Below are 144,179 nucleotides of genomic sequence, written 5' to 3'. Positions count from 1 at the left end.
GTGACTGTGTGGATCACAGTGAACTGTGGAAAATTCTTAAAGAGACAGGAATACCAGACCACCTGACCCACCTCCTGAGAAATCTGTATGCAGGTCAAGAAGCAACAGTTAGAACCAGACATGGAAAAGCAGACTGGTTCCTAACTCGGAAAGGAGTACGTCAAGGCTGTATGTTGTCACCCTGCTTATTTAACTTATATACAGAGTACATCATGCAAAATGCCGGGCTGGATGAAGGACAAGCTGAATCAAGATTGCCAGGAGAAATATTAATAACCTCAGATATGCAGATGACACCACCCTTATGGCAGAAAGCGAAGAAGAACTAAAGATCCTCTTGATGAAAGTGAAAGAAGAGAGTGAAAAAGTTGGCTTAAAGAATGCTAACACATTCAGTTTTGTAAGTGTCTAGAATTAGTCAATCAGTTAGACTTTAATAAACTTTGGTGTGCGTGTGTGCACTCTCCACCAACTCTTTACAACTAAGATAGTATAAGACTTTAATTCTGTAACTTTCACTTTGAGATATGTTTTGGTCGTCTAGACCACATCTTTAAGAAACTTCTTGCCAGAATGATATCACTAATACATATCTTGAGGTCCTCTCCTCTGATCCTTTATTAGTACATAAAATATGGAAGAAAATAACAGCCACAGCCATGTTAACTAGACATTATGCTCATTTTGAAACAAATACAAATATCAAATCATTATGTTGGGGGCTGCCCTGGTGACTCAGGGTAAAGAATCTGCCTACCAATGCAGGAGACACAGGTTTGATCCCTGGTCCAGGAAGATCCCACGTTTGCAGGGCAACTAAGCCTGTGTGCCACAACTGTTGAAGCTGTGCTCTAGAGCCCAGGAGCTGCAACTACCGAAGCCCACATGCCTAGAGCCTGCGCTCCACAACGAGAGAACCACCACGATGAGGAGCCCGTGAACCACCAGCTGAGAAAGGCCTTTGCAGCAACGAAGACCCAGCACGGCCAATAAATAAGTAAATAAATTTTTTTTGAAAAATTATTTTTAAAAATCATTACATTGAACATCTGAAACTAATACAGTTGACCCTTGAAAAACATGGATTTGAACTGTATGTGTCCATCTGTAAACAGATTTCTTTTCAACACTAAATGCTACAGTACTACACCCTCCACAGCTGGCTGACCCTGTCAATGCAGAACCGCAGATACAGGGACTTGGAGGATGCAGAAGAATCTCAGACATCAAGGGCCAAGTGGAAGTTGTACACAGCTTTTTCAGAATTTCAATTGTGTGGAGTTTCAGCACCCCTAACACCTGAGTTGTTCAAGGGTCAATGGCATAATGTTGCACGTCAATTATAGCTCAACTTTAATTTTTTTAATTTTCTATTTGTTTAAAAACAAAATGAAATGTCACAGATCCAGTCACCAAGCCCATAGACAGCTTGCCTGGCAGCCAAGTGGAGAGGCTGAGCTGTGCCCTCCTAAACTTGCAGCATCACAGATGCCGTGATCAAGGTCACAGGGAGAAAGTTGATATGAAAAAGAAAGTAACAGCGAATACCTTTTTCAAGAGAGCTATACGAATGGTATATATTTCATAAGCCTTTAAGCATCTATCCTCCTGCTATGCTTACATCTGAAAAACAACCTGGCTGAGCATAAAATTCTCAAGCTGTACCTTTTATCCCCCAAATGTATAGTCATCATTCTACTTCCTTCTGCCATTTGTCTTTGCAGAAAAGAAGGCCAAGGCCAATCTGTATATTTTTCTTTAACAGATTTAAGGGGGCAAGGGGAACTATCTGGATGCATCTGAGCGTCTTTATCTTTGCATTTCAAAGAATTTGTCCCAGTGTGTCTACGTACGGCTTCTTTTCATGAATTTTACTGGTACAGACTGAGTCCTTTTCATGCTTATCTGGTTATTGTTGCTATATCAGCCAGTATTTAATTGTGGAAAACACAACCTACAAGTTTAAGCAGAGAGAGATTTATTACAGGGTATTAAGTTATTTACTAAATTTCCAGGAAGGAAAAAACAGGCTCTAGACCTTCACTGTGCAATATAGGAGCCACATATAGCTACTGAGTGCTGGAATGTGGCTAGTCTTAAGTGAGATTATGTGTGCATCAGTACAAGAGAAAAAATGATATATTGATATGTGAAAATAAGAGTATTTGGGGATATATTGGGTTAAAATATATTACTAAAATTAATGCCACCTATTTCTTTAACCACAACTACTAGAAAAATTTGGGCTTCCCAGGTGGTGCAGTGGTAAAGAATCCACCTGCCAATGCAGGAGACGTGGGTTCAATCCCTGGGTCGGGAGGATCCCCTGGAGTAGGAAATGGCAACCCACTCCAGGATTCTTGCTGGGACAATCCCATGGTCAGAGGAGCCTGGAGGTTGCAGTCCGTGGGGTCGCGGAGTCAGACACACACACACACACACACACACACACACACTAGAAAAGCTGAGATGACGCGTGTGTGTCGTTCCATTTCCACAGGCTAGTGCCGCTCTAGACTGGCCTTCTGTGAGTGCCTCCAAGAGGCACATCTGACAAGTGGGCTGCCAATAAAGCCGCTGCTCCAGCCCTAGGCAGGGAGTGCAGAGTCAGGAGGCTGCCTGCCAAGACAGAGCCACGGCAACACCTGCTGGCTCCAGAACTCAGCCACCTCTGCCCCCATCAGGAAGCTGATTGCCAAACAGAAAAGCTGTCTCCAGAGTTGCCTCTGCCACAATCAGCACCAGCAAACTAGATGCCCCATGGCAGCCCTGTCTGCTGCTCTCCCACGTGTGTGTACATGCGCAGTTGCTCAGTTCTGTCTGACTCTTCGTGACCCCGTGGACTGCAGCCACAAGGCTCCTCTGTCCATGGAATTCTCCAGGAGAGAATACTGGAGTGGGTTGCCATGCTCTCCTCCAGGGATCTTCCCAACCCAGGGATCGAACCCATGTATCTTGCATCTCCTGTATTGGCAGGTGGAGTCTTTAGCACTGCACCATCAGGGAAGCAATACTAGGAAGAGTGAGACTTGGCTCTGTATGCTATTAGAGGGCTGGAATGCATTTTGAGAGAGCCAATTTGCACAATTAGCACTGCTCCCATTAAAATCACTCCTGTTTCTTCAAAATGAACACAAATCCTCGTTGGATTGAATTGCTTTATGTCTACTCTGTGCTTTCCCATTATTCTTTTCTTTGGTCTGGGAAAACCTCTCAGGTTTCCTCTCAATGTTACCACTTCCAGTGTCTACACTATTAGTTTGGCTCCTGAATTAGGATTTTCAATTTCCTACTAATTTTGGCTTCCCTGGTAGCTCAGACGGTAAAGAATCTGCCGGCCATGCAGTAGACCCGAGTTCAATCCCCGAGTCAGGAAGATCCTCTGGAGAAGGGAGTATCTACCCACTCCAGCATTCTTCCCTGGAGAATTCCATGGACAGAGGAGCCTGGCGGGCTACAGTCCACGGGATCACAAAGGGTCGGACACAACTGAGCAACAAGCACACTAGTAAATATTAGTTTCCTGGGCATTCTACGATGAATCGTACAAAACTGGAAGTTACAGAAATGTATAGCTGGGCCCACAACCAAGTCCAGGGATGCTGTTCTTTTTTCGTTATCAGCAGCAGTTTTTCCCCTAGACCTCATGTCATGTTTCATTTTATTGCTTGCTTATCTTTGAAAGAAGAGCAATTAACCCTTAATTGGTATTTGCCAAGTACATATTGTCCCGTTCTCAGTCCATTGTCCTCAAACCAAAGGCCAGTCAGTATCACACTGAACAAGTCTGATGTATTACCAATTGAGTTAGAGAGCATTACGCCATGGGGAACTACGGAGCAGTTCAGTGAGAGGATGTAGAAAGAATTTATTTTAGGATCTAGGCTTTGATTGGGTGATTTGGCAGATTAGGCACTGTCATAAAGCAAGGGCAATTTTATAATTGGGTGTCTCAGTAAGTTTTATTTATAGGAGGGCAGAATGGAGCAAGGCAGAAGTTATAATGGCAAGGAAGCAGCTGTCACTCATTTTAGCTGGCATAGGCTGCTTGGTATTTTGTGACTTGAACAACGTTCTTGTATCGTCTGTGTTCAGACATGATTACTAAGTGCTCTTGTGTTGATTTTGAAGCATCCTGGTCATGGAATGGCCTTGTCTAATGTTGATGTCCCGTGAAACTTCTTTTGTCCAATCAGAGCACATCAAGATGTAACTGTAAGTACACGCCAGGTTATAACAACACCAGGGACTCATTCCTGAATGTTAGGGACTGCTTCTCTCCTGTGCATCACGTAGGTGCTAGTATAATTCCACTCTGTAATCCATGTTGGGGGAAAACTGTTGACAGTTCCTTGGCCCAGCTCCGAGGACCAAGCAGAAATTTATCTAGTGCCATTGCATCTCTGCTGTTGGTTCTGTCATTCTCTGAACAGATGCAAAGTGCTCTAGCTTTTTAAAAGAATATTTATTTATCCATTTATTTGGCTGCTCCAGGTCCTCCATCTATATTGAAGCATGTGGGATCCTTAGCTGCAGTGTGCAGGGTCGCGTTTCCTGACCAAGGATGGGTTGACCCAGCTCCTCTGCACTGGGAGCTCGGAGTTTCAGCCACAGGACCACGAGGGAAGTCCCCGTTCTAGGGCTAAGCCCAAGGTGAAATGCACCAACCTCCATCCCTTCGTGCTTCCTGCCATTCATCTCTGGAAACTGCAGACTGAGAGTTTGAGGAAAGAAAGACACCCATCGGAACAGTGAGAAGAAGTGTGCTCCAGGCCCCTCCTCTAGCCACACCCACACTATACAGGTAAGGTCAAAACATACCCTGCATTTTGAACCAGGGTACAGATAGTAGAAGACTGATAAAAAAAAATTATTTTTTAACTAAAAAGAATTATTAAAAAGATAAAAAGAATTATTTTTTAATTTTTTAAACTGAAATATAGTTGATGTACAGTGTTATGTAAGTACAGGTATACAGTATAGCGATCCACAATTTTAAAGGTTATATTCCATTTATAATTATTATAAAATATTGTCTATACTCCTCATGTTATACAATATATTATTGTAGCTTATTCTATACATCATAGTTTGTACCTCTTATTATTTTTAGACAAAAATACTTCCTCTATCTCAGGCCACACGTGTTTCTCAATCCATTTCCACTGGCTGTTTAGTAAATGAAAGTTCTCCTAGATCTGCCAATACACTAAGCATGTGTCTTCTAGTTTTTGAATGTGTGTTGTCTGTTCTTTTTTGAAGAACATGTACTGGGAACTTTAGGCCAGTACCATGATTTTCAGTTGGAAACTTGCTAACCCACATTTGCATTGAAAATGTTACTACCTTGACCAGTTTTCCATGCCCAAAGCTCCAGAGAACTGTCTGTTACCCACCTATCCCTTGCTTACTTAATCAATTTATCAAACGGGCTAACCTCACTGGTGTTCACCAGATAATATTAGTAATTTTATTTTTCTCTAATCACTCCTTCTCAACATGCTGTGACAAATTACCCTTCCTCACCTCTAGGAAATATCTCCAGCCTACCCCCAACAGATTTATAAAGCTACTTTCAAGAATTAAAACTCATGAGGGAACTCCCAGTGTCTAGGACTCTGCGCTTGCACTGCAGGGGCCATGGGTTCGATCCCAGGTCTGCGAACTAAGATCCCACAAGCTGCTTACCGCAGCCAAATAAACCTCACAACTCATTTTACAAGTCCTGTTTAAAACTTCAATCACATACACAAACCAGAGTCCCCTATCACCACACCCGGAGCCCCACCCCAACCAGAGACACAGTGACTACAACCTTCTTCTTCTTGTTGTTCAGTCGCTAAGTCATGTCCAACTCTACGACCCCATGGACTGTAGCCCACTAGGCTCCTCTGTCCGTGGGACTTTCCAGGCAAAAATACTGGAATGGACTTCCATTTCCTCCTCCAGGGGACCTTCCTGACCCACGAACTGAACCTGCGTCTTCCGTATCTCCCAGACTGGCAGGCCTAGAGTGTGGAAAGGAAGTACTATCAGTCCTTCCTCCATCTCCTCCACTCTCCTTCCCCTCCCGCTGCTTCTGGCTTCTCCAGGGTCAGAGCATAAGGCACAGGGATCAGAGGAAAAGGAGAGCGTTTCTTTCAGGGTTGGCACTGTTACAACACAGCAGACCCTGGTCTTGCGGTAGGAGCCCACTTGTTGGCTCTCCCCAGTGGGGTCATTTGTGGGGCTTTCGAAGGTTCCCAATGGGGATGGTCTGGCTAGAAAGCCCCACTTAACACTGATGCATTCTCCCACTTCTCCCAGAAGCTTCTTGCAAACAGCTCAACTCCTGCTCAGAAATATACCATAAAGCAATTTATTGCTGGGTCTCTTCACACCATCAGCAGAGCTCCTGGTTCAGGGTCAGTTATCTTCCTCTTTAACTCCTAGAACAAGCATGTCCTCACCACTGGAAATTCCGGTAGTGCAGACAGGCTCATGATAGCCTTCTTCACTCATATAGAGATCGGTTATAGTTCTGACCAGCCTCCCACTTTCCAGACTCATAAGGCAGGAGGTAAGCCCCAGGTCCCATTTATTCATATGCCTAAATTTCACAAGACACATATCCATTTCTCCATGAATTCTCTCATCTTGCCCTATTCCAATCCCAGGGTACCACTGGAGCCCCCAATTCTCTCAAAGGTCTCCCCATAAGAAGAGAACGGGAAATGCCACAATAGTGTCCACTACCCCAGAGAGTCTTTAATCAAACCCTTTCTCCTGCATCAGCTGGAAGTGTGCGGTGGAAAGTTGATACACAATCAACTTTTTGCTGTCTTTTCACAATTTCTGCATGGATACGTCTAGTGCTAGCTAGCACCCCATTCAGAAACCTAGGGATACTTATCATTTTTGTTCTCAACATTGAAGCTTCAGATGAAATATCAAGACACCATGAAGTCCTTTATCCTGTCACACTTAAAACACACTGCGACGCCTTCCATATAAGCCCTCGGCCCTCGCCAGGGCTATGTGCAGACTACACAATGGTAAACAGAAAAGCTGTGACTATCGGCACAGCCCTGCGTCTGGGCTGCTGAGATAAGACTTTTGGAAAGATTCAAACCACAGCCTTTTGCAAGAGTTACACAATCACTTCCGACCCACCCTCCTACTGAATTCATTTCAGAAAACTGAACATTCCTTAGGAGGCTATCATACAATTAAAGTAGAAAGGGTTATAATCAATGTGCAGGAATGTCCTTTGGGGGACTGAAAATATATCACATGAAAAGACTTAATTAATTAGCACAAAATAGCTTCACATAGTTAAAGGCCAGTCTGCAGAGAAGGGATTAAAATCCTTCTGAATCATCCCAAGGAAGATGTTATGGAAGCCAGTTTGGGGCCTGATGATATTTGTTCATTCACTCATTCATTTCCTGAGTTCCTGCTTTGTTCCAAGCTCTGAGCTGGCCTGGTGTTGCCATGATAATAAGATCTGGCCCTTGTCTTCAAGGAGCTCAAAAAAACCTTCATAATGGAATAAACCGACAGAGGAAGTAGGACAACACCCCTGGACCCCGCATTTGCATATCCTGGATGACAGCGAGGCGTCCTCAGTCACTCAGCTCAGTTCAGTCACTCAGTCGTGTCCGACTCTTTGCGACCCCATGAATCGCAGCACGCCAGTCGCTCAGTTGTGTCCAACTCTGTGACCCCATGGGCTGTAGCTCACCAGGCTCCTCTGTCCATGGGATTTTCCAGGCAAGAATACTGGAGTGGCTTGCCATTTCCTTCTCCAAGAGATCTTCCCAACCCAGGGATCAAATCCACATCTCTTGTATCTCCTGCATTGGCAGACGGATTCTTTACCAGTGTTCCACTTGGGAAGCCCCTTGACAGTGAGAAGAGATGATTCAAAATTCAGGAGTGGTAGGAAAGAAGCAAATCAAAGAGCTCATCTTTAGATTCCCTTCAACCCATCCACACCTGAAGATCCATTTATGTTCTGGAAGCCATAGACCTAAGACATGATATGTCTCTGCCAATTTACATAAAATAGAATGAGAGCGTGAAGGAGCTGACTTGGTTGCATAAATTCATTTCAGACCAGAAACATAAGCAAAAATGTACAGGCCCCCCAATACAAGGAATGTGTTTATCAAAATGCATGAGGACATTCAGTAGCAGAATTTCTATCAAGGAGGCCTAATCCAGAAAAGGAATTCAGGCAGCTAGCGAGTAATGGAAACGCTTAGAGATGGTCTAGATGCACCGTACTGAAATACAGAACAAGGGACACAGATTTACAAAACTTGTCCAGCAATGTTAAATGGGACTTTTCCTGCCTCTGCGCTGTGACTGAGGGAGTAAGGGTGCTAAAATAATGTACTGAGCACACCAAGACACCTTTGCAGAGTCAGTATCCAAATCCTGACAACTTATCAAAGAGGGTACTTCTGTTGGTTCTTTGGGGACACCCTGATGGATACTTCTGACACTGAAATATGCACCAGAACAATCCAGTGGGATCCACCTGGATGAAAGACCAGGATACTCTCTCCATTTCAAACTCCTGAACCTCAGTTACATCTTCAAAGTCCAGTATGAGGTAACGTACTCACAGGTTCCTGGGCTTAAGGCACGTACAGTGGCGGGGGGCAATTTTCTGCCTATCCCAGAGAATTTGATCTGTGTTTCCTGAAGTCTGGGAAACACAGAGACTTGTGCCTGATTCTCAGCTCATAAAGTCCCAAGAAGGAGAGCACGGCTGGAGTTATCTGTGATGGAAACCAAAGACAGAATACTGTAATTTTAGGATCCAGAAGGGTAACATTCCAGGTAACCTGTGGGCTAAATAGATGTTGCAGAGGAGAGCCGGGCTAGAGCCTCCTTAAAGAGACTCCATCCGAGAACTCTGCCCACCAGGGTCCAGGTGGCTTCAGCAGAAAGAGGTTCAGTTCAGTTCAGTTCAGCCACTGAGTCCTGTCCGACTCTTTGCGACTCCATGGACTGCAGCACTCCAGGCCTCCCTGTCCAGCACCAACTCCTGGAGTTTACTCAAGCTCATGTCCATTGAGTCCATGATGTCATCCAAACATCTGGTCCTCTGTCGTCCCCTTCTCCTCCTGCCTTCAATCTTTCCCAGCATCAGGGTCTTTTACAATGAGTCAACTCTTCACATCATGTGGCCAAAGTATTGGAATTTCACCTTGAACATCAGTCCTTCCAATGAACACCCAGGACTGATCTCCCCTAGGATGGACTGGTTGGATCTCCTTGGAGTCCAAGGGACTCTCAAGAGTCTTCTCCAATACCACAGCCCAAAAGCATCCATTCTTCGATGCTCAGCTTTCTTTATAGCCCAACTCTTACATCCATACATGACTATTGGAAAAACCATAGCCTTGACTAGACTACCTTTGTTGGCAAAGTAATGTCTCTGCTTTTTAATATGCTGTCTAGGTTGGTCATAACTTAAGCGTCTTTTTATTTCATGGCTGCACTCATCATCTGCAGTGATTTTGGAGCCCCAAAAAATAAAGTCAGTCACTGTCTCCACTGTTTCCCCATCTGTTCACCAGGAAGTGATGGGACCGGATGCCATGATCCTAGTTTTCTGAATGTTGAGTTTTTAAGCCAACTCTTTCACTCCCCTCCCTCACTTTCATGAACAGGCTCTTTAGTTCCTCTTCACTTTCTGCCATAAAGATGGTGTCATCTACATATCTGAGGTGATTGATATTTCTCCCAGCAATCTTGATTCCAGCTCATGCTTCATCTAACCCAGCATTCCTCATGATGTACTTTGCATATAAGTTAAATAAGCAGGGTGACAATATACAGCCTTCATGTACTCCTTTTCCTATTTGGAACCAGTCTGTTGTTCCAAGTCCAGTTCTAACTGTTGCTTCCTGACCTGTATACAGATTTCTCAAGGGCAGGTTAGGTGGTCTGGTATGCCCATCTCTTTCAGAATTTTCCATAGTTTATTGTGATCCACACAGTCAAAGGCTTTGGCATAGTCAATAAAGCAGAAATAGATGCTTTTCTGGAACTCTCTTGCTTTTTCGGTGACCCAGCAGATGTTAGCAATTTGATCTCTGGCTCCTCTGCCTTTTCTAAAACCAGCTTGAACATCTGGAAGTTCATGGTTCACGTATCAATGAAGCCTGGCTTGGAGAATTCTGAACATTTCTTTGCTAGCGTGTGAGATGATGCAATTGTGCGGTAGTTTGAGCATTCTTTCGCATTGCCTTTCTTTGGGATCGGAATGAAAACTGACCTTTTCCAGTTCTGTGGCCACTGCTGAGTTTTCCAAATTTGCTGGCATATTGAGTGAAGCACTTTCACAGCATCATCTTTTCTATTTGAAATAGCTCAACTGGAATTCTATCACATCCACTACCTTTGTTTGTAGTGATGCTTCCTAAGGCCCACTTGACTTCACATTCTAGGATGTCTGGCTCTAGGTACTGATCACACCATTGTGATTATCTGGGTCATGAATATCTTTTTTTGTACAGTTCTGTGTATTCTTGCCACCTCTTCTTAATATCTTCTGCTTCTGTTAGGTCCCTACCATTTCTATCCTTTATTGAGCACATCTATGCATGAAATGTTCCCTTGGTATCTCTAATTTTCTTGAAGAGACCTCTAGTCTTTCCCATTCTATTGTTTTCCTCTATTTCTTTGCACTGATCACTGAGGAAGGCTTTCTTGTCTCTCCTTCCTGTTCTTTGGAACTCTGCACTCAAATCGGTATATCTTTCCTTTTCTCCTTTGCTATTCGCTTTCCTTCTTTTCACAGCTATTTGTAAGGCCTCCTCAGAGAGCCATTTTGCTTTTTTGCATTTCTTTTTCTTGGGGATGGTCTTGATCCCTGTCTCCTGTACAGTGTCACGAACCTCCGTCCATAGTTCATCAGGCATTCTGTTTGTCAGATATAGTCCCTTAAATCTATTTCTCACTTCCACTGTATGGTCATAAGGGATTTGAGTTAGGTCATACCTGAATGGTCTAATGGTTCTCTCCACTTCCTTCAATTTCAGTCTGAATTTGGCAATAAACAGTTCATGATCCGAGCCACAGTCAGCTCCAGGTCCTATTTTTGCTGACTGTATAGAGCTTCTCCATCTTTAGCTGCAAAGAATATAATCAATCTGATTTCTGTGTTGACCATCTGGTGATGTCCATGTGTAATGTCGTCTCTTGTGTTGTTGGAAGAGGGTGTTTGCTATGATCAGTGCGTTCTCTTAGCAAAACTCTATTAGCCTTTGCCCTGCTTCCTTCCGTACTCTTCAATGCCAAATTTCCCTGTTACTCCAGGTGTTTCTTGACTTCCTACTTTTGCATTCCAGTCCCCTATAATGAAAAGGACATCTCTTTGGGGAGTTAGTTCTAAAAGGTCTTGTAGGTCTTCATAGAACCATTCAACTTCAGCTTCTTCAGCATTACTGGTCGGGACATAGATTTGGATTACTATGATATTGAATGGTTTGCCTTGGAAACGAACAGAGATCATTCTGGCATTTTTGAGATTGCATCCAAGTACTGCATTTCGGACTCTTTTGTGGACTATGATGGCTACTCCATTTCTTCTAAGGGATTCTTGCCCACAGTAGTAGATATAATGGTCATCTGAGTTGAATTCACCCATCCCAGTCCATTTTAGTTCGCTGATTCTTAAAATGTCGATGTTTACTCTTGCCATCTCCTGTTTGACCACTTTCAATTTGCCTTGATTCATGGACCTAACATTCCAGGTTCCTATGCAATATTGCTCTTTACAGCATCGGACCTTGATTCTATCACCAGTCACATCCACAACTAGGCATTGTTTTTGCTTTGGCTCCATCTCTTCATTCTTTCTGGAGTTATTTCTCCACTGATCTCCAGTAGCATACTGGGCACCTACCAACCTGGGGAGTTCATCTTTCAGTGTCCTATCTTTTTGCCTTTTCATACTGTTCATGGGGTACTCAAGGCAGGAATACTGAAGTGGTTTGCCATTCCCTTCTCCAGTGGGCAACACTCCATCAAAAAGAGGTTACCCAGTATGAACTGCTGGAGGAGAACTGAGGACATGTCACAAGAGAGTACCTCTCAGAAATGTTTCAGTCAGAGGGCTCCAACAGGGTGTCCCCAAAGAACCAACAAAAGCACTTCATTTGAAAAATGGTCAGTACTTGGATATTGACTATGCAGAGGGTTTTTTGCAGACTAGACTAATTAAGTTTAAAAAAAAATGTCCCTCAACTTCTAGCCTCTCCTCACCCCTAACCCTGCATCTAGCATGCAGGTGGAAAAGGTGGAAAAAGGAAGAGAGCAAAGGCAGACTTTGCCTCCCCATTTCCCACTTCAAGTCTCTGGGAACATATGGAAGGAGAATCTTTTCATTAGACATGTGATTAAAATCTTGATTTGGACTGGGCTGGAATTTTTAATACCTGAAATTGCTCTAATCCCCCACATCCAGAGAAACAAGACCTGAGACACCATGAGGAGTTTGGAATGCAGTTTATGTAAAGGTTTGATTTGAAGGCAGTGGTAAGAAGAAATAAAGTAGTTTCCTACTGGCATAACACCCAAAGTCAATTGTTCTTCTTCTTGTTCAGTCACTCAGTGGTGTCTGAAATGCTACCCTATGGACTGCAGGATGCCAGGCCTGCCTGTCCTTCACTCTTTTCCAGAGTTTGCTCAAAAACATGTCCATTGACTTCACTGATGCCACCCAACCATCTCATCCTCTGTTGTCCCCTTCTCCTCCTGCCTTCAACCTCTCCCAGCATCAGGGTCTTTTCAAATGAGTTGGCTCTTCCCATCAGGTTGCCAAAGTATTGGAGCTTCACTTTCAACAACAGCCCTTCCAATAAATATTCAGGGTTGATTTCCTTTGGGATGGACTGGCTTCATCTCCGCGTAGTCCAAGGGACTCTCAAGAGTCTTCTCTAGCACCACAGTTCAAAGGCATCAATTCTTGGTGCTCTATGGTCCAACTCTACATAACTACCCAAAGCCAGTACATCCAATATACTGATCACATTTGCAGGCAGTGTGCAGGGTGGGGGGGTGGTACATCTCTAGTATCCTTTAAGAACCTAAATACTGTCCACGAGATGTACACTTGCTCAATGAAGACCAGTAGACACATAAAGATAATATCAATCCATCTCTGAGAGGCTAGAGAGCAGGCTTTAATGAATACGATTCTGTACAGAGATTTATCTGTGCAATGGCATCTAAACTTCTCAAGGAGCATGAGTTCTATACTGTGCTTTGCTTTGTTTAATGTCAGACTTGAGTTAGGGTTTGACGAGTGAGTTTGGTTTTAAGTGAGGAAAGGAGGGAAAGTATTCCAGGAGGAAAGCATTAGGCAAAGAAATAAATACAGACTAAACGTTTGTGTTCCCCACGAAATTAATTTGTTGAAACCCAATCCCAGTGTGAAGATATTTGGAGGTGATTAGGCCATGAGGGTGGAGCTCTCAAGAATGGGATTAGTACCCTTATAAAGTGACCCCAGAAATACTCCTTGTCTTTTCACCATGTGAAGACATATATGAATCAGGAAGCAAGCTCTCCCCAGATGCCAAATCTGCCTTGACCTTGGACTCACCAGCCTCCAGAATTGTGGCAAATAAATTTCTGTTGTTTATAAACCACCCAGTCTTTTATATTCTATTTTAGCTTCTGGAACAGATTGACAGAAGGAAAACAACAGCATAACAGGTGGGAATGAACAGGGCAACTGTAAGGAAAAGAAATCAGAGGTACTTGACTATAGAGCAAAAGAGGAGTGTCCAGGAAACAGGAATAATAAGGTTACCTAAGTGGGGCAGAGTCTTTAAAGATGGAAAAAAGAAGTTTGGGCTCATTTCAATGTATAGTAAAGAACCATTAGACTTTCTGAGACTGAGAATTGAACATAAAAGTGTGTTGTTCAGTCCATGAAAATAAGCAAAATGGGTTAGAAGAGAGGAGTTGAGGTGAGAACAGCTCGGAATTTGTTGCCAAATACCTATGTTGACTCTGCTTTTTGAACAGAAGCTGGGACCTGTGATCTGGCAAGTAGGCTGGACTGTAGATTAACAAAACAGAGTACCTGAATTGAGGACATCCCAGAAAATCTTTGCTTATTGTAAGTACAGGCATGAGGCAATGAGGAAGTATTATTTCTTAACCCCTTCATTTTTGTTATAACATGGTGTAAGATGAGACCTCCCCGATCCTTCTGAAACCGGCTACTCTGGGAACAAGCAGGAAATTATTTAGCAAGAGTTGCATCATTGTGAGATTTCATTCTTTCCTGAAGCTATGCTGTTAGCTAGACTTCTATTTACAGCCATTCATCACAGTTCAGTTCAGTTCAGTTGCTCAGTTGCGTCCGACTCTTTGCAACCCCATGAATCCCAGCACGCCAGGCCTCCCTGTCCATTACCAACTCCCAGAGTCTACCCAAACCCACGTCCATTGAGTCAGTGATGCCATCCAACCATCTCATCCTCTGTCGTCCCCTTCTCCTCCTGCCCTCGATCTTTACTAGCATCACGGTCTTTTCAAATGAATCAGCTCTTGGCATCAGGTGGCCGAAGTTTTGGAGTTTCAGCTTCAACATTAGTCCTTCAAATGAACACCCAGGACTGATCTCCTTTAGGATGGACTGGTTGGATCTTCTTGCAGTCCAAGGGACTCTCAAGAGTCTTCTCCAACACCACAGTTCAAAAGCATCAATTCTTCAGCGCTCAGCTTTCTTTATAGTCCAACTCTCAAATCCATATATGACCACTGGAAAAAACATAGCCCTGACTAGATGGACCTTTGTTGGCAAAGTAATGTCTCTGCTTTTTAATATGCTGTCTAGGTTGATCATAACTTTCCTTCCAAGGAGTAAGCATCTTTTAATTTCATGACTGCAGTCACCATCTGCAGTGATTTTGGAGCCCAGAAAAATAAAGTCAGCCACCGTCTCCACCATTTCCCCATATATTTGCCATGAAGTGTGGAACCGGATGCCATGATCTCTGTTTTCTGAATGTTCATTTTTAAGCCAACTTTTTCACTCCCCTCTTTCATTTTCATCAGGAGACTCTTTAGTTCTTTTTCACTTTCTGCCATAAGGGTGGTGTCAACTGTGTATCTGAGGTTATTGATATTTCTCCTAGCAATCTTGATTACAGCTTGTGCTTCCTCCAGCCCAGCGTTTCTCATGATATATGCTGCATATAAGTTAAATAAGCAGGGTGACAATATACAGCCTTCATGTACTCCTTTTCCTATTTGGAACCAGTCTGTTGTTCCATGTCCAGTTCTAACTGTTGCTTCCTGACCTGTATACAGATTTCTCAAGAGGCAGGTGAGGTGGTCTGGTATTCCCATCTCTTTCAGAATTTTCCATAGTTTATTGTGATCCACACAGTCAAAGGCTTTGGCATCAATAAAGCAGAAATAGATGTTTTTCTGGAACTCTCTTGCTTTTTCGGTGACCCAGCAGATGTTAGCAATTTGATCTCTGGCTCCTCTGCCTTTTCTAAAACCAGCTTGAACATCTGGAAGTTCACGGTTCACGCATTGCTGAAGCCTGGCTTGGAGAATTTTGAGCATTACTTTGCTAGCATGTGAGATGCGTGCAACTGTGCAGTAGTTTGAGCATTCTTTCGCATCGCCTTTCTTTGAGACTGGAATGAAAACTGACCTTTTCCAGTCCTGTGGCCACTGCTGAGTTTTCCAAATTTGCTGGCATATTGAGTGAAGCACTTTCACAGCATCATCTTTCAAGATTTGAAATAGCTCAACTGGAATTCTATCACATCCACTAGCTTTGTTCATAGGCCCACTTGACTTCACAGTCTAGGATGTCTGGCCCTAAGTGAGTGATCACACCATCATGATTATGTGGGTCGTGAAGATTTTTTTTGTACAGTTCTTCTGTGTATTCTTGCCACTTCTTAATATCTTCTGCTTCTGTTAGGTCCCTACCATTTCTATCCTTTATTGAGCACATCTATGCATGAAATGTTCCCTTGGTATCTCTAATTTTCTTGAAGCGATCTCTAGTCTTTCCCATTCTATTGTTTTCCTCTATTTCTTTGCACTGATCACTGAGAAAGGCTTTCTTATCTCTCCTTGCTATTCTTTGGAACTCTGCACTCAAATGGGTATATCTTGCCTTTTCTCCTTTGTTTTTCTTCGCTTCTTTTCACAGCTATTTGTAAGGCCTCCTCAGACAGCCATTTTGCTTTTTTGCATTTCTTTTTCTTGGGGATGGTCTTGATCCCTGTCTCCTATACAATGTCACCAACCTCTGTCCATAGTTCATCAGGCACTCTGTCTATCAGATCTAGTCCCTTAAATCTATTTCTCACTTCCACTGTATAATCATAAGGGATTTGATTTAGGTCATACCTGAATAGTCTAGTGGTTTTCTCCACTTTCTTCAATTTCAGTCTGAATTTGGCAATAAACAGTTCATGATCCGAGCCACAGTCAGCTCCCAGTCCTGTTTTTGCTGACTGTATACAGCTTCTCCGTCTTTGGCTGCAAAGGATATAATCAGTCTGATTTCGGTGTCGACCATGTAGTGATGTCCATGTGTAGTGTTGTCTCTTGTGTTGTTGGAAGAGGGTGTTTGCTATGACCAGTGTGTTCTCTTGGCAAAACTCTATTAGCCTTTGCCCTGCTTCATTCTGTACTCCAAGGCCAAATTTGCCTGTTACTCCAGGTGTTTCTTGACTTCCTACTTTTGCATTCCAGTCCCCTATAAAGAAGAGGACATAAAAAAAAAAAAAAAGAAAGAAAAGGACATCTATTTTGGGCGTTAGTGCTAGAAGGTCTTGTAGGTCTTCACAGAACCGTTCAACTTCAGCTTTTTCAGTGTTACTGGTCAGGACATAGACTTGGATTACTATGATATTGAATGGTTTGCCTTGGAAATGAACAGAGGTCATTCTGTCGTTTTTGAGATTGCATCCAAGTACTGCATTTCGGACTCTTTTGTGGACTATGATGGCTACTCCATTTCTTCTAAGGGATTCCTGCCCACAGTAGTAGATATAATGGTCATCTGAGTTAAATTCACCCATTCCAGTCCATTTTAGTTCGCTGATTCCTAGAATGTTGATGTTCACTCTTGTCATCTGCTGTTTGACCCCTTCCAATTTGCCTTGATTCATGGACCTAACATTCCAGGTTCCTATGCAATATTGCTCTTTACAGCATAGGACCTTGTATCTATCACCAGTTTCATTCACAACTGGGTGTTGTTTTAGTTTTGGCTCCATCTCTTCACTCTTTCTGGAGTTATTTCTCCACTGATCTCCAGTAGCACATTGGGCACCTCCCGACCTGGGGAGTTCATCTTTCAGTGTCCTATCATTTTGCCTTTTCATACTGTTCATGCGGTTCTACAGGCAAGAATACTGAAGTGGTTTGCCATTCCCTTCTCCAGTGGACCACGTTCTATCAGACCTCTCCACCATGACCCGTCCGTCTTGGGTGGCCCTACACGGCATGGCTTAGTTTCACTGAGTTAGACACGACTGTGGTCCGTGTGATCAGATTGGCTGGTTTTCTGTGATTATGGTTTTAGTGTGTCTGCCCTCTGATGCCCTCTCTCAGCGCCTATCATCTTACCTGGGTTTCTCTTACCTTGGACGTGAAGGTCATCTCAAGCAACCAAAACTAAAACAAAATTATAGACTTCTATTTACAGCCATTCATCTCAATCAACCAAAACAAAAACCAAAATTATCCTGAATGTGGATAAACTAGTTGGCTACCTTCCTGAGGCTAAATTTCTCAGAAAGTGATACACTCCCTTCTTCATTCTTATTGCACAGTGGGGCTTCATAGGTATCAGCCATGCTGATAGTATTAATACTTCTCAGCAGGGACAATACAATTTCTCTATGGGAAAATGTTTCATATGCACACTCTAACAGCTGTGTAACTTTAGCTCTATCTTGATTTTGTTACTCAGCTCCCACTACCATTAAATTCCCCCCATGTACTAGGACCTCATGAAGTTTGATCTTGAGTTTAACATAATTTTCTAAGTTTTGAAGCAACAGAAGAAACTACAACAGATAAGACCAATTATTTTATAATTCAAAATTCAAAACATGATAAACCAAAAAAGCTGGAAAGAAATACAATGGCCCAAATAATATTCATAGTAGTTAAGCAAAGGTTCACACCTACATTAAAATACACTTGTGAAAATCTGGTAAGAACACCAGTAAGGCTCCCAGTACACAAATAAATATATATTATAATCAAAGAGTTTGCATCCAAAGATAGAAATTATAATTAGTAGACACAAATATGGGGAAATATTCAATCCATCTAATATTGATAGAAATAAGCATTGGAATAACAACAAAGCACCATTTTATAGGCTTTCCAGGCGGCACTAGTCGTAAAGAACCTGCCTGCCAAGGCAGAAGGCTCAAGAGACACGGGTTCCATCTCTGGGTCAGGAAGATCCCCTGGAGGAGGGCATGGCAACTCACTCCAGTATATTTTTGCCTGGAGAATCCCATGGACAGAAGAGACTGGTGGGCTACGGTCCAGAGTCACAAAGAGTTGGACACAACTGAAGCGAGTTAGCACACAGCATCATTTTATACCAGTTTGATTTCAAATTAGAATATCCAGATGAGACAGTGTAGTTGCATAAAATAAAATGATATGATAATTTTTAGAGTTAACATAATAAAGAACTATTCAAATGACAATGTCCTTTGATTCAGAAATCCAATTTCCGTGGATTTATTCTAGGAAAACAATGCAAAAGTTTTTCCTAAACTTGCACAAAGATTAGCATTATTACAATACTAAAGCAAAACAAAACAACCCTGGGCTGTCTGCCTTATAGTGTGGCAATGGCAAACAAACAATATTTCACCTAATTAACAAAACAAAAGAATCCTTTAAGAAAAGGAGAACAGATTGCTATGGGGGTAGCAGAAATGTAAGTGAATATCTTCTCTTTTGTTTAAAGCTCCATTGATGTTACTGTAATTGTGTTTGTATATTAATTTCTTTCTTAATCATTGTGCTACTCTGATACCTGTAGTAAAGAACTTTCCTTTCTTCTTTCTTCTCTTTTTGCCCTTTTCTGTACTACCGGCAATTCAAATAAACCATTAAGTAATCCTCAGTTTACATTATAAGTGCCCCATAGAAAGACATTTCAAAACATGCTATTTATTAATTTGTCCTTGAATTTCATCTTCCCAAATCAGCCAATTCGGTGTTTCCTATTAATTTTTTTTTATTATCTGTCAAATTATTTCATTTTGCTCCAGGATATTATCACTCTGAAGTAGCCTGTCTGTATTTTACTTCTAAAGATGAACAGAAAGTCATCTGTGAAAAGGAAAGATATTTTCCTGAATCATTAACACTTTACTTGGACAATCAATAACCACTTTTTAGAGTGTAATGGACATTCTGACCTAAGAACTAAGCCCAAAGAACAGGAGACAGGGTAAGAAGCTTTTAAATGAGTCTGGTAATATATGTGGCTGCTTTAAAAGGTGTTGGTTTTAAACCAAAGTGGATCAAAAGTACTAAACAACAGTTTGTTTTGTAAATCATGGTCTAAAATTAGCTTAGAATTCCTTCAGGAAACTGCATCATTTAAAACTAAATCATCTTTATCCCAATGCAATGTAATCAGCCAGTCAGGAGAGGTAATGTCCTTGGGAGACTCAGCAGTGTTAAACAAAAATATCATTACAAGTCTCTCTAAATATTTAATAACAAAAAGGCGTAGTAAAACTGAGGCTTTTTATATGAGAACACAAAACATTTTGAATTAGATTTTGAAGTAGTCTGTGCATGGGTGCTAAGTCTATTCTGCTAATTATTGTCCAACCCTTTGCGACCATATTGACCACAGCTTGCCAGTCTCCTCTGTCCATGGGATTCTCCAGGCAACAATGCTCTCCTCCAGGGATCTTCCCCCACCCAGGGATCAAACTCTAATAGAGTATGTTAGGGAAACAGATGTCTGGTGGGGGAAAGCATAAAGAAATAATAGTAAAGAAATAAGAAAAGAAAAAGTAAAAAGACACTCAGATCCTTCAGTATCAGCCCTGTTTATAAAGAGAAGGAATGGGATGAATTAAGAAGTTAAGTTTTCAGTGGGGACACTAGATGAGGCCTGAGGAACTCTAAAGGTGTTAGACTTGCTTTCCTGCTGGGAGACAAAAGGTGGACTGGAAATATGTTCTGTTTGCTGGAAGGGAACTTTATTTTAGAATATCGCAACTTAAAACACAGGGAAAAAAGAGTGGTGCCTGCCATTTTCCAGAGGAAGAACTCAAGTCCTGTTGTGGAAAAGCAAACTCTTCCTCCCACCGTGAGCCTCCTGCCATGTCACAGGACCTCTGCTGAGGATGGAGGTTTGCACACCCGCAGATTACTCCCAGTGCTTATCTAGCGCCCCTGTGCCAAATATCTACTTATCTTTGGTTTATAATACAATCAGAACCCTGAATCAGGGCAACTCACACAGTTTTGCTGAACCACATATAAAACCAGAAAGGAAGGGCCAGCCAGATCAAAGGTCTGAGTTTTCACTCTTTATATCATTTATCCTTCAACTCTAACCCCAAAATTGCCAAGCTTCCAAAAGCCAGCATGAACTAGAATATAAAAGTGTTCTGTGAAATTTAGATTGAAAGAAAAAAGTTAGGGTTTTGTTGTGTTTTGTTTTCTAAACTTAGCTGAGCCTTCCTGGAAAGATTATGAGGACCATGGAGGGAAATGGACCAGCAGGTCATATCCCATTATTTCAGGCGAAGCTGTAATGAAGGCAGTGCTTATTCCTCTAAAGTTTCAGAAGTTAGTCAAGCCCAGGAAAAAAAAGAAAAGTAAAAAAAAAAAAAAAGAAAGAAAGGCGAAGTCCAAGACAGAACCCTGTAAAAGTATTGATTTTTCACCAGGATCCTAGGAACACATCAGAGACAGTAAAAACAGTTTCAAGTCAGGGATCGGAGCAAAATTTATATGCTTAGGCTAGAAGTCAGCAAACCTTTCTTGTAAAGGGCCAGCTTTAATAAGTATGTTAGTTTTTGTAGGCTATACAATCTGTTGCCACTATTCAACTAGGTCTTAGGATGTGGAAGAAGCCACACCCAATGCAGGAATGAATGGCCATAGCTGTATTGCAATAAAACTTGACATATAGACATCAAGCTTGGTTTCATATTATTTTTATGTCACGAAATACTATCCTTTTGATTTTTCAACCATTTAAAATGTAAAAATTATTACATTTATCAATAAATGTGATAAATTAGGGATATGTTTTATATAAATATAAATGCAGATGGTGATTGCAGCCATGAAATTAAAAGACACTTACTCCTTGGAAGGAAAGTTATGACCAACCTAGACAGCATATTGAAAAGCAGAGACATTACTTTGCCAACAAATGTCCTTCTAGTCAAGGCTATGGTTTTTCCACTGGTCATGTATGGATGTGAGAGTTGGACTATAAAGAAAGCTGAGTGCCAAAGAACTGATGCTTTTGAACTGTGGTGTTGGAGAAGACTCTTGAGAGTCCCTTGGACTGCAAGAAGATCCAACCAGTCCATCCTAAAGGAGATAAGTCCTGGGTGTTCAAGGACTGATGTTGAAACTGAAACTCCAATACTTTGGCCACTTCATGCGAACAGCAGACTCATTGGAAAAGACCCTGATGCTGGGAAGGACCTGGGGCAGGAGGAGAAGGGGACAGCAGAGGATGAGATGGTTGGATGGCATCACCAACTTGATGGACATGGGTTTGGGTGGACTCTGGGAGTTGGTGATGGACAGGGAGGCCTGGCGTGCTGCGGTTCATGCAGTCACAAAGAGTGGGACACAACTGAGCAACTGCACTGAACTGAACTGAAATGTAAGTCTGGGCTTCCCTGGTGGCTCAGTGGTAAAGAATTCACCTGACAATGCAGGAGACATGAGTTCAATCCCTGGGTTGGGAAGATCCCCTGGAGAAGGAAATGGCAACCCACTCCAGTAGTCTTGCCTAGGAAATCCCAAGGACAGAGAAGCCTGGCAGGTTACAGTCCATGGGTCACAAGGAGTTGGGACAGAACAACTAAACAACAACAGTAACACAACCAGTGTAAGTATATATTTTACATTAAAAAAAAAAAATATATATATATATATATATATGTGGTGGATTGGACTCTGCCTCCAGGCTGTAAACAGCCTAGCCCATAGTTTAGACAAATGCAAAACAGCCCAGGGCAACAGCCAGTATAGTAAAGGACTAGAAATGCCTCTCCTGGGAAACAATCAAAAGCAATGCCTTACAGGCTCACATTCAGTTCTACGCTGGTGTGTGTGGCAGAGAAGCAGGCTTCAAAAGGCAGTTGGGAGTAAGGAAGCTTTGAATAGGCTGAAGAGGAAAGAAGGGCATCTCAAATAATTGTCTGGGGATGGCACTTTGGCAAATTTCTAAATTTTACAAAAGCTGTTCTCTGAGACAGGAAGCACTGTGCATTGAGGAATTTCCCCCAATATACAGTAAACCCAGGGCCTGATGCCATAGTTGTTCCATAATTGATCTCTGAAGGAAGATTCTCATGAGTTTCTATTTGGTCATCGTGGTCTCCAAGCAATTGGCACAGACGGACTGATACCTGGTAAGGCTGAGATTCCGGAGACTTTCTCTTTGCATGCATGTGTTTCCACTGTTTCTCTCCTGCCTTCAAATACCCTTGAAAGTCTGGTCAGAAGCACACCAAAGTAAGGGTTCTGGGAAGATCACCTTGCTTGTAATAATCACTCAAGTGGCAAGGGATGTGACTATTTTTAAAAATTTTTTGCTCGATAATTGTATTTATATGTGACCTATTCAGGTTTTAGACTCCTTAAAAAGTGGGGCTTTTGAATGACTGTAGATTGGGTTAATTCAATCTCTGTATTCCTGAGAAGGTTTATCAAACAGGATGACACTGTCAAGATCCTTCTTCTACACTACATGTCTATTGCAAGTCAACAAGGGAATGCTACTAATCACAGTAAATCTGGGACCCCATCCGCTGGATGTTCCATCTCAAGCCAAAACTTCCACAAATGCTGGGGCAGAAGGACTAAGCAAAGTGCTCACTGGCTCATAAATTTTCCACCAGGAAGTAATACATTGTTTCAACTCACATTCCATTGGTCAATGTGAGCCTAATTTCAGAGATAGCAGCAAAGTGAAATCCTATCATGTGTGATGAAAGTTTAAAGGAGAAAATCTTGAGTTCACCATGCTGATGATTCTCACAGAAAATGGTATTATTCCAAAAGAAGAAGCCAGAGCTGCCAATGGCAAAGTTTCTATGCAGAATCTGAGTGTAACTCTTCTGAGATTAAGCGGAGTAAATTGGTAAGAGCTATAACTTCTTTGCACTTAAATTTATATAAAGGAAAGAATTTAGTTCTTGGACTTTCAATGTGGGGCTGTTTTTATATTTCTAATATTACATTACTTGAAGGATTCTATGTTGTCATCTGGGCTCACTGCCTGATTTCACAGATACTCTATCAACTAGCAGCTGAGCATAAACTGAAATGAGAAATAGAATAGGGACTTATTTTCAGCAAAGAACACAGACCAACCTTGCTGATAGTTTAATTCATGCTCCTCCTCTGTACCATTCTAGAGCCTTCTGATAACAAAAGATACAGCTCCCACCTATGGTCACAGGAGGATATTCAGAGGAGTTGGGGTTGGAATGAAGAGTGTGGTTTCAAGAAATAAGGAGGAGGAGAAATTGACTATCTTCTCTACCAAGGGAAATCATCACACTGGGCATGGAAACTTTGAGAATTAATAAAGAAGAAAAAGCTACGGACTCTCAGGGAAGGGCATTAGGCCCTTGGATGAGCAGTCCTAAGCCAAGGCTTAGAGAAACAATATTGGGATACCTGGTTGTTGCCATGGATCCTGACTGCAATCCCCAGTTACTCATAATAAAGCTGATTTTTTTTAATTTATTCATTTATTTTAATTGGAGGCTAATTACTTTAAATATTGTGGGGGGTTTTGCCATACATTGACATGCACCAGCACGGGTGCACATGTCCCCCCACCCTGAACCCCTCTCCCACCTCCCTCCACACCCTATCCCTCTGGGTTGTTCCAGAGCACTGGCTTTCACTGCCCTGCTTCATGCATCAAACTTGTACCGGTCATCTATTTTACATGTGGTAATATACATGTTTCAATACTACTCTCTCAAATCATCCCACGCTCGCCTTGTCCCACAGAGTCCAAAAGTCTGTTCTTTACATCTGTGTCTCTTTTGCTGTCTTGCGTATAGGGTTGTTGTTTTAAAACACTCCATCTAACTACTGCATCTACTTCTCAAATAGTTTGAAAGTTGGAAGAGGAAAAGGTGTGACTAAAACCAGAACAGACACACTCAGAAAAGCTTCAAGCAGAACACATCTTTCAAATATAACCTTAGAGCCTGAAAATATAAGACGAATAAAATTGGAATCATTTTAGAGAAAGAAGAGAAAGGGAAGTTAGAAGTCCATCCATTCAGCATGCCCCCACCTCCTGCAGAGCCTCTGCATGCTCTTAAGAGGACAGCTTGAAAGTCACTGCTTTAAACAATTAGAATCACCAGTCATCTGATGCACATGGTGAACTGGCCAGAAATGGCTACCCACTCCAGTGTTCTTGCCTGGGAAATCCCATGGACAGAGGAGCCTGGCGGGCTATAGGGCATGGGGTCGCCAGAGTCGGCATGACAACAACTAAACAACAATACATTGACCAAAGGCCTATGAGCTGCCCTGGCTCAAAACCCTGAGCACAGCTGATCAGACGATTTGTCCACGGAATCCGAGAAGACCACACACACAAAAATAAGGCTGTGAAATGTAGGTGACCCTGAAACGGTACTGAGAAGTGTCATGAACTTGAAAAGAACCATAAAGCATAAGGAAAATGAAGAGGCAAAAGCTGTTAAGAGGGAAAACCTAATCCAACAGTTAAGTCAAAAAGAAGCAAAACACGCAGAATGTGAGTCCCATTAGGGACTTCCGTGGGGTTCAGTGGTTAAGACTTCACGCTTCCACTGCAGGGGGCTTGAATTCCATCTCTGGTTGGAGAACATGCCACATGCCTCTGGGCGCAGTCAGAAAAAAGTGAGTCCCATTAGTAGTGAAGCACTTAAGCAGAAATCTACCAACGGTTGTAGCAGAGGTCCCTTCACAGGGCATTTGGTGATTCCTTCCTCACTTGCACACAGTCAATACTCCAGAAATAGATACTTTACGAACTGAAAACAAAGACTGTTGTGTCTTGTCCCATTCTCCAGTCCCTACTCTTCTTGAAACTTTGATGTTTCCTTTCCCCAGGTTCCCACATCCTGCTCAGAACATGCTCCTCATTGCTCGGCAGCTTGAATGAGGAATTTGTTCACACTGAAGCAAAAGAATGTGCCTGAAGCAGGGACATACCACAGTGAGAGTACTTTCAGAAAGCTGAGGTATAGAGGACAGAACCTCTAGGAATATACTGAGAGAACTGGAGCTCAGGAGAGAGGCCACGGCAAAAGCTGGTCTGAAGGTCATGCCCATAAAAGCTCTACAAAGCAGATCACATAGAGAAAAGGAATAAGCGTGTCCTGAGGAAATCCTTCACTTAAGGGAGGAGAAGGGACAGAGGAGGTAAAGGAGACAGAAGTCATATTTTTGGAAGGCCCCAGCCTGTTTTGTATCTAGGTCAGCTATACTCCTTTGCACTGACCATTCAAACAGGGCTGCTTTAATCTTACACAAATCGCTGTGGTAGGAAACCTCTTTCCCTGGCTTCATGTTTTCATGGAGAGGGACTATTGCAGGAGAAACTATCCTGGCTTCTGGCCCACCCCCTTACTCACGCCTCCCCAGGAGAGGAGAAATGACTTACCTAACTGGTAAACAGGAAAAAGAAACAGGCCTAGTGAGCAGACTGAGCAAATGCAGCTGGGAATGACATAGGGGTGAACCCACTAGGCTTTCAGCTGTGTTCTCCAGTCTCAGCTCTGCAGCAGTCAATCCAAGAGGCTCTTTTGAACCCATGTGCCAATCTCTCAACTGGTTCTAAAATTCGGGCAGGACAAAGAAAGGTGTTTTAACTTTCACTCTATTGTAGACTCGTTACTCAGAAGCAGACTTTGAGACAGAGGTCAGCATGCAGGAAGGTGGCTAGGGAATGAGGAAGAGAAGCGGGAAAATAGGAGATGAAGTTAGGCTGTGATGTCTCTTGGGGCTGCCAGATTTAGCAAATGAACGTGCAGCGTGCACAGTTAAACTCAAATTTCAGAGAAATAGCAAAAAGAATTTTAGCAGCAATATGATCCACACAATACATGGGATACCCTGATTTTTAAAAATTATTGTTTATCTAAAATTCAGATTTACCTAGACATGCTGTATTTATTTTATCTGGCAACCCTACAGCCTCAACCAGCTGACAGGGAGCCCTGGGGCTGGGAGAGGCCTTCCAGTCTGTCCTGAGTAGGACAAGGGTGCTGGGATGTTACAGCTGCACTCAGGCTAGTCAGCCGACACAGAGGCTCCTGAGGACAGGGTGGAAGCTTGAGCAAAGTGGTTCTCTTCAGTAGCAAGCAATTCCTGGAAAACGACTGGCAGCTGGAGAACGTCAGCCAACTACAATCTCAACAGCTCGGGGTGGTGGGAGGATGCCCTTCAGTCCTGGAGGGGGTAGTCTAGCTTCCCCCTACAGCTTCTACAGCTTCCACACCCTACATTTCCTCCCCACAAAAACCGTCTAACAATGAAACATTATTTATTCAGTCCCTTCTGTGTTTTCAGCAATGTGCTCAGTACCACAGACACTTACCTCATTGAAAACTGCCACTTGATGAAAAGAGAGAAGCCTATCTAAATGTTTGATGAATGAGCTCTCAATTTTTTTATATTGAGATTCTCCTGCTTTTTTCCTTGGTCTTTCCAAATGGGTGGACCCTGTCACAGTTTTCCTTTCAAAAAATTTTTTGAAGACACATTTAATTCTATTCCCATCTGAGATGGTAAAGAATCTGCCTGCAATGCAGAAGACCCAGTTTCTATCACTGGATCGGGAAGATCCCCTGGAGAAGGGAATGGCTACCCACTCCAGTATTCTTGCCTGGTGAATTCCATGGACGGAGGAGCCTGGTGGGCTACAGTCCATGGGGTCTCAAAGAGTTGGACATGACTGAGTGACTAACATACTCAAAAATTTACAATAAGATAAGGAAAAAAGATATTTCCTTAATTTGAAAAGTAGTTTCTACCAAAAACCTGAAACATCTTATTTTTTTTTATTCAACTCTCTCTTTTAACTCTTTATTATAAAAGTTTTCAAGCATATACAAATATAGGGAAAATAGATTAATGAGCTCCATGTATCTATCACTCATCTTCAACAATTACTAACATTTTGCTAATTTTCAAATGTCATTCTGAAAAAATATTAGACCACATCTTCAAAAAAGTCAGGAACTATATATAATGACACCTATGGTCAATAATTTTGTACTGGAGTTAACAGTCAACACTAAAAGGGCAAAAAAAATAAATGTGAATATTGGCATGGTAGACAGATATCAGGAAAATTCAAAGCAATCACATAATATTCATATGGACTAATTAAATATTTCTAGAAACACAGAAACAAGATCAACATAAAAATCTACAGCTTTTCTATAATATGATTTTGAAAATGTAATAGAGAAGAAAGCCAAATTCAGTTTCAATGAATCTCTGAATTAATTAGGAAAAACTTAAATTATGAAATTTATTGAAGATAACCATATAATTTTAATGAAAGCCATAAAAGATATTCCTAGATTAAAAGGTTTATTATCAGCCAGATATTAATGCTCCCCAAGTTAAATTAAAAATGTGATGTAATTTTAGGGTATTTTATAGAACTGAGCTTCCCAGGTAGCTCAGAGGTAAAGAATCTGCCTGTTAATAATGCCAGAGCCACAGGAGACACAGGTTCGATCCCTGGGTCAGAAAGATCCCCTGGAAGAGGAAATGGTAACCCACTCCAGTAATCTTGCCGTGATAATACATGGACAGAGGAGCCTGGGGTTGCAAAGAGTCAGACATGATTGAGCACACATTTTATAGAATTGGCATGCTAGTTTTAAAATTTATGAGATGAGACAAAAAACTCAAGGGTTTTTTTTTAGAACAAAAAACAGGACTAACTTCAGCAGGTATCGCAATGTATATTATAAAGTCACAGTAATTGAAATAATGTGGCACTGTGAAAAACAGTCAATGATCTTAGTATGTGATAAGTGAGTCATTTAAAAATCAGAAAGATACTGGCATATTATTTAAAAACTGGTGTTAGGACACAGAGCCTTTCTCACACCATACATAAAAAACATAAATTCCACATGTATTTGAGATGTACATTTTTTAAAGGCTAAAAGAAAATATGGGAAAATATATTTATACCTTGGGGAGAGAAAGCAATCTCTTTTTTTGGCCACAAGGTTTGTGGGACCTTAGTTCCCCAACCAGGAATTGAACCCTGGCCAGAGTCTGAACTACTGGATTACCAGGGAATTACCCAAGAGAAAGCTATCTTGACAAAACATAAAACTCAACATACATTATGTGTATGGCAGAAGACATATAAACAAAGTTGAAAAGCAAGTGAATTATGACAAAATATATTTGCAACTGATATAATAAAATTTTATACTTTATTTTACTTTAAATACATATGTATCTCAGTTTATCTGAGTTATCTAAATACAGACAAATATTTTAAATATATATATATTCATACAAAGAATCTATCGATCACTGAAAAAACAACCCAAGAGTTGACGTCTATCCCTATGGGGTTTTTCCTATAGACTCGCATGCGCACATTGTTGGAGATGCCTCATGGAGTTAACTGGGTGGTTTTGCTTCATTCACAGAACGATTTGTTAGATCCCTGGAAAGAACTATAAGAATCACTAAAAGTATGGGAGACCTAGTAATTCATTTTTCTACCTTAGGTATTAACATATCCCACAGTCTGTATTATTCTTGGGTGTAATAGCTTTGAAGTGTATATGATTTGAACTCATTAGGTTTACAGGGTGTCTGAAATTGAAAACCTAGGCAAATCCATCTACACTGACCCTACAAGTCACCCCAAAGTAAATTACTTGAAGAACTAGGTCCCAAAGATCCTAGGTAGGGAAATGTTTGATATTACCAGTGTGTGTATATTCAAGTGGAGACAAAAGAAGTCCAACTAAAAGAATTATGGGCTGACTGACAGGACAACTGTGGATTGGGCATAGATTCTTTTAAAAAGAGATATCTTCTTAAAATTGCTTCCCAGGTTTCTTTTTTTTTTTTAATATTTATTTATTTAGTTTTTGAGTGCCTTGGATCTTAGCTGCAACCCGCAGGATCTCCGTTGTAGTGCTTGGGCTCTGCAGCTGTGGCATGCAGGCCTAGCTGCCCCACGGCGTATGGGATCTTAGTTCTCTGACCAGGTACTGAACCTGTGTCCCCTGCATTCAAAGGCAGGTTCTTAACCACTGGACCACCAAGGAAGCCCCCCAAGTTTCTTTTTAAATTATCATCCCTTTTGAAGACACTAAAAGTTAAAAATGATCAATTACAGATTATTTATTGGAGAATGATTACGTGGTGTTCAACATCCAAAGACCTTGGTCCTACATACAAATATTTGTGAGCTATTACACCTATCTGTTTAAGTTAAACTGATGAAAGTATGTATGTGCATTATTTATTTATTATTCTTTGAGGCTCACAGACAATCTTCCATTAATTGCATCTTCATAGAAGGTAAAGGTCTTTTCCAATTTCACACCATTCAGGAATATGGAAATGACACTAAAAGTTCATGCTACTCTTGGAACTCTGTACTCAATCCTAGGATCAGCGCCTGGCATCATTTAGAGATTGAAATAAAGTAAAACTTTGGGGATGGGAAAAGGGCTGTCTTGAAGATAAACCCTGACTCAAGCTTTGGAGGAACTAAAGTGACTTTGATGGACAGTGGAAGCAATCACATGTAAAATTCTTTAAATAATGTACTGACTTTAAATAATTTTGCCTAATGTCACAAATAAATTTTTAAAACCCTTACACTGTAAAAAAAAAAAAAAAATCAACCATCTAATTAAAAATAACCCAATCAAATAAACATACAACTTGCAGATGACCACATACAAATATTCAAAACCATATATGAACTATTGTTCATATGATTAAATTTAGTTAATAAAATAATGATATAAAGTTAATGAAAGTTAATAAATCAAGTTAATAAAATAGTGAGAAATCAAATTTTTAAACATTTATTTATTTAGCTGAGCCAGGTCTTAATTGTGGCATATGGCATTTTTAGTTGCTGCATGCAAACTCTTAGTTGCTGTATGTGGGACTTAGTTCTCTGACCAGGTCCCCTGGATTGGGAGCACAGAGTCTCAGCCACTAGATCACCAGGAAAGCCCATGAGATATCAATATTTTTTTTAATTTATGATGTATCAATTTTTGACCATCATTCTAAGTCAGAAACTGTAAAAGGCCTGTGATTTTACCCTACTTGCAAGCTGACAAGTTAGCTTACCACAGTGTTATATACATTCTGACGAAAGAATGTAAGCCCCTCCCAACACACACACACACACAAAAGATGCTCTGATCAGCAAATATATGTATAAAATCTGTTTGGTGCTTATGTTCCTAATTTTAAGTAACTGGCATTCAGGTATATGTATTCGCCTATTAGAAGTTTGGTTAGTGTGGGTCAATTAGCACATACATGATCACCTCTGAATGTTGATTAACTGATACAGTGATATTCTTGGACCTGTAAGTCTGGGGAACAGAGTCAGTATCCATATTGATTAGACCAAAGTATTGTAAACCTGCTGGACAATCAACCTCTCCCAAAGACATCTATCTCTCCAACCCTTTGCAGGCAGCCCTTCATCAAATCAAAACTTTTCAGCTGTTGCTCTTTTGAGATTGCTTCCAACCTCTCTTGTTATCATAGTCATTTCCAGTTTGTTGCATGCAAGCATACTAAGTCGCCTCAGTTCAGTTCAGTTCAGTTGCTCAGTTGTGTCCGACTCTTTGTGACCCCATGAACCACAGCATACCAGGCCTCCCCATCCACCACCAACTCCAGGAGTCTACCCAAACTCATGTCCAATGAGTCCGTGATGCCATCTAACCATCTCATCCTCTGTCATCCTCTTCTCCGCCTGCCTTCAATCTTTCCCAACATTAGGGTCTTTTCAAATGAGTCAGCTCTCTGCATCAGGTGGCCAAAATATTGGAGTTTCAGCTTCAACATCAGTCCTTCCAATTAACACCCAGGACTGATCTCCTTTAGGATGGACTGGCTGGATCTCCTTGGAGTCCAAGGGACTCTCAAGAGTCTTCTCCAACACCACAGTTCAAAAGCATCAATTCCTAGGTGCTCCAGCTTTCTTTATAGTCCAAATCTCACATCCATAAATGACCACTGGAAAAACCATAGCCTTGACTAGACAGACCTTTGTTGGCACAGTAATGTCTGTGCTTTTTAATTTGCTGTCTAGGTTGGTCATAACTTTCCTTCCAAGGAGTAAGCATCTTTTAATTTCATGACTGCAATCACCATCTGCAGTGATTTTGGAGCCCAGAAAAATAAAGTCAGCCACTGTTTCCACATCTGCCATGAAGTGAAGGGACCAGATGCCATGATCTTAGGTTTCTGAATGTTGAGCCTTAAGTCAACTTTTTCACTCTCCTCTTTCACTTTTATCAAGAGGCTCTTTAGTTCTTCTTCACTTTCTGCCATAAGGGTGGTGTCATCTGCATATCTGACATTATTGATACTTCTCCCGGCATCTTGATTCCAGCTTGTGCTTCCTCCAGCCCAGTGTTTCTCATGATGTACTCTGCATATAAGTTAAATAAGCAGGGTGAAAATATACAGCCTTGACGCTTCAGTCATGTCCAATTCTTTCTGACCCAATGGACTGTGGTCCGCCAGGCTCCTCTGTCCATGGGATTCTCCAGGCAAGAATACTGGAGTGGGTTGCCATTTCCTCCTCCAGGTCCAGTTTCTTAGTGCCTGTTAAAAAAAATATATCATCCAAAAAAAAAAAAAAAAATCATCCAAACTTCAACACACCACTCCAAATACAATCTGAACAGCACAGATAACATCTCTGCTGGACGCTATTTTTGTCTGAATGTGCCCTAAATACTAACAGGCTTTTTCACTGGTTGCTACACCTGTAGAATCTTCTCAAGCTTGTATTTAACCCCAGCTCCCAAGTCCATGAGAAAGAAAGACAGTGAAAGTAATAGATGAGAGCTTGTGCTGTGGAGTCAGACTTCCTAGGTTTGAATTCCAGCTCTGCCATGTGCCGACTAGGTAACACTGGGAAAGTTTCTTCGTGTCTTTAATCTTAATTTTCTCACCTGTAAAACACGAGAAGATAAGAACATCCACCTCAAAGAGTTGTTTGTAAAGACTGAGCAAGTTACCTCAGGAGAAATATTTGGTACAATGCAGGCTATTTTCCATGCATCTCACATTGCACTGAATACATCCTGTTTAAGCCTCACAAGAAAGCTATGATGGACATATTATTGCATCCATTTTACATACGGAAAATCTGAGTTGCACCAAGCTCAAGTAGCTTGCCTGAGGTCAAATAACTGCTAAATGGCAGAGCCAGGGTGGCAATAAGATCTTTCTGACTTCAAAGACCAAGTTATTTCTCTTGCACCATTTAAAGGCATTCTCCTCCTTCCTGTATTATTACATTTTTTAAGCCTTTAGAGAGCATAATAAAGGGGTTAGGAGGGCAAGCTCTCTCAGAGCAGACTGCCTTGCTTGATGATCTGGGACAAGTTATTTAACTTCCTCATGCCTCAGTTTCCTCACCTCTAAAATAAGAGTTTTAGTATTTTATTATCTACCTCAGAGATTTCAGAGCTGACTAAATAAGATGGCATTAAACACAGTGCCTACCGACTGTCTAGGATATAACAGAAGTAAGGTGTGTTATTCACACTCCAGGTCACCTTGCTGATATTAACCAAGTCTGCTTAGGAAACCATTTTTTAGTATTTCCAGGGATCCACTTCAAATTTATAAAATTTCTCTGAACTTTCTCAAATATGCACTTTACTACATCTAAGATATATCAGGCTATGTCTAGAATTCTTTTACTCACTTTTATGAACCCAAGATGACAGGGTTGAAAGGAGAGAGACATAAAAGCTATCATAACTCAAAAAAAACGCATAATAAGGCCCAGAAATAATAGACAGTTGGCTTCAGCTATGACTCATCAAGGGCTATTTGCATCAGTTCCTACTGCATTACCACAACTCACTTCTCTTATTGCTCAGCCCTGTATATTTATCACCCGAAACTCACATTTGAGGGTACTGATTACAAAACGTTCTTTTGTACATAGCCCAGCTGCCAGGAGATCCCACCCCCACACTCAGCAAAAGTGGGTTCAGATAACTAAGCTTTCAGTGTTTCAAGACTGAAGGAAAAGGAACTCATAAATCCCACATAAGTTCTGTGAGATATTTATTACTGGCTCCGTTTTACTGCTGAGGAAGATGGGCTTGTCATGGCCATTATTTGTATTTTATCCAAATCACAGCATTGATTAGCGGTGGAGATAAGAGCTGACCCAAATCTTCCATAATGCCACTCCAGGTGGAAGGAAGAGCCTGTGGGTTGCAAAGAGCAATGCTTCCCGAACTGGTCCTCCATCCATGTGGCCCCTGCATCACTTTTGCAACATCTTTCTACCTCCTATGGGATTATTTGCTTCATTTTTTTTAATTGATGCACTTTTTTGCTACCTAAGTTAATTAGGGAATTTCAGTCTAAATAATAATTACTGTGAAATAACAAGTTCTATACACCATGTATATTTTATATAATAAATGTTTAAGTGTATTCATTTCCTAGGGCTGCCATAACAAAATACTGTAAACTGGGTGGGTTAAAACAACAGAAATGCATTCTCTTACTATTTACGAAGCCAGAAGTTCAAAATAAAGGGGTCAACAGGGTTGCTTCCTCTTGGAGGAGAAACTATTTACACCCCTCTCCTGCGTTCATGCTCAGGCATGTACGACTCTGAAACCCCATGGACTGCAAGATGCCATGCTCCTCTGTCCATGGAATTTTCCAGGCAAGAATACTGGAGTGGGTTGCCATTTCCTTCTCCAAGGGATCTTCCCGACCCCAGGATTAAACTCACGTGTCCTGAATTGCAGGCAGATTTGTTCCCACTGAGCCCCGTGGGAAGCCCTACACCCCCCTCCTAGCTTCCTGATGTTGCTTGGCTTATACACACATCAGTCCGATCTCTATCTACATATTTGCACGAGCCTCTCTCTAATGTCTTTGTCCAAATTTCCCTCTCCTTTCTCTTATAAAGACACCAGTCATTGTATTCAAAGCCCACTGTAAGTCTAACATTATTTTGTTAGGTAGTTAGAACAGGGAAAAGGAGTCTAAAATGGCGGTGGCTAAAAGACAAGGAAGGGAAAAGCCCGCGAAAATAGAACAGAGGACGGTCAAAGGAAGGTCCGAGGACCGAGTGAGGACTTCAGGTAGAACAGCGCTCCTGACTAAGCCCAATCTGCATAGGGCAGGCCCAGTGGGAATAAAAAAAACATTAAAAAAGGAGCCAAAGGGCTCTCTCTCTCTCTCTCTTTCCCCACTGCCCCCCCTACCCTGCGCGCTGGGGCGCTCCTCCACTCTCTTCTCTTCTTCGAGGATGGATTCTCCTGCTATCTTCTAAATAAAATAGAGCTGTAACACTGATTTGTCTAAGAGCTATGACACGGTTTGTCCAAGACCCGAGAGCTGTGACGTGCTGAGGGGACTTTAATGTCCGTCACTCCAAATCTTTGTTGTGACGAGACAGAGAACCAAGGAGCACACACTCGCCTGACAATTTCATCTCAACATCCGTAACTAATTACATCCGCAAAGACCCTGCAGCCACTTCAGGTCACCTTGTGTGGTTCTGGGTGAGGCTCTGAAATTTTGAGACGGACACAATTCAAGCCACTACAAGTGAATAACGACCACAGGTTTTTTTGAAAGTTTATCCATATACCACCGAAAATCATCTTGCATTCTGATAGTGGTTTGCAAACCACACTAGGGAGACACTGATATATACATGGTATTTGGAGGTCCTTGGGCACCTCTCTACTTTTAAAAGCAGCAAGCTTTATAGTCTGGGTGGTTGCACTTCCTTCACTCATTTAAACCAGTGTATGTTTTGGTAAATCAAGAAGTTTGTCCCCTAGAGACTTCCTTGGTGGTCTAGTGGTTAAGACTTCACACAGTGGGGTGTGGGTTCGATCTCTGGTTGGGGAACTAAGATCCCACATGCCTTGCCCACAGCCAAAAAGAAAAAACAGGGAGTTGGTCCTCTAGATAGAGCTGATTCTCTGATTTTGATAACTCAGGAAATATTGTTAATAATAGATTGTTTCAACTGCTATTTCAAGAAGGTAGATGAACACTAGCTTATTACATGGTTCATTATTTTCAGAAATCAGCAGCTATACATGTACAGGTCTCTGTGGGGTTGTATGTGGGGATTTATTACGTCTTCTCTCCAGAAAGATGACCAAAGGATCTTAAGGCAGATTTGCAATATAAAAGAAGCCATTAGGCAACCCTGGACATTGTGAAATTCCATCCTGTGCAGAAAGGCAGGATGCCTGAGAACATTGTAATCAGGAACCCAGAGTAAGTCCAAATTTTCAGTCTGGAGAAGAAGGATGGAAAGAGGAATTTAACTCTCAGCAGCCTTTATGTGAACTTCCATGTGAATCACAGGTTGAATAAACTTTGGTTTTTCCATTTAAGATAATATTCAGAAGACCTGACACTTCTAAATGCACAGACTTCAGTTCTCCCTAAAAACTATGCATTGGACAAAGGAAATTAAAGATCTCAGGAAAGACATTTTTTCTAACTATTCTTCTTTTTAACTTAGATGGTTTTTTGTTCCCAAATATTAAAAACATAAGAGGGGAAACTGTCTTAAATTAAAAACTATGAGGTGGTAGAGATCAATTGTTGTATGGGCTTGAGGCAAAATATAATAAAAGATGCATAAGAGCAGATGCTGTGCTTGGAAATAAGTCAACAAGCACATTTCCATAACCACATATGGTGCAGAGCTTTCACATACACACTACCTTAGTGTTTACACTGAGTTAAATAATTCAAGATGGTGTAACCAGCTTATAGAAATGTGATAACACTTTAAACAAACTGGATTGTTGCCATAACAAATAACCTAGACAAAACAACAAACAAAAAACAACCCACTTAGACAAGAGGAGGTGGAGAAGGTCCCAAAATGAAAGGTTCAGTGTTCTTTGGCAAAACCTCAAGATCACACTTTGTGGATCAACCCACAAACGCACCTTAAAGAAGCCACCCAAACGCACGTGTAGGAATGACTGCCGGTCTTCAGTGTTTGTCACTCCGTACCACCCAGCGCCACTGCCAAAAGAGAGCTTCGATAGGCCTCTCTGCAGAAATTTCCTCCAACTGTCCTCTCACCTCGTAAGACAATGTGTCCCCTTACCTTTTAATCATGCCTAGGTTCTCGTGCTGTGCATTGCCCAAAGGAACAGGAAGGTGTTGAAGGGTTGAGGATGAGCAACTCCAAATGAAACTACTGCTTTGCCAGAAACACCCGTTTTTAACAAGGGACAGGCAGCATTCTGATATGTTTTTAGAGGGAAGGAACTGGGGGTGAGGGGGGCAGAAGCGCCCACTGGAGGAAAGCTGGAGAATGAGAAAGAAATTGTGGCTGACTTCTACCCCTCTTCAGGAATTCAAAGCAGGTATCAATGTACTAAAAGCTGTATAGAAACACTCCAGGAAACACACCTGTTTAACCTGGTTTAACATAACCTTTCTCAGATCCCCTTGAGATTTGCCCCTTGATGGCAAATCCCCTTCCTCACTTAACATCTTTTAACATCCCAAGCCTTCAAGAGGTGTTTTAAGCAAAGTGCTAGCCTAAGTTAGCTCCAAGATGGCCCCTCTGATTCTCGCCTCCTAGGAATCACACCCCGGTACAGACCCCTCCCACATTTAATAGAGTTGATCAATTCACAGAAAATGATACTGCAGAAATGAGACAGTGTGACTTCCAAGGCTGGGCCATTAAAGACACTATGGCTTTCACCTTGCACTCTCTTGGACTACTCACCCTGGGAAAAGCCAGCCACCACGTCATAAGGCCACTCAAGCTGCCAGTGGACAGAACCACGTGTAAACGGACTCAGCGCTGTGGGACTGAGCTGTCGTGGAAGTGAATCCTGCAGCCTCGGTCAAGCTTCCAGATGACTTCAGCTCCAGCTGACACCAAATTTCAAACCACAGAGACTATGTGAGATGATAAATATTTATCGTGGTTTTAAACCACTAGTTTAGAGGCAATTTATGCAGCAGTAGATAACTGGTACACAGAATACTGGGCTTCCCAGATGGCTCAGTGGTAAAGAATTTACCTGCCAATGCAGGAGACACAGGAAATGTGGGTTCAATCTCTGAGTCAGGAAGATCCCCTGGAGGAGAAAATAGCAATCCACTTCAGTATTCTTGCCTGGGAAATCCTATGGACAGAGGAACCTGGCGGGCTACAGTTCATGGGGTCGCAAAAGAGTCACACATGACTTGATGACTATTTACCTAAAGCACTGAGTATCAATCATTTTCGTTTGTCATGTAACCATCATGAAGCTATAGTGTAGAATATGCTTATACACTACTCTGTCTCTCTAGACACAGTTAACTGGTTAAGGAATGGATTCAAACCTGAAGTCAAGCCAATCAGGATCATTCTGTAGGATCTCTGTAACTGCCACTGGACAAACAGATTTATTCTCTGATGGTGAGGCCAAGTGTATGGGACTAAGGAGTTGCCAGTGGCAATATTTCAAGTTTCAAACTTTTATTTCTAAGGAAAAGAAGTTGACAACACAGAGAGAAGCAGGGTTGAAGAGATTAAGGAAAAAATACCTTGTAAGATTCAAGTTCTTAATTCCAGAGACCTCTGATAGCACTTGCCCCTCACCCTGCTCAATGTGAGCCTTCCAGCAAGTTCCCCTTTTTGCATAAGTTAGTTTCAGCTGGGTTTCTAAACCTTGCCTCCAAAAGAATCTTGACTTATACACCCCGACACGACTTTATGCTTTCCCTAGCACGGCACTGGTGACACGGCTGTAGCTGCTCTTGCTTATCTAATTCCCCGTCCACAGAGAGCGCTGGCTCTCAGCATCTGCCCTTCTCTGCAAGCTGCACTCAGCAGGCGAGGCCTCTGACCGCCATGTCTGATTTCACCACCTTGGGCCCTGAACCGTAGTCGATTCACTCAAGGTGGACCAATCAGATTCTCCTTCTAGGAGTTTGGAACTGAGACCCACAGACTCTGGACACAGAAACCCCTTCACACCAACAACAGCACTCTCAGAGAAGACTGTAACTCTAGCCAGTAAGGTGCCCCAAGCTGCCGTAGTCCCTGCTCCTCCTGTGAAATCTCTAAGAACCTCCAGAATTCTTCTAACAATCTTGCACCTGGATCACTTCTGCTCCCCAGAGCCAAAAGAAACTTGACTAGTGCATGCTCCCATTACTGAATTCTCCGTGCAATCAGGAGAGCTCACAAGTTCATCATTACAACTCCAAGGCCAGCACAGCCCCTGGGGTGGAGTCAGAACTCGATAAATATTTCATGAATGACTGAAGCTCACTGCCCCAGTGGTATATACTCTTCCTCCCACCTAGATGGGAAAACGTCAATCCTCCTATTCTCTTGCCTTCCAGGTAATGAAGTCTTCTGTCCTGGAATTAGTTCTCCCTTGTGCTATCAGCCACAGGGACCAGTAAGTCCTCTGTAGGCACCACATCTCATCCTTGATGAAGGAAATATGTTAGAACTGGAAGTTCCAGACCTCCCACCATCCAAGAAACTCGACCGGTGACTGCACACCCAGGGTCACAAGTCCCACCACTTGCTTTTACTGTGTACCTTGCCTATGCTGACCACATGCTTTCCACGGCCGCTGCTGGAGTTATCCTGCACGCCATGGTTACAGGTGGCTCTCACTTTCAGATGTCATTACTCTTCTGGTCCCTGTTCCCAGCACTGCTGCTGTGGCTGTTTTGCAACCCCATGGCCTGGAGCCTGCCAGGCTCCTCTGTCCATGGGATTCTCCAGGCAAGAATACTGAAGTGGGCCATTTCCTTCTCCATCCCAACATTGCAGAAGAGGTTTTTTATCATGACCTCACTGCTTTGGGTTGGGAAAAATGAGTTCCAGGGAAATTTCTACCTTCTTATAGAACCATCCTTCTAAAAACAGACTTCATGTATGATATAGAATGAGAACTGGTGGGGAATGGGACAGAGCAGGATTATTAATCAAGCTCAAGAACTTCCAATCGCAAGAAGAGGCCTTAAGAAACCATGACTATGGGACTTCCCTGGTGTCTAGTGGTTAGGACTCTTGAGTTTCCACTGCCTGGGAAACAGGTTTGATCCCCAGTCAGGGAAATTCTGCATGCCATGTGGTGTGGCTAGCAGAGGACAAAGAAGCAAAGTGTAGTGGGCAGTTGTTGAGTTGACTACCTAAAACTCCCCCTTTCTACAAGTCCTCAGACCTTCCTTTGGGGAGCTACTTCTCCGCTGTGCTTAGTCATGGGGGGACTGATATCCAGACCTAATTAGCCTGAGCCAATCACCTTTTACCTCAGTGATCTATCATCATGTAGCATTTCTCTGGTCACAGCAACTATTGACATCACCCAAAATGGTTTAATCAGAATGAAGCCCGGCATTTTATTTGATATTTGGAGGGGAAAGTCTATCTTTCCCTGACACAAAAGTACATAGGTCCAGGAGTTATTGACAGTCACCTTGCAACTGTATGGGCAGGGAAACTTTGGATAAAGCTGGCACTTGAAAGGTGAACTTGAAAAGTGAGCTAAGTCCCAAGTGACATAATTGAGCTCCCAGATCAAACCAACCCTGAAGGCCATTCTACCTCAACTTTGCAGGGCCATGAGCCAGTAAACCATCTAACAGGTCAGATGAGTTTGAGTTCAGCTTTCTGTTGCTTAAGACCTAAACGGTATGAACCAGTTCACAAGGGCTAAGTAGCAGGAGCCACACGCTAGATTCTGCACAGAACTATGGGGATGGTCTTCTATACTCTCAGTCCTGCCCCTGAGTGGGTAAAAACCTACTGGTTTTAAAATGGTGGACTTATAGCTACTCTCTCAGAGTTGTGTTTTGTACAGCCTCTTTTAGCAAAGCTAAAAAATGTTTCATCCACTGCATCATCTATATTCAATTTTTTAAAAAGATGTGGTATATACATATATACAATGTAATTTTATTCAGCCATTAAAAAAAGAAGAACTCCTGCCATTTACAAAAACACAGATGGTCCTTCAGGGCATTATGTTAACTGAAATGAGTCAGACAGAGAAAGACAAAGAACTGTATGATCTTTCTTACATGAAAGTGAAAGTTGCTCAGTTGCGTCCAACTCTTTGAGACCCCATTGACTACACAGTCCATGGAATTCTCCAGGCCAGAATACTGAAGTGGGTAGCCTTTCCCTTCTCCAAGGATCATCCCAACCCAGGGATCAAGCCCAGGTCTCTCATATTACAGGTAGATTCTTTACCAGCAGAGCCACAAGGGAAGACTTTCTCTTACGTGTGGAATCTATAAACAACAGCAGCAAATAACCAAGCTCACAGATACAGAGAACAGATCGGTGGTTGTCAGAGGCAGGGGGTGGAGGGTGGAAGAACTGGGTGAAGGGGGTCAAAAGGTACATACTTCTAGTTATAAAATAATTATGTCCCAGGGATGTAATGTACAGCATGCTGATTACAGTTAATAACCCTGTATTGCATATTTTAAAGTTGCTAAGAGTAGATCTTAAAAGGTCTCATCACAAGAGAAAACAATTTTTTTTAACTATGTAACAGATGTTAACAACTTATTGTGGTGATTATTGCACAATATACACAAATATCAAATCATTATGTTACACATCTGAAACTAATATAATGATAATATATGTCAACTATACCTCAACAGAAAAAAAATTTTAATTAAAAAAAAAGAGCTACCCCACTGCTACAACACAATATAAAAAAGATAGTCTGTTCCCTACTAGAAAACAGTGAGGCTCTTTTGCAGTTAACAGTACAAAGAATTTCAGTGAAATTTCCCCCTTAAGTCCTACAGAATAAACATGACACTGGACACTTCTCATGGAAAAGAAATGCAAAAAGGCAAAATGGTTGTCTGAGGAGGCCTTAAAATACCTGTGAAACAAAGAGAAGCTAAAAGCAAAGGAGAAAAGGAAAGATATTCCCATTTGAATGCAGAGTTCCAAATAGCCAGGAGAGATAAGAAAGCCTTCCTCAGCGATCAATGCAAAGAAATAGAGGAAAACAACAGAATGGGAAAGACTAGAGATCTCTTCAAGAAAATTAGAGATACCAAGGGAACATTTCATGCATGGGCTCAAAAATGGGCTCAATAAAGGACAGAAATGGTGTGGACCTAACAGAAGCAGAAGATATTAAGAAGAGGTGGCAAGAATACACAGAAGAACTGTACAAAAAAGATCTTCACGACCCAGATAATCACGATGGTGTGATCACTCACCTAGAGCCAGACATCCTGGAATGTGACGTCAAGTGGGCCTTAGAAAGCATCACTACGAACAAAGCTAGTAGATGTGATGGAATTCCAGTTGAGCTATTTAAAATCTTAAAAGATGATGCTGTGAAAGTGCTGCACTCAATATGCCAGCAAATTTGGAAAACTCAGCAGTGGCCACAGGACTGAAAAAAGTCCATTTTCATTCCAATCCCTAAGAAAGGCAATCTCAAAGAATGCTCAAACTACCGCACAATTGCACTCATCTCACACACTAGTAAAGTAATGCTCAAAATTCTTCAAGCCAGGCTTCAGCAATACGTGAACCGAGAACTTCCAGATGTTCAAGCTGGTTTTAGAAAAGGCAGAGGAACCAGAGATCAAATTGCCAATATCCGCTGGATCATCAAAAAAGCAAGGGAGTTCCAGAAAAACATCTATTTCTGCTTTATTGACTATGCCAAAGCCTTTGACTGTGTGGATCACAATAAACTGTGGAAAATTCTGAAAGAGATGGGAATACCAGACCACCTCACCTGTCTCCTGAGAAACCTGTATGCAGGTCAGGAAGCAACAGTTAGTACTGGACATGGAACAACAGACTGGTTCCAAATAGGAAAAGGAGTACGCCAAGGCAGTATATTGTCACCCTGCTTATTTAACTTATATTGAAGAGTACATCATGAGAAACGCTGGGCTGGAAGAAGCACAAGCTGGAATCAAGATTGCCGGGAGAAATATCAATAACCTCAGATATGCAAGTGATACCACCTTTATGGCAGAAAGTGAAGAGGAACTAAAAAGCCTCTTGATGAAAGTGAAAGAGGAGAGTGAAAAAGTTGGCTTAAAGCTCAACATTCAGAAAACTTAAGATCATGGCATCTGGTCCCATCACCTCATGGGAAATAGATGGGGAGACAGTGGAAACAGTGTCAGACTTTATTTTTTTGGGCTCCATGATCACTGCGGATGGTGACTGCAGCCATGAAGTTAAAAGACGCTTACTCCTTGGAAGGAAAGTTGTGACCAACCTAGATAGCATATTAAAAAGCAGAGACATTACTTTGCCAACAAAGGTCCATCTGGTCAAGGCTATGGTTTTTCCAGTGGTCATGTATGGATGTGAGAGTTGGACTGTGAAGAAAGCTGAGCACCGAAGAATTGATGCTTTTGAACTGTGGTGTTGGAGAAGACTCATGAGAGTCCCTTGGACTACAAGGAGATCCAACCAGTCCATCCTGAAGGAGATAAGTCCTGGGTGTTCCTTGGAAGGACTGATGCTGAAGCTGAAACTCCAATACTTTGGCCACCTCATGCGAAGAGTTGACTCATTGGAAAAGACCCTGATGCTGGGAGGGAATGGGGGCAGGAGGAGAAGGGGACGACAGAGGATGAGATGGTTGGATGGCATCACCGACTCAATGGGCATGAGTTTGAGTAAACTCCAGGCGTTGGTGATGGACAGGGAGGCCTGGCATCCTGTGATTCATGGGGTCACAGAGTCAGCCACAACTGAGCGACTGAACTGAACTGGACACTTGTCTCACTAAATTCTACGTTTCCATAATGCTGCTCACTTAAAAAATGCACAAGTGCAAAAACTACTAGATTTATTTTACTCTTATACCATTTTATATACTGTCCTATCAAAACTTGAGAACTGTATAAACTCAGCAGATTTATTTAGAAAACTATTTCTTTATTATTGAGACAATAAAAATTGGATTGTGTGTCCACATTTTCAAGGATTTGAGATGGAGGAAAATATTAGCAAACAATAAGGAAATTAGTGTAATATAATTTCTTGCAATCATTTTTTCTTGCAAATGGTATTTATGATAATAAATATGTTTCTACCCTGCTCATTGTTGAAACTTTACAAACAATCAATGAACATTAACCTTTGGAAATCAAAATGCTACTTAGGTTTTGTTTTGATACATAGGTCTTAAGATCCTACAAAAAAGTGTATATGTATGTGTATATGCATATACATATATGTGTTCATGTGTGTGTGTGTGTGTGTGTGTGTGTGTGTGTGTGTGTGTATGGGCTTCCCTGGTGGCTCAGCTGGTAAAGAGTCTGCCCGCAATCCAGCGACCTGGGTTTGATCCCTGGGTTGGGAAGATCCCCTGGAGAAGGGAAAGGCTACACACTCCAGTATTCTGGCCTGGAGAATTCCATGGACTGTATAGTCCATGGGGTCTCAAAGAGTCAGACACGACTGAGCGACTTTCACTTCACTTAAATCAACAGGTTACTTAAGAAAAAGATACCTGTTTTTCCTCTCTAAACGGCTCCCTTCTGGATGACTGCCGTGACTCAATCCTGGTTCCAGCAGGGTTAGTGCCGATCTCAGCAACCCGCGAGCTTCCTCTGACTCCCCCTTTATTTACACTTTCCAAGTTTTAAAACTTGGTTTAAAACACAAAATCAAAATCACACATTCTCCTTTCCCAGAGCTCTCCTAAAATATCTCATTTATCCTCAAGGAGCCTGGCATCTCCAAGGGAACGTCCGTTTTCCTCTGTACTGGGCTGTCCAGGAGAGCCAAGCTCGCCCTCATAGATGATGTTGGACAGTCATGTCAGCCTGGCAGCAAGAATTCGCTCTGGGCTGAAGAAACTGCCATGACGCTGCCAAGAAAAACAGCACTTTATCTCCAGTCCCTCGGGGCCTCTGTGGGCCTGAACCAGAACTGTAATCTGGGCTTGGATCTAAACTTCTAGCCGAGGGCAGACCAAATGCTCCAGGCCAAGCATCTAGGATTCGTCCCACCTACAAGTGACTCAGGAGTAGGCAAGTTAAAAATCCACCAACCTAAAAGCTAACCTAAACCAGGGCTGCCTCTGAGACCAAACCAGCACTTACTCCTCTTCCAGTGATTTCGTTAGCCTCTGAAGTGAGTTACTCCTTTTAAATATACACCCTGAATATCCTATTGGCCATGCATACCAGTGTTTGATTCAGTGGTATTGTATCAGACTAATTGCAGTTACATCCTAGGATTGATTATTTGATTTAAAATTGTGATTTTCTACACCTGAATTACATGGATCAGAAATTTTAATCCTATAAGTACATTTTACTTCTTCAGAGTATAAAGCCTAGAAATACAAATCAAAAGAAATGAAACATCAAAGGGGAAACAGGTAGGGTGGGAGGAATTGGGAGACTGGGACTGACATATTTACACAACTGATACTACATATAAAACGGATAACTAAAGACGACCCACCATCCGGCACAGGGAACTCTACTTAATGCGCTGTGGTCACCTGAATGGGCGGCAAGTCCAAAGCGGAAGGGATATATGTACCTGTAAGGCCGATTCGATTTGCTGTGCACTAGAAGCTAACATACATTATAAAGCAACTACACTGCAATTAAAATGAATAAAAATTTTTTAAAGAAATGGAAAAAAAACCCATGATTTTCTCATCATCCAAATGTACATCATTCTCTTTCCTAAGCGTTTATAGCAGGATGACATATCAAATACTAATTGCTTTGCTTTCGAAGATGGTGTTTGTTGCTCCTGCCCCCCGGCTAGATGGGTGGGCACCCATTACTTTAGAGATTTTTAACAGAGGTACTAAAAAGAACATACCACATTTTTTTAAAGACCAAAGCCACACTGCAGTATGAAATAAAGGACTGGAAAGGATATGTAAACAGCTGAGAACAGTATTTCCTGAGCACTCCCCAACTCTCCCTCCTGCTCCCTACCTGGAGACGGTCCTTGGAGTTGGGAAATGGGCAGGGGCGGGAATTCAGACTTAAATTGAAGAAAGTAGGGAAAACCACTAGGCCATTCAGGTATGACCTAAATCAAAGCCCTTATGATTATACAGTGGAAGTGATAAATAGATTCAAGGGATTAGATCTGATAGACAGAAAGCCTGAAGAACTATGGACGGAGGTTCATGACACTGTACAGGAGGAGGGATCAAAATGATCCCTAAGAAAAAGAAATGCAAAAAGGCAAAATGGTTGTCTGAGGAGGCCTTACAAAAAGCTGAAAAAAGAAGGAAGCTAAAGTCAAAGGAGAAAAGGAAAGATATGCCCATCTGAATGCAGAATTCCAAAGAATATCAAGGAGACATAAGAAAGCCTTCCTAAGTGATCAATACAAAGAACTAGAGGAAAACAATAGAATGGGAAAGACTAGAGACCTCTTCAAGAAAATTAGAGATACCAAGGGAACACATCATGCAAAGATGGACTCAATAAAGGACAGAAATGGTATGGACCTAAAAGAAGCAGAAGATATTAAGAAGAGGTGGCAAGAATACACAGAAGAACTATAAAAAAAATATCTTAATGACCCAGATAACCACAATGGTGTCATCACTCACCTAGAGTCAGATATCCTAAGTGTGAAGTCAAGTGGGCCTTAGGAAGTATCACTGTGGACAAAGCTAGTGGAGGTGATGGAATTCCACCTGAGCTATTTCAAATCCTAAAAGATGACACTGTGAAAGTGCTACACTCAACATGCTAGCAAATTTGGAAAACTCAGCAGTGGCCACAGGACTAGAAAAGGTCAGTTTTCATTCCAATCCCAAAGAAGGGCAATGCTAAATAAAAAATGTTCAAACTACCACACAAATGCACTCATTTCATATGCCAGCAAGGTCATGCTCAAAATCCTCCAAGCTAGGCTTTAACAGTTTGATCACAGAAAAAGCAAGAGAGTTCCAGAAAAACATCTACTTCTGCTTCACTGACTATGCTAAAGCCTTTGACTGTGTGGATCACAACAAACTGTGGAAAATATTTAAAGAGATGGGAATACCAGACCACCTGACCTGCCTCCTGAGAAACCTGTATGCAGGTCAAGAAGCAACAGACCCGGACATGGAACAACAGACTGGTTCCAAATTGGAAAATGAGTACTTCAAGGCTGTATGTTGTCACCCTGTTTATTTAACTTATATGCAGAGTACATCATGAGAAACGCTGGGCTGGATGAAGCACAAGCTGGAGTCAAGATTGCCAGGAGAAATATCAATAACCTCAGATATGCAGATGATACCACCCTTGTGGCAGAAATCGAAGAGGAACTAAAGAGCCTCTTGATGAAGGTGAAAGAAGAGTGTGAAAAAGCTGGCTTAAAACTCAACAGTCAAAAACTGAAGATCATGGCATCCAGTCCCATCACTTCATGGCAAATAAATGGGGAAACAATGCAAATGGTGAAAGACTTTATCTTCTTGGGCTCCAAAATCACTGCAGACAGTGACTGCAGCCATGAAATTAAAAGACGCTTGCTCCTTGGAAGGAAAGTTACGACCAACCCAGACCCCATATTAAAAAGCAGAGACATTACTTTGCCAACAAAGGTCCATCTAGTCAAAGCTATGGTTTTCAGTAGTCATGTATGCATATGAGAGATGGACCATAAAGAAGGCAGAGTGCCGAAGAATTGATGCTTTTGAATCGTGGTGTTGGAGAAGACTCTTGAGTCCCTTGGACTACAAGGAGATCAAACCAGTCAGTCCTAAAGGAAATCAACCCTGAATATTCATTGGGAGGACTGATACTGAAGCTGAAGCTCCAGTATTTTGGCCATGTGATGCAAAGAGCTGACTCATTAGTAAAGATCCTGATACTGGGAAAGATTGAAGGCAGGAGGAGAAGGGGACGACAGAAGACGAGATGGTTGGATGGCATCAGCGACTCAACAGACACGAATTTGAACGAGCTCCGGGAGATGGTGAAGGACAGGGAAGCCTGGCGTGCTGCAGTCCATGGGTTTGCAAAGAGCTGGACATGACTGAGCAACTGAACAGCAACAGGAGAGGAAGCAAGAGGCTCAAGCGCAGAGTGCGTGTGGTGGGGGGAGCAACTGGGCCCTGCAACAGACTCTGCTGACTGGGCCCTGGCATCCACCCTCCTCTTTCTTACTCTCAGAAGCCCAATTCTGTCTGGGTGCCATTTCCCCAAACTTCTTTGCAGTAAAGCATGGCCAAGTGACATAGTACTAGCCAATCAGATATAAGCAAAAGTCTGCTAGAGATTTCTAGGAAATGTTTTACTTCTGTGATATAGACTTCATCTTCTCCTTCTTCCTTCCTTAAGTGCAGACTTGATACCTAGCATGCAGAAGCCAGTTTGTAACCATGAAGCAACAAGCTAACAGGCTAAGCTAGGTTATCAAACAAAAAGATAAAAGCTCAAGATGTACATTGTCCAATAAATAGCCACTTGTTACATGAGGCTATCAAAGAATTGAAATCCAGGAGTTCACATAAACATGTGCTGTAATTGTAAAATACACAGTGAATTTTGAAGAATTAACACTCCCAAAATGTAAAAATGTTTCCTTAGTGATTTTTTTACTGATTGCATAGTGAAATGAAAGCTTGAGGATATGTGGATTAAATTATATTATTAAAATCAATTTTAACCTGTTTCTTTTGCTCTTTTTAATGTTACTACTAGAAGTACTAGAAATTTTAAAATTACATATGCAGCTCTATTGGACAGTGCTGCCCTGGAACATGGACATCATGGAGTCACTGCACAACTCTTGCTGGTAAGAAAAATAAAGCCTTATTGATTTAAGTTGCGGTAAGTCAGGTTCTCTGTTTCTTGGAATCAAAAGCATTCCTAGGAGATATAAGAATCCTTAAGGTAGAATTTCAGAATGGGTGGCAATTTTTTAAAAACATTTAAAATTTGGGGAACCCAGAGTAGAGAAGATGGGTAAGTTACCTGCAAGCTGGTGAGGTGCAGAGGAGCAGCAATGAGGGAGAAGAAGGGACAGAGAGGCATGTCCATGTACTAAAGGAGCCCAGTCGGTACCCTGGGTCTCCATGGCTCCCAGGTTGTCAAAAAGAGCGTCCAGAATCTCACCAGGGCCTGAATGCTGCTTGGAAATAAGTTGAGAGAGGAAAAGAACAGCCCAGAGGAAAAGATCATTTTTCAGCCCAGACAAGAGACCGCTACAGTGGGAGGATATGAGACTCGCCGCTTTGTGTGTTGAAGATGAGGCCCCCTCTCCAGAGAGATCCAGCGTTAGGAAACCAGGTGGAGCCAAGCCAGAGTCTTCAGGCTGACAGGTGGGCAGAGAAACATCTGAAGCAGGATGTCGTGGGCAAGATGAAAAAGTAGGCATCCCCTTCCTGTTGCTGGCAAAGTGGCATTTATACAAACTCCCGTTAACTCAATTAAACAAAGAGGCCATTAGATTGATGTGGCTCTAAAGTCGTGGTGGCCAATGTAAGCAAACTAAAATCTAAGCCTATAAATGCCTTGTGGTTACAAAATCAAAAAGCTATGGACAAGCAATCACAAACAACCATCTGGGCTTTAAGCTGTAATCAAATAACTTCCTGCCTTTGCTTCTGCACCTTTTCTGTACGTCCATCCCCTGGCTCCTGTCCACAGAGAACTCCTAACCACTTTCTGTTTGGCACTGCCCATTCGAATCAGTTTTTGCTCAAATAAACTCTTAAAAATGTTTAACATGTCTCAGTTTTTCTTTTAACACTCCCCAAGAGTTAGCGTCAATTCCAGGGGTGGCAAGAGGAACACAAAGAGGAAACAATCCTCGATCTGAAAGAACTTTAACGCTGAAGTGACCGAGAAACCACGAAAGTCAATCAGGTTCATCTGGAAGCAACTAAGAACCATCTTCTGTATCAGGCAGAATGGGCAGAGATGGACTCTGGGGGTGGGAATATGGAGCTAAGAGCCAAAAATTGAGTTTTAGAAAATAATTAAGTCATATTTCTAGCACACCCAATTTCCATGGCCTTGGTATATGATACGCACTACAGACATATGCATGTATTCACACACCCACATATTGCATTGTGCATATTCTAAACAAAAATAGAACTGTACTGTACATGCTGTCTTATAATCTGCTTTTCTGGTTTAATAACACCTGGGACATTTTTACAGGGACCAAATTTTCATGCCAGGTCTAAATGTACTCAATCTCTGGGGGATAGCATTTTCCAAAGAGCCCTCAATAACATCTTCCATTCCATAAGCTCTTCTGCAATGTAAGCCGGCCACTCCACCATCAGACATTGGAGACTAATTCCCCCTCCTCTTGATTCTGGGCTAGCCTTACTCACAAAAAGTCCCTAGGCTTGCTGACAAAGGTCCATCTAGTCAAAGCTATGGTTTTTCCAGTAGTCATGTACGGATGTGAGAATTGGACTATAAAAAAAGCTGAGCACTAAAGAACGGATGCTTTTGAACTGTGATGTTGGAGAAGACTCTTGAGAGTCCCTTGGACTGCAAGGAGATCAAACCAGTCAGTCCTAAAGGAAATCAGTCCTGAATATTCACTGCAAGGACTGATGCTGAAGCTGAAACTCCAATACTCTGGCCACCTGATGCAAAGAACTGACTCATTGGAAAAGACTCTGATGCAGGGAAAGATTGAAGTCAGGAGAGGAAGGGGACAACAGAGGATGAGATGGTTGGATGGCATCACTGACTCAATGGACATGAGTCTGATGGACAGGGAAGCCTGGCATGCTGTAGTACACGGAGTCACAAAGAGTCAGACACGACTGAGTGACTGAACTGACTGCCTTAGTGACTCGTTTATAGCAATAGGATATGGCAAAAATGACTGTTTTGTGACTTCTGAGACTACGTCAGAAAAACCATGCAGGGCTTCCCTGGTGGTCCAGAGGTTAAGAATGTACCTTGCAATGCAAGGGACATCGTTTGATCCCTGATCTGGGAAGATTCCACAGGCCACAGAGCAACTAAGCCCCCGTGCCACAAGTACTGAGCCCGTGTGCAGAACTACTGAAGTCAGAGCGCCCTCGAGCCCGTGCTCTGCAATGGGAGAAGCTGCTGCAGTGAGAAACCCGCACGCCTCGATGAAAAACAGCCCCCACTCGCTGCAACTAGAGAAAGCCTACATGGGGCAAGGAAGACCCACCACAGACAAAATAAACAAATAATGAAGTTTAAAAAAAAGAAAAGCCACACAGCTCCCCCTTGGCGTGCATGTTCGCCCTCTGGGTGCTCTGTCTTGGCACCCACTCACTCTGCTGCAACAAGCAGCAACATGCAGAGGCCAAGTGTAGGTGCTCCAGGTGACAACCTCAATTAAGTCCAGGTCAGGTACCAGACGTGTAAGTAAGAAGTCTCCAGCCCCTCACCGACTGAGTCATCCTTAGCTGTTCAAGTCTTCCCACCTGAAGCCCCAGACAGGGTAGAGCAGAGGCAAGCCATCTCTACAGTCCCACTGGACTCCTGATCCACAGGATCTGGGGGCATAATAAGATTTTTATTTTATACCACTGAGTTTTCAAGGGTTTGTTCTGCAGCAATAGAAAACCAGGCCACAGATCCAACAGTATCCAGGGGGGCTACGGACAAAATGCTCATGTTCCCCCCAGAATTCATATGTTAAATCCTAACCCCAATGTAATAGGATGAGGAGGTGGGCACTTTGGGAGGTGATTAGATGATGAGGGTAGTGCTTTTATAAAAGAAACCCCAGGGTTTTCCCTGGTGGTTACAACTCTGTGCTTCCACTGCAGGGGGCATGGGTTCAACCCCCAGTTGGAGAATTAAGATGTCTTAACCCTAACCAAGACCCTGCATGTCTTGTGACATGGCAAGAATAAAATGGATAAGACCACAGAGAGCTCCCTTGCCCCTTCCACCATGTAAAGACACAGGGAGACAACAGCCATCTATGCACCAGGAAGAGAGTTCTCACCAGACACCGGATCTGCCACAATCTTGATCTTGGACTTCCCAGCCTCCAGAACTCTGAGAATTAAATTTATATTGTTTATAAGCCACCCAGTCTATGGTACTCTTATAGCAGCCCAAACTGACTAAGACACAGGGAAAACATAATGTGGCCAGCCTAAAACTGATTAACAAAACAAATTCTTTATAAACAGCTAAAGCAGTACAGTGAAAGCCAAGTCCCAATTTAATGTTTTAAAATTATTTCTGCTACCTTTCCCCTTTGTCAGGGTGCAGCTTCCTCATGTGTGGCTAATGCGCATTACATGGCAGACACTTTACTAAAGCATCAAACACTTAAACCTTTCATTCAATTCACAAGAACCTCACTTCATTTCCATTTACAGATGACAAATCTGAGGCTCAAAACAGTTACTCAGTTAATACATGGCAGAGATCTACATGCCAAACTTCTGGCCCCAAAACAATGCACTCTGCCCACTATCCTCTGAGTCAGTGAAGTGAAGTTGTTCAGTCATGTCCGATTCTTTGCAACCCCATGGACTGTAGCTTGCCAGGCTCCTCCATCCATGGGATTTGGAGTGGGTTGCCATTTCCTTCTCCAGGTGATCTTTTCAATCCAGGGATTGAATCCGGGTCTCCCGCATTGTAGGCAGATGCTTTTACCGGCTGAGTCAGCAGGGAAGTGCCCTGAGAGAGTGAGCTGTGTAGCAGATGCAGAACAGCTTACAGAGCATAGTAAAGCCGTATTTTTACCATTCCCCAAATAACAGAGGGAGGATTTCAGTGAAATTTGGTCATGGAGAGGATTCCACTGCCTTACCCCTAGTTCCTTTTTGTGATGGTGTATTCTCACAATGCATCCAGTCCTCTTTTATTTCACTGAGATGTTTAGATAAATTAATATCCTTTTCTCAGCCAGTTTTTCGTCAAACCTGTTTGTTAACATATACACAGATAAGAGACTCCCTCCACTAAGAAACACCAAACATAACACTGTCAATACCAACATGCATTTAGCTGTTCTTCTACTTTGATTTTTAAGAGGGCACATGCTAACTTATGGGGCCTCCCTCGTGGCTCGGACCATACAGAATGTGCCTGCAGTGCAGGAGACCGGGGTTCGTTCCCTGGGTCAGGAAGATCCCCTGGAGGAGGGCATGGCTACCCACTCCAGTATTCTTGCCTGGAGAATTCCACAGACAGAGGAGCCTGGCAGGTTACAAGGCCATGGGGTCCCAAAGAGTTGGTATGGCTGAGTGACTAACACTCACTTTCACATGCTGACTTATAACTGGCATTTTGTGAGAAGTACAGCGGTGGAGGAGATATAAGAAAATAGAATAATAAGCATTTCTACTTTGGGACATTGGTACTAACTCCCCTTGGTTGTTTTTTTATAAACTGGGAAAGGGGGATCTAAATAAAACACTGAAACTAATGCCTGGGACAGAAACTATCAAATGATTTCTCTAAAGATTCACTCTTATATTCTCAGCTTTGAATTCTTTACATCAACAATTATATGAACTTGCAATTAGCAAGTGTTCACTCTACACCAGCACTAAGTTAAATGCTTTAAGTTTCTCTTCATTTAACCTTAATAGCACCACTGTGATGTCATCTTTATTATTATCTGTATTTTGTACATGAGGGAACAGCCATGAGTAGCTGACCCAGAGTGAACTTAGGAGAGCTGCACAACTCCACCTGGAGCAAGGTCCATCTGATTCCAAAGGCCACGGCTCTCAGCCCTGTCTGTCCTCCTTCCACTTGGCAGGTGCCCTCTTCAGGGCAGCCCAGCATCCATTTCACTCTCTCCACAGGTTTGTCTTTTTATCCACATTATGAGCACCACTCTCAAAGGCAGAAATCAGAAACTCGCTTTCTTGGCCTCTCTTGCAGCTAGGCTTGCGGACGTGCGACATGGCCTTTACTAATCAGATACACCCATATGTAAATTCAACTTGCAGAGCAATAGGAGGCAACAGGTAGTGGAGAGGATTATCCTGGGAAAGGTGGAGGTGCCCGGCGTGAAGGCTGCAGACGTCCCAGTGCGGGGGCTCTGCAGGGTCTTCAGTGGCTGATGCTGAGGCAGTCGTCCGTGTACTCTTGTTTCTGGCTCTGAGGCTACCAAGTCTGACTCGGACCCCCTCAGAGCTTCTCTGAGCTATCAATCAGACTCTAATAAGCTATGTTCCTACAGAAGCTGGCTAGAGTAAGTTCTGTTACATGGGACTAAAAACCAAACTTGGCACAATTCCTTCAGAACTTCAGAGCAAATATTTCAAAAGGAACAACCATACCTGTTTGTTTGGTTTTTCACAAGCTCCAATCAATTTTATTGTTAATGATTTATTTTAAATGCACACAGTTTTTTTTTCTAACTGGATAAGTCTTCAAATAATTCATCAAAAGCAGCAGGACTGGCTACGCTCCTTAGCTATGTAGAGAGGTCTATTGACTTTTTCACCAACTGAGAACCATTTCTTTCAAAAGTAGAAATTTTCCCCCAAAACTTCAAATGTCCTATTTTCCCCTTTGGAAGCATTTTCTTTCTTGACTTTTTTGCTACTAATACTAATGTGATATACCTGATTCCAGCTGTGAATTTAATCAAACTCTTATTCCATAGTCTTAACTTTATTCCTAAAGCCAAACTCTGAAACTTTTGCTGATTCTGGTCAGATATTTCATTCTCATAAAATATAATCCTTATCTTCTACCCCTGTTTTACTGACGGATTGATTACTGCACCTTAAATGATGTTACATAATTTTGAGACATTCAAAACACTTTTAATTTGATTTGCCTACTCACTGTCAACTAATCAAGGCTTCAACGGTATATGTGGTGTGCTTATATCAGAAACATGGCCAACAATGTTGACTGTCTACTTGACAGCCCTCTTTCCTTATTACTTGCAAAACAACTGTATCAGAGTTTGGGCAAGAAAACAGAAGCCACTCTAAGGTACACAAATAGAAACATTTTAATAGAGGGAATCAGAGGTTTATACAACCAGAGTTTAGGGTGTGAAGATCAGGGGAGAAGCCACTGGAAGCAGTTCCTCACAGGACTCCATCTGCAAGCCATGGCTTTAATCCCAACTGGCGAAGGATCTGAGGGCCACCTCTAAGAGCTGAGGGCAGTTCCCAGTGACAGCCAGCAAGCCAATGGGGATTTTAGTTCTACGGCTGCAAGGAAATGAATTCTGCTAACAATCTGAGGGTGTGTGGAAACAGAGCTTTCCCCAACCAAGCTCCAGAGAAGGATACAATCAATCCACACCTCAATTTCAGCTTCGCCATATCCTGAGCAGAGGAGCCAGCTAAGACGTGCTGAATTCCTGGCCTGTGGGAACCATGGGATGATAAATGTGTGCTGTTTCAGGCTGTTACATGTATGGGAATGTGTTACATGGCAGCAGAAAATGAAGACACGGCCTGATGTTTGGATGAGCTGAGGAGATCCCCTTTACCTTACAGACGGGTCAGTTTTGATATCCTCTAGAGCAGGGGCCCCCAACCCCCCAGCCATGAACTGCTACCAGCCTGTGGCCTGTTAGGAACCAGGCTGCAGGGTGGGCTAAGCATCATCTGTGTTTACAGCCGCTCCCCATCACCTGAGCTCCACCTCCTGTCACATCAGCGGCTCCCACCGATTCTGTATCATGATGAGTTGTATAATTATTTCATTATATACCACAGTGTATTAACAACAGAAATAAAGTGCACAACAAATATAATGTGTTTAAATCATCACAAAACCATACCTGCCCCCCCTACAAAACTGGTCATGAGTACCAAAAAAGGTTGGGGACCATTGCTCTAGAGAGCAGGAGAGGGGCCATACAGGTAGGAAAGTATGAGAGAGAGAAGATGCCCATCGCCTGACTATGTTCCTGCAGATGTCTGTTACCTGACCTAAACTACCTACAGCTCCACCAGATGATCCAACTGTGGCATATCCTGTGGTTCCCAGAACTCACTCTTGATCTGACCCCTGACTTTCCAGAAGGAGCGCTTGGGTTCTCTCAGTTACTGAAACCAAACTTGACCTGCGGATCTGTTCAGCTTACCTTCTGAGACCCTGCGACAGTGACTGCGCTTGCCACTCAGCTGTCAAAAATCTGAACAATATATTACCTAAGGATACATACAGGTGGTAAACATATAAAGCAAATCAAGGGGAAATAACCCAAAAAAAATCAGACTAATGGTTATCTGCTGAGGAGGAGGATGGAAAATATGATTAAGGAAGAACACACACAGGGAACTTCAAGTCACTGCAATGTTTCATTTCTTAACCCAGGTAATGCAAGTACCATTTTGTCATTATTCTTTAAACTCTCCATGTATGTTTTATACAACCTTCTGTGTATATTATACTTGCTACATAAGTGCCTAACAATAGTAGCATAATTATAAAATGAACAGGTGTAAAGACACGAAGTTAAACATTAAATTTTCATCCTGACTGCTTTGCCCTAAAATGCCTTTTCCTAAAATTTACTAAAATGTTAAAAGTATTGGTTGTAGGAAATTTTTGTTGTTGTTCAGTTACTCACTCGTGTCTGACTCTTTGCAACCCCATGGACTGCAGCACACCAGGCTTCCCTGTCCTCCACGATCTCCCAGAGCTTGCCCAAATTCATGTCCATTGAGTCAGTGATGCCATCCAACCATCTCATCCTCTGTCATCCCCTTCTGCTCCTGCCCTCTATCTTTCCCAGCATCAGGGTCTTTTCCAACCAGTTGGCTCTTTGCATCAGGTGGCCAAAGTATTGGCAGGTTCAGCATGAGTCTTTCCAGTGAACATTCAGGGTTGATCTCCTTTCTGTCCAAGGGACTTTCAAGGGTCTTCTCCAGCACCACAGTTCAAAAGCATCAATTCCTTTAGGAAATGGAATCCCTAAAATCCAGGAACCCTTTAGAGTTTCCCTTATGAGAAAAAGGTAGAATATTTGATAAACAGGATGAGATTGGATTCATACCTGTGATGTTATGACTTGTACATTTCTCATAGTTATACACTCATATATATTTATACATTTCTCATATGTGATTTATACTTTTCTCAAGCATACTTCCCAAATACATTTGGTCTTCATCCACAATTCCTGGCTCACAGCTTCCCAAACCGCGGGAATTTCCTGAGCAGTAAGAGCAGTGGGGTATTTGATCTCTTGTCCTCAGTTCTTGGAAAGGGGTCAGGGAAGGTGGTTTCTGGATTCCACCCAAGAATGGGGGCTGGTTGTCAGGAGATCCAACCATGTGATTAGAGGGTTGGAGCTTTCAGTCCCACCCTTCAACCTCCAGGGAAGAGCTAGTGGCTGGAGACTGAATCAGTCAACAATGGCCAATGGTCTAATCAGTCCTGTCTGTGTAATGAAGCCTCCATAAAAACCCAGAAAGCCAGGGTTCAGAGAGCTTCAGGGTTGATGAACAGGTGGAGATTATGGAGAGAGGCACGCCTGGAGAGGGCATAAGAGCCACAGGCCCTTTCCCCATACCCAGTCCTACGGATCTCTTCATCTGGCTGTTGATTTGTATCATTTAATATTCCTCATATGAAACTGGTAATCTAGTAAGTAACCTAGTAAGATTTTCCTGAGTTCTGTGAGCCACTCTAGCAAATGCATTAAACCTGAGGAGGGAGCCACAGGCCCGCTCGAGTTTATAAGAGGTTGGTCAGAAGCACAGGCAACAGCTCGGGCTTGCACCATGTGGGCCTGAGCGCTCTACCCGTGGATCTGGTTCCATCTTCAGGTAGACAGTGTCAGAATTGAGCTGAATTCTCAGACACGCAGCTGGCATCCAAACATTGCTTGTTGATGTGGGGAAGCCTCTACACACACACACACACACACAGAAGATGGATCTCGGAACCCTTTTGGAATATCTCAAATCTCACATCAAAGTAAACTCCAGGTGGATCAAGATTTATACGTCAAAAAAATGAAAACCTTAAAATACATGATGAAAATACAGGAGCATTATTTTCCAATCTGGAAGTAGGGAAAGCCTTGGTGAACATGATATAAAACACAGAAGCTATAAAAGACAAGCTAAGTCTAAAATACACTTTTTAAATTCTGCCCAGGAAAACAAAAAACACCAAAAAAAAAACTCAAAAGACATGAAAAACTGGGGACAACTATTTGCCTTCCTACAAATCAATAAGAAAAAGACCAATAACGCAATTGAAAATGGGCAAAGGATATGAACAGACACTTCCCAGGAAAGAAATTCCAAATGGCTTTTAAATATATGAAAATAAACTCAACCTTCTCCATAATAAGGGAAATACAAATTAAAGCTACCAGATTGGCAGATACAGATTTTGATAACACCATGAGGATGGAGGTTAAAGAAACAGATGCTCTCACATATTGCTGGTGGGAGTGTAAAATGGCTCAATCCCTGTAGAGAACAATTTGACAATATCTATCAAAATCTAAAATGCACGTTTTGGCAGGCACCACGAGTTTACACCCCAAAATCATTCCTCCATGTTCCTTGCTAACAGAGTCCAGGTGCTGAGGTGGCAATGGGCCAAGCTCCAAGCACTAAGTTTACTTGTTGATTCATTCATAATTATTAAGTGCTTACTCTGTATTAGGCACTGTTCTGGGGATACAATATTGAATGACGTCGACCAAACTTCAGCCTTCATGATCACCCTGCACCTACGGCTTGAAATTCTGGAGAAGAATGGCAGCTATGGCATTTTGTGTGTACTTCAAGCAATAGATAACCATATAGTTTTCCATCCAAATCAAGACATTTTTGAAAGCCAATGGCACACTATTAATAAAATGCACTGGGACAAACGGGAACACACCAGGAGAGCGCCAAGCAAACTGGGAAAGATGGTCACTCTCAGTAATCGGGAGATAATGAGGGTGTCACCACCATCTCAGCTGCTGTTCTAAACTGACTCCACCAGGAAACTCTGTAAGAAAAGTAGGACCCAAACTAGCCCTGGAGAAAGTACGAACAACAGATACATACGAAAAGACACTCAACCTCTTTAATTATGAGGAAAACTGGAATTAAGTCAGTAAAAGATGCCTTGAAAGAACCTGAAATAAAGGATATAATCACAAGGCTTTCAAAACATATGCACCTTTGTGTGATTTGAAGTTTCAATGCAGTATGTAATTTTCCAAGCATTTATCTCCAGACATAAAAGATTAAATAAAACATACTGCTAAATTAAGGAAAAGCAGTAATAAACATATTTCAGTTAGTAAAAACAGCTCAGAACACTAGAATACTAAAAACCAGTATCGTATACGTATGGCTGAGTCCCTTTGCTGTCCACCTTTTTTAATATCACAACATTTTTAATCAGCTACACTCAAATACAAAAATTAAAGTTAAAAAAAAATCAATACTGTAATCACTAACCATTTTTGCCAGATAGTTTTCCAGAATGTCTGTAACCCGATAAGGATGAGAAACACTGGGAAACAATGGCCAGAGTGCTTCTGGAAAGGCTTTCTTAAGGGAAACCTTCAAAAGGGGAGTTTTCTGGAGTTGAACCTTTTCCTCAGGTTCCAACCCTGAAAGTGGCCATAATGCCCAGAGCTGCAACCATGAGGTGACGATCATGAAAATGTTACATTAACTGTTGACCGAAGCCACCTGCCTTGGCCAGGCTCAGTAATAACCTCTTGCTTGAGTGGTCTCACAATGGTAGATCCCAATAAGAAATAGGGTGCTGCTGCTGAAAACTCACGGGGAGAATTCAGGAGGGCCAAAAGCAGGGAGGAGACGCCAGCCCGTAATATGTCCTGAAGCAAAACTAGCCGGGAAGAACTCCGGAAGGGCCAAATAGAGGGAGGACTCAGGTTCAATCTCTGGGTCAGGAAGATCCCCTGGAGTAGGAAGTGGCAACCTGCTCTCCGCATTCTTGCCTGGAAAATTCCCATGGATAGAGGCCAGTGGACTACAGTACATGGTGTCACAAAGAGTCAGATAAGACTGAGCGATTAAGCACACACACATACAAACTTATCGAGCCTTACACACTTAAAAATACTGTCTATATTGGTTGGTTGATCTTTTGGTGGCTTTGGTTGGTGGCTTTTTAGTGGAAATATACTTTGAAAAAAAACATGTAATTTGGTGAAAATGCCGTACAAAGAACTAAATTATAGGCAAAAAGGACCTTCAATATCAACTTTCACATTACACTGACAAAGCTTAAAGTGGCAGAAATCATTACCAGCAGTCAAGCCCAGGTATTCAGACCCCTTTCATTTAATTTATTTGCACTCAATTCAAAGTACTGATTTATGTTTTAATTGTAGATAAAATGTGACTTTCTTAATGCGGGAGACCTGGGTTCGATCCCTGGGTTGGGAAGATCCCTTGAAGAAGGAAATGGCTACCCACTCCAGCATTCTTGCCTGGAGAATCCCATGGACATAGAAGCCTGGTGGGCTACAGTCCACGGGGTCGCAAAGAGTCGGACACGACTAAGCGTCTAACACAACACAACAAAATGGGACTTTCTTCGTTTTAGACCCCAAACACCCGTGCGGAATGCTTTGAGAATTTACGTTATCGTTTTTTAAAAAAATACCAGATGCCAAAAAAAAGAAAACAGATGCCGACTTTGTTTTTCAAAAATCACTTTCCACACCTATGGTTTCAAAGACTAAGCCTGCCAAGCTTGTTGGCGTGTGAGTCCTTCCTCTAAGATCCCGCACATCTCGTCTGCGGCACCGTCTCGGGGGCGAGCGGCGCGTGAAATGGCCGTGATCTTCGCAGGTTACTGTCTGGCTATACCTCACTGGGACACCAGAGGGCGCGCGGAGGGCTGGCACTTGTTTTTCTTGAAATACTGAATCAAAGTCCGCGCAGAAAACAACAAAAGGCTGGGAACACAGCGGCCAGGAGACAAAGGGACGAAGAAAAAAAGCCGCATGCCCTGTTTCACTGGCGTGGAAACCTGCTTCCTCATCCACCCACCTCCCTCAAGGAACTACATATAAACAACTAACGCTGCAAAATAATGAAATCTTGGACTGACAAGGACAATCAGAGAAGGGATTACTCACCCTAGTTCTATCACCAGGTGTGTGTGTGTGAGCCTTCTGCTTTGCCTAATATTAGTGACTACTGACCCACTCCCCGCCCAAAATATTTGTTTTTCTGCGTTCATGAATAATACACGCACATAGTAGAAAATTTAGAAAATACAGAAAAGAAAGAAAGAGATCAACAACATACTCTAACTTGGATACAATTACTTTGAACATTTTCACTATTCTTTCCAAACTTTTTTCAATATTTGAAATGCATAGAAAAATAGTACTCCACGTAATTTTGTGCTTTCTTCTCTTTTATTATATAATCAACTTCATTTCTATCAATAAATTCTGATAACATACCCTTACTAATCTCATGAGTGAATCACAGAAGAATAAGGAATGTAAGAAGGGCTACAGCTTTTTCCCCAAGATAGCACCTGGAATGTCAAACCCAAGTCGTGCATATGAGGCAAGAATTTTTCTGTTGCTTTGCATTTAGAAGAGGAAACAGGTAAAGACTAAAGCAAAGAAACAGAAACTATTTCGTCCCATCCCAAATAATGAACTTGTCCTTCCCAGTTGTCTGAGGGTGAGTCCAAAGGGCCAGGGGAGAGAGTGGGTCACCAAGACCCATGGGCCTGCGGGTGAAGCCAGTACATGCCTTAAGGTCAGACAGATCCATCTGCACAGCTCCGAATCAGCAGGTCAGCAGGTGCCCAGTTGGCCCAGGAAACAGTCGGAAGCAGCAAACTCAGTGACCTTGAGTCTTGGGGCCAGGGCTAGCAGGTGTCTTCCTCAGAGATGGGAAAGGAAGCAGAGACCAGTCTGGGCAGATAACCACCGGGAGGTGATGCCAAGATCCCATGTCCTGGAACAACCACCCCCCACCCCTATTTTACACCTTATCACTCAGCCCTCAGATTCCCTAGCATTAGTACAGCAAGGGAAAGAAAATGGGGTGGGAGCAGCAGGGGAGGAGTGGTGTTCTCAGTCCTGGAGCTCTCTGGACCTCGGTCTCCACGTCTGTAGAAGTGAAAGGGAAGAAAAGATCTAGGGTTCCTGCCAGTCCCTCAGAGTCTGTGACCTCTTACCATCCCCAACTGTGCACAACGATGAGAGATGAAGATGGTCCCTGCCTCCTGCAACCCAAGAGCAGCAACCCTCTCTTCCTAGGTGGCACAAGTGGTAAAGAATCTGCCTGTGAATGCAGGAGATGCAAGACACACAGGTTCAATCCCTTGTTCAGGAAGACCCCCTGAAGTAGGAAATGGCAAGCCACTCCAGTGTTCTTGCCTGAAAAATTCCAAGGACAGAGGAGCATGGAGGGCTACAGTCCATGGGGTTGCAAAAGAGTCGGACATGACTAAGCATGCATGTATACATGTATACGTGTAAATCCCCGCAAACTCTCACACGTTCTCTGCTTTAGCACTTAGTGCTTCTGCCTTTCAGAACTGCCAGAAAACATTCCTCCTTTTCTTTCAAAGTTCATCATCCTTTGCACACCCAGCTAGGTTTTTTCCAGGCACCTGAGGCAGAGGTACTCCTTCCTTCGCTGTGATTCCGTACTATTTTGCACACACTTCCATCACTTTCTACCTGTATAACCGTAGCCTTCCTATGTCTGTTTCCTCATTTGTAAAAGGGAAATTATTGTACCAAACTCAAAGAATTGTAATAGGATTAAATGGTTAACAGATGTAGAGCACTTAAAGCAGAGCCTACACTTATCAGGCCTTAAGAAGCATCACTACAAACAAAGCTAGTGGAAGGAAAGTTATGACCAAACTAGACAGCACATTAAAAAGCAGAGGCATTACTTTGCCAACAAAGGTCGTCTAGTCAAGGCTATGGTTTTTCCAGTAGTCATGTATGGATGTGAGAGTTGGACTATAAAGAAAGCTGAGTGCCAAAGAAGTCATGCTTTCGAACTGTGGTGTTGGAGAAACTCTTGAGAGTCCCTTGGACTGCAAGGAGATCCAACCAGTCCATCCTAAAGGAAATCAGTCCTGAATGTTCATTGGAAGGACTGATGCTGAAGCTGAAACTCCAGTACTCTGCCCACCTGATGGGAAGAACTGACTCATTTGAAAAGACCCTGATGCTGGGAAAGATTGAAGGCAGGAGGAGAAGGGTAGGACAGAGGATGAGATGGTTGGATGGCATCACTGACTCAATGGACATGAGTTTGAGTAAACTCTGGAAATTGGTAATGGACAGGGAGGCCTGGCGTGCTGCAGTCCATGGGATCGCAGAGTCGGACATGACTGAGTGACTGAACTGAACTGAACTGAACACTTATCAGGTTCTCGATGAGCCTGGACTATGCCTCCACCATAGCACTTAACAAACTGTATTATAACTATCAGTGAAAGGGTCTACCTCCCACATGATCTGAGTTCCTCAAGGTAGGATGTGAATCTTATCCTTATCGTTGTCCTCAATGCCTAGCTCCATGCCTGGCACAAAGAATAAAGCAATAAGTGTTGGTTGTGCCTCTTTAATACATATTTTTATTTATTTCACTGTGCTGCATCTTAGTTGCAGCATGCAAACTCATGTTGAGACCTATGGGATCTTAGTTCCCCAACCAGGGATCAAACCCTGGGACTGGAGAGTCTTAGTCACTGAACCATCAGGGACGTCCCCATGGGTGTGTTTTTAATGAGAAAGAAAAGGCTGATTGAACTACAGGGGGCATGCTTTTGTCTCTCAGTTTTAACTTTGGATTATTGGTTAAATAAATCAGGCCAGGGAAAAGTGAAGTATGCTTTTTTTCTCCTTAATAATCTAAACATGTACCCATCTAGGTCTGTTTTCTAGACCCAAACCATAAACATTTAACTTTGAATTTTAATGTTTAGGGAGGGTAAATTCTCATATTTGCATGGGAAGTTCAGTGATTTAATAGATAAAAATAATGTTTCTGTGAATGAACGATTATAGAATCCAGAAGCTACTCAGAAGCAATTTAGACTCTCTTTAATTGTGGGAAGGAGGGAAGGGAAGAAGGAAGGTTGAGCAGTGAGTTAGCCCAAGTTCTTATTTACATTATGCCCAAAGGTTGGGTTGAGGAAGTGAGCCTAATAGAGAAAAAAAGGGAAGAGACATGAGAAACCAGGTCATGCATGCTATGAAAAAAAAAGTTATTAAAGAGCATAGAAATACACGACACTGACACATATATTTCAAACATATATGTCGCTATTTCCCGAGATATAGATCAGATATATCTGATAAAAAGACTAGTAATCAGAATGTACAAAAACTTTCAACAATCCAATAATAAGAAAACAAACCAATTCTCAAATGGCCAAAGACTTGGATACTTAAATAAATCCATGAAAATATGCTCAGCACCATTAATTATGAGGGAAAGGCACATGAAAACTATAGTGAACAGAGGGTGGGGGAGGGTTGCATTAGGAACTTGAGTCTAGCAAATGCAAACTATTATATATAGAATGGATAAACAACAAGGTCCTATTGTATAGCACAAAGAACAATATTCAATATCCTCTATTAACATAATGGAAAAGAATATGAAAAAGAAAATAGATATATGTGTATATACATGTATAACTGAATTACTTTGCTGGATACCAGAAACTAATACAACATTGCAAATCAACTACACTTCAATTAAAAAAAAAATTAACATCGGCATCACAAAAAAAATAGACTACAGTGAGATCCCACTACACATCTATTGTTGCTGATGTTGTTAGTCACTCAGTTGTATCTGACTTTTTGTGACCCCATGGACTGTAGCCTGGCAGGTTCCTCTGTCCACGGGGTTCTCCAGGCAAGAATACTGGAGTGGGTTGCCATTTCCTTCTCCAGGAACATGTCTATTAGAAAGGCTCAAATAAAAAATATAATAGCAAGTGCTGGCAAAGATATGAGACAATAAGAACTCTCATATATTGTTGACAGAAATGCAAAATGTTACTGCCACTTAGGAAAACAGTTTGGTAGTTTCTTGTGAAGGTAAAACCCTAAGAATCAGCAGTCCCATCTAGGTATTGACCCAAGGGAAATGAATATGCATGTGAACACAAAAACCTGTACACTAATGTTTGTAATAGCTATCTTGATAATAGTCAAAAACTAGAAAAAAGGCAAACGTCCATTAACTAGTGAGTGTATAAACAAACATCCATACAATATAACACTTATCATCAATTTAAAAAAAACTATTGATACACACAACATAGATGACTCTCAAAAGCACAATGCTAAGTGAAAGAAGCTATATTCAAAAGGCTACAAACTGCACAGTTCCATTAATATGACATTCTGTAGAAATGAAAATCTGATCAGTGGTGCCTGGGACTGGAGACAGAGGACTGACTGTAAAGGGACATAAGGTGACTTTCTGATGAAAGTGATGGAAATAGCCCATAACTTGATTGTAGTGAAAATTCATAGAATGGTATGCATAAAAAATGAATTGTTCTGTTGTAAATTATACCTCAATAAATCCTAAAAATAATAAATAAATAATAATGAATCAGAAAAACATCTACTTTTGTTTTATTGACTACCCAAGGCCTTTGAATGTGTGGATCACAATAAACTGTGGAAAATTGTTCAAGAGATGGGAATACCAGACCACCTTACCTGCCTCCTGAGAAATCTGTACCCAGGTCAAGAACCAACAGTTAGAACCGGACATGGAACAACAGACTGGTTCCAAACAGGAAAAGGAGTACACGGAGGCTGTATATTGTCACCCTGCTTATTTAACTTTTATGCAGAGCACATCATGAGAAATGCTGAGCTGGATGAAGCACAAGCTGGAATCAAGAGTGCCAGGAGAAATATCAATAACCTCAGATACACAGATGACACCACCCTTGTGGCAGAAAGTGAAGAAGAACTAAAGAGCCTCTTGATGAAAGTGAAAGAGGAGAGTGAAAAAGTTGGCTTAAAATTGAACATTCAGAAAACTAAGATTATGGCATCTGGTCCCATCACTTCATGGCAAGTAGATGGGGAAACAGTGGAAACAGTGGCTGACTTTATTTTGGGGGGCTCCAAAATCACTGCAGATGGTGACTGTAGCCATGAAATTAAAAGACGCTTACTCCTTGGAAGAAAAGCTATGACCAACCTAGACAACATATTAAAAAGCAGAGATATTACTTTGTCAACAAAAATCCAACTAGTCAAAGCTATGGTTTTTCCAGTAGTCATGTATGGATGTGAGAGTTGGACTATAAAGAAAGCTGAGTGCCAAAGAATTGATGCTTTTGAACTGTGGTGTTGGAGAAGACTCTTGAGAGTCCCTTGGACTGCAAGGTGATCAAACCAGTCCATCCTAAGGGAAATCAGTCCTGAATACTCATTGGAAGGACTGAAGCTGAAACTCCAATACTTCCGCCACCTGATGGGAAGAACTGACTCATTGGAAAAGACCCTGATGCTGGGAAAGATTTAAGGTGGGAGGAGAAGGGCAGAACAGAGGATGAGATGGTTGGATGACATCACTGACGCAATGGACATGAGTTTGAGTAGGTTCCAAGAGTTGGTGATGGCCAGGGAAGCCCAGAGTGCTGCAGTCTATGGGGTCGCAAAGAGTTAGACACAACTGAGCAACTGAACTGAACTGAACTGAATGAAGCAGAGACCAAAGTTCTCAACACAGCCTAAGAGACTTTGTCTCACTCCCACTGGTCTTTCAGCCTTGTCTCTTCTGTGACCTTCCTCATGCTCCCTGGTCACGTCAGCCTTCTTTCAGCCCCTATGCTCACCACATTTCCTCAGTTCCTATAACCTTTGCACATCCAGTTCCAGCTACCAAGAAAGCTGTTTCTTCTGCATCTTCTTCCTAAAAACTGTCACAGTTGTAATTTTACATTTTTGTTGTTGTTGTATTTATTCTGTGTCTCCACTATTAAAATGGAAGCTCCGTGAGGTCAGAGTCTGTCTTTGTTCATCACCATATCTCCTGCCCCTCCACACTGTGCTGGTACAATGACCGGTACAACGAATATTCAACTATTACATTCAACTGCATTCTGTATGTCTCAGTCTTAACACATCCCAAACTAAAATGCTTCTTATCCCCCAAAATACCACTCCACTGACAGAGTTGCCATGTTGCAGAATTCAAGGAATGATGGCCACAGAGTGTCCCAGGGAATGATGGCCTGCTTATTACCAGCTGCGCTCCTGACACTGGACTCTGCATATGGATCGTGTGCTCCGAACTTGAGTGTTATTCTTCTTGACTTCAATTGACGGTAACTCTATTCTTCCATCAGGCCAAAACTTTTACAAGTGTCTTTGATTCCTCTTTCACTCTCACACCTCACAGTAACTTTACCAGGAGATTCTATTGGTTCTACCTTCAAATTATATCAGCTCCTTTAACGTTCCCGACCACTCCCACCCCAGCCTGAACCACTATCATTACTGCAATAGACCTCTTTGGTCTCCTTGCTGCTTCTCTTGTCCATGACTGTCTACTCACAACTGAGGAGCTAAGAACCCTTTAAAACATAGACTAGAAATTCCCCTGGTGGTCCAGTGGCTAAGATTCTGTGTTCCCAGTGCAGGGGCCCAGGTTCAATCCCTGATCAGGGAACTAGATCCTGCATGCTGCAAGTAGCCAATATCCCATGTGCCATAATTAAGACCTGGTGCAATCAAGTAAACATAATTTTTTAAATTAAATAAGTTAAAAAATAAAACATAAACCAGGCCATGTCATTTCTCTGTTCAAAGCCCCATAATAGCTCCCTATTTCTCAGAATAAAAGCCAAAGTCTACAACGAACTTTAAGGTCCCACAGGCTTCCCAGATAGCTATGTAACTACACCTCTTACTTCCCTCAAGTCCGTTCAAATGTTACCTTCTTAAAATGAGGCTTACTTTGACCATTCTATTTAACTTGCCACTCTCCAAACCCATTTACAGTGCCATTATTTTCTATTTTCACTCCTGTCACCATCTAACGTATTTATTTATGATCATCATCGTTTTTGGTCTGTCCTCCTTCTGTAAGAATATAAGTTCCACAAGAACAAACCTGTTCTTATTAATTGAAACCTTGTGCATCTAAAGCAATGTCAGGGATACTGGAGGTTCAATCCTGAATGAATAACTGTGGTGTCTGCTAAGTAATAGAGATTAGTAAATATTAGTATAGGAATAAATTGACATACAAAGTGATAGAAGCTTTTCTCTCCATGACTCATATTTCTTTGTTAATATACATATACGTGGAACTGTGCAGCAGGGTAAAAACTGCACAAGATTTGCAGTCAAGGTTTGAGTGATTCCTGGCCTCTCACCACTTCCTGCCAGTATACAAGATTCTCTTACTGGAATAAAACACTCGCCCTGTGACCTCACGGGGCTTGTTGGGAAGATAAAATAAATGTGAATAGTTTTGCAAGCTATCCAAACAGTTTAGGAAAGCAATATTCAAAACTTTCAGTAACATCAATTGCCATCACACTGTTTACCTCCAAAGAGAGTTCTGTGCGCTCTGTACTGCCAGTCCGATTTTAACCTTTACTTTCTCCCAGTGCTGACACTGAGAAACCTCTGAGCTCCCTTACCCTGTTCAGGTTAGTTACCCTCTCTCTTCCTTTCCATTTTAGGAAGATGGACAGCAGGTGTTGATTTCCCTGCTCCATGACCTCTGCTGACTCAGGCTGCTTCTCCCTGTCCCTAGGGAGGATAAGAGAGGAGCAGTACAACACATGGGTGGCTCCTGGCATAGCTTTAGCTGAGGTGGAGAGGATGGTGTCTTTTCTGAAGGGACAAAGATTAAGGCTCTTCTTCCACAGCGTGGAATCCGGTGCAAACAGTTCTGGAGACCTGGTTTCCCATTGCCCTGCGGCCCTCCAACTGAGAGATCTGAGGCAAGTCCCTTCCACATTAACCGGAAAAGGAGATCATCACAGTTATCACAGTGCCTTTTGGACTTCTCAAGAGTTATTGGAGGGTCAGAAGTAAGAGGAGGCCCGGGGACAATGAGTTTTATTGAAGCTCTGGGTGTATTTAAGACTGAAAAAAAGAAAAAAGCGCCCAAAACAGGTTTCAGAAATTGTCATTTTTGAAAAATGTGTTTAAATCCAAAATCACTTTCATCAGATGGAAAACACCATGCAACTTGTGCTCCATAAAAATATACTAATTCATAGTACAAGGAATGTGTCTTAAGAGACGTAAATTTAAGTTCTATAATAAAAACTTTTAATCATGTCGGTTTGTAACTATACATTCGCCTATTTAGAGTTATCATTGGAAGTTTGTAGGTGAAGCCCTCTTGATTCTCCTGAGAACAGGGTTGGTCCTGTTTAAGAAAAGGCTCACGATAATACAAATTAATGTCAGTGTACTTACCTAACCCTATGTTTAATCAATGGCACATCCTTGTTTTTTAACTATTTAAATATATTATTATTTAAGCATTTAAGTATTTGTCATTTCCAATTAAACTGTAGATGCCTCAGGAAAAAGACTAAATATAAGAAAAATCAGCGAATACAATTTCCTTTGGCCTACGTGAGTCCTTTTTTGTCTCAAAAGCTTACAAACTGTTTGAACAGGCACTGGACCACAGAACAACTCTGACTGCCTGGGACATCTGGCAACCATATGATATTCTTGAACTTCGACTAAAGAAAGAAAATATAAATTTGAGGAAGTAAAGCTCTGCTTCCTAAAACAACATTATAAATAAACCATACGCCAATAAAGTTAAAATTTAAAAAAAAAAAAAAAAAGACCTTCTGCTTCAACTCACGTATTCTTGGTGACTAAAAAACTAAATTAAAACTATCAAAACAAAAATCTCCCACCAGAAACCTAAATCACCTGGAAAGCATATAAATTCCGGCAAACTATGTTCAACAATTCACCATGACTAAAACTTGAGGCTCATTTTGTTTCATTTATTCTAAATCATTTATTCTTTTCACTAAGAGTCCAAGGCGCCCAGAACAGATGTGAGCAGCAAAAGTGTTGGGGTTTTCACATTTGGAGGTAGCTGGCAGAAGCGAGAGAAATCTTAAAGGAAAACTTGTGAGGGCTGTGATCAACAGCTCCTCGTTAGTATAGTGGTTAGTATCCCCGCCTGTCACGCGGGAGACCGGGGTTCAATTCCCCGACGGGGAGGTTGGTATCTTTCTTTTACTAACCACCACAAATATTTCGTATATTTCAACTGTCTGACACAGCTAACAAATACAACATGCTGTTATTTTCTGTAAATGCGTCTTTTCAAAATGATAACTTTTAAGCTCACCGTGAAGTAAAAGCCAACTCTGAGGGTAAACGCTTTATACCGTTTTCAGAAGGATTAAGAAGAAAACGTTTTGGGGGACGCCCGCTGCTCGCTTCCAGCAACAAGCTGACGCTGGCTGGCAACGCCTGCGCAGTAGCGCCCCGCCAAATTCCAAATGGAGGTCACGAACTCGGCCTACGGAAGCAGGAGAGAGAGAGGGCCGAGGCTCCGCCCTTAAGCGGGCGGGTTGGAACGGAAACCGCTCACAGAAGAAGAGGAAGGACCGGTTTCCTTTGACCCGGGAGACTCAACTAAACGAGAAACTCCATTCTCCTGCGTCTTTTAATCCCATCCTAGCCTAGGTAGAGAGCTAACTATGAGGAAAATCTTGCAGCTAAAGGAATCAGTCTCCGATGAAGAACCAAGGAGAGAATGGAAGGAAAGGCGAAGCGCTACCGGAAGAGACGCCATTTTATCGGAGTCCTAAGAAACTGCGCGAGCAACAGCCCAGCAGGACCTCGTGGCGCAACGGTAGCGCGTCTGACTCCAGATCAGAAGGCTGCGTGTTCGAATCACGTCGGGGTCATGGGCTTTTACTTTTAGGCCTTCTGGTTTCTATGAACTAGATGTATTCAAGCTAGATGTGTTCCCGCCGTTTTCTGGAACTGCCTTTGATCACAGGATTAAATCTTCCTTGTTCAAATGTTATCCCAGTAATCCTCAGTCTGCAAAAAGACAAAGATCACCTTAGTCTGCCTAAAGACAAGGATCACCTTGTAGGTGGTCTTTTGGGTCTTTTTTTCCTACTGTTTGGCCTTGTGAATTCTGTCATTGAACATGCATAATGCATAGAGATGCGGCTATTGCTGTTGTGCATTAGTGAGCGTATTAGCTAATGGTGGTCCCTAACGGGACGTACAATACATAAACCGTACAAGCTGTGTTTTCCAAAAACAATTTTAGACCTGTTTGCCTTTTGGAAAGCAAGTCCAACAAGGTACAATTCCTAACACTGTGTAATTGTTTACACCAACATGTGCACGTTGTACACTCTCACAGGTGAAACTGTGGCACACAGAATAGTGATTAAGCCAAGACCCTGAACCTGGTGATAACTCCAGATCCCACTCTTCACTATCTTAAAGGTTGAAACAAACTGTTGAAAAAACTTCCTAGAAGCCGTTGGCCCTAAGTGATACCAATGCATCTTTTATCTTTTCACCAGCTAATGTAAGTAGTAATAAATTAGGTACTACTTTCAACTATTAATCTCATAGCAGGAAGCAAAGCTTACTCATCCACCTTTGTAAGTTCCAGGACTCTTAGCACTGAATAGTGCCTGAAAGGCATGTGTCAAATATTTGTTGTACAAAAAGTGAATGGCAAGACTATGAGAAATTATTAGTTTTGGGGTTTTTTTAATTGGGTATATTCCATGCAAGTCCCTGAGTTTTCTTGCTCAGTATTTTGAATATGGCAAATACTAATTTCTTACATTTCAGCCTATGCTAGCTTTGGACATCATGTTTTTGCGTGGGTCTTTGCTTTCTTTTTTGGTTGGATTGAGATTAGAGCATACATTTCAACAGATGTTTATGGACCACTGATACTGCGATGAACACTGAGGAAAAGGTTACACCCAGTAAAAGTGGAGTTTTTTTGAGCAGCGGAAAAAAGATACGTTAAGTAACCAAACACCATAATATATTGGCGTGAGTGGCATGAACAGAGTGGTGTGACAGTGCTAAAATACAGACATTAGGTAGTTCAGAAAGTCTTCATAAAGGAAGATCTTGAAAAATAATGAAAGCTTCTATGTGACTTTAAGGCATTTATTCATCCAGTGGACATAGGTGAATGCCTTCTATGAGTCAAGCACATCACTTAATACCCCTGGCATCTGACGTCTTCCAACTATAAAAGTTGAGCTTCCTAGGACTGCCACAGCAAAATACCGCAGACTGGGTAGTTTTTAAACAACAGAAATTTATTTTCTGACAGTTCTGAAGGTTAGAAGTCCAAGATCAAAGTGAAAGCACAGCTGGTTTCTTCTGAAGCCTGTCGTGGGCTCATAGATGGCCACTTTCTTGCTGTCTTCACATGGTCTTTCCTGTGTACGCATACATCCCTAGTATCTCTCTCTCTGTCCAAGTTTCCTCTTACAGGACACCAATCAGATCGAATTAGGGCCCATTCATGGCTTCATTTTAACTGAATCACCTCTTAAAAGGCCTTACCTTGGAAATACAGCCACATTTTGAAGTACCAAAGGATTAGGGCTTCAATATATGAATGAAATCAGGGTACACAATTCAGCCCATAAAGGAAGTAATGGTCTTTCTTCCCCCTGGCAACTTTGCATATGCAGCATAACAAGACAGCTGGGACTAAGAATGGTATCTCATTTGTATAAATCATACTCTTGTGAGGCAGACAGAGCAGTTTGTATTACCTTGTAAATCATTTTATTTGGCAGTCCCAGCAAACTAATACAACTTCTTTGGAGAACTACTATTAATAGTTATTCATTATTGCTGGAGAGGAAGAGAGAAGTAAAGCTGTAAAGATAAACAGGAGTCAGATCACCCAGGACCTTCTGTGCCATTCTAACTAATTTAGATTTTATTCGGCAGGCAGTGCGGAGCTATTATTTAAGAATGTGACAAGGTCAGCTATGACTTTACAAAGAACGTGAAAAATGGCCTAGAACTGCTGTTGCTGGACCAGCATCCTGGAAGCAAGTTAAAAATGTAAAATTTCAGGCCCCACTCCAGACTCACAGACTCAGAAAACTCTGTGGGTGGGCCTACCAACCTGAGTTTTAACCAGGCCTTCCAGGTGATTCTGATGCAAGCTAAAATATGAGAATCACGGGCCTAAAGAGCGAGGCTGGACTGGAGGCCCCACTTACCTCAAAGAGTTGTTAAGAGAGTCACATAAGATAAAATACACAGGGCTTCCTTGGTGGCTCAGTGGTAAAGAATCTGCCTCTCAAGACACAAGATGTGGGTTTGATCCCTGATCCAGGAATGTCCTACCTGCCAAGGAGCAATTAAGCCTGTGGCCACAACTACTGAGCCTTTTTGCCCTAGATCCAGGAAACCACAACTATTGAGCCCACGTGCCACAGATGCTGATGCCCACACACCCTAGAACTCGAGCTCTGCAGCAAAAGAAGCCACCACAATGAAACCTGTGCACTGCAACTAGAGAGTAGCCCAAGCAACAACAAAAACCAGCACAGCCAAAAACAAAAAAAAGTTTTTTTAATAAAAGTAAAATACATGAAAGTGTCTTCGATGTTGTAAAGTTCATTAATTTATATCGCTGTGTAGTTACTAAGTCGTGTCTGACTCTTTGGCAACCTCTTCATTAATATTTATATCATTATTAACAGTTCTATAATTCTAAAATGGTCACTTCACAGGTTTTAGCTTCTTTCCCAAGGCTGAACATTTGTACCCTTTCACAATGGCCCATTTTACTGACTTGATGTCACTGTGAAATAACCCAAAATCCAACACGTCATTTAAACTTCTACAATCATTATATAGGAATGATATAAGGAAAGAGGATCTGGAATACACAAATTGATGTTTGAATTCTCAAATTCTGACACTTAATGGCTCTGTGATTTTGTTCTATTTCACTAACAACTTTTCCAGTCTATCATGTATTCTTAAAAGTGGATTTATCCCCTAGTACAGAATGCTCTGAGCATTTGTTTCACCCATTTAATAAGATAGCTTTCGCTTTTGAATTGCTTTTAATCAGTTACTTAGGACTGATGTACTCTGGAGGAACTGATAAAATGGAGTCTTTGGAAATGAAAACTAAAAAACAGGTTGTGAATTCTGATGAGACAAGTGATTTCCCAATTTCTCACACTAATTCAAAGTAGTTAACTCTTACAAAGTATAAAAGTAGTTACTACGAAATCATATGTGTTCACTGTAAAAATAGAGAAAAACATAAGGAAAATCATCTGTTCCCATCTCCTAGAGGAAACTACTATAAACATTCTGGTCTATACTCATTTAGTTCATTTAAATATACACATATCCATACACATCTCAGTTCTTCATAAAACTGAGATCTTACTCTAATATGGGTCTCTTTTTCTTTTTGTATTTTACTTACAGCTGTGTTGTAAACATTCTCTCATATTCTTAGATAAATGTCATGTAGTATTTCATTATCTGCTCTGAGGTGACATCCTTAAATTCACAACCAAGTGCTATACAAAACAGGATAGTGAAAAATAAAAAAGCCACCTGTATGTTAATAACATTAAGAACTCCAGAAAGGGAAATGAAGTGTTTCTAATTGTTTTAGAAAAAAAATTTGTAAGAGTTTTCTGACAAAGTAATTGCATCATTTTAAGTCTATGGCTTCACATAGAAATATCCTTCCATTGTTTCCCAAAGCTTTGGGTATCAGAGCTGTAACATTAAAAAAAAAAAAAAAGACACACATTTTTTTTAAACCTACTACCTGTTTTGACACAAAAGATAATTTAGAAATTTTTTTATATTGGATGAATGTAACACAAAATAAAAAATGAGTCTCTTTTTTAAATTCAGAAATTTCACAGGAGATGACTGAAAGCATCAAGCCCTTGAGGAGAGAAGGCTGAGACCCACAGTATAACCGGCAGAATTCACTCTGATAGGACACCACTTCAATTTAAACAAGAAAGATCCAAGAGAAAATGTGTGCAGACTTGACTGTCTGAAATCGAGGCATTCCCCACAGATGGTTTCTATGTTCTCAATTATGAGGCAATGTCATCAGCTGAAAATGGGGAAAGGTTAGAGGAAGGGATGTGACTAATTTGAGGAGAGAGGTGAAAGTATGAATGGTTAACCCAGAGAGTGTCAAGTGCTCCTGTGAGGTCGGAGGTCATTAATTAAAACCAGCTGGTGTATGATTTTTTTTTTCAGCAATCTTGGGTGCAAGCAATGAGAAAGTCTGTTCCAACAAGGTTCAGTCCAAGCAAGGCTCCAAGTTCCTTCAAGCAAGAAAGAGACACTGGACTGAGAGAGTTGAAAATGTTTGCAAAAGAGTGATTGTAAGGACTGATAAGGGAATCTAAATCAGTTGAGTTGGAATGATTAAATGATGTAAGAAGCAGGAAAAATAGATTTTTTTTAAAGTATTCAGTTCAGTTCAGTCACTCAGTCATGTCCGACTCTTTGCGACCCCATGAACCGCAACATGCCAGGCCTCCCTGTCTACCACCAACTCCCAGAGTCCACCCAAACCCATGCCCATTGAGTCAGTGATGCCATCCAACCATCTCATCCTCTGTTGTTCCCTCCTCCTCCTGCCCCCAATCCCTCCCAGCATCAGGGTGTTTTTCAATAAGTCAGCTCTTCGCATGAGGTGGCCAAAGTATTGGAGTTTCAGCTTCAACATCAGTCCTTCCAATGAACATCCAGGCCTGATCTCCTTTAGGATGGACTGGTTGGATCTCCTTGCAGTCCAAGGGACTCTCAAGAGTCTTCTCCAACACCACAGTTCAAAACCATCAATTCTTTGGCACTCAGCTTTCTTTATAGTCCAACGCTCACATCCATACATGACACTGGAAAAAGCATAGCCTTGACTAGACAGACCTTTGTTGGCAAAGTAATGTCTCTGCTTTTTAATATGCTGTATAGGTTGGTCATAACTTTCCTTCCAAGAAGTAAGAGTCTTTTAATTTCATGGCTGCAGTTACCACCTACAGTAATTTTGGAGCCCAGAAAAATTAAGTTTGCCACTGTTTCCACATCTGCCATGAAGTGATGGGACCAGATGCCATGATCTTAAGTTTTCTGAATGCTGAGCTTTAAGCCAACTTTTTCACTCTCCTCTTTCACTTTCATCAAAAGGCTTTTTAGTTCCTCTTCACTTTCTTCCATAAGGGTGGTATCATCTGCATATCTGAGGTTATTGATATTTCTCCCTGCAATCTTGATTACAGCTTGTGCTTCCTCCAGCCAGCGTTTCTCATGATGTACTCTGCATATAAGTTAAATAAGCAGGGTGACAATATACAGCCTTGATGTACTCCTTTTCCTATTTGGAACCAGTCTGTTGTTCCATGTCCAGTTCTAACTGGTGCTTCCTGACCTGCATACAGGTTTCTCAAGAGGCAAGTCAGGTGGTCTGGTAGGCCTATCTGTTTCAGAATTTTCCACAGTTTATTGTGGTACAGACCGTCAAAGGCTTTGGCATAATCAATAAAGCAGAAATAGATGTTTTTCTGGAACTCTCCTGCTTTTTCGATGATCCATCGGATATTGGTTCCTCTGCCTTTTCTAAAACCAGCTTGAACATCTGGAAGTTCACGGTTCACCTATTGCTGAAGCCTAGCTTGGAGAATTTTAAGCATTACTTTACTAGCATGTGAGATGAGTGCAATTGTGCGGTAGTTTGAGCATTCCTTGGCATTGCCTTTCTTTGGGACTGGAATGAAAACTCACCTTTTCCAGTCCTGCGGCCACTACTAAGTTTTCCAAATTTGCTGGCTTTATGTATTGGAGTTAATCAATTGGAGGTCAGCGAGAATATGACAAATGAGCTGAGTAGAAGAGGCTACTTATTGACCATTGGGATACTTGAAATTGAGATTTATAAGGTACACAGTTATTGCTGACAGGGTTCAGAGTCGTACCACTGGAGTGGAGGAACAAGTTGTTGGAGATGAAGAGGTCAAAGACCTAAGAGGCTCAGTGTTGGTTTTACATGGGTCATGTTGAATTCACACAGCTGCTGCTGCTGCTAAGTCGCTTCAGTTGTGTCCCACTCTGTGCGACCCCACAGATGGCAGCCCACCAGGCTCCTCTGTCCCTGGGATTCTCCAGGCAAGAACACTGGAGTGGGTTGCCATTTCCTTCTCCAATGCATGCATACATGCTAGGTTGCTTCAGTCCTGTCCAACTCTGTGCGACCGTATGGACAACAGCCCACCAGGCTCTTCCGTCCACTGGATTCTCTAGGCAAGAATACTGGAGTGGGTTGCTGTTTCCTTCTCCGAATTCACACAGAATGCAGACAAAACCTAGAGCAAGGAGCAATGGTCTAATTTCTGAGGGAGAGTGGCCAAGGGGTTGATAAATTATAGCTGTAACGATGATAAAGGGCTATTTGGCCAGATGACATGAACTTCAAATGTTTTTGAAAGAGGAAAGAGGAGAAATAGTTTGTAACAAGTAATTAGGAACAAAGGGGCCCAACTCTGTAGCCCAACCTCTTGGCCTTAAGGTACACAGAGTATGAGAAAAATAAATAAATAACCTCCTATTGATAGTACTTTACTTCAGAGCTCTACAGCAGAGTTAAAAGCAAAATTACGTTAGTCACTAAAAACAGTAGTGCTGGGGATATACCTGGATACATCGAGGCTAATTCCAAGTCTGAATTTGATAACTCATGGCTTTGGGGATGATGTAGAAAGGCAATCTCACTGTCTTGACATCTTATGACATCAACCACATCTCCTGAGAAATGTAGAATATGCAAGTAACCTCCTGTTGATAGTACCCAGGGATAATAAAAAGAAGAGATAATTAATGAAAGGGAATGAAAATTATGTTTCGCTCAGAGAACATTGATTTCAGGCACCTAGAATGCTGTTCTTTCTGAATTATATCTCTAATGTTGGCCTATAGGGTATAGATGGAGAAGGAAATGGCAACCCACTGCAGTATGCTTGCCTGGAGAATTTCATGGCCAGAGGAGCCTGGTGGTCCACAGTTCATGGGGTTGCAAGGAGTCAGACACAACTGAATGACTAACACAACATAGGGTAAAGTACTGTGTCTATTTAAAAGAACTCTCAGGTTCAATGCATGAGACAGGGTGCTCAGGGCTGGTACACTGGGATGACCCTGGGGGATGGGATGGGGAGGGACGTGGGAGGGGGATTCTGGATGGGGAACACATGTACATCTGTGGCTGATTCATGTCAATGTTTGGCAAAAACTACTACAATATTGTAATTAGCCTCCAATTAAAATAAATAATTTTTTTAAAAAGAACTTTCAGAAGACATACAGATGGCCAACATACACATGAAAAAGTGTTCAGTATCACTAATCACTGTGGCTTCTCAGGTAGCACGGTGGTAAAGCATCCTCCTGCCAATACAGGAGCCGAAAGAGATGCAGGTTCAGTCCCTGAGTCGGGAAGACACCCTGGACTAGGAAATGGCAACCAACTCCAGTATTCTTACCTGGAAAATTCCACGGACAGAGGAGCCTGGTGGGCTACAGTCCATGGGGTCACAAAAGAGTCGGTTGCAACTTACCACATACACATCACTAATCATTAGAGAAATACAAATCAAAACCACAGTGAAATAACACCTCAGTTCAGTTCAGTTAAGTCGCTCAGTCATGTCCGACTCTTTGTGACCCCATGAACCGCAACACGCCAGGCCTCCCTGTCCACCACCAACCCCCAGAGTCCACCCAAACCCATGTCCATCGAGTCAGTGATGCCATCCAACCATCTCATCCTCTGTCCTCCCCTTCTCCTCCTGCCTTCAATCTTTCCCAGCATCAGGGTCTTTTCCAATGAGTCAGCTCTTCACATCAGGTGGTCAAAGTATTGGAGTTTCAGCTTCAACATCAGTCCTTCCAATGAACATCCAGGCCTGATCTCCTTTAGGATGGACTGGTTGGATCTCCTTGCAGTCCAAGAGACTCTCAAGAGTCTTCTCCAACACCACAGTTCAAAACCATCAATTCTTTGGCACTCAGCTTTCTTTATAGTCCAACTCTCACATCCATACATGACCACTGGAAAAACCATAGCCTTGACTAGACAGACCTTTGTTGGCAAAGTAATGTCTCTGCTTTTTAATGTGCTGGCTAGGTTGGTCATAACTTTCCTTTCAAGAAGTAAGAGTCTTTTAATTTCATGGCTGCAATCATCATCTGCAGTGATTTTGGAGCCCAGAAAAATTAAGTTTGCCACTGTTTCCACATCTGCCATGAAGTGATGGGACCAGATGCCATGATCTTAAGTTTTCTGAATGCTGAGCTTTAAGCCAACTTTTTCACTCTCCTCTTTCACTTTCATCAACAGGCTCTTTAGTTCTTCTTCACTTTCTTCCATAAGGGTGGTATCATCTGCATATCTGAGGTTATTGATATTTCTCCTGGCAATCTTGATTCCAACTTGTGCTAACACCTCACACCTGTCAAAATTGCTATTATCAAAAAGAAAAGTACTGGTAAGGAGGTGATTAAATGGAATCCTCGTGCACTACTGATAGGAATGTAAACAGATGCAGCCAGCATAGAAACAGTATGCAAATTCCACAAAAAATTAAAAATAGAACTACCATATGATCTAGCAATTCCACTACCTGAAAATAATGGAAAAAAAATTTTTTTAATGTACCCCATGTTTATCGCAGCATCATTCACAACATTGAAGATATGTAAGCAAACCAAGTATCCATTCAGAGATGAATGGATAAAGAAAATGTGATGTAAATTGATAAATATAGACACACATTCACACACAAATACACACACACACACACACTCTCTCTCTCACAGGAATACCACTTAGCCATAAAAAAGAATGAATTCTTGCCATTTAGAGCAACAAGGACAGACCTGGGAGGTATTATGCTAAGTGAAATGTTAGAGAAAAACAACAAATACCATATAATTTCACTTTTATGTGGAATCTGAAAAACAAAACAAAGGAATAAACAAAACAAAAACAGACTCTCAGATAAAGGGAACTGGTGGTTTCCAGAGGGGAAGGCAATTAAGAGGTACAAACTTCCAACTATAAATCATGGGGATGTAATGTACACATAAGTTAATAGTAAAAAGTATTTTACCAACTTTGTACAGTGATTATTTCATAATGTATAAAAAGACAGAATCACTATGTTGTACACTTGAAATCAATATTGTATAGTAATCAAAAAATTCAAATAAGACAACTTTCAGACTCAACAGGTAATTTTTTTTCTTTTCTGGCTTGTGGTAAAAGGTAGGATTAAACTGCCTGGAAATTTTCTAGTACAGAGGCCCTATGGAGAAAAAGCAGAGTAGCATCCTGATAGCTCTCCCACATGGCTCTGTGATTCCATCATTGTATTTGCATCCAATTTAGATAGACTTCTATTTTCATGTGTCAGTGATGCTGCCTCCTCTGAGAAACCACGTCAGGATCCACTAGCTGCTCAGGTATTCTCAGACCAAAGGGCAGCTGTCAGAGCCCGGAGATCTTTCTATAATCTACCCTCCTCAGATCAAATCTAGCCCTGGTAACTCCGACCCTTTCAGAGCAGCAAAACCTACCTTTTAAAAACTGTTTAAGTACAGTCAGGCCAAGAGCCAAACCCTTCAACTAGTAAGGTAACGACTTAACAGGATAATTTGCTAATTTAAGTAGGGTAGAATAAACCCATTAATTGTGACCTTGCAGAGATTATGCTCAGGACTTTTGCTCTGCCCATTTTAACTTAAGACTCTACGGAAAGAAATAACTGAACTGAGGGAGGGCACACCGCAGACTGCGGTCATCCCACACTCACTGACGATGTTTGTGGAGTTACCAGTCACTGCAAAATCATGGTCGTTTGCCTGTCAGCTCAGTTAACCCTCTGAAGGTAAAACACTCTCTTCTGTATTCAGCGAAGCTGGCGGTAGGGGTTGAAGTAACTTTTACACTGCAGCCTAAAAATCTTCGAAACAACTTGCTAATTAAAACACAATTTTGATTTTGCATTCCTGATCTTAATATTGCTCAAATATATGTAAATTTTAAAAATTTTTAGAAAATACTTAGTAAAATTGTCTCTAGGTTAGAAATAATGTCTCCATTTCAACAATATAAAATGGCTTGATTCATAGGAAACATTTTTGGTGAAGGTTCTTTAAATTTACAGGAACTTAACCATGCAGAAATCAGATAAACTTTCTTTTTAGAGGAGCTTATAAAGCAAAGTCTGGAGTTCAGAATTTGGGAAATGATTAAGACAACCTAATTCTAAGGTCACCTTTCTTTTTTTGAAACATATATAAATTGGTAAGATATACATGTATTTGTTATCAATGGCATTTGTTTTCAAGAAGACAACTTTTATCTTAAAAAATTTCTGAGACTCCACCAGGTTTTAACTTGGATCCCTAATATGGCTCTGATTAGTGTTTCCGGTCTAATTATAAAATCACTAGGCTTCCCCTAAGATTAAAATCTAGAATGCACCTATCTCAGTAATCTTAAACTGCCTATTAAGGCATTTCTAAATCACTTCATTTCGCTGCATTATTAAGCATTTAGGTTTAAGTTTTGGTTTAAGATACTCACGGGTGGAGGGATCCAACCCAGAGACGGCTCTCAACAAAAATGCAGTTGAGCCCAAACAGCTAAATGAAACTCTTTAGGAATGCCCCAACCTTCTTTAGGATAAGAGGGAAGTGCAGTATTTGGCAATACAATTTCGTCACAATTCAACGGCAGGTTAAAGTGCCCTGTAGTCGAGGTCTGGCTTTTCCTAAATTTCAGGAACAAAAGAAGCGTTCGCAAGGAGACAGGGATTGAACGGCCCGCTCTCCCTCCTAGTAAGTCAAATCGAGGAAGATGAGCGTCCACGAGCACGCCTCGCTTCTTTTCTTTCTCTTCAAGGGGGCTAGCGTTTGGGGAGGAAAGGCCGCGGCTATTCTTCGTTGACCTAGGGTCCCGGGATTGAGACAGGCCCTGCCCCCAGGTCCTCGCAGCTGCCCTGAAATTCGGCCCGTTAGCGGCAACCGACACCGGAGAGAAAAACAGCTTCTCCAGCAGGGGGAGGGAGAGGAAACGGCGCACAAAAAGCAGTGCGACTTGTCCCTTACCGCCGTCTAAGAAGGGTGGGGAAAAAAGGAAACAGAAGCGGGCCACGCTCAAGGGCTCCCGCCCGAGCGGCTTTTAAACTGCGTTTCCACCACCTCTCGCAGGGCGCCGCGGCTAATGGAACCCGCGCGAGGCGTCCCGCCAATCACCGCCGCGCTTCCTCCGGCCGCGGGCCAATGGCAGCGCGCCTTCTTGGGGCGTGGGCGAAGAGGCTCCTCTCCTCTGGCCGTGGTGTGTGGGCTGGGGTTGGTGCGGACTCCTGGCTTGGTCGCACTGGGCCGCACTTGTCCTGCAGGGGCTTTTGTGTCCGCCTTTGGCTCGGCTTTGTGTGCGCGGGTTTCCGCTGGGCTTCGAGGCGCCAGTCCCGGCTGGGAGCCGTGAGGCTCGGAGGCGGGAGCGCGGCCCCCCCCCCCCCGGGCGAGGAGCGAGCGCGCCGGCGTGAGCGGAGGGTGTGAGGGCTGCGGGGAAGGGGATTCGCCGCCGAGATGCCGGAGTTCCTGGAAGACCCCTCGGTCCTGACGAAAGAGAAGTTGAAGAGTGAGTTGGTCGCCAACAATGTGACGCTCCCGGCCGGGGAGCAGCGCAAAGACGTGTATGTGCAGCTCTACCTGCAGCACCTCACGGCGCGCAACCGGCCGCCGCTCGCCACCGGCGCCAACAGCAAGGGGCCCCCGGACTTCTCCAGCGACGAGGAGCGCGAGCCTACCCCGGTCCTCGGCTCCGGGGCCGCCGTCGCGGGCCGCAGCCGCGCCGCCGTCGGCAGGGTAAGGACGCCCGGCCGGGGCCACAAAGGCGGGCGTTGAGCAGTGGGCGCCCCCTCGGGCCTCGGCGGCGGGGCAGGCCCCCCACCCGCCCAGGGGGCCGGCCTCTGGGTCTGCGGACGCCCGACTCGGCCTCTTGGCCTCGGGCTCTGAGAGGGGAGGGGCCGGAGCGGAGAGCCCAGAAGTTGGGGCCGCGGGGCGCGCGCGTCTTGGCCGCGGTGTGTCGTGGGGTGTGAAGTTAGCTTTGCTCTCGGGTTGCGCGCGGACAGCTCGGTGTCCCTGCACCCCCGGCCGTCGGGAGCGGGTGGTGAGACCGGGACTTGCCAGTGCTTTTCGAAAAGCCCTGAGGAGGGGTAGCTCGAAACGGCTACAGGTTACGCTCGAGCGTTTTCCCGCTTTATTAACCGAAATGACTAGTGAGCGGGTCTCAGAGCGCTCCCTGGAGGGCAATTTGTGACATGCTGATATCTAACCAAATTTTGAAATAAAGAAATTCCCGCCTTTTTATGTTTCTTTGCATAAGGAAGGCTTTTTGAACGGTTTGTGTTTTTCCTGTTTGGGTTACTCCTTTCTAGCACCAGGCTGTTTTTTGGCGGGGCAGCGTAACTCTAAATTCAGCAAACTTTTAAAAATGTATCTTTGAAAGACTATCAGAGACGCTCAAATATTTCAAAATCCTAGGTACTAAGGGTTTGGTTGTTTTTCCTTTTGGCGTATTTGCATGAAGAAAGGAGAGCCTTTGGAATTAGGAGAAATGTTTATTTCATGACATGCAGCTTTGTCGGTGTTGCAGTTTGAAATATTTAATCCCGAATTCAGATTGGCTCCAGCAAATGCGCATTTTGTTTGGGAATAGTTTGGGTTTTGTTCGGTGGGTTTTTATGTGGTGTTTTGTTAGTATTAACAAGCCTGGTTGTCACTTTAAATCTTAAGAGGATATGGTTAAAACTGATTGGTGTAAAGTACAGTGCTTTGTAAAACATTAAAAGTGAAGTTTGAAGTTGTTGGTACTGATTAAGGACTGCTTCTTTCAAAGTTACTTTAACTTTAGTTTTAAAAAACTTATCCATTGTGTTTTCTGGACTACCCATATAGAAATAAAGGAAAGACACATGTAATAAACACATGTAGATTTAATTAAATCTTAAGCCTGGGCTTTAGAGAAATTGGAAATCTTACGCCTTAAGTCGGTACCTGGCATATGGTAGTGCCAAATAAATATTGGTTTGATAAATAAAAGTTCAATCTCAACTTGTTTCTGATGCCTTGTTTTTGTGGATTTGAAAAAAACCACTGTATTTCAGGAGAAGACATTTATTTTTGAAATAAGGAATATCCCTTACCTGTTTTTCCCCAGCCCCTCAGAAAATGAAAGTAATGTTTAAACTATCTTAGTAAAAATTTGGTTGAAAAATAAAATATTTTCCATGATTTAAAATCAGCACTTTTTAAAATCTTATATAGACTCAGGTTGGTCTTCTGTGCAAAGGTATCGTTCTTTTTTTTTTTTTTAATAATTTTATTTATTTATTATTTGTCTGCACTGGGTCTTAGCTGTGGCACGTGGGATCTAGTTCCCTGACCAGGGACTGAACCCTGGCCCCCTTCATTGGGAGCTTGGAGTCTTAGCCACTGGACCACCAGGGAAGTCCCAAAGGTATCATTCTTGAATCATGGAAGTATTTGGTTGTATGTGTGTGATAGGATTATTTCCTCTTATTCTGATGATGATTTGTTGTCGACAGAAACAACCATCTCAGTTTTTATGTTCTTTCTCCAACTTTAGAAGAGAGTATGTCCCAATCTGACCTGTGTTTGGGGTATAAGAAGATCTGAATGTAAAAATTTTTAATTTCAGTTCAGTTATCCAACATTGTTGAGTTCCTATGATGGGCTCTTAACTACAGGAGTTTGTTTCCTGTAGACCTACCAACCACCGTAATTAATTTCTTGGATTAGCTCAGTAAGTTACCCACTTTATCCAAATTAGTCAGCACAGTGCAAATAAACACACTTCCCAGGTAGCTCAGTGGTAAAGAATCCGCCTGCCAGTTCAGGAAACACAGGAGACTAAGATTCTGTCCCTGGGTGGGGAAGATACCCCTGGAGGAGGAAATGGCAACCCACTTCAATATTCTTGCCTTAAGAATCCCATGGACAGGCTTCCAGGCAGGCTACAGTCCACAGGGTCAAAGAGTCAGAGGCGACTGAGCGCACACACATGCAGATGAACTGAGTGAAGGAAAGTAACTTTTTAAAAGAACCTTTGTCCAGTAATGGTGTTTCTCAATTACTGTTTCAATCCTTATAGAGAACAACTGTATCACAGACATAGCTGTAAGTTTTCCCTACCTTGTGCATTTAAAACTCAGAAATGTGTACCCCGGGTTGGACTCAATGGTATCAGCAACTTGAGAAGGTTAACAGTGGTAGTTGGTTAGCAACATCATTTTCTGTTTTAAAGCACATTAAATAAAAAATGAGTTCTATTTTAACTGAGGAGTCTGGTAGATTTTTTTTTATTAGGCATAGGAAAAGCATTGAATTTATAAGAATACTGTACGCTATTTATAATTGGTATATAAAATTATTCTTTTTTATGCAATATTATTCCTCTTGTATATACAGTGTTTACATTCCAGTCATTGTTAACCCTATGTGTAATTACAATATAGAGTCAGGTGTGTTTTTTTGTTTGTTTTTAATTTTTGGCCCCACCCCACAGCATGTGAGACCTGAGTTCCCCAACCAGGGATCCAGCTGGTACCCCCTGAATTGGAAGGCAGAGTTTTACCTCCTTGACACCCACTGGGGAAGTCCTTAGAGTCACATTTTTTTTTTTTTTAAATATTTATTTTAATTTATTTATTTGGCTGCACTGGGTCTTAGTTGCGGCATGCGGGATCTTCATTGCAGCATGCAGGAAATTTTAATTTCAGCATGTGGGATCTAGTTCCCTGACCAGGCATCAAACCCAGGCCCCTTGCATTGGGAGTTCGAAGTCTTAACCACTGGACCACCAGGGAAGTCCCTAGAGTCACATTTTTAAAAGAATATTTATAACCCAGGAAAAAGCCAAATTTAATGGTGAATTTTTTAACATTTTAAGACAAACATTAATGTGGATTTGGCCAAGGACATAGTGTATACCTTCAATTTAAATATGGGTTTATGAGGAATATGTTTAATTAAAGGAGTTGTTTCATTTCAGCCACTGCCATGAGCAGGTTCACTTGGTGTGATAGGACAGAATGTTTACATGTTCCAAATTTGGTTTTTGTTTTTAGTTTTCTTTTTTCTAAGCTTTCTGTGTCATGCATCTTGACGATAACCAGTATTTTCCAGTGATGGAATTACCGATATTGTCAACAAAAATAAACATTTACAGAGTTGATGGTCTGCCTTTCAGTTCCAGGGTGTAAAACATTGTAGCTATTTGGGATCCAGGAGAGCATGGCATTTTTGAATGGTCTAATCTGTTGAATTATGAATTCTTAACAAATACTTAATGATATGGAGCAGAACAGTGAGGAGTATGTTATATAGTAAATGTTAAATCATAAATGGACCACGTACAGTGAGGTGTTAAGGGTACAGGCTTCTGATTCAGAATCACAGATTCAAATCCCAGGTCTGCCCTTATTCAGATGATCTCAAAGAACAGTGCCTATTAGATGCTCAATTTTCATGTGAAATAGGAATAATCTAATAACTATTTAGATTGAGGATTACATGAGGTTGCATTTGTGAAGGTGTGTAGTGCTCAGCAACTATAGCACATGATAGCTATTACAAATGGGGTTTCTGAATTTTGTTGCCTTTATTTAATACCAGAGCAATACAGTTTTACCATAATACATTCAGAATTGGATGAGGTAAGTTGTGAAAGTGATGCATACAAAGTCTGCTCAGGTGTTAGTATGCAGATTGCTTGAGTTAGCTGAACAATTTTGGGCTTCGGTTTCCTTTCTTGTAAAGTGGAAGTATCTGTCACATAGGATATTTAGGATTCAGTAAGTTGGGCTTCCCTTGTGGCTTAGCTGGTAAAGAATCCACCTGCAATGCAGGGGACCTGGGTTCGATCCCTGGGTTGGGAAGATCCCCTGGAGAAGGGAACACTCCAGTAATATACTCCAGAAGGGAAAGGCTACCCACTCCAGTATTCTGGCCTGGAGAATTCCATGGACTACTAGAGAGTCCATTGGGTCACAAAGAGTTGGACTCAACTGAGCGGCTTTCAGTTTCTTTCAAGTTAATACGTAGGGCACTTAGAACACAATTTGGTATTTAAATGCTCGGTAGAATCTGTTTTATAGAAATAATGTTATGTTAATGCTTCCTGGGTAACTCAGACAGTAAAGCGTCTGCCTACAATGCGGGAGACCCAGGTTCGATCCCTATGTCAGGAAGATCCTCTGGAGAAGGAAATGGTACTCTTGCGTGGAAAATCCCATGAACAGGAGCGTGGTAGGCTACAGTCCATGGGGTCTCAAAGGGTCAGACAGGACTGAGCGACTTCACTTTCACTTTTAAGCATCTTTGCTGGTAATGGTAGAGATTTAAATGAGTGGCTCATTAGGTGATATCAGAGAACTTTTGGATTTTAAAGTTGAAAAAAAAAATTAGAGATCATCTGGTAGAGTTAGGAAGAAACTAGAGACTGGTGCTTGGTATTTTTGAGCAAAGGAAACAGAGATTGCATATTTACTTAAAGGAACAAAGCTCCTTGGAGGCAAAAATCTGTGCAACTAATGATTCCTTCTTCCTGGTTGAAACTGCTGGTTTGATAAACACGTATACTGTGCCACTTGGTAAATATGTATACTCCCAATTTTTATATTCTCATTAAATTTGATATTTCAGAGAATGGCATTACTTTTCTGGAACTTTTTTTCATTAAAAGTAAAGCTCAGGTGCCCTGATATGAACACCTGCACTGTTTGACTTACCTTATGCCAGTTTATTGGCCCCTTACTCCAAATTTCTTTGTACAGTTGTAGTTTTTCACTGTTTTAAGAAAATGTAAGGAAGCTGGTTTCCTGCTTGGATTTGTTAAGGCTTTGTTCTTTTTTAATAAGAAATTGATTTTTTTTTCCCAATTATTTTTATTTGTTGGAGGCTAATTACTTTACAATATTGTAGTGGTTTTTGCCATACATTGACATGAATCAGCCATGGATTTACATGTTTTCCCCATCCTGAACCCCCCTCCCACGCCCCTCCCCACCCCACCCCATCCCTCTGGGTCATCCCAGTGCACCAGCCCCGAGCACTTGTCTCATGCATCCAACCTGGACTGGCGATCTGTTTCACACTTGATAATATACACGTTTCGATGCTGTTCTCTCAGATCATCCCACCCTTGCCTTCTCCCATAGAGTCCAAAAGTCTGTTCTATACATCTGTGTCTCTTTTTCTGTCTTGCATATAGGGTTATCATTACCATCTTTCTAAATGGTAGAAATGCATTTATATGCGCATATATATGCATTAGTATACTGTATTGGTGTTTTTCAGAAATCGATTTTTTTTAAGTAAGTGGCTAATTTCCCCTTTATTGGATGGCACTCAGGTACCTTTTCCTATGTCAGGTACTCTTTAATTTCAGATGCTTGGGTTACGATATGACAGTACTGCTGTTCTGTGTTATCCGCTTAAATGCTACATCCAAAATCACCTGAGCTACACATTAGAATAAAGATTCTCAGGTCCATGATTAGGACTCAGAATGGGGTAAGATTTTTAAAATACGGACAACTCTTCCAAAAGTTCTGAGGTCTTGATAACAGACCAGACTGAAGGACTATTGCTGAAGGAGTTTATCATCTGGAAAAGGTAAAGCGTATGTGCAGATAACTAATAAAAACGAAGTAGTGAATGTGATGAGCACCAAAGACTGAGTTCTTGAGAACCTCAGGCTGCATCCAGACGTAGAAATTCATAGGTATTACGAGAATTTGAACATTCTTGTGGTTGGAGGAATTTTTCTCTACAAGTGATCTATACCTAAAGTATTTGTTACACAATGGAGTTTTTCTTCCCAATCTATTTGGAAAATTCAAGTAGGTTACAGGATTAGGTCTCTTTGTTGTTTTGTTTGTTTGTTTGTTTAAAGCCTTTTGTAAAGAATTCAAGGATTTGATATATAGAACTCTTAGACTCCAGAAAGCTATTTTGACATCAGATGTAGGTTGCTTGAGATTTGAGCTTGGTGATCCTCAGTTCAGTTCAGTTCAGTCGCTCAGTCGTGTCCGACTCTTTGCCACCCCATGAATCGCAGCACGCCAGGCCTCCCTGTCCATCACCAAATCCCAGAGTCCACCCAAACCCATGTCCATCGAGTTGGTGAGGCCATCCAACCATCTCATCCTTTGTTGTCCCCTTCTCCTCCTGCCCTAAATCTTTCCCAGCATCAGGGTCTTTTCCAATGAGTCAGCTCTTCACATCAGGTGGCCAAAGTATTGGAGTTTCAGCTTCAACATCAGTCCTTCCAATGAACACCCAGGCCTGATCTCCTTTAGGATGGACTGGTTGGATCTCCTTGCAGTCCAAGGAACTCTCAAGAGTCTTCTCCAACACCACAGTCCAAAAGCATCAATTCTTCGGTGCTCAGTTTTCTTTATAGTCCAACTCTCACATCCATACATGACTACTGGAAAAACTATAGCCTTGACTAGACAGGCCTTTGTTGACAAAGTAATGTCTCTGCTTTTTAATATGCTGTAGCTTGGTCATAACTTATGCTCTTTATATAAAGTTATTTCGCATTTTTATTTGATTGAAAAGCAAATTCTAGTACATGATCGAGTAATGCCTGGCTTTTCTTCCCCCCTCAGCATCATTGGAAAGTAAACAGCCAATACAACTTTATGATTTTTGCCATTTTGCATAAAATATTTCTAGGATACAGTATTGACTCTTCTGCCTTAAGTAGTAATCTGGACCTACATTGACTTTGATATTTGTGGCCATTATTTAAACAGCCATTTATATTCAGTACTCTGATGCTTTCTGGGATTACTGAGACATTTGTAAAGCTATTTGCCACAACCCTAAAAGGTAACTGAACTTTCACTCCCTTCCCCTGTTTAACCTTGGAAGTTTATTTAGTTTTTTCAGTAAATAATGCTATTCCTTAAATTATTTTAAAAACCACCTTTAAATTTTTTTTCTCGGTGTTTGTTCCACATTTTTCAGCTAGTCTTAGTGAAATGGTCATGTAGATTGTGTGGCAACAAAGCAGTAACAGAGGTGATAGGTACTCATGAAGTCTGATTTCCTTCATGTGTCAAAAAACTGGCTACTAAAGTCACTTGTACAAGAAGAATATCCGTTTGGGCTTCTGAAATTCCAGTATGCTTGTTTAAAAGCAATCATTTTTATACATAACATGATTAAGCCTTTATGGTGAAGTCTTAAAGTTTGCTGGTTTAGACTGTCAACAGTTACTGAAAAGCCAGTAGTAAATTGTTATTTACGAATATCTGAATGAAAATATTCAGACGCAGACTTTTGCTCTTTCGAATTTTTGGTGCCATCACCTCTTCTTAGATAGGTTAACCAAAATTGACTATTTTAACAGTAATAACTAAAACTTGAGTTACTTGCTTGGTTTGTTAGGTTTGTGTAATTATAATTGAACTTACAAAATGCTTTTGAATAATGAGTTGCTTTTAAATCAAATCGCTAAGCCTTATTTTAGTATAAGTCAGCCTGAAGATAAATTTGCATGTTTATTATATGCAGTATTAGTTACATAGTAAATGAAAATTTCTTAATTTGGAGATTTTAATTAGGAATTGATAATTGGACTTTGTTTACAGAAAGCCACAAAGAAAACTGATAAACCCAGACCAGAAGATAAAGATGATCTAGATGTAACAGAGCTCTCTAATGAAGATCTTCTGGATCAGCTTGTGAAATACGGAGTGAACCCTGGTCCTATTGTAGGTAAGCTGATGAAGTTTCATGTATCTTTATGAAGCAGTCCCCCAAATTATTTTCCCCTCTTGTCTAGCAGGTAGAGTTTTTGTTCTAGCGGCCTGTCTGTCATTAATTATTTTTATGACCAGAACTTTAGTTTCCCTAAATATAAATATAGATGGGGGAAATAAAATTAGATAATTGAACTATATAATCTTAACTGTATAATCCTCAAGATTACTCTGTTGAGATGGTTTCGTTTTGTGCACGTATCATATTGCTTGGTGAGATATAATGGGTCTTCTATATAACAGTTGAGGAAAATCTGAGGTAACATAGCAGGCCAGATTAATCCAAATCAATAAGTTAGTGACAGACTTGTTAATATAACTCAAGTTATTCAATTCCCAACATAGTACCCCCTTTTAGTTATCATTAAAAATGAAGTTTAAAAAAAATCTTGTCTTAGTTGTAATTCAAGAAGGATACCTTAAAGAACAAACTGGAGAAAACTTGAAAGTAAATACCCTAGATTTTCATCATTTGGTTATTGTTAAGTCATTAAGTTTGCAAGGCTGATATGCCTTAATTTTGGAGGGTCTTGACAATAAACTCAAGATGAGAAAGTTCTATTTGATCTTCTAAGTTATAAAATTTTGAATACTGTAGATTTGTGAGTTTTTACCAATAGGTGTAGTTGCAGATAAGAATTAATGTATTGCTTCCAAATAGATGATAGTAAGCCTCTTGATATAATTATGAACAATGAATACACTTTTATAATATAAAAGGAGATGCTGGAACCTGTGTGTTGTGTTTCAAACATATTAAATTACATGTTGATGTGCCAGTTATTTGTTTTTTTCCCCAGCTTTATTGAGGTGTAATTGACAAACAGATGTTGTACATATATGGTGTACAGCTTGCTGGTTTAATGTACATTGTGAAATGATCACTGTGATCAAGCTAATTAACATATCTGTCACTTCATATGGTTTTCTTTTATGTGTGTATGTGTGGTGAGAGCGAAGATCTACCTTCTTAGCAAAATTCAAGGATGTGATACAATATTTTTAACTATAGCCCAAGCCACACTTAGATTTCTAGAACTTACTCATCTTGTATAACTGAAAGGTTAAGTATAGCTCTCTATTTCCCCTTCCCCAGCTCTTCATCTTAAGACTGCTTTTATACATAGCATTCTGAGATGCACATTATTTCTAGAAAACATGTTTATCATTTTATTCCTCTTATAGAAATCAGGGAAAGACCTACATTAGTGTAAAACAAAGCATAACTATTTTTGGTTTTAGGTTGTCATTGATGTTTAACTAAATTATTTATAATCAATTTTATTTTGCTATCTAATTGGTATGTAATTTCTGTTTATAACACATTTTCCATAAAAGGTTATTTTTACTGCAGCAGTATATTTAAATATGATTTAACATCTTAAGTTTACTGTATTGTGTGTCAAATATATTGAATTTTTTTAAAACCTGACTTACAGGGCTTTTTCCATAACTGAATGGCCTTTTATAGGCATATTAATCTCTTAGAATTGTGGGATTTAAATCATAATAATTTAGAGTACTGTCTGTTTAATACAAACATGATTTTTCTACAAAGGCAAATACTATGGTGGCGCTAGTGGTAAAGAACCTACCTGCCAGTGCAGGAGATGTGGGTTCATTCCCTGGGTCGGGAAGACCCCCTGAGAAGGAAATGGCAACCCACTGCAGTATTCTTGCCTGGAGAATCCCATGGACAGAGAAGCCTGGTAGGGTGCAGTCCATGGGGTCACAAAAAGTCAGACATGACTAAAGTGACAACACTCACTACATAGTACTAGAGAAATTACACAAAGTTCAAAACTTTTCACTCAGAGATACTCAGTCATACATGGCTCTTCAGTAGTCAGATGTCCTTAAGACCTAAATCAATCTATTGTGTGTCCCATGCTACTAAAAAGAAAAAAACATTGTTATAATCATGTATTAAAATCTCAGGAAAAAAACCTGTTTTAGAAAATATTTTAAGCACTTAAGTTTAGAAGAAGAAACAGTGAAAAGTAACGTTTTAAGTTTCTAAAGATAATGTCTGAGCTGAATCTTAAATAAGACAATACAAGTAATAAAGCAAGTTCTGCCTTAATGCAGGAACAACCAGGAAACTATATGAGAAAAAGCTGTTGAAGCTGAGGGAACAAGGAACAGAATCTAGATCTTCTACTCCTCTGCCAACAATTTCTTCTTCAGTGGAAAATACAAGACAGAATGGAAGTAATGACTCTGACAGATACAGTGACAATGAAGAAGGTAAAATTTTGTGATGTTAATAAACTATATAATCAAAAAAATAAAAAATTTTCAGATTCATCAGATATAATAAACATGAAGATAAATTTTAAATAATATTACCAAGATATATGTAGATTTTGTTCCCATCATTAGTCCTCCAAGTAATTTGATTTAATACCTTTTGTTGAGAATTCTAAGAAACAGAAAAGTACAGATGTCTAATTTTTGTCACATAAAATTGCCAGGTATCCTTATCTTTTTTGCTGCAAGTCTCATCTTTCTAAGAGGAAAAAGTGTTACAAGTAGAGACAGAGTTTCCCGGCTTACCCCTTTCCGAGTAACATCTCCACAGAAGCAAGCTATCATTAACTTGATGCTTATCTTTGCAGCATATTTTTAAATACTTTTTCATATACATCTGTCTGTGGTATTATTTTGTACTTTTTAAAAAATCGGTCTGATATCATGCTAAATCTTGCCGCTTGTTTTTCATTATTCTGTTATATTACTAAAATCTTTTCTTGGTTTAGTACATATGTCTGGTTTATTTCTCATATAGCAGTAGTATTTACATATGGCATGTTTTCTCTGTTCTTTATTGATAAGCATTTAAATTTATAATTCTTGCTAGAAGATCTGATTTCAACACAACTATGGTAAATTTGACATTTTTTTGTGGGCTATTTTAGGGAAAACTGGCCATGGTATATAAATATTTTTCAAGTAGTATGTGAAATAAACAACCTTTTAAAATTTATTATATGACGACTTGACACTTATAAATTTTTAATTCATATGACTTGTTTGTTAACTCATGACTATTTAATGACTCAAATTGCTTATATCTCTATAAGCATGGTCTGTCAGGGCACAATCTGTCAGATTGGTTGTTCTGAGTATGAAATATAGAGTCTTTTCCTTCAGCACCACTATGTTAGCAAAGAGGCAAAGAGTAGAATCAGCTTAAACACAAGTAATGCTTAAACTTCCTGCCTCTTTTGCCTCTACAGGAAAGAAGAAAGAACACAAGAAAGCGAAGTCCACTAGGGATTTTGTTCCTTTTTCTGAACTTCCAACTACTGCCTCTGGTGGATTTTTTCAGGCTATTTCTTTTCCTGAAATCTCCACCCGTCCTCCTCTGGGCAGGACAGAGCACCAGGCAGCTAAGAAAGCACATTCTTCTAAGGGAGACCTACCTAGGGAACCTCTTATTGGCACCACCTTGCCAGACAGGGACCGAAAGTTAGCCTCTGGAGGTTGCTCTGTTCCCTCCAAGTCTAGCCATGATAGATGCTTAGAGAAAAGTTCCTCGTCATCTCCTCAGCATGAACTCGCTGCCATGTTGGTCTCTGCTGCAGCTTCTCCTTCACTGATTAAAGAAACCACCAGTACTTGGTATAAAGACACAGTAGAAAATACTTACTTTGGAGAGAAAAGTGGAACTCAGCCATTATGTACCAAGAGGTCCCATGGTTCAGATCAGTCAGTCCTCTCCAGTGAGAGGAAAGCACTAGAAGAGTCTGAGCAGTCACAAGTAATTTCTCCACCACTCGCTAAGGCAATCCGAGATTATGTCAGTTCTCTATTGGCCCAGGGTGAAAGAGGTAGTTTACCTGGGACTTCTAACTCTACACCCCTTCTCGATGTAGAAAATACATGGAAGAGAATTGGTGCACCTAATGTTCGAGAAACTGAATCCCTGTCTCCTCCACGAAAATTGCCGAGATTCAGTGAAAAGTCAGTAGAGGGAAAGGATTCAGGTTCCTTTGTGGCATTTCAAAACACACCTGGGTCTGAACTGATGTCTTCTGCAAAAACCGTTGTTTCTCAGTCACTCGCTACTTTAGGCATAGAAATGTCTAAGCAATCACAGCATGATAAAATAGATGCCCCCGAACTATCTTTTCCTTTCCATGAATCTATTTTAAAAGTAATTGAAGAGGAGTGGCAGCAAATTGATAGGCAGCTGCCTTCATTGGCATGCAAGTATCCAATTTCTTCTAGAGAGGCAACACAGATATTATCAGTTCCAAAAGTAGATGATGAAATCCTAGAGTTTATTTCTCAGGCCACTCCACCAGCAGGTATTCAGGCAGCTTCCACTGAGTCCTGTGATAAACAGTTGGACTTAGCACTTTGTAGAACCTATGAAGCTGCAGCATCAGCATTGCATGTTGCAACCCACACTGCCTTTGTAGTTCGGGCTCTGCAAGCAGACATGAGTCAGGCTGCACAGATTCTTAGCTCAGATCCTAGTTGCACGCACCAAGCACTTGGATTGCTAAGCAGAGCATTTGATGCAGCCTCATTCCTTTGTGAAGCTGCCTTTGATGAGGTAAAGATGGCTGCCCATACCATGGGATCTTCCACTTTAGGCCGCCGCCATCTCTGGCTAAAGGATTGCAAAATGAATCCAGCTTCTAAGAATAAGCTAGCTGTTGCTCCCTTTAAAGGTGGAACATTATTTGGAAGAGAAGTACTCAAAGTAATTAAAAAGCGTGGAAATAAACACTAGTAAAATTAAGAATAAAGATATCTATGTAATCTTTAATATGGGGAATGGCAGCTTTTCTAGGAATTTGAAATACTTTTATGCCAAAGTGTCAAACTTCTACTAGTTAAATTGCACTATAAAAGTAATTGCCTACATATAACTGCCTTTTTTAAAAAAGTTGCATAGATAGAAAGCCTGAGACTAACAATTTAAAGCTTTTCTAGATCATATTTTTTTCTCAAATAGTTGTTCCTATTTTAAGATTTTCCTACAGCTCTTTAAGAAAATTCCATTAACTAGATTATAAGTTGAGTCTTCATGGTTTAAATATTACTAAATATCTCTTTGCTTTCCAGAACTTATATTTTCTACATATTTTCCCTTCTCACTTGTGTTGTTTTTGCTGATGTCTACAGTATTGTTCATAATATTCCAAATCAGTGCAACTCAAAGTGCCAGTCTACAAACTGTTACTTATCCACAGATAAGATGAGCGTGTACCAGAGTTTGAATCTAGACCAATGACAGGATTTATTTTTGAGGTAAACTTTTATTGAGAGAGAAAGACAGTGTGCTGACTTAAATTCCGGTGCAAACGCCTCATTTTTTCGTGGACTGGCAGCACACAGTTGGTAGACCACACTTTGAGAAATGCTGCTCTAGACCATAGGATTCTGGGATACTGCAGTCTCAGCATAACTGTGAAACTATAGTCAGATGAATTAAGAAAGATGGAACTCCTAAGGTGTGTAGTAATTCATGGATGATTTGGCTTAATCTAAGCTAAATTTTCAAAGCAAATTTATTAGTTTTTTTTGAGTTATAAGAAATCATACTGTATACCAGTTTCTATGTGTCAATATAAAGCAGTATATTATTCTTTGTTTTCATTTCTATGATTGTAAGATGAGAGACTCTAATTGTAGAGGCACTTGATTATTGAATTTCTTTGTATTTTTACGGAAAATAGTAGATTAAATATAAGCAAAATACAGTCTCTTGGGACTTACAGCTATTCCTATATTCTTAGACTAACCTGTCCATCTTTGCAGCTTTCTGGGAGTAATTTTGTTATTTGTCTTTTGAAATGTACATGTATACATGTACCTACTAAGTACTCTGTGATTTTTTTAAATGTGTAACTGTAGAATGCTTCTGCAAATTCAATAAAGTTGTTAAATTGGAACAGTTTTGTGTGGTCTCCACAAACATGTTGTATGTGTGTTTTATTCTTGGAGTTGCAGCAAGCTAGATATTTGTGGATGAACATGCCTTTTCCATTTCCTCATAGAAACTCACCTCACATTCCAATGGTATAGCTGAAAATATTCAGATTATTTTTTTTTTTCTATTTGAGGACCATGGGTGTTTTTTTTTTTTTTTTTTTTTTTTTGATTGAAGTATAGTTCATGAGGATCATGGGTTTTTTTTTTCAGCTATTGAAATTTAAGTTTGTGAGAGAAATTAGTCTGTAACCAGATAACTAGTTTGTGTAACCAATTTCTGTAACTACTATCGGGTTCTTTACTTCGTGCTTTCTAATTCTTAAGATTCTGAGTTAACAGAGAAAAGACTTTGTTAAGGATTGTCCCATAGATAATAGAGCCGTTAATAGAATTACTAGGAAGTGGGGGATGGAGTTGATGCCTTAATCCAAATAAGGATTGAACTATCTGAACTGACATGGTAAAGGAAAAATCACTGTTTATATTTGGGAAACTTGCATGTAGACTGGAGTGACTAGTACTAGTCTAGATAGTTAGCAAGCCACATAATTGTCTTGACTATTTTTTAGCAAAACCATTGACTTCATGAAAACTAAGCTTTTAAGCATTGACTCCATTTCTGTCTCTGATAAGAAAGTAATTAACTTTTTGTTAATAGAAGTGACAACATTAATTTTGTCATACTGAGGAATGGCCACAAAAATATGGAAGCTAACTAAAATTTTTATCAGTCTCTTGAAAAATCTAGCCCCTCAAATGGTGGTAAAATCAAGACTAGGAGAATGGAATTTTGAGCCATATAAAAGATACATGTGTTTGAGTTGTTATGGTAGTAACCATCATGGTGATATGCTTAGTAACATATATACACTAGCTTCTCTTCAAAGAAATGTTACTTTATTATGGAAAGAAGAAGTGACCTGTGATTGGTTGTACTTTTCTGTGAACAACATAGCTCCTTGAGAAAAAAAAAAAAGTCATGTCTGACTCTTTGCCACCCCATGGACTGTAGCCTACCAGGCTCCTCCGTCCATGGGATTTTCCAGGCAAGAATGCTGTGTTAGCGGCTTGATACCATACAAGTTTTTCTCATTTTTCAAATTCTTTATAGCATCTTCCCTTCCATATTCTAAATTTTAATTTAAAAACCTTTGTATAGTAATAATGCACTGCATCGAAACAAATGGTAACTATGCGTTTTAATGTCCTTTTCTCACTTCTAAATTGTTTTCAGTGAAAAGCCTCTGGAATTTTACATTGTTTCAGGCTGTTAGTCACAGAGGGGAAAAAAGAGTAAATAGGAAGAAGTGGTGATCATATTATGGAGTGGATGACATCAAAATGGAATAAAATAAGAATGAGAAAGAAAAGTTTTTAAAGACAGATTTTGCAGTTAACCAGTTTGGGTCTATTGAGATAATACCAATAGACTTGTTTTACATATCAGTGAAACTAAAAACCAGGGTTCCAAATAATGTTAGGATGACACAGTTTATGATCTACTTCAGAGAGTAACGGTTTCTCCAATGTTATTTCCAGACTCTAAAATAGAGCTCAAGCTTGAGAAGAGAGAACCACTAAAAGGCAGAGCAAAGACTCCGGTAACACTCAAGCAAAGAAGAGTTGAGCACAATCAGGTATCTTTAGCTTTATGATCACTGTATTCAGGTGTAAGTAATCTGCTACAACACTCATTTGGCTGTGTCCCTGCCTGTAGTTAATAGTTGACACCCAGGATCCAGCACATTCAGTAATAAAGTGTTCATTAAATGACTCTGAAAATCTAAACTTTGTGTGTTCTGGCGTAGTGTATCCTGTGTTTGCTGCTAAAGCCAAGTGTTTAGTAAATGTCTCATTTGTGTTTGATTCTGTGCTAAGCGTGGGTCAAGCCAGTCATGTTGCTTTAAGTCACACATCCTCAGTGGAAGTGTTACTGATTTCTTAAGCCATGTGTCTCTTAGTTTGATGTAGTTAGGTTGAATTTCAGAACTGTTTGTTAGCAACGAGCTTAGTGACTGTATGGACAATGTATAGAACTTTGAATGAAAGAAGATGTTGTTTAATACTGAACAAAGACTGGAATAAATATTTTGTCCTCTTATCTGTTATTGCCAGGAAAGAGCTGCAAGGGCACACTGAAGAATAAGGAAATAACAAAGAGAAACTAGGAAGATCTGGTGACGAGCACCGAAATAGACAGACATGGGGAACTTTGGTCCAGTTAATGTAGCAAGATGGTTTAGTGCTAACAGGAATGCATTGACTTGTCAAATACCGGGTTAAAAGAGGTTGAGGTTGGGAGGATGGTATTGAATATGGTTCAAGGGGTAATTGTTTGACTTGAAGAATCTAAATCAAAGGACAGGATAGATAGTGAAAGGAGAGTAAATTTAGGAGATGGCAGGCAGGATTTAGATGATGGCTTTATTATACAAAATTTAAATTGTATAGAAAAGTAGAGGAAAGAGTGTATTGACCATTCGCAGAACCTCAACAGTTAACATTTTACCAGTTTTATCTTCATCTGCACCCTGCAGCATTTTTAGTTTTTTTGGTTTTGTTGTTTGTTGCTGAAGTGTATTAAAATAAATCTCCAACCACCTCTCATTTCACACATTAAAATGTCAGTATTTCAGTATATATCTCTCAAAGATAATAGCTAGATTTTATTTTTATTTGGAATGATAGTGGCATTGTGTGTGTGTGTGTGTGTGTGTGTAAATCATTCCTTCATATCTGTTCAAAGCTCTATACATTCTTCATACAATCACCTCCAGTTTCAGAAGTGTCTCTTTTGTGATTGAATTACTCGAATCAGGTTGCATACAAACTCCACATATCACTCGGTGTTTTGGGGTTTGTCTGAAGTCTGTAGCTATTTCCGCTCTAACTGTTTTCCCTCCCTCCATTTGGTGCTGAAACTAGATTAGTTCTCTACAGAGTTTCTCACTTTGTGGATTTGGCAGATTGCTTCTTCAAGAGCCATTCTTTTATGCCCTGTATTTCCAGTAGACTGGGAGTTAGACTTTTAGTGGGGCTATGCAATAGACCTTTCTGTAATGATGGAAATGTTTTATATCTGCCGTTCATTAAGTAGCCACTAGCCACAACTAATACTTGGGATGTGACTTGTGTTTTTACCTATAAAACTAGAATTCCTTTATAAAGAACTTCCCTTTGTGAATTGCTTAGTTACTTTGAAATAAAATTCATGTAGTAGAGCCAGGATAACTGCTTACATGCCTTTTATTTGCCTGTTTTCAAGTTAAGTGCCCTAGTCATTTTGAAAGGTGATCAATAATATATTTTTACTTGTATGGCTTTTATATATTTGATATATGATCAATTGCAGTCATTATGTTTTTCATGTTCAAATCATGCCATCCGTAGCTGCTGGGAATTACTGAGTTGGTTTCTCTCTTTTATTGACCCCATTTGTCTTTGATAATTTCTTGTTTTCTGGCACAGTAAGAAGTCCTGGGCTCATATATATTTCCTGCCTCTTATAAGTCAGTCATTTTTTCCAAAGAATTCCTAATCCTATTAGTGGAAAATATTATTTGGAACCTACCTACAGCCTGGATGCCAGGGAGTTCTTTGCTGTTGGATTGTCATTGTTCTGGGCTTTCTCAGTGAGTAGAGCTCTTTGCGACCCCGTAGACTGTTGCCTGCCAGGCTCCTCTGTCCATGGAATTCTCCAGGCACGAATACTCAGGTGGATAACCATTCTTCCCGACCCAGAGGTCGAACCCAGGTCTGCTGCGTTGCAGGAAGATTCTTTACTGTCTGAGCCACTAGGGACGCCTGAGTAGAGCTAGGAATACTTATTTTTAAGAAAGAGAAAATAGGTCATGAATTTCTCAAGTTTATGAATGTAGGCTATTTTCTAGGTCTTCAATTTCTGACTCTCTTCTCTTACGCTCTGAGTATCTTGGTTCTTAATAGCTTCTTATGTAATCTTCACTATGTTTCTAAATAACAGTATTTACTACTAATAGTAAAACTGCTAATTACAGTTTCAGATTGGGGGCAGTTTTCCTTATGCCAAGGATATAAAATCAAAATACTATGCTTAAAGTCACTTGAAAGAATTTTTTTCTCCTTTTATGTTTATTTTTAATTATTGAGAATATATGTGGGCAAAAGAAGAGTCAGAAATCTGGCTTCTATCTTTGTTCCTTCTATTCATAGGTTACTATTTCTATTAAATTCTGGTTTATATTCTGTTTTCTTTTTTAAAATACAGGTAAATAATACATTTATCTCTTTATTATTATTGCACTCACCTCCTTATAAAGAAGACAGCCTACACTGCACATTTCTGTCTTTCTGTTTTTAATCTGCACACATATCCTGGGGAATCACTTCATAACAGGATATAGTAGAGCCATCCTCCTCATTGCTTTGTACCACTGCATGGTATTGGATTTTATGGATTTACTGTAATTTGTTCAGTCACCAACTTTCATTTTGGTGGATATTGAATTGTTTTCAGTTATGTGGTGTTCTGAATAATGAGAAGGTGAACCAACGAACAGCCTTTTTACATGTGTTGTTTCTTGTTTTAGTCAGTTTATGAAATCTTACAAGTGAAATTACTGGGCAATTTTTCTACATGTTAGTAAATTTTCCTGTGTAAAAGTGGAAGCATTTTCCATTCCCACAAGTACTGTATGGGAGTATCTTTCTCTCCTGGAGGAATATGGTGCCATTTTTGCTTTGTTTTTTTGATGTTAATATGAGTAACTATATTGGTCATGTTTTACCTAAATCAGTAGTTCTTAGTAAGGTGGATTTTAATTATCCTGGTTATCTTTTTTATAAACTAGTTATAAGTTTGTTTAGAGCTTGTATTTTCACTGAGAGGGATTTATATAGCCTCCTTTAATAACCTAGTTCCTGCATACTCATGTGCCTCAACTACCTAATGTCTTCTGAATAACTTTTTACCTGGTAGATTTTTTTGTTTGTTTCTTCCTCCTGTTGTCTCCATGATAAATTGACCACTTTCTAGAAAATATCTTGCTGTACATAGATGACATTACAATTCTTACTTTGACCACAGAGCATATACCAGTCACAGTAACTACTAATTTTACATAACAATGAGTTTTTTTTTTCAGTCAGTAATCATTTGGTCCATCTTACTTGAAGTAGTTATAATACTGAATGTATACTTCTGAAAGTCACTTGTTTCGTAGTGGATTCTGGTAGAAAAAAATTTTCTTCAGTCTTCAGGGTATCTTTTCTGGTTGTGTGAAAGATAGTTTTCTGTGAAGATGATTACTTCTAAATTAGATAGTGATAGTCAAGAACTAATAAAAATTGGTTGACAGTCCTCAAGCAGAGAACTTAATAAACCTGATCCAGAGAAAGCATAAATGATTTATAGTGAAGAATGTCCTTCCTTTCCCTGTTGCCAGCCATTCCCACAGGCAACCAGTAAGTTTCTTGTGTTTTCTTCCAGGGAAGAAAATTTAAAAATCTCTAAATGGAACTTGGCCTTTACTGTCAAAGATAACTAATTTTTAAAATGTAAACTTTTTTTGGTATAAACTGTAATAGTTTCAGTAGATGTTTGGTACAATTTTGATGAGATTATTTCAGTTATTTATTCAGAATAAAACAAATGGAAAGTCCTGGAATTTGGTAAATAACCAGTTTTAAGGGAAAAGGATGTTTCTTCACCCATTTACCTTCATGATTATAGGTAAAATATTTGGTCTTTTTAAAGTACTCTTATTTTGTTGGCCTTGAGCAGTTAATTGATTATTAAAGAGGTAGCAGTGTTGGATTTAGTTTGAAAAAAATACTTGACTTTGAAATGCATAATAAGTCAGTTACATGTCTTAAACCAGTTATTCTCAACCCTGGCTGCAGATTAGAATCCCTTTGGAGCTACAAAATTTTGTTAAACCCAGGCCACTCTAGAATTCTGACTTAATTGGTCAAAGATGGGGTTGGGGCATTTGGTGTTTTTTAAAAGCTTCCTAGATGATACTGTGCCACCAGGATTGAGAACCTCAGATTAAAACTAGTGTTCCATGCTACTCAGATAATCAGAAATTTTAACTATTAAGAAGCATCTATGGACAGAGGAGCCTGACAGGATACAGTCCATGGGGTCATAAAGAGTCAGACACGACTGAGCGACTGAGCACGCACACACATTATAGAGGTGTGTCATTTGTTTACAGATTTATCTTTTGACTGACATTGTTTACATTCAGCAGATTTTTCCTATTGATAATAGGAAAAGAAACCCAAAGATTCAGATTATGAGTCAAAGGGGAAAAGCTTATAAAGTCAGTTCCAAATAGAGATAAATATAAAACCAGGTGTGTGAGACAAAGTGTGTACCTTGTGGTGTTTTGGTAGTAATGCTTCCAGCCAAATGAACTTACTTACTGGATGACTGTTCTTGTCTCAAGATAAGAGTAAGATATATTTCTGTCTTTAAAATTAGTAGACACTAACTTGGATATAAAAACATCAGTTATCTATATAAAATATTAGCTTGAAAGCAAAAGTGACAATTTAGGCATATTCTAATATAACTAATCATTTATGGGCATCCCCTAGTTAAAAGAATTTAGAAGAATCCTCTGGTAATAGAGGTTTCAAAGTTGAATAAGTTGATACTTGAAATGTAGACTCTGAAACCTTACTCCAGAGCTACTGAATCAGAATCTACATTTTAACAAAAACTTCAAGTAGGGGCACTAATCTAGTGCTTTTCACATGATTCTATTTAGATAGTCCTAACCACTCAATAAGACTAATGTTTAACCTGTTCGAACAACTATAAAATTTATATATTTTTTAAAAGGAAACTAACTTATTATATATAACAAATGACTTTCTTACAAGTCGTGATCAGCCTGCTTTTTGGTTTAGACAGCCAGAGATGCAGCTATGATACTGGAGCCATATAGCGAACAAGTCACAAAAGGAGCCAGTGATAAATTGATGTGTTCCCCCCCACTTTTATTATAATATGTGAGCTCCTATAGTTGGGCTCTACCATATATTCAGTGTTTTCTGGTGCCTGCATATCTGTTCAGTCATTATGTTTAGTGATACTTGGAAGGCAGAGCATTATTTTCAAATGCTGGCATTTAGAAACGCTAATGGATTCTTAGTGTGCTAATATGGCCATCATTATTAAGGTTTTGATATTAGAATATGACTTTTTAATGTGTCGATGCTTGAATAGAGCTATTCTCAAGCTGGAGTAACTGAGACTGAATGGACAAGTGGATCTTCAAAAGGCGGACCTCTACAGGCATTAACTAGGGAATCTACAAGAGGGTCAAGAAGAACTCCGAGGAAAAGGGTGATGCAAGGCTTACTGCCTAGAACTGGGTTTTCAGATTGGTAGGGTCCTAGTGGTTATTTTATATTTATTGTTTTTATTTTGTTTTCAAACTAACAGGTGGAAACTTCAGAACATTTTCGTATAGATGGTGCAATAATTTCAGAGAGTACTCCCATAGCTGAAACTATAATGGCTTCAAGCAACGAAACCTTAGTAAATATGTTTCATAATATACAAGTGTTATTCTTTGTAAATTACCCTTTAATTAGAATTGGGGAGGTGGTAAATTTTGACAAACTTCAAACTTAAATATCTTTAAGCATATTTTAAATTCATTTCCCCGATATAATTCTGAATTTTAGAATTTTTCAACATAGCCACTTAAATATATATATAATTCATTGTGCAAGAATCCTTAGTGTTATAAGGATACTTTTTTGCTAATGTGTTTAAAGAATGATAAGGCTTCCTTCACATATGAAACACTGAATAATTATTTTTAGGTTCTTATGCCTAAATTTTTATTAAGGGAAAGTTTCAAATATTACAAAAATCGACTTTCTTTTAACGTTGTCTTTGTTTTGTTTGGATAATTCTGAGTCTGAATAATTTGAATCTTGGCAGGTTGTCAATAGGGTGACTGGAAATTTCAAGCATGCAGCTCCTATTCTGCCAATCACTGAATTCTCAGACATACCCAGAAGAACACCAAAGAAACCATTGACAAGAGCTGAAGTAAATGAATACAATTTAGATCGATGCTATCATTGATCTTTTAATGAAGAAATATTTATATTTGTTTTTTGGAGTGGGAGGGAGCAGAGCTTTCTTAATTGGGTGGGGTGTGTGTCTATATGTGTGCATATATTATCTTGAAGGCATACTTTATTAGTGACAGTGAAAAGTAACTAATAGAGTATGACATGCTAATACTATCCTCTTGCTACTATGTGCCTCTTTAAGTTCCATTTCTCAAGGGAGTGGTTATTTCTGTGCTGCTTCTAATATGTCCTCTTTGTTAAAATGGATCTGAGCTGAAAGTGTTACTTGGGCTATGGGGGAAGCTATACTATCTTTCATTGAAAGGTCGGGTAATGGGACTACAGTGCCTTTGTTTAATACTTGAATTAACTCTTATAAAATTAAGCTTTAATGTACTAACTGCATGATATAATAATTTTAATGATTCTTCATCAAAGATTGTTTTGATCTGGGCATAACGGTACTTTAGCAAAGCAATTGGGTTGTTTAAAAAATTATTTTGTTTCTTAAGTTAGAAAGATTGGATTGACTGTAGTTAAAAGCATGTACTAAAATTTGTTAAAAGATCTATCTTAATTTTATATGTTCTATATTTGATTATTTGTTTTATTACAAAATTAACAGGAAGAAACAATATACATTTAATGCTAATGAAAAGCATCAGAGGGAACTTAACACTGCCATATTAGCTGTTGAATTTTATTTTTTTGTTTTTGAATGTGTGATCCCCATTACAACATAAACATATCTTCACATTGAGGAAATTTGAAGAGAGCTTTGGAAATGCATGGATAATTAAGCAATAATGAATTTATAAATGGCAGTTGTAAAAGTTGAATAGATTTAAGTCCATTCTGTTCTCTGTAACTTCTGTTTAAAATTATGTTCTAATCATTGTGCATTTACACTAAATTTTAACTTGTGGTTGTTTGTTTCTTAATAGGTGGGAGAAAAGACAGAGGAAAGAAGAATAGAAAGGGATATTCTTAAGGAAATGTTTCCCTTTGAAGCAGCTACACCAACAGGAATTAGGTATTTACATACACTGAAACAAGTATATAATGTATTCTATTAGGGCATTTTTATTTATTTGTTCCCACTTTTATTGAAGTATATTTGACACGTTAAAATTGTATAAATTTAGGGTGTACAACATAATTATTTTATATATTCATATATAATCGGAATTTTAGTTCTTCACAAAATTATTGTGCCTCTATTCTCAGAAGTAAAATGTTTTTCCTGGGAGCTCTTTAATTCTTCTAAGCACTAACTGGTTCGTAGTCTGAAAAGTTGAGTCAATTCCAAAATTAAATTTGTTAAGCTGAAGGGTTATCAGTAAATCAGTTCACGTATTATTTAATTCTTATTTTTAAATCTAAACTGAAAGCCAACAAGAAGGAAATCAGTTTTATTCCTGAGTGTTTCTCCTTACTTACTAATTGAAGAGACTGCTTTTAGATATCTGTTGGATTATTTCCTCACAGGGGAATCACAACAAAACTACCTTTATTTTTTTCCTCTTAATCTCGTAAATATATTAGCTCTGAAAAACCTTTAAAAAGACAAATTTAGTGACTATTTATAATCTGAATAATTATTTTCTAATAAAGCATATGAATCTAAATGGGAAATGTATAGAAGTTTTAAATAGGTCAACTGATGACAGTTTTTTACTGTTACCTCAAAGACTGTGTTTGGAATTAGGAGTGATAATGACATTTTATATTATTTAGGTCATAACTTTATCTAATATTTATTTTTCTCTTCCTCCTTTCACTCCCAACAGTGCTAGTTGCCGCAGACCAATCAAAGGGGCTGCTGGCCGGCCATTAGAACTCAGTGATTTCAGGATGGAGGAATCTTACTCATCTAAATATATTCCTAAGTATGTTCCCTTGGCAGATGTCAAGTCAGAAAAGACAAAAAAGGGACGCTCCATTCCCATGTGGATAAAAATTGTGCTCTTTGTTGTTGTGGCCGGTTTTTTGTTTCTGGTCTATCAAGCCATGGAAACCAATCAAGGAAATCCATTCTATAAGTTTCTATCTAATAACTCTAAAAAAGTCAACTGAATGAAATGTCTTTGGCACATTCAACTTGGTCTCCTATTTTTAATAACTGTATCAAAAAAGCATTTGTGTACACTTGTTGACTCAAGAACAAAAAAAATGTGATTTCACCTCAATAAATGTAGTATTCCATTGAAAGCAAGCAAGATATATAAATGGACTTCATTTAATGTTTTGGAACTTTGGACTAGTAGGAGATCACTTCGTGCCATATGAATAACCTTTTTTAGCTCTGGAACTTTTTTGTAGGCTTTATTTTTTTAATGTGGACATCTTTATTTCTTTTTTGAGAAAAATGTATATTGTTTTTGTGTATTTGGGAAACAAGAAGGGCAAAACATGGCAGTATAATGTGAAGCTACACATTTAAATACTTTGAATTCTTACAGAAAAGATTTTAAGAACTACTCTCTACTGAATAAAAACTAGAGATATGGGAAATGTGAGATTCAGTAAGAGAAAAAGTAACTTGGGATTCTACTTTTTGTAACTGCAACAAAGTTTGATGGTGTTTATGGGGGAAAGTACCAGGATAATCTCTTCTGTAACCTTTCTTAATAGTAATGTGTTTGTTGTAGCCCTATTGTACTCACTTTTTAAAAGATAACTAGTATCATGAATGTCCTACTTCAGTAAGACCCATTTAAATGACATTGATTTTAGCAGGAGTCTGTCAGTGCAACATATGTGTGTTCTAGAGAACTGTTAGCTGGCTGTACATGTTTTTAAAGACTGTTTGGCTAGCTATAAGGCTATAATTGGAAACTTGTACTTTTTATTTACAGGACGTTTATTCTATCAATCCAGTTTGTTTACCAAAATACTTTTTAGATAAATAAGTGTGTGTGTGTGTGTGTGTGTGTGTGTGTGTTTAGAAGTTAGAAATTTTAAACAGCAGTCTTAGTTTCCATTTGGATTCATTACTGAATTATCTTCTGTTACCAAAAACAAATTTTGCCAAGGTTTTTTGCCCTATATTTCCCAACATAATTTGATTTGAAAGTGCAAAAAGGATGTGCTTTTAAGCTACATTGCAAACTTTCCTTGGATACACAGTAGTTAACACATAAATTTATAAACTCTGAAATTAAGGCGGGCATTATGATTTTTGTTTACTCTTGAAATGGTTAATTTTATCCTTGTGGTTGATTTATTTTTTTAGCTAAAACTTACCTCATGTATAACTTTGGTAAAGTAGTGGGTAATTGAAATTTCTATAGAATGAAGTAAAACAAAAATTTTGACTTAATCATTTGTTTCAACTTTACAGTCATTGACAATAAAGCACATTAAAAATGTAAGTTATTTTTAAATATCATCTGAAATAGATACTTTTTAAAAAGAAAAAGCTGAAGATGTATATTTAGATCAGCACACAATTTTGATTTGCATCAGCCCTTGTGTGACATTTAGCTTTTAGATATTTTGTAGACATTTTCCACTTACTTTGCAATTGACCAGGAACATTTGCAGGTCTGGTCTCTGCAAAGGCAGTGGGAAACTTACTCTTAGGTGAGAAATGCTTGCCTCTCCAAGTAAAAGTATTTTGAGATGAGCCACAGAGGGAGTACGTTTTATTCAGCGTTGCCTCTATACAGTAATAGCAGTCTACTTTTACTTACTTTGTTTGTAAACTATGTTTCCCATCTTTTGTTTATAATTAGAAATTGTGAGAAGCTGCATTTAATGTTCAGAAATGTGGGAGGATAAATCAGACTTAACATGTATGTGAGATCAGTTTTCTAGTAGAAAAGGTATGGTCCAAACTAGCAAAAGTAGGACTGGGTAAAACATGTAGTCTTTTTTTTTTTTTATGTGTACTTGGTCTTTTGTCTGTGTCTGTTTAATTCCACTAGAATAAATGTGTCCTTGATGTAAATGCAAAGCATTTCTTCCTGATTAAAATTGTAGATGTAGACTTTACAGTATAATTCAATAATAAAAAAGTAATTAACCTCTAGTTTTGTCATTGCAATAAATACTTTTTCAAATAGCACAAACTGTAAGGTTTCCTGGTAACATTTTGTATGTGAGATTTGTGTATTATTGAATTTTAGTTCTCATTTTAGTCTACTCCTTATATTTTGCTTCTAGTTGTTGTAATAATCTGGTCCTCTTGTTCCTAGGTAAGCAGTGTATAGCTATTACACTCACAGAATGATGTAAGGAAGCAAACTCTTGGAGGTACCTCTCACTCTCTACATATAGCATTTTGCAATATATTGTCTTTATTTTTTTAATGTTTGATTTTAAGTTTTATTTATTTTCACTTATTTTTATTAGTTGGAGGCTAATTACTCTTGATGTCTCATTTCTCTTCCATTTATGTGGTCAGTTTGTCACTTTGAATTAACAGTCACCGAGGGTTATTCAGAGTTCACATAACATCTTTCCACCAAAGATTTAAGAAGAATGCGAGGAGACATAGAATCTTTAGTGTGGCAGGACTCAGAACAGTTTGGTTCTGTTATGTTCTGGTATAAAATCATTAGTTGAACTGACACTTCATGACATTTATGCTGTGTTCACAGCTCTTTGAAATTGCTTATACAATTTTACTGCCCACTTGAACAAATATATATTCAGTGCCTCTTCTGTGCCGTGTAAAATGTTTGCAAGTGCATGCATGCAGTTTTAGAAATATCTTTGGGGAAAGTAGGTTTTTGTTTTTTAAAGGAAAAACATTTGACCATCCAGTTAACTAATAGCTGTGTGGGTTTATTAGGTGTTAATTGTATTAATTGTTCTTTAGCTAATTAAGAGGAATTAGTGATGTGTAACCCTTGTAAGCCAAAGAACCAAAAATTGGTCAGCTTATTTGTATCAAAGCTGACTATGCAAATACAGTCCTAATCAAATGTGTTTATACTAAACCACTACTGATTCTGTTGTCCAGAATTGAATGCATTGATCTTGTGATAGTGAATAATTTGAAATTGTGAAGCAGTATAAAGTGTACTTGTTTTATTTGTTCTAGTGACAAACATTGTAGTCAGCTTATGGTTTGATTGGGAGAAGAAATCAGTTCTCTATTGCTCAATAGCAATTAAGCAACCTCAAAACTTACTAGCTTAAAACAATTGTAGTTTCTGTGTGTTCAAAATCAGGGAGTAACGTGGCTGTGTGGTTCTGTCTCCAAATCTCATGACTTTTGTAGTTAAATATAATCTGAAGGTTCAGCTGAGGTATATTGTGTTTCCAGACTTATAGGGTAGTTGACAGGCCTCAGTTCCTTACAAGCTATGACTAGAGACATCATAGGTTACTTACCTGAGTGCCCTCGTGATGTTGCAACCAGCTTCTCCCAGAGGAATCCAAGAAAGTGTACTTATGATTAAAACCACAACACTTATACAGCCTAATCTTGGGAATGATAGTGCCATCATTTTTGTCATATTCTATTGGTTTTACAGGCCAGACGGGGAAAGAACTACACAAGAGTAAATACCCAGGTGAGATGATTGAGGCTCATCTTGGAGTTTGGCTACTACAGCTATCTTAATCTAAGGGATTACATATATATTTAATTTGGCCATTCCTTAGCATTTGAAAACAATGTAAAATATTGCTTTGGAATATATAGGGACATTTCTTTGAAGTCTAGTTTGATCTGTTCATCATTCCAAAAAATTATATGTCAAATTAAATATGAATGAGTAGCAGTGAGACTCCAGAGAGGCAGATTTATCCTGTGTAGGTAAATTTAACAGACCTGATTGCTTAGTAAAATATGGGCAGAGAGATAAAAAAAATTACCTGCAGGTTTTTTATTCGGCTGGCCTAGTAGAAGGTAGGGCCAGTCATTGAAAGAATTCTAAAAGAAGACTAAATATGCAGGAAAGAAGATAGACTTAAGTTTGACTACAGTGACTATTTCTGTGAGAAATTGTAGCAACAATATTTGACCCATAGTAAGCACTCAGATACTGTGTGAATAGATCCAAATGGATATACGTTGGCAGTTAGGTAACCAACTGAATCTTAGGAGAAACTAGAGATAGTTGAAAGTCTTTAGCAAATAGATACTTCTGAATGATGGGAATATATTAATATAAGATTATATACAGATTTGGAAGTGAGAACTAAGGATGAGTATCAATATTGAAGGGATGGTAAGTAAGGAAGACCAAGAGAATGCAATGTCATTGAAGAGAGTGTTTTAAGAAGAGTGGTCAACAGTTACGCTAAGTAAAATGTCGGCACTGAAATGATACCTACTAAATTTACAGTCAGATGACTGGTGAGAATAATTTCAGTGTTAAGGCAGAGGCAGACAGTTCTAACAAAGAGACGAGGGCAGTAGCTTGAGAATGGGCAGTATGTCAAGGAAGCCTTTTATTTCTAAAAATGGGAGACCATGCAGCCATACATAGATCAAGATGCTGTATTACCAGTCCCCCAGGGATCCTCATTTCTCTGCTAGTTTCTAGCCCTCTACCTAGAGTAACCACTATGCTAACAATGCCATGGATTTTTGTTGTTGCTTTATTAATAAAACCATACATTATTTTCTCCTTTGAGTGGCTTTACTTTGTGTTTGTAAAATTAATCCATGTAACTATATATAGTGATAGATTGATCAGTGTCACTGCTATAGTTCATTGTGTGGATGTAGCATAACATCCACTTAACTTTTAATGGGCATTTGGGTATAGTTTGAAGGTTGGGCTCTTAGCAAAACTGGCGCTGCAAACATTTCTGTACAATGTCCTCTGGGTGTATATGTGTACATATGTCTGTCTCTTACAGGGTTTGCTTATGTACCAGGAGGCCATCTTTCATTTGTAGAAGTTCTTTTGTTCTGGATTCTAGCCCTTTGTCAGTGAGTCAGATTCTAATCAGGAGGCAAAAATGATATCAGTTACTTGAACAGAAATAATTAAAAGAATTACTGACCATGCAGTTAGGTAACTGAAAGAGTAACAAGAATTTTGAAGTATTATGGAAAGAGCAGCTGCAGTAACTTTTAAAACCTAAGGTCAAGAGAACAGAGAAAAGGTTGGAATGTTAAAACTTAGAAGTTTGGGCCAGGTTCCCTTGGGACTGAAACCCAGACCTCTGAAGAGGGGATGCTGACAGCTGAAGGGAGAAAGAGTCCACACTGGATTCAGCAGCTGATCCAAGAAACTGCAGCACCACAAAGAAGAGGCATCACTGAGTTGAGAGAGAAGCTGCAAGAAGACAAGTCCACAGGAAAGACAAGTCTCCTTTCTCTAGCCTTTCAGTCTCTAGCAACCGCTATCAGCAGAGCCTAACAGGAAACCAGTCTACAAAGTAGAAATGTGGTTGCAGAGTCCTAAACTCAGCATTACAAAGCAGAGTATGTAAGAGATTGCTTTCGGAGCTCAGAGATAAGAATTGATAAAAGGCAACTAACCATAATGAACTCAAGAAAATAATAGTACTATATCTGTTAAGATGAATATCTAATTATAAAGTTGTTCACACAAAACTATGATAGAATTCACTGATGAATTCTAGGGAAAAGATTAACCTTGACTGCTGATTTACACTATGCGGAAGAATTAATTTGAGATGAGTCATTGACCTAAATGTGAAAGCTAGATCAGGCTTCTAAATAGAAACCACAAGAATATCTTCTTGACCTTAGAGTTGGCAAGCATTTCTTTTTAAAGACCCCAAAAGCACTAACCGACTGGTAAGGTGGATTACATACTAAGAAGTTTGAATCAAATGACACTCAGTAAACAGGTAAAGACTGGCAGGAAGTACTCCCAAAACATGTATCTGACAAAGGACTTGATCAGAATGTTTTGAAAAGTCCCACAAGTGGATAAGAAAAAGACAACTCAAAAAAAACCTGAAAATCTCATCACAAAAGGAGATACCCAAATAAGCATTTGAAGATGTGGTTAAAGGCTGGCGGCAGCAAGTGTGGAAAAGCTAATGGAGCAGCCAGAAAACTGCAACAGAATTACACTGGAATACTATTTGGTGATATCTACTAATGGGGCTTCCCTGGTAGCTCAGCAGGTAAAGAATCTGCCTGAAATGCAGGAGACCTGGTTCAGTTCCTTGGTCAGGAAGATCCCTTGGAGAAGGGATAGGCTGCCCACTCCAGTATTCTTGGGCTTCCCTGGCAGCTCAGGTGGTAAAGAACCTCCCTACAGTGCAGGAGACGTGGGTTCGGCAGATAGCCAGGAGGAGGGCATAGCAATCCACTCCAGTATTCTTGCCTAGAGAATCCGCATGGACAGAAGAGCCTGGCAGGCTCACAAAGAGCCGGACGTGACTGAGCAACCGCACAGCAACTGATGGTAAACGTGCCCATCCTGCGACCAGGGCAAGACGGAGGAACAACGTGGACCTGGAGGTCTGAGTCTGCACTCAGCAAAGAACAACTGACCGAAGACCCAACTGACAATCCCATAAACAGAAAACCATTTCTGAGTTTTTCAAAGAATGAAAATAGAAAGTATTTTAATCCTCTTTAAAAATGAATAAAAAGGAAGGAACACAGCCACTAATGTTCTTGACAATGATGCTTCCCCATGCTTGTTTTTTTTTTTTAACTTTTAATATCTACCTCCATCTTTGTGATTTTCATTTGTTCTCTTGATTTTATAAGCATGCTTTTTGCTTTTGGCTCAAAATATCCCACAAATAATTTATTTTGCTGCACAGATGTTAATAGGTAAGGTAGGTAATTCACCTGTAGGTGATTCATCTGTAGGTAATTCACCTACAGGTGAATGCTGGACACATATTTTCGTTTCTATTGGACAAATACTGAAAAATGTAACAGCTGAGTCTTATGGTAAGTGTATGTTAAAACTATGAACATTGCTCCACTGTCTTCAAAATGACTAACATTTCACAACCCTTGAAGTACTGCCATCAGTATTGTCAGTCTATTTTGGCTTGTTGACTAGAAATACAAAAAACAGTCTAAAAGTTGTGACCTGTGTTTTATTTGGCAGACTTTCTGAGGACTTAAGCCCAGAAGACAGCCTCTTAGATAGCTCTAAGGGACTGCTCTGAAGAGGTAAGGGAGGAGCCAGGCTTCACAGGAGTTTTTGCACCAAAAACCAGGGGAGACAGAACATCAAAAGACTCATTCAGTTCAGTCGCTCTGTCATATCTGACTCTTTGCTACCCCATGGGCTGTAGCACTCCAGGCTTCCCTGGCCATCACCAACTCCCAGAGCCTACTTAAACTGACGTCCATCGCGTCGGTGATGCCATCCAACCATCTGATCCTCTGTTGTCCTCTTTTCCCACCTTCTATCTTTCCCAGCATCAGGGTCTTTTCCAATGAGTCAGTTCTTCCCATCAGGTGGCCAAAGTATTGCAGTTTCAGCTTCAGCATCAGTCCTTCCAATGAATATTCAAGACTGATTTCCTTTAGGATGGACTGGCTGGATGATCTTGCTGTCCAAGGGACTCAAGAGTCTTCTCCAACACCACAGTTCAAAAGCATCAATTCTTTGGTGCTCAGCTTTCTTTACAGTCCAACTCCCACATTCATCCATGACTACTGGAAAAAACCAAAGCTTTGACTAGATGGACCTTTGTTGGCAAATGAGTGTAGGCTTATTGAAATCATTCCTTTGGAATGCACCTTAACTATCCAGGGTCGGTATCCTGTTCTTTTCCCATCCTGAATCCTCTTAGGGTGCACCGTTAGGGCTGGCTGTAGTGGCTAAGAGGGCAACCTGCTTGTCTCCGTCTTGAGGTCCCTCAGGGCTCACAGTGGGGGCAGCCATACTGGCTGACAGCTTGATTACAAATCCTTTGCTGATATGCTAGGCAGCATTCTTGGTCCACAGGCATAGTAGGTATGTAGCCATATCTCGCTGCGGGTTTAATTTCTATTACCCTGGAGACTATGGTGAACATCTTTTTATGTTCTGATTGGGCATTTGTATACTGTCTTTTATGAACTGTTTATTTCAATTTTTTGCCCATTTGGGGGGTTGTCTTCTGAGTTGAAACAATTCTTTATGTATTCTGGGTGCATCCCTATTTTAAACACCGGTTGTGTCTTCACCTTTTTTTTTTTTTTTCTTCACCTATTATATTACTTCTTTATTAGTCAAGAATATCTGATATTTTCACTCAGGTGACTTCTAATGTCATAATATTGGACAAACAGTTTCTGCTTTGTGTACAGAGGTCCCTTCTCTATCATTTTATATTATTATGTCTTGAGTTTGGCAGCTCTGAATTGAAGCTCTGAATTAAAACTTACAGATGAACTCAAAATTTCCCAATTTTTCTTACTATAAACTGTGTAAATTTTATAGTAAATTTTTAGAGCAAACAAATATAACTTTTTATACTGCAGTCAACTACAGTAGTGAGTTCTTATCCAGCTAAAACATGTGCACTGAAAATCCCCCAAAATAACACATTTTGCAATGTAATAAATTCACTTTACTGTCTGAGCCACCAGGAAAGCCCCATCCCCCAAAAAATCCATAAGTATTGGTAGGCAGATTTTCCTTAGACTTTACTTCAGGACTTTATAAATAATGCCTAGTCATATGGCCACAAGCTATCTCAGAAATAAATCCCAACCTGGAAAAGGAAATGACAAGAATTTTCCATTATTCTTGCCTGGAAAATGCCATGGACAGAGGAGCCTAGTGGGCTACAGTCCATGGGGTCACAAGAGTCTGACAGGACTGACCACACACACTTGCTTGGCAGGAAAAAGTGTCTGATATGTCATTTCTTCTGTAACAATTGGCTATGTTCTCTTTCAGGCCAAGACTATGTCTGTTCTATTATCTAGATTTGCTTCACAGGTTAATTAGTTAATATATGAATAATATCTTGAACTGTACCCAAAGTAAGTGTTCAATAAATGGTAAATATCGTAGAATCTAAACAATTGTACCAAAAGGGGACACTAGATGTCGCTGTGAAACTCACTGTAATCCTACTATCAGAGAATTTTACCAGGTACTCTTGTCACTTTCTTAACAGTTGAAATGTTGAGTTGATATTGTATAATGGATGGAAAATGCCATTAGGGTTCAGTCCTTTTGTTCATATCACTACACTAAAATGAGCATGAAGGTAGAGTAATAGAAAATTAGTAAGTAGGAAATAAGTGGCCTTAATTTGAGCTTATTATTTCCAATACAGCTTGACTATCAAGGTTTAGGATAATCAGTTTAGGATAATTTATTTTGTATTGACAGCACAACTCAACAGGAACCCTTTATGTTACCAACTTACACATAGTAAATTCTGATATATCCAGAAACATGCCAGTAATAATTTTGTTTCCTTTTTTTTAAATTAAAGATTTGAAAGCGTCTACACAAATGGCTTAAAAGTTTAAATGTATAAAAACTTTTCATTGTGAAATGAAAAGTTTCCCTCTTGCCCCTCACCTCCAGCTCTTCAGTTGTCCAGGTCACAGGCAACCAGTGTTAGGTTCTGTGTATATATCTTTTCAGAGATGTTACATAGACACAAAAAGACATTACCCCCTTTTACACAGATGGTACTATGTTCTTTATATGCTTTTTTATTTAACAGTATTTTGCAAATCTTTATACATCAATAAAAAGGTTCCAGTTTTGTCTATCTACCTATAACCATCCACAGTTACAAAGTATTCCATGTGTGTCTGCACCAGAATTTATTTTTTAGTCATACTGGTATATTTAGTGCATTGTTTCCACGCCGTTGTCTTGTAAATAATGCCCCAATGAATCATTTTCTATGTACATTTTTTTGCATGTGTTACAAGTGTGAGAAAAATTCCCAGAAGTGAGGTGACTGAACCAAAGGGTACATGCATTTGTGATTTTTGATAGAGGGACACTGTCAGGACAATATGCCTTGATAGCTAAGGGAGTCTCACTCTCTCGCTTTTCTCTACACCCCCTTTTGTGGTGTGTGTGTGTGTAATAAAGATATATGTAACCAGGTACCATGTAAAGTTCTTTGATAAAGTTCTTTGATTTTACACAGGGCTGGAGCCAGCTGTATATTTTTAGTTGGTGGCGGTTTTATTCTTGTTTTTCCCCTTATTCTCTACTATTTGTCCCTCCTTTTGGCTGTCAATTGATTTGTATATAACAGTTTCCTGCCTACCTCTTAATTTTCATATTCTGATCTTTCAGTGCCTTAAGAAGCAGACTGACACATTTATTAGGTTTCTGTCAAGAAAAAATCAAACCACATTTACTAACTGTAATGATTTCTCAAACCAGAGACTGAATTAGAATTCTTCAAATTTGTAATCTGCTTCAAATTTGTAATCTGAGTTATTCAGCTAGCTTATTTATATGTATCTCCACAATAAGACAGCTCTATATTTTAACATTATTTTTTGAAATAACTGCATAAACTTTAACAATAAAGAACTGAATTTATATATGCAACAAATCAATCACATGGGCCTTTAAACGTTCTGACTATAGTATTTTAAGAGTTTGTACTTATCAGTATAGTAGACTGCTTTCTCTTTTTTTGAAGATTTTTTTTTTTTTGATGTGGGCCATTTATAAAGTCTTTATTGAATTTTTTTATAATATTCCTTCTGTTTTATGTTTTGGTTTTTTGGCTACAAGACATGTGGGATTCATCTTAGCTCCCTGACCAGGGATCGAACCCACACCCGCTGCATTGGAAGCAAAATCTTAACCACTGGGCCACCAGGAAGTCCTTATAGTTGATTGCTTTCAAACAGAGCTTCTATAATTGCTGTTAATAGAATTAACAGCAATTAATAGAATTGACTGTCTCTTGGCTCCAAACCCACTCCTCTATAACTCTACGGCTAGGATTGAGACAAACAAAACATTATTTTAGGTTCCACTAACAGGGGATGCTCGAAGCAAGAGGAGGGACTTCACTGCTGCTCCTATTAGAATCCTTCACAACTTGACTCCCGTCACTCCAACAGCGCGCGTGCCTGCTCAGTTTTGTCCGACTCTGCGATTACATCCAGGGGCTGTAAGCCGCCAGCTTTCTATGGGTCCATAGGGTTTTCCAGGCAAGCATACTGGAGTGGGCTGCCATGTCCTGCTCCGGCAGCAGCACCAGGTAGCTCCTGTCCACAGCTCCTTCTAGCATTTCTAGAATTGGCCTCCCTGAGTCACCGTGGGAGGTACCAGCAGCAGCCGGGCAAGCCCCTTCTCACAGGTGTGGGTTCTGGATCCACAGAGCCCCTTCTTGCAACTCTTAAATCCGAATAACCCCAACCTCCTTAACTTATTCTGAAGCAGGAGGTATATGGGCTTCAGGCTAGGCATTTACTGCTGGCCTCCTGTTTACATTTCTTGGGGCGAGAAAAAAGATGGGCTTCAGGTCAGACATGTACAACTAGCCTCCTGTTTGCATTCCCTAAGACAGGAGATAGGCCGTCTCCAGGTACAATCAGCCTCCTGTTCGCTCTCTGAAATGAAAGTAACAATAGAAACAGGGTTAATAGTCAGACTTTGTCTCCTAAGGACACTTGAAGATAACAGTTATGGCAGGAACAGAGAGGGGCTAAACCTTGTCTAAGTAAATGGATCAAGAGATCTCACATTCTCCCTCCTTGGGGCAAGGGAGACATTACACAGGCGTAGAAAGCCTCCTTGGGCGTCAAGGGTCAGGGGAAGCCAAGCCGTAGTAAGTCTTGCTTTTTTAAGATGTCTTTGCATTGAAATCCATCTTGGCTGAGGGGTGCTTTCACACCTAGGGGAAGGTCCTGAGATAAATTAGCTGGGGTGGCTTGAGGGGAGTGAACAGGACGACTGGCCAGAGGGAAAACAAAGACAGGAACACTACCGCTTTATAAAAGATTGTAACTTCCCAAAGGCACGATTCTCAAGACCCTCACTGAGTTTGCCCATGAGTCTTCCTGTATGTACTCTGCTTTAGTTTCTCTTAAAAATATATCATTTTAAAATCTTTGTTTGGCTGCACCTGGTCTTCATTACAGCACGCAGGATCTTTAGTTGTGGTGTGTGAACTCTTAGCTGCAGCATGCAGGATCTAGTTCCCTGACCAAGGATCGAACTCAGGCCCCCTGCACTGGGAGCACAGAGTCTTAGCCACTGAACCACCAGGGAATCCCTACACTGCTCTTCCAATAAGCATTTCACTTTGCTCTTTTCCTTCTGCCTCCGTGTCAGAACTCTTTCTTGCCAAGGTAGGCAAGGACTGGGCTTCAGGCTGGAGCTGCTGGCCTCTGCTCTAGCAATTAGACTTCTGGTGAGGGAACGAAGGCCTCCCTTCCAGCTACTGCTCACCACTGGTGCATCTGAAATCAGTTCCTCCGGCACTGATGGCAGTAACTGCTTTCTGTAATTATTATTTGTGTGACTTCAATGTTCTCTTTGTGCCTGTTTACCCAAATCCAATAGTAAACACTTTCTTAAAATAACTAGTGTTGTTCCTTTTTCCTGAGTGACTATGACCTCAGTTTTACCAAAGGAAACAAGCATAAAATACTCAACTATTCATTGTGAATTAACACCTCAGACTTTATAGTACCGCCTCAGTCTTCATAAAAAGAAATGACATTTTTGGACTCCAGTTTCATCCATCTCATTAGAACTGGTTCAAATGAATTCTTTTTAACGGCTGAGGTGGGATGCATGAGACAAGTGCTCGAGCCTGGTGCACTGGGAAGACCCAGAGGAATCGGGTGGAGAGGGAGGTGGGAGGGGAGATCGGGATGGGGAATACGTGTAAATCTATGGCTGATTCATGTCAATGTATGACAAAACCCACTGAAAAAAAAAAAAAAAAAGACATTTTTGGAAGCCATGGCCTAGTTACTTAGAAAATCTTGAAGACAAGACAGTCTTGAAAAAGGGACAGTGAAAAATTTTGGCTCAACTGTTGACTCCTAAAGGTTTCTAATATAATACAGAACATCAAGGTAAACAGAAGGACACATAAGTCTATTTTAAGCTACCAATCTGTAGCATAAGTGGCCATAACAAATGAATGCAAAAAATGTAAGCACATTAGTGATCCTTGAACTTAAAACTGGAACTGAATTTCAAATAGATTTCTCCTGGCAGCATGTAAACCGTTCAGCAAATGTTTATGGAATACTTTATTAAGCATCTCTGGCACTCCATGTGCTGAGAACCCACTGATAATCAAAACAGATCCCTGTAGAATTTAGGATCTTACAGAAATGTAAACGAGGTAAATGCTTTCTCAGCCGGAGCAAATGGGACCTAATTCACTTCTGCAGTTAAGAACGCCCAAATCATTTTAGGTTCAATAATGTAAGCCCTTCCTTAAGAAAGGACTAGGTTCCTAAATACTATTACTCAGTAAAAGGAACCAGGGATTCATGGAGAAATGACTGATTCAAAGGTTGAAAAATGTGGGGGAAAAAAGTGAGCCAGAATATCTTACGATCAACATCAGGAGGGGCGGCTGTGAGGAGATACCCCTCGTCCAAGGTAAGGAGCAGCGGCTGCGCTTTGCTGGAGCAGCCTTAAAGAGATACCCCACGTCCAAGGTAAGAGAAACCCAAGTAAGATGGTAGGTGTTGCGAGAGGGCATCAGAGGACAGACAAACTGAAAGCATAATCACAGAAAACTAGCCAATCTGATCACAGGAACACAGCCTTGTCTAACTCAATGAAACTAAGCCATGCCATGTGGGGCCACCCAAGACGGACGGGTCATGGTGGAGAGTTCTGACAGAATGTGGTCCACTGGAGAAGGGAATGGCAAACCACTTCAGTATTCTTGCCTTGAAAACCCCATGAACAGTATGAAAAGGCAAAAAGATAGGACACTGAAAAAGGAACTCCCCAGGTCGGTAGGTGCCCAATATGCTACTGGAGATCAGTGGAGTAATAACTCCGGAAAGAATGAAGAGATGGAGCCAAAGCAAAATCAATACCCAGTTGTGGATGTGACTGGTGATAAAAGCAAGGTCCGATGCTGTTAAGAGCAATATTGCACAGGAACCTGGAATGTTAGGTCCATGAATCAAGGCAAATTGGAAGTTGTCATACAGGAGATGGCAAGAATGAATGTCGACATTCTAGGAATCAGCGAACTAAAATGGACTGGAATGGGTGAATTTAACTCAGATGACCATTATATCTACTACTGTGGGCAGGAATCCCTTAGAAGAAATGGAGTAGCCATCCTGGTCAACAAAAGAGTTCGAAATGCAGTACTTGGATGCAATCTCAAAAATGACAGAATGCTCTCTGTTCATTTCCAAGGCAAACCATTCAGTATCACAGTAATCCAAGCCTATGCCCCAACAGTAACGCTGAAGAAGCTGAAGTTGAACAGTTCTATGAAGACCTACAAGACCTTTTAGAACTAATACCCAAAAAAGATGTCCTTTTCATTATAGGGGACTGGAATGCACAAGTAGGAAGTCAAGAAACACCTGGAGTAACAGGCAAATTTGGCCTTGGAGTATGGAATGAAGCAGGGCAAAGGCTAATAGAGTTTTGCCAAGAGAACGCACTGGTCATAGCAAACACCCCCTTCCAACAACCCAAGAGAAGACTCTACACATGGACATCTCCAGATGGTCGACACCAAAATCAGACTGACTATATTCTTTGCAGCCAAAGATGGAGAAGCTGTATACAGTCAGCAAAAACATGACCGGGAGCTGACTATGGCTCTGATAATGAACTCCTTATTGCCAAATTCAGACTTAAATTGAAGAAAGTGGGGAAAACCACTAGACCATTCAGGTATGACCTAAATCAAATCCCTTGTGACTACACAGTGGAAGTGAGAAATAGATTTAAGGGACTAGATCTGATAGACAGGGTGCCTGATGAACTATGGATGGAGGTTCATGACATTGTACAGGAGACAGGGATCAAGACCATCCTCATGGAAAAGAAATGCAAAAAGGCAAAATGGCAGTCTGAGGAGGTCTTACAAATAGCTGTGAAAAGAAGAGAAGCAAAAAGCAAAGGAGAAAGGGAAAGATATTCCCATTTGAATGCAGAGTTCCAAAGAATAGCCAGGAGAGATAAGAAAGCCTTCCTCAGCGATCAGTGCTAAGAAATAGAGAAAAACAACAGAATGGGAAAGACTAGAGATCTCTTCAAGAAAATTAGAGATACCAAGGGAACATTTCATGCAAAGATGGGCTTGATAAAGGACAGAAATGGTATGGACCTAACAGAAGCAGAAGATATTAAGAAGAGGTGGCAAGAATACACAGAAGAACTGTACAAAAAAGATCTTCACGACCCACATAATCACGATGGTGTGATCACTCACTTAGAGCCAGACATCCTGGAATGTGAAGTCAAGTGGGCCTTAGGAAGCATCACTACAGATAAAGCTAGTGGAGGTGATGGAATTCCAGTTGAGCTGTTTCAAATCCTGAAAGATGATGCTGTGAAAGTGCTGCACTCAATATGCCAGCAAATTTGGAAAACTCAGCAGTGGCCACAGGACTGGAAAAGGTCAGTTTTCATTTCAATCCCAAAGAAAGGCAATCCCAAAGAATGCTCAAACTACCGCACAATTGCACTCATCTCACATGCTAGTAAAATAATGCTCAAAATTCTCCAAGCCAGGCTTCAGCAGTACGTGAACTGTGAACTTCCAGATGTTCAAGCTGGTTTTAGAAAAGGCAGAGGAACCAGAGATCAAAATGCCAACATCCGCTGGATCATCAAAAAAGCAAAAGACTTCCAGAAAAACATCTATTTCTGCTTTATTGACTATGCCAAAGCCTTTGACTGTGTAGATCACAATAAACTGTGGAAAATTCTTCAAGAGATGGGAATACCAGACCACCTGACCTGCCTCTTGAGAAACCTGTATGCAGGTCAGGAAGCAACAGTTAGTACTGGACATGGAATAACAGACTGGTTCCAAACAGGAAAAGGAGTACGTCAAGGCTGTATATTGTCACCCTGCTTATTTAACTTATATGCAGAGTACATCATGAGAAACACTGGGCTGGAAGAAGCACAAGCTAAAATCAAGATTGCTGGGAGAAATATTAATAACCTCAGATATGCAGATGATACCGCCCTTATGGCAGAAAGTGAAGAGGAACTAAAAAGCCTCTTGATGAAAGTGAAAGAGGAGAGTGAAAAAGTTGGCTTAAAGCTCAACATTCAGAAAACTAAGATCATGGCATCTGGTCCCATCACTTCATGGAAAATAGATGGGGAGACAGTGGAAACAGTGGCTGACTTTATTTTTCTGGGCTCCAAAATCACTGCAGATGGTGACTGCAGCCATGAAGTTAAAAGACGCTTACTCCTTGGAAGGAAAGTTATGACCAACCTGGATAGCATATTAAAAAGCAGAGACATTACTTTGCCAACAAAGGTCCGTCTAGTCAAGGCTATGGTTTTTCCAGTGATCATGTATGGATGTGAGAGTTGGACTGTGAAGAAAGCTGAGTGCCGAAAAATTGATGCTTTTGAACTGTGGTGATGGAGAAGACTCTTGAGAGTCCCTTGGACTGCAAGGAGATCCAATCAATCCATCCTAAAGGAGATCAGTCCTGGGTGTTCCTTGGAAGGACTGATGCTGAAGCTGAAACTCCAATACTTTGGCCACCTCATGCGAAGAGTTGACTCATTGGAAAAGACCCTGATGCTGGGAAAGATTGAGGGCAGGAGGAGAAGGGGACGACAGAGGATGAGATGGCTGGATGGCATCACCAACTCGATGGACATGAGTTTGAGTAAACTCTGGGAATTGGTGATGGACAGGGAGGCCTGGTGTGCTGCGATTCATGGGTTTGCAAATAGTCGGACACGACTGAGCGACTGAACTGAGCTGAACTGAACTGAAGGATGTGTGCAAAAACGTGATGGGACATTTTAAAAGAACAAGAAGTCAGCCTGAAGGGGCTCTCACTAGGATAATTTGAAAATCAAAATAACCATATTGTATTATAACCCAGAATCCAGAGTCTATATCAATAGTAAATAAATTTTTTAAAAAGGAAAGCTCATTCTTAGAGTAGAATAGTCAACTAAACAATGTAGAAGGGAAAAGAACTTTAAAAATTACCATTTTTGACTATTGTAGTAGTCTTTGACTCAGGCAAGAATCATCAATGGATGTGAAAATGAGTTGGTATGAGATTTTTCAGGAACAGTGTATTGACATAGTCTCAAAAGTATCTCCTCTCAAGAGAAGGGAACTTTCCTACACTGTTGTGGGGGATGCAAATTGGTACAGCCACTATGGAGTTCCTTAAAGAACTAAAAGTAGAGCTACTGTATGTGCATACTAAGTCACTTCAGTCATGTTCAACTCTTTGAGACCCCATGGACTGTGGCCCACCAGGCTTATCTGTCCATGAGATCCTCCAGGCAAGAACACTGAAGTGGGTTGCCATTTCCTTCTCCAGGGGATCTTCCTCACCCAGGGATCAAACCTGCATCTCTTACATCTCCTAAAAGCATTGGTAGGCATGTCTTTTACCACTAGCGCCACCTAGGAAGTTCCAGCGCTACTGTGTGACCCTTCAATCCCACTCCTGGGCACGTACTCAGAGAAAAAATTGGCCTAAAAAGATACACGCATCCCAATGCTCACTCAGCAGTGTTTACAACAGCCAAGACATGAAAGCAACCTCAGTGTCCATTGATAGAGAAGTGGATAAAGAAGAGGTGGTGTATATGTACAATGGAATATTACTCAGCCATTAAAAAGAATGAAATAATGTCATCTGCAGCACCGTGGGTGGACATGGAGAGTGTCATATGAGTGAAGTCAGTCAGACGGAGAAGGAGAAATATCATACGACATCCCTCATATACAGAATCTAAAAAGAAATTATATAAATGAATGTATTTACAACACAGAAGCAGACTCATAGACTTAGAGAATGAACTTATGGTTGCCGGGGGTTGGGGGGGGGTGGATGTGGAATGAGGAGAAGGGATAGTTAGGGATCAACATGCAGACATTGCTATGTTCAAAATGGATAACCACAAGGACCTACTGCAGAGCACATGGAGCTCAGCCCAGTGTTATGTGGGAGCCTGGATGGGGCTGGAGGGGATTGAGGGAGAATGGATACATGCATATATGTGGCCGAGTCCTTTGCTGCTCACCTGTAACTCTCACAACGTTATTAATCAGCTATACTCCTTCCTTCCCTAAATGCACAACTTTAATCATGAGGAAACATCAACGACGGAAATCTTACAAAATACCTGAACTGTACTCTTTAAAATTGTCCATGTCATGAAAGATGAAGAAAGACTGAGAAACTTACAGAGTAAAGGGAACTAAAGAGATATGACCCCTAAATGCAATGTGTCATCCTGGATTGGATGTGGACCCCCAAAAAAAAGCCATTACTAAAGGACGAAATTGGGATAATTGGCAGATTTTGAATGGGGATTGTAGATTATACTATCGCAGTTAAATTTCCTGATTTGGATCATCTTACTGTGATTGTGTAAGAAGATAATGCTTCTTGAGAAATGCACTCAAGTGTTTAGGTAAAAATGTAAGTCTGCAGCTTACTCCCAAATGGTTCCAATTATAAAGATGGATGGATGGATGGACAAAAAATAATCTATTAAAGCAATTGTGGCAAAATGTTAAAAACTGGTAACTCTAGATCAAGTACACCCTTTTACTATTCTTTCATCTCTTCTGTAAATTTGAAATTATTTCAAATTTCAAAAATTGTTATAATTAAGGAAGGAAGCACAGGGCTGCACCTTAACTCCAGTTTTTTAATCTGGTTTTCTGTTGATGGGTGGAGCTGTGTTCCCTCCGCTATTCACCTGGGGCCAACCTATGGTGGAGGTGATGAAGATAATGGTGACCTCCTTCAAAGCATCCCATGCATGCACGGCTACACTCAGTCCCCAGTCCTGCAGCAGGCCACCGCCGACCTACGCCTCTGCCGGAGACTCCTAGACACTCACGGGCAAGTCTGGGTCAGTCTCTTGCGGGATCACTGCTCCTTTCTCCTGGGTCCTGGTGCCTAAGGTTCTGTTTGTGCCTCCAAGAGTCTATTCCCCAGTCCCATGTAAGTTCTGGCGGCTCTTTGGTGGGATTAATGGCGACCTCCTCCTGAGGGCTTATGCCATACGCACGTCGGCTGTACCCACAGCCCTTGTCCCTGCGGCAGGCCACTGCTGAGCTGGACCTCCACAGGAGATGCCCAGATACAGTCTGTCTCAATGTCTGTGGGGTCCCTGGGTCCTGGTGCGCGCAAGGTTTGTTTGAGCCCTCTGAGCGTCTCTGGCGGGAATGGGGTTTGATTCTAAACACGAATTCGCCCCTCCGACTGTCTTACTGGGGCTTCTCCTTTGCCCTTGGATGTAGGGTATCTCCTTAGAGCCGCGCCAGCACCTACCGTCTTACTGGGGTTTCTCCGCCCTTGGACTGCTAATGATCCAGATGCTTACAAGGACTACCAGGAAACAGCATATTAGCCTTTGGACTAGGAGTGACTATTATAGAGACATGATCCTGCTAACTACTAATTACTACCAACTGCTAGAAAACATATCTTTGAATCAGATAATCCAACAATCAGACCGTCAGAGAAACATGTGAACCCGCCAAACAAGGATTTCAGTTTAGATTTTGTCTTTACCAAATGAAGTTAAAGGAACAAATTATTGTTAAAGTTTGAATGGAAGAGCCTGACATTGTTGTTCCACATCTGGTTGTTGCTCTTTACCTTCCTTTGTTGTGTCTACAAATTCATAAGCTTTTTGGCAGGTATATGTTGAACACTTCAGTTTCATGGTCAAGACAAGTTCAGAGGCCATGGATACAAACAACTTACCTCTCTGTTTTCTTGTTTTTCCATGACTATATCTACTGCCGCATCTTGATTTACAAGCAAAACCTAGAAAAATGACAAAAATAAGTGTTTTGTGGTTTATCTAGGAGTAATATAGAGAATATTGCTGTTATTTCTGGTGAAGAAAATCAATTTTGCATCGTTTACTTCAACCTAAATAAAATGTGAATTTTGTTTTAAAAAGTTAATAAATAAAATACATAAGTCTGGAGAAGGAAATGGCAACCTACTCCAGTATTCTTGCCTGGAAAAGTCCATGGACAGAGGAGCCTGGCGGGCTGCAGTCCATGGGGTTACATGACTGAGCATGTGTGCACGAGGGTGGAGGGAGATGGGTTGGTAGCAATAAAGTGGTAGAACTAAAAAAAAAAAAAATTACATAAGTCAACTAATCCAAAACTGAAATCGTTTTTATAGATGACTGCTGTATTTAATAGTATATATCTAAGGGCTATATATAGTAAGTTTATTTGTTTTTTTCCTCATTGTTGTTCTCCAAGAATATTCATCAGGAAGCTACCTTGTTATCTAGATATAAATAGAATCTGTGCAAATGTGTCTACATTGGATGTGTTAGTCGTTCAGTCCTGTCCGACTCTTTGAGACCCTATGGACTGTACCCTGCCAGGCTCCTCTGTCCATGGAACTCTCCAGGCAAGAAGACTGGAGTGGGTTGCTGCTCCCTTCTCCAGAGGATCTTCCCGACCCAGGGATCGAACCTGGGTTTCCCACATTGCAGGCAGATTCTTTACCATCTGAGCCACCAGGGACGCCTGGTGAGTCCCTGAATATCCATATGCTGTTACCTTTCTCAATCCTGTACATCTGGGTGATGTCATGAGATTATTTCTCCATCAAGGAACATGAGCAGAAGTGATGTTTTCCTTTCATTCTGAGGCAGCTGAGAGAGGGTGTGCCTTTTCCTTGTTGTAACTCTGTCCTTTGGCCAAACCAGCAGCTGTCATGTGTTGAGATGGCAGAGCCATAAGATTCAAGCACCTTTGATCCCTGAGTCACCACTTGGAAGAGAACTTCCTGGAGAACCATTCAATCAGCATTAAGCTTTACAGACACAAGAAGTAAACTCTTACTGAGTTATACTGATACAAATTCGGAGTTAATTTGTTAATAATGATAGCTAAAGCTGTTTTCCATTCCTCTTCCTCTTCTCTGTCTATTTTTCTTTTCCTTAAAAAACATTGGTTGGTTTCTTTAATTTATTGGCTTCTCTTCTTCATTTCAGGTAACCAGCGCCAGTGGGCCTGTAAGGTTTATGCCAGGGAGACAGTGGGCAGGATTGAGAAATTGGTTCCAAAAGAAAGTAAGAGATAAGCAAGTAAGAGACAATATATAGAAGATAATGAAAACCAAATAAGGGTACTGTAAGTGTGGAAAGAAAAAAAAAGGCTAGAATGAATTCTGGGGAATTCTGATTTGGAATTGTAAGTATTCGTGTGCACTCAGGGTTTTTAATATAATCAGGGGCTTCCCTGGTGGCTCAGTGGTAAAGAGTCCACCTGCCAATGCAGGAGACACGGCAGGTTCGACCCCTGATCCGGGAAGATCCCACACGCCGTGGAGCAACTAAGCCTGCGAGCCACCGCTACTGAGCCTCTGCTCTAGAGCCCAGGAGCAACAGCTACTGAGCCTCCAGGCCATAAAGCCCTGCTCCCCCACAAGAGAAGACACTGCAATGAGAAGCCTGCATACTGCCGCTAGAGAGTAACCCCTGCTCACCACAGCTAGAGAAAAGCCCAAGCAGCAACAAAGACCCAGGACAGCCAAAAATACATTAAAAATAAATTATATATATACACACACACACACACACACACACACACACACACACACATGTAAACCAGATGAGTTGTTGAAGCAAAGAATAGCAATTAAAAAGGAAGAAGATATAATCAGACTTCCCTGGTGGTCCAGTGGTTAAGAATCCCCTTGCCAGTGCAGGGGACACAGTTCTATCCTTGGTCCAGAAAGATTCCACATGCCTTGGAGCAGCTGAGCTTGAGCTCTAGAGCCCACATGCTGCAACTACAGAGCCACACGACCTAGAACACGTGCGCCGCAAGACAAGCCACCACAATGAGAAGCCTGAGCAAGGCAACTAGAGAGCAGCCCATGCACGGCAATGAAGACCAAGCACAGTAAAAAATAAATTAATTAAAATTAAAAAGATAGAAGAGATAATCAATGATAGATGAATTGATAGATAGAAATGTGTATGTATGTATGTATATACACTGAGAAAACACCTCAGAACATTAACCATATTTTGCTCCCAGATTTTTGTTTCTGTTATTCTCTTGTAAAGAGAAGCAAAGCTCTTCGGAGAAATAGCTGATTCCAGGGCTGGGGTAGAAAAAGTATAAGGTGAGCCTGGAACCTCTTGCTGCACCAGAATGTAACAAAATGCTCAAAAAAATGGTGGGGACTTGTAGAAAAAAATGTCAGGTCAGCTTAAAGGGGCTCTGACTGGTCAAATCTTGAACAAGAGAAGCATTAAAAGAAATAATGTTAAAAAAAAAAAAAAGAAATAATGTTGGTACTGGATTACAATTTGTTGAATAAAATGGGACTCCATTAGTCCATACTGATACAAATAAATGAGCTAAATAAGAGGGAAAAGGAAAGCGCTTCCTAGTAGTAGAATAAATGTAGGACTGATGGAGTTAGAAGATCACTATTTGGCAATTATCACAATAGTAATTGATTCAAGCAACAATCACTGACAAATGTGAAGATTAGTAGGTGAAAGTTTGTTTAGAACAGAATACTTAGGGAGTCTCAAATGCTCTACTGTGCTGAGTCGCTTCAGTTGTGTCCAACTCTGTGCGACCCCATGGACTGTAGCCCACCAGGCTCCTCTGTCCATGGGATTCTTCAGGCAAGAATACTCGTGTGGATAGCCATGCCCTCCTCCAGGGGTTCTTCCTGATCCAGGGATCAAACCTGGGTCTCCTGCATGAGCAGGTGGATTCTATACCACTGAGACACCAGGGAAGCCCAGTCTCAGAGTATCTGCCCACAAATTACATATTAATTACAGACAAAAATAGTAACTTTACTGTAAAGAAACTGGGCAAATGCCAACTTGATCAAGTGATCAAAGTTTCACTCAGCAGTAACAGAACAAATCAACATCATGCGCCTTCTGATATGACACTCCGAAAAGAAGAAGGAATCATTCCTATGATACTCCTGCTCTAAATGCATACTCTAAATCCAGTCCTGAGAAAATATCAGAGAGGTCCAGTTTGAAGAACATTCTCCAAAATAACTGTCCTGTACTCTTAAAATGCCAGGGGCATGAATGACAAAGAAAGTTATTAGAACTGTTCCAAATTGAAGAAACTTAAAGTGACATGAAAATTAAATGCAGCATGCATGTAGACTGGATAGTGGACTAGAATAAAAGGTATTCTTGGTTAGTTTTTTTTTTTTTTCCTTGCTATAAATGACAGTATTGGAAAATTTAGGTAGGACCTATAGATTGGACAGTATCACTGTCCAGTTATATCACTGGTCATATCCTGATTCTGATGGCTTTTCTTTATCATTTGGGCTTCCCAAGTGGCTCAGTGGTAAAGAATCTGCCTGCCAATGCAGGAGCTGCAGAAGATGTGGGTTCTATCCCTGGGTCAGGAAGATCCCCTGGAGGAGGGCGTGGCAACCCACTCCAGTATTCTTGCCTGGAGAATCCCATGGACAGAGGAACCTGGCGGGCTACAGTCCAGCGGGTCACAAAGGTTCAGACATGACTGAGCACTGAGCATGTACTTCATCTTTTTTGTGAGTAGGCCTCTTAGTCGCTACAGGAAAAGCATCCCGAGTGGCGTGAGACTTGAACTGTGATAAAACTACATTTAAATCTAAGTGTTAGATATAGTCTGTACTATCTAAGGATAAACAAAACTATTTCTATTCCTCTTAGTAGGGCTTAGTTCCTTCTTTTTTCTTTGGCTTGCAGGATCTGTTCCTTGACCCTGGACTGAACCTGGGCCATGGCAGTGGAAGCCTGGAATCCTAACCAGCAGGCCTCCAGGGAACTGTGTAGTCCCTTCATTTTATTTTCATTATTTTTCACATTTGCTGTTCTTCAGATACATAAGTTTCTCTCTAAAATTTCCTGTATGTTACCAAGCATGTGGCTGCATCCGTATTTACGCAGCCGGTACTCTCCTGTCTCTTTCGTACGTCTCTTACTGAAGATGCCCTGAGTTTGAATGGGGCACTGATGGTGTGCCCTGCAGCCGTGCACCTTGCTCCTCCATGTGGGAGACCAAAGTCAACAGTCAGTCTGAAGCAGACCAGCTCAGCAGAGTCCTTTCCAGTAACTGAGCACTTTACAACCATGGCAAACGAGATAATTCAAGATGCTGTCACTGCTGGGGCAGGCCCATTTCAAAGGCTCTCGCCTATCTTTGAATTTCTTAGATCAGCAGTCCCTACACCTGGCTATTTTAAGAATAACCTTGGAACCTTATAAAAAAAACGGCAGCTTCTAGGACTCTTCATCAGACTTATTAAAGTAGAATCTTTTGAGATCTGAGAATATCTGTGTTTTAAAAGCTGCCCAGGTGCATTGATGAGAAACCAGATTTGGGAAACTCTAATTTGTGATATGACCAACCTAGATAGCATATTAAAAAGCAGAGACATTACTTTGTTGACAAAGGTCTGTCTAGTCAAAGCAATGGTTTTTCCAGTAGTCATGTATGGATGTGAGAGTTGGACTATAAAGAAAGCTGAGTGCTGAAGAATTGATGCTTTTGAACTGTGGCGTTGGAGAAGACTCTTGAGACAGCAAGGAGACAGCAAGGAGATCCAACCAGTCCATCCTAAAGGAGATCAGTCCTGGGTGTTCATTGGAAGGACTGATGCTAAAGCTGAAACTCTAATACTTTGGCCACATGATGCAAAGAACTGACAACTAAGAAAAGACCCTGATGCTGGGCAAGGTTGAAGGCAGGAGAAGGGGATGACAGGGTATGAGATGGCTGGATGGCATCACTGACTCGATGGGTATGAGTTTGAGCAAGCTCTGGGAGTTGGTGATGGACAGGGAAGCCTGGCGTGCTGCCATTCATGGGGTTGCAAAGAGTCAGACACGACTGAGTGACTGAACTTGAACTGAATTTGTGATAACCAAGCCTCACATAGAATCTGTCCCGGTGATGAATTGCAGCCATTGAGTGATTAGAGTGCCACATGGGTGTGCACCCTCCATGTGGACTGTTTTAGGTTCTGCCATATCTAAGTATGCCTCTCCTCTCTGGACCAAAGCATATTTTATGCTTTTAATTGCAGAAAAAAGGAAATTTCAAGATATCAAGTGATAAAGACTGGGTAAAAGGATTCACCTGCCTTTTATTTCCTATAAAATATAACATCTCTGAATATACAGCTATAACTTTCACTGTGTTCAGCTCCACACACAAACATGGGTGACTTCAAGACTCTAAGCCTTGGTGGGGGGCTCTTTCCTGGTGGCTCAGTGGTAAAGAATCCACCTGCCAATGCAGGAAACACAGATTGGTCCTGGTCCGGGAAGATTTCCCACGTGCCACCGAGCAACTAAGCCCATACACCCCAACTATTGAGCCTGTGCTCCAGAGCTGGAGAGCCGCAACTCCTGAGTCCACGTGCTGCAACTACAGAAACCCACACACCCTAAAGCCCATGCTTCGTAACAAGAGAAGCCACCACAAGGAGAAGCCTGTGCATCGCAACTAGAGAGCAGACCCTGCTCTCCACAGCTAGAGAGAAGCCTTTGCAGCAACAAAGACCCAGCACAGCCAAAAAAAATAAAACAAATTAAAAAAAATTTTTTTAGAGTCTAAGCCTAGGCCTTAGGGCTGGGTCTGCTTTCTTGGGGTGCACTATGGTAGAGCTCACAGCTAGTTTTACAGCCAAGGTAATTTAGGCTCAACCAAGGATACCGTTTCAAAGAAGGGATTTTAAAACTTTCCAGAATGGAAATTACAGCCTCAAAAGTAAAGCCTATTTTAACTTATTTCAGATACAAAGAGACAAACTTCTCTCTACTCTGTTTATGAAGTCACACAAAGATATGAAAAAGTAAAGCCTACCAAAAAATGAGATTTCAAATAAAAAAAACCACAATAAACAAGTGGATGTCATCATCCTTTTTTCCTCAGGGTGGATATGAAAATGGACTTCTGTCTTCCTTGCATAATTTTTTATATCTTTTTATTACATGACTGTGCTAGGAATTATTTAAAGCCTTTCTGGTGATTCCCCATGACAGAGACGACCATCAAATCTATAAAAGCAAACTTGACTTTTAGCTCTAAATTTCTCAAATGTGGCAAAGTTCTCCTTGAACCTTCTTTCTCTCTAGTATCTCAAAGTTTAACTGTTTATCTCCCAATATGAGCCTGAGTTAGGACTGGTCACAAGGGAAATTTGTGCAAGATTCCAAAGGCAGAAGGGAAGCAGCAGTCATCACACTCCGAAGGTCAGTGCAGGGCGTGAGACGCTGTGGCCGCGAGTGCTCATTGTTGCAGATTAGCTGGCTCACCTTAGATAGGGCAAAAGCCAGGTATGGAGCTCCTTCACAGAACTCCTGGACCTCCCCTGGTTTCTCTTGAGTCCTGGGCCAGATGCATAGCAGCACTGTGGCTCCCATGAGCACTTGCACCACAGCTCCCATGAGCACTTGCACCACGGCTCCCATGAGCACTTGCACCACGGCTCCCATGAGCACTTGCACCACGGCTCCCATGAGCACTTGCACCATGGCTTCCATGAGCACCTGCACCGTGGCTCCTGTAGGAACCTGCATGGTAGGTGGTAAGACAGACTTACGGTCTCGTTTGACTTTGTGGGTTCTAGTTTGTCCCTACTCACTCCCACTTCACATCCAGCTTTCCTGTCTGGCTGTAAGTCCTACCAATTTACAGTAATTTCAGGTCCAACCTCAGACATAGAGGCAAATTCTTCTCCAGCTCTCCTAATTTCATAAGGTATAATCACCCAAATAAATCTTTTATTCTGTATGACTCATAGTGCCTATGCTTCTCTGATCAAACTCTGATATAGACAGTAGGATTGGAAGCAAGCAATTCCAGGAGAACCAAACCTTAAATGGATTTCTTGGGAATTTCCTGGTGGTCCAGTGGTTAGGACTCATCACTTTCACTGCCGTGGTCCTGGGTTCAATTTCTGGTTGGGGAACTAAGATCTCAGAAGCCCCATAGCACAGCCAAAAAAAGAAAAGAATGGGTTTCTCTGAATTTGTTCTGAGTCATCTGGTCTTATTGAATTTAAAGGTATTGGTAATCAGTTGTCATAATTGTGACATTGTTGTTCATGACATGCATTAGCAAAAAAAAAAAAAATTCTTAAATTATTATCTGTGGACATCATTAGCCAAATGGCTAAATAAGGTAAAGCTTTGGGTGACCAAGTAGATGCTCCCAAAGAATATTTAAGTGAAAATAAGGACTACAGTGGGGTTGTTTCTTTTCCTAACTATGTTGGATTCAGATGACACTGGGATCATGAACCTCTAAATCCTGTTGAGCCTCCTTTGCTAGTAGAAATAGCCCTTTCTCCCTTACCTGTGCAGCCTAGTTGATCCTTACCTGAAAAAATTATTATAGACTTCCCTGAGATAGTTGCCTTGTAGAGTGTGTTAGGCTTTCTCAAAAGCAACTGGCAATACCTCCCACTGCTTCTAGACCTTGATGCAGGAGATCCTAGAAGGTAAGACAAAAAGAGTACAAGATTTGTGTTAACAGAAACCTGGGCAGCATGCCTGGGAATCGAGGCTAAGCATGTTTGGTTGGATGTGTAGTAGTTAACTTCAAGTTAACTACTAGAGGTTAACTAAGTAGTTAACCAATGATCCCCACCTCTCTTCCCACATCGTTTTCATCTGCGTGACCAATAAAATACAGAAGTGATGCTGTGTCACTTCTGAGACTAGATATAAAGGACACTGCAGCTTCTGTTGCTCTTTCTTTTTTGAATTACTCACTCTGGGAAAGCCATGTCATGAGCAGCGCTATCTAGAGGCCCCTGTGATGAGGAACTGAAGTGTTCTGCCAGCAGTCAAGTTTGTGATGTTGGAAGCAGATCCGCCAGCCCAAATCAAGTCTTCAGACAGCACAGTCCCAGTCAGAAGCTTGCCTACAACCCCATGACAGCCCCTGAGTCAGACCACACGGTTAAGCCACATCCAGATTCCTGGCCCTCAGAAAACATGAGCTGAGAGTGTTTGTTGTTTTATGTCTTTAAATTTTGAGGAAATTTGATAAGTAGCAATAACTAAAATAAAAGGGAAGGAATATAATGGTAGACCAAGCCAAGTTAATTGATATGAATACAGTAAAGACCGTATCCCAGTGCATTGTTTTAGCTCAATCTGCTGAGAGTGTCTGTAAACAGTTTGGCTGAAATTTTAATCCAATGGTGGCCTATATGAAATAAAATTAAAATGCCAGACTGCCTTGGTATACTACAGGAAGGCACTGACCAACTCTCTCCTTGACCCAACTTTAGTTATGCCACTCTGAGCCCTTTTTCCACTAAGCCCATCATTGGGCATAATCATAAGAAGCCCAAGTATAGCAAGAATTCTGCAAATCGATTTAGCTAGAATCTCCCAAACTTGGTAACTGATTATCCTCAATACCTAATCAAATTCCTCATCTCTCAAGTGATATCTGATAACTTTGGCCTGCCTTCTTCGCGAATCCTGTTACATCAGTTTAGCAAGAATTACCCTAACCTCTTAGTAATGTCTCATCCACTGACACCCCACTCATCCCAACTCTGCTCCTAGGCTAAAAATCCTCACTTTTACAAATTGTTTCACTGAGAACTATGAGAACGGACGTTTCTTTTGCTTAAACCATGCAGTCTGAGGTACTTTGTTATGATAACCTCTAGCAAACTAATGGTTTTTCCAGTGGTCATGTATGGATGTGAGAGTTGGACTGTGAAGAAAGCTGAGTGCCAAAAAATTGATGCTTTTGAACTATGGTGTTGGAGAAGACTCTTGAGAGTCCCTTGGACTGCAAGGAGATCCAACCAGTCCATCCTGAAGGAGATAAGTCTTGGGTGTTCATTGGAAGGACTGATGCTGGGGCTGAAACTCTAATACTTTGGCCACCTCATGCGAAGAGTTGACTCATCTGAAAAGACCCTGATGCTGGGAGGGATTGGGGGCAGGAGGAGAAGGGGACGACAGAGGATGAGATGGCCGGATGGCATCACCGACTCGATGGACATGAGTTTGAGTAAACTCTGGGAGTTTGTGATGAACAGGGAGGCCTGGCGTGCCGAGATTCATGGGGTCACAAGAGTCAGACACGACTGAGAGACTGAACTGAACTGAACTGAACTGAGCAAACTATTACAGCAGATTTTGAATTAGTGATGAGTGATTGGAAAACCAAATAAATGTCAAAGGTGGCAATTATTACCTCTGGAGGATAATAAATCATTCAATATTGGAAATATAATCATACCATTCACCATTGCTTACTATAAATAATAGTCATAAAAATGTGAATTCTAAATATTGATCTCACCAAAATTATTATTGAACTCTAGTCAAAGGATGGAGAAGGAAATGGCAACCCACTCCAGTGTTCTTGCCTGGAACCCCAGGGACAGAGGAGCCTGGTGGGCTGCCGTCTATAGGGTTGCACAGGGTCAGACACGACTGACGCGACTTAGCAGCAGCAGCAGCTAGTCAAAGGATGGGAAGTTAACAAGAATGAAGCCCCTGATATCTGCTTTTGAAACGTTTGTCCAGTTTTTTTCTTAGGATGCTAACAGTAAATAATTTTCTAATATAGTAATGCTAGTTTTCTGTAAAAATCTTGCATGCTTATATAGGAATGGAGTTTTAGTCAATATTGCTACCATTAGTATACATGACTTAGCTTAATTTTTCAGGTCCATTCAATCAAACAAAAATGGAAGAAAAAAAAAAAGAAGATATTATCTCACTGAGTTTTCACAAACTCTGCAAGAAAGGTATTACTCCTATCCAGGACCAGTTACATAATCTGCAGGACCCAGTGCAAAATGAAAAACACAGGGTCTCTTGTTTATTAAGAATTTCAAAACGGTGACAACAGAAATTAAACCAAGCATAGGTCCTGTATAACTGTACAGGTAACAAGCCCATGAGGCCAGTTCTGCTTCTACCTTTTAACACACAGGTGCACAGAGATGAAGTAAATTCCCAAAGTTACTTTAACAATAGCTATGGCACTCCACTCCAGTACTCTTGCCTGGAAAATCCCATGGACGCAGGAGCCTGGTAGGCTGCAGTCCATGGGGTCACTAAGAGTCGGACACGACTGAGAGACTTCACTTCCATTTTTCACTTTCATGCAGTGGAGAAGGAAATAGCAACCCACTCCAGTATTCTTGCCTGGAGAATCCCAGGGACGGGGGAGCCTGGTAGGCTGCTGTCTATGGGGTCGCACAGAGTTGGACACGACTGTAGTGACTTAGCAGCAGGGAAATGTGAGAGCCAGAATTCTAACAGGGGTTTGACCTCTACTAAATTCTTCTTAATTAAAGTAGGTCTTTGTTTAACTAAAGCTAACGAAGATTTTCTAAATTTATTAGACATACAAAATCTGCTGCCAGTCACTTTCACTCTAGTTCACCCTCGAACTCCGACTTGTTAAAAATAATTTATTTAATGCTATCATGTGCGAGCTTGCGTGCTACGTCGCTTCACTCCAGTTGGACTTTTTGCAACCCTACGGACTATAGCCCTGGAGGCTCCTCTATCCATGGGATTCTCCAGGCAAGAATACTGGAGTGGGTTGCCATGCTCTCCTCCAGGGCATGTCTTAAGATCATCCCTACTCAGGGATAGAACCTAAGTCTCTTATGTCTCCTTCATTGGCAAGCATTTACCACTTGCCACCTGGGAAGTCCCAATGCTATCATATGTTATATAAACTATTGTTAATGAGGCAGCAAGCAGTCTTAAGAATTCTTATTACACGTTTCCTTTTAAAATACTCTTCTCAAGTCTGATGGGAAATGCAGAAAGTCTATGTGTAATGTCAATGGATGCAACTTAAAAAAAAAAAAGTACCGTAATGGCAGAAGTTGTAACACAAAATACTGTAGTGACATTCCAACACCGAAATAATATATCATCATGTATCCGCATTTTTTTTTTTAAAGTAACTACTATACTGGGGCTCATTTAAATGAAAAGAACGGCAGCCGGGATTCTAAGAGAGACATTTGAAGGTGAAGGGACAAAAAAAGAAGGTCACAAGCACGAACCCACACAGCTCAAAAACCCTGCCCGGAATGCGCGCAAGCGCAGAATGAATCCTCCTGCGCAGAAGCCGGGGCGGAAGGGCTGGGGCGAGTGGGGCGGGGATAGGGTTGCTAGGCGAACGCGATGACGTTAAGGCCTCTGCGTTCTTCTCCGCCAATGGGTGCTATCTGCCGGTAGTGACGCGCTATATGCGTCGCGCTGACGACGCGCGAAGGACACAGATCTAAAGGCCCGGAGGACGTTCGGCCTCTGTGAGCTGCAGCCTTTCCGTGAGACCGGTTGTGTGTTCGCCATCTTAGGGAGTGAGTGTGGTTTGGCCTTCCCCGCTGTGGGTGCAGGGAGCGGAGCCGGGGTGGGGTGCTGTTTTGGCTGTGGGCCCGGCGAACTTCCTCCTTTGGGGAGGCTGCTGTGACCTCTTCAAGGGCGCGGAGACGGGAAGAGGCAAGGCCCGTGTAGAGGTTCCCAGCGTGCAGGTGACTTTGGCGGGCCTACCAGCCCTCTCTGTCTTTCCTCTTACACCGCTTCCTCTTCTCCTAGAAAGATGTACTCGTCGGTGGTGCATCTGGCGCGGGCGAACCCCTTCAACGCGCCCCACCTGCAGTTGGTGCACGATGGTCTCGCGGGCCCCCGCAGCGACCCCGCGGGGCCCCCAGGCCCACCCCGCCGCTCCCGCAACCTGGCAGCCGCCGCGGTAGAAGGTGAGGTCAGACCCTGCCCCGATACGGTCGGGAGGTCCACTTGTGGCCTCCTCGGCCTTCGTGGCCTGGCCCAGCCCGGAGGACAGGGAAGGACGCGTCCAGCCCTTCAGGACGGCGCCCAGTTGCTTTGTCCGAGGATGTCAGCCCGTTCCGCCCTCAGCCGGGTGTCGGATCCTTGGCCCTCCCTCAAGGGCATGGAAGGGCCTAGGCTCTGCTCCGTCCGTGACCTCCACGTCCTCGATCGCCTAGAGGCATAGAGGCCGTGACTAGCTCCTTATCTTCTCCACGGTGAGCCCGCTTGGTCAGCCGACTAAGTGTTGGGTAAAGCCTTCTTCCTAACTTCTGGCCGCAGTAGTTCTAACTGTATTACCTGTTCTTTGATTTTGCTTTAATTTTCTAAAATACACTCCCTCCCTTAGTTGTTCCTTTATTCCCTCCCATAGGTGTTCACCGGGGTCTAATACTAGTTGACACAAGCTATGTGAGATAACTGGGTCTTTTTTATCGCTGCCAGAGAGACCATAGAAAGGAGATAGTAGTTGCTAGGAATACCTTTGATCGTCTCTTTCGGTTTTCTTGATGTTTAGACACAACTTTATTTTAATCCTTTGTGTTTTAAATCACAGTGGAGTGTATTTACAGAGAAACTTGAAAATCAAATTGCAGGAAGAGTACTGAAAATGTTACCTACCTTGTACTTGTAAACTGTATAAAGATTTTAAAAAATCATGTATGCCTTTCTGTTCTGTCTTTAATGTGGGTAAAAAACCCTTACATGATCAATCGGTCCTTCAATTTAGAAAGTTAAATCTGTGGTCATTTGTGTAGTAAATATTTGACTGCAGAAATTTGCTTATCTAGTTTTACACTATGGGAATCTATAAGTGGGAATAGTATTGGTTAGTGGTTGGGGTAAGAGGTTTGCAAGCTTTTACACAATTTGAGTTTGATTTGTACCTCAGATAGGTGTTATCAGCCATTAATAATCTGAAGTTTGGTTTTAATTGGAAGAGCTATTAACGATGTAGAAAACTTTCTTTAAAATTAATATGGCATAATCAGAGAGGGGTAGTATCTCAAAGATAAGAACCTTCATAATCTTTAAATGATTGTTTTGATTTTGGCAGTGGATTTCATGTTCACACCAGGTGGAAAATTATCTTTGTTTACTTGTAAACCGTGGCCAGAGCTGTTAAGTTGTGATAGTACTTTTTCACAAGGAAATGTAGTTTCTCTTGCATTCCCATGGCCTTAGTCATCTCTGAAGAAATACTTATTTGATTTTTTTTTTTCAATCAAACAGAACAGTATAGCTGTGCCTATGGATCTGGCAGATTCTTTATCCTTTGTGGACTTGGAGGAATTATTAGCTGTGGCACAACACATACAGCATTGGTTCCTCTAGATCTGGTTAAATGCAGGATGCAGGTTTGTTTTTGCATGTTGGACTAAATAAAACATTGTTGAAGCATGGCTGTTATCTACTAACAAGCTGTGTGGAAACCTAACTGTCCAGGAGGTAAGTTGATAACCAGTAACATGAGTATTATATTAAAATGCATGGTGTGTCTTGTCTTATTACAGAGTACAGTTGTGAATATGGCTCCGCGAAGTTTTATGCACTGTGTGGCTTTGGTGGGGTCTTAAGTTGTGGTCTGACACACACTGCTGTTGTTCCTCTGGATTTAGTGAAATGCCGTATGCAGGTTTGTATTGAGATGACATTGAACATCTCTTTTGTGTATGACTTAATTCCAAATAATATTAAAGAATTTCACAGGTGAGAAGAATTTGAAGACATTACAACTGCCAGAAATTTTAGTAGGAGACTGAACTCAAGTTTCTTTTACTCAGTAAGATTTTTACTTTAGTGTTTTAAATCCAAGAAATACCCCTTTTCAGATAATAAGGCTTTAAGCGTTGTTTTTTTTTTTTTTTTTTTCCTTTTTTGCTGCTGGGCTTAATTCTGCCTAGAGTTCTTCAAGGCCTGCTGATTTTTATGCTCCAAATAGCATTTTACAAGCAGTTACGTCCAAATAGCATTTTATAAGCAGGTATGTGTCAGAGCAGGCCGTCATTCTTTGCGTATTGTATGATGTGACCTCATGTCTTATTTATTGATAAGATCAAGGCAGAGAACACTGTAGATTAAAAAAAAAGACAGTGTTTGAGTATTTAATTTTTGTGGGCAAAGCTTCTCGCATACTTAAATGAAAGGTTTTCTTTTACAATTAAAATGTCTTAATTAGGATTATTGAACCAAAAATAATCAAATATCAAAAATTTATTTGTCCCAAACAGGATTAGAAGTCTACTTACCTAAAAGAGAAAGGAAGGTGAAATATTAGCAGGGAGAGGAAGGTGATGTATGTATACCAGCCCTTATAGTACTGGCAGAAATAGATAAGATTTTGACCCCTGTTAGTTAATAGAGTGAATATTAAGTATCCTTTTGCTAAAGCGTTTTATGCGTGTCTCAAAATGAATTTAAGTCAAAAGAGAATTATGTTGATGTACCTTTTTAATTTGTATTTAACTGTCTTAAGTTCACAAAACTATAATTAATGAACTACCATATTTCAGGGATGTAGACATAATATATTGTTTATAAAGTAGCTTTAAGACTAATTATTAAGTGGTTAGAAGAGTTGTTTGGTGGAAAAATTTCTTAAAATGTCAGTTTTTTAATGTATTTTTGTAGGAATTTTATCCTCTTAATAACCTGTAAAGACTTAAGTCTCACTGAAAGCTAGGCTTTAATGTATAAAAAGTTACATTTACAAAGATAATTATAGACATTAAGTGGATAACATGGGGTGAACTTGTCTTTACCTAACTTTGTATAGTTACTAAAGATTATATAAAAAACAAAAGAAAAAAACTAATAACAAAATTATCTGTGAGAAGTGTTATCCCTTTGGTACATGTACTTTTCTTTCTTCCTGTTTTATGTAAAGGTGGACCCACAGAAGTACAAGGGCATTTTTAATGGATTTTCAATTACACTCAAAGAGGATGGTTTCCGTGGTTTGGCCAAAGGATGGGCTCCGACCTTCATTGGCTACTCCCTGCAGGGGCTCTGCAAGTTTGGCTTTTATGAAGTCTTCAAGGTTTTGTACAGCAACATGCTTGGAGAGGTACGTAATTTAACTTTGAAATGGAAAGTCCTAAGCTTTTAACTTAAGGGTAGGACCAAAAAGCACCTTCTTTGTTTGATCCACCTTGTTTTAGAGCTGAAGAAATAGTCTCAGAAAGAGTGAACGTGTTTCAAATCATAAGGCTATTTTAATAGAGACAGGATAAGATGAACTGCATTTCATTAGATTTCAGTGTTCTTTTTATTATGCTGTGCTGCTTTCCAAGGAAGTTGGATTTGAGTTTAAAAATATTCACAGTGTACTATGGTTGATGTTCAGTTCAGTCCAGTTGCTCAACTCTTTGCCACCCCATGGACTGCAGCACGCCAGGCCTCCCTGTCAATCACCAATTCCCGGAGCTTGCTCAAACTAATGTCCATCGAGTTGGTGATGCCATCCAGCCGCCTCTTCGTCTGTCGTCCCCTTCTCCTCCTGCCCTCAGTCTTTCCGAGCATCAGGGTCTTTTCCAGTGAGTCAGTTCTTTGCATCAGGTGGCCAAGTATTGGAGCTTCAGCTTCAGCATTAGTCCTTCCAATGAATATTCAGGATTGATTTCCTTTAGGATGGACTGGTTGGATCTCCTTGCTGTCCAGAGTTTGTGTTATCTATGGGATATTGTGGGATATGGGATACTGTTATTGTGTGTTATCTATGGGATAGAGAAACACTTAAGATATCTGAAATTTAACCATTTTCTAGAACTGTCTCTTATTGAGAACAGCCAATGCAACAGCGATTCACGTTCCTCCTTGTGTTTCTTCATTTAGGAGAATGCCTATCTGTGGCGCACATCACTGTATTTGGCTGCCTCTGCCAGTGCTGAATTCTTTGCTGACATTGCTCTGGCTCCTATGGAAGCTGCTAAGGTTCGAATTCAAACCCAACCAGGTTATGCTAACACTCTGAGGGATGCAGCTCCCAAAATGTATAAGGAAGAAGGCTTAAAGGCGTAAGTAAACATTTGCCTAAATATGTAGTATAAAATACTCATTTGAGGAAACTATTTGTTAACACATTAACTCTCAACTTGGGGGTTGGAAAATACCCTTGTTAGAATTCCTGTCGTCTATGTTCACCGTTAAGACTTGGCATATGGTCAGGCCACACATGCTTCCTTAGATCCACCTTTGTGGATGCCAATCTTGAACTGAGTTCTACTTGTAAACTTCTGGTTTCTTGTAGTTCCAGTCAAAGAAGCATCCAGCAACTTTTTTGGTTGTATAGTCAAAGGTGCTTGAGTCATTGGCATGTAAGATAAATATACCTGCATGTTAGTCTTAGGTTCTGATAGAAATGACATGCAGTTGTGCTGCCATTTTTTACTATCAGGACTCGACTGGTGTGCGGACACTTCTGTTAGTGATGAAAAAGTCTTGCTAGATGAATATGTGCGACTGAGCAAAATAAGTCTTCTGATTTCCTAGGTTCTACAAGGGGGTTGCTCCTCTTTGGATGAGACAGATACCATACACCATGATGAAGTTTGCCTGCTTTGAACGTACTGTTGAAGCATTGTACAAGTTTGTGGTTCCCAAGCCCCGAAGTGAATGTTCAAAGCCAGAGCAGCTGGTTGTCACATTTGTGGCAGGTTACATAGGTATGAACTACTTAGAACATGTTTGTGAAATTAAGAACAAAGAGTCAGTTCCATTATTGATTTCTTCTGTGAGGGAAAAATATTCCAAAGGGAAGTTTTATCTTTCCATTGCATTTGATATACTCATAAATAATTGTTCTGTGGTTTGCATGTCATAATTAAACTTGGGAATGTATTGACTTCACTGCTACACCTTTTTGGTAGTAGAACAAATTTTTAATACAAGAGAAAGTGTTGGTTAAAATGTGAATTTAACTTGCAGGGTGGTTCTGTTTTACATAGGGTAGACTGCTTTATAATTTGTCAGTCTCACTCTAAGATATGGTTTTTTAAGAAACATAAATTTTACTACTCATGAACAGCTTGTTGGCTATCATGTGAAGAAAGTTTTTAATTGACTCCGTAATGGATCATTCATTTTGACTTTTTCAGCTGGAGTCTTCTGTGCCATTGTTTCCCACCCTGCCGATTCCGTGGTGTCTGTGTTGAATAAAGAGAAGGGTAGCAGTGCCTCTCAGGTCCTCAAGAGACTTGGATTTAGAGGTAGGATTTGTTTCCTCCCCTCTGAAGAACGAGCAACACTTTAGAGTAGATTTTTCACTTACATTTCATGTTTTATGCAGGTGTTTGGAAGGGACTGTTTGCCCGCATCATCATGATCGGCACTCTGACTGCACTACAGTGGTTTATCTATGATTCTGTGAAGGTCTACTTCAGGCTCCCTCGCCCTCCTCCCCCTGAGATGCCAGAGTCTCTGAAGAAGAAGCTTGGGTACACTCAGTAGATAAATGAAAGCAAATACGGACTGAATCAGCGTGTTGATCAGTGTTTGAGGAAAATGCAGAAGGAACTTTTATATATTTGACAGTGTAGGAAGTTATCTATTCCTAATATAATTACTGTAGTACTCTTGTCAAAAGCAAGAGTTTCAAACTTAATGTGGAAATAAACCCAACTGTACATGATTTGTCTGTGACTTGATAATTATTTTTAAAGCTAAAGAATTAATTCTAAGGTGGAAAGAATTAGGCATATATTAAAACCTCAAGGAAAATAATTTACTGTTGGTTGAATACTGTCGTCCCTATTTGTAAGTTGTCATATGTCTCAAGTTTGGTCACTCTACAGAGTTCTTACATTTTTAGAAACCATGCCCTGAATTTTTAAAAACTTGATTTAACTGTTCAATTTGAATATGGATAAATATTCATTTGTAGTTATATTTTGACAAACACATTTCAATATATAATCAAAATTTTGC

At 40.8% G+C, this 144,179-nt stretch overlaps 2 protein-coding genes, 2 long non-coding RNA genes and 3 other non-coding genes across 12 annotated transcripts; 5 read left to right on the top strand and 2 right to left on the bottom strand.

Moving 5' to 3' along the window:
* Positions 1–28,753: 28,753 nt before the first annotated feature.
* On the bottom strand, positions 28,754–69,864 carry LOC133044024 (uncharacterized). 2 transcript variants are annotated; one of them, XR_009689816.1, is made up of 4 exons: positions 69,765–69,864; positions 56,024–56,396; positions 37,277–37,634; positions 28,754–32,468 (listed from the first exon to the last, which is right to left on the bottom strand). It is a non-coding gene; the product is annotated as an uncharacterized LOC133044024 (long non-coding RNA). The 2 variants fall into 2 exon arrangements; XR_009689817.1 differs by lacking the exon at positions 69,765–69,864 and adding an exon at positions 60,527–60,560.
* TRNAD-GUC (transfer RNA aspartic acid (anticodon GUC)) lies at positions 69,563–69,634 on the top strand. Its single transcript has one exon. It is a non-coding gene; the product is annotated as a tRNA-Asp (tRNA).
* Positions 69,865–70,257: 393 nt separating the features above from the next.
* Positions 70,258–70,329, top strand: TRNAW-CCA (transfer RNA tryptophan (anticodon CCA)). The gene has a single exon. It is a non-coding gene; the product is annotated as a tRNA-Trp (tRNA).
* Positions 70,330–81,361: 11,032 nt separating this feature from the next.
* TMPO (thymopoietin) lies at positions 81,362–108,409 on the top strand. 4 transcript variants are annotated; one of them, XM_061125591.1, is made up of 9 exons: positions 81,399–82,357; positions 90,178–90,304; positions 92,437–92,595; positions 97,837–97,934; positions 103,514–103,633; positions 103,733–103,828; positions 104,240–104,350; positions 105,321–105,409; positions 106,167–108,409. In XM_061125591.1, the coding sequence occupies exons 1-9, from the start codon at positions 82,079–82,081 to the stop codon at positions 106,450–106,452; spliced, it is 1,365 nt and encodes a 454-aa protein (XP_060981574.1). In that variant the 5' UTR covers positions 81,399–82,078; the 3' UTR covers positions 106,453–108,409. The 4 variants fall into 4 exon arrangements, with proteins under 4 accessions (XP_060981573.1, XP_060981576.1, XP_060981575.1 ...); XM_061125592.1 differs by lacking the exons at positions 103,514–103,633; positions 103,733–103,828 and having other exon boundaries at positions 81,392–82,357; XM_061125593.1 differs by lacking the exons at positions 103,514–103,633; positions 103,733–103,828; positions 104,240–104,350 and having other exon boundaries at positions 81,389–82,357.
* Positions 108,410–116,202: 7,793 nt separating this feature from the next.
* LOC133044022 (uncharacterized) lies at positions 116,203–127,985 on the bottom strand. Its single transcript, XR_009689814.1, has 3 exons — positions 126,991–127,985; positions 126,167–126,229; positions 116,203–117,829 (listed from the first exon to the last, which is right to left on the bottom strand). It is a non-coding gene; the product is annotated as an uncharacterized LOC133044022 (long non-coding RNA).
* Positions 127,986–137,647: 9,662 nt separating this feature from the next.
* SLC25A3 (solute carrier family 25 member 3) lies at positions 137,648–143,883 on the top strand. 2 transcript variants are annotated; one of them, XM_061125588.1, is made up of 8 exons: positions 137,648–137,788; positions 138,024–138,184; positions 139,769–139,890; positions 141,142–141,321; positions 142,089–142,270; positions 142,746–142,918; positions 143,351–143,461; positions 143,542–143,883. In XM_061125588.1, exons 2-8 carry the CDS (start codon positions 138,028–138,030, stop codon positions 143,700–143,702), a joined length of 1,086 nt encoding a protein of 361 aa, XP_060981571.1. In that variant the 5' UTR covers positions 137,648–137,788; positions 138,024–138,027; the 3' UTR covers positions 143,703–143,883. The 2 variants fall into 2 exon arrangements, with proteins under 2 accessions (XP_060981571.1, XP_060981572.1); XM_061125589.1 differs by having other exon boundaries at positions 137,673–137,788; positions 138,028–138,184.
* LOC133044101 (small nucleolar RNA SNORA53) lies at positions 142,426–142,673 on the top strand. Its single transcript, XR_009689850.1, has one exon. It is a non-coding gene; the product is annotated as a small nucleolar RNA SNORA53 (small nucleolar RNA).
* Positions 143,884–144,179: the final 296 nt, after the last annotated feature.

Source organism: Dama dama, chromosome 22, assembly GCF_033118175.1.
Source record: "Dama dama isolate Ldn47 chromosome 22, ASM3311817v1, whole genome shotgun sequence".
Lineage (NCBI taxonomy): Eukaryota > Metazoa > Chordata > Mammalia > Artiodactyla > Cervidae > Dama > Dama dama.
Note: the sequence above shows the minus strand (reverse complement) of the source record. Positions and strands in the feature narration are given on the sequence as shown.

Excerpts from the sequence above, each read along its gene's own strand:
- SLC25A3 (XM_061125588.1), top strand. The coding sequence starts at position 138,028 with ATGTACTCGTCGGTGGTGCATCTGGCGCGGGCGAACCCCTTCAACGCG. Across the intron at positions 139,891-141,141 it reads TAGTGAAATGCCGTATGCAG|GTGGACCCACAGAAGTACAA; the intron begins GTTTGTATTGAG and ends TTTTATGTAAAG. Across the intron at positions 142,919-143,350 it reads ATTTGTGGCAGGTTACATAG|CTGGAGTCTTCTGTGCCATT; the intron begins GTATGAACTACT and ends TGACTTTTTCAG.
- TMPO (XM_061125590.1), top strand. The coding sequence starts at position 82,079 with ATGCCGGAGTTCCTGGAAGACCCCTCGGTCCTGACGAAAGAGAAGTTG. Across the intron at positions 82,358-90,177 it reads GCCGCGCCGCCGTCGGCAGG|AAAGCCACAAAGAAAACTGA; the intron begins GTAAGGACGCCC and ends CTTTGTTTACAG. Across the intron at positions 90,305-92,436 it reads GAACCCTGGTCCTATTGTAG|GAACAACCAGGAAACTATAT; the intron begins GTAAGCTGATGA and ends GCCTTAATGCAG.